We start from the raw sequence: 144179 nt of genomic DNA on the forward strand, positions 1-144179 counted from the left end.
CGGCAACAAGCGCGTTGCCGTGAAGTATGTTCCGCTCATGCTCCAAGGCACGGCCCAGACATGGCTGAACAGCCTGAAACCCCGCAGCATCAACAGCTGGGTTGACTTCACCGAAGCCTTCATCCGCAACTTCACCATCACATACAAGCGGCCGCCCAAGCCCCGCCAACTCTCCTTGTGTGTCCAAGGCCCCAACGAGTCGACTCGTGACTACCTCACGCGCTGGGCCGAGCTCCGCAACTCTTGCGAAGGCGTGCACGAGGTGCAGGCCATCGATTACTTCACCGCCGAGTGCCGAGAGGGCACCCTTCTCAAGCACAGGCTTCTCTGCGACGAGCCGGCGACCCTCGACGAGCTGCTGATCATAGCAGATAAATACGCCACGGCCGACTCCTCCATGAAGGCAGAGATCCAAGTTGATGCGTGTGGCAAAGTGGCTCCTCCAGCTCCCCAGGCCCCGGCTGGTGACACCAGTCGGCGTCAGCAACCCAACGACAACAAACGCAAGGCCGCACAGCCGGCTTCTACAAGCCAGCAGGTGGCGACAGTCGAAGACCAGCAGCCGAAAGGGCAGCCTCCATCCAAGCGCCAGAAGGGCGGCAAGCCCAATTGGCTGCCCGCTTTCTCGTATGAGCAGACCCTTTATGCGCCCTGCAAGTTCCACAATGGTGCGAAGCCGTCCAACCACACCACTCGAAAGTGCCATTGGCTCACCAGGATCGCCAGGTGACGGCCTTCTGCCTCCTCTGCCTGCTGGGCAGCCGCCTCCTCCTCCCCCCAGTAGCCAGCGGTTCGACCAGTCGGAGCCGTACAAGACCAGTATCCTGAAGAGCACGGAGCTTATGTCGTGTTCACCAGCGTGGCCGACGATAAGCACAGCAGACGGCAACGACAGCAAGAAGTGAATGCGTTGGCATCAGAGACCCCCCGAGTTCATGCATTGGTTCGAGAAGCCCATCAGCTGGAGCAGAGCCGACCACCCGGAAGTAATGCCCAATCCCGGCTCCTACGCCCTGGTTCTGGATGCCACTTTTGCCACAGAGAGGCGAGCTGCTCGTTTTTCCCGAGTTCTGATAGATGGCGGCAGCAGCATCAGCATCCTGTACAAGGATACCATGGAGAAGTTAGGAATCAAACAAAGGCAGCTTCAGCCCAGTCGGACCGTATTCCACGGCATAGTCCCTGGCCTTTCCTGCTCACCAATCGGCAAGATCCAGATAGACGTCCTCTTTGAAGACAAAGATCACTTCCGCCGAGAGCCAGTCTGGTTTGAAGTGGTGGACCTTGAGAGCCCATACCATGCACTACTTGGCCGGCCTGCTCTGGCCAAGTTCATGACGGTCCCCCACTATGCTTACCTCAAGATGAAGATGCCAAGTTCCAAGGGAATTCTGACCGCAGCAGGGGATTACAAGAAGTTGTCCGCTTGTGCAGCAGATAGCAGCCGGCTGGCCGAGTCCCATGTGATCGCGGCTGAGAAGCGGCTCCTTGACTGAGTTGTGGCGATGGCAGGCAAGCAGCCGGAAATGTCACCCAACCCCAAGGAGTCGGAAGCCGAGGGCTCGTTCAAGCTGGCCAAAGAGACAAAGAAGATACCCTTGGACCCGGAGCACCCGGAGAGGTACGCTGTCATAGGTGCAAACCTTGACAGCAAATAGGAAGGCGAGCTCGTCGATTTCCTCCGTGAGAATCGGGACATCTTTGCATGGTCACCTAAAGACATGCCGGGTGTTCCAACGGATTTCGCTGAGCACAAGTTACATGTCCGATCCGATGCCAAGCCAGTCAGGCAGCCCTTGCGTCGCCTGTCAGAAGAGAACAGAAGAGTCGTTGGAGAAGAGATAGCCCGGCTACTGGCAGCCGGCTTCATCATGGAAGTATTCTTTCCAGAGTGGCTGGCCAACCTAGTCCTTGTGCTGAAGAAAAACAAGCAGTGGCGCATGTGTATTGATTAGACGAGCCTCAACAAAGCCTGCCCCAAAGACCCATTTGCTTTACCGAGAATTGACCAAGTGATAGACTCCACAGCCGGATGCAAGCTGTTGAGTTTTTTGGACGCATACTCAGGGTATCACCAGATCAAGCTGAACCCGGCCGACAGGCTGAAGACCGCCTTCATCACACCATTTGGAGCCTTTTGCTACTTGACCATGACGTTCGGCTTGAGGAATGCCGGCGCCACATTTCAACGTTGCATGCAGAAATGCCTCCTCAAGCAACTCGGCAGGAACGCCCACGTTTATGTGGACGATGTTGTGGTGAAGACAGAGAAGCGTGGAACGCTACTAGAAGACCTCAAGGAGACCTTTGAGAACTTGCGCCGATTTCAAATCAAGCTCAACCCGGAGAAATGCGTCTTCGGAGTACCAGCCGGCCAGCTTCTTGGCTTCCTGGTCTCAGAGCGCAGCATAGAGTGCAACCCTGTGAAGATCAAGGCCATCGAGAGGATGGAAGTGCCCACCCGACTGCTCAACATACAAAAGTTCACCGGCTGCTTGGCATCCATCAGCCGTTTCATCAGTCGGCTGGGAGAGAAGGCTCTTCCCCTATACCAGCTCATGAAGAAGACCACTTTTTCGAGTGGAATGACAAGGCAGATGAAGCATTTCTCCAGCTCAAGAAGATGTTGACTACTCCACCTGTCCTGGCGGCTCCGACTCCTAAGGAGCCCATGCTCCTCTACATCGCCGCCACCAGCCGGGTGGTCAGCACAGTCATAGTGGTAGAGCGCAAGGAGGAAGGCAAGGCACTACCAGTCCAGAGACCGGTGTATTACCTGAGTGAAGCGCTGTTAGCCTCCAAGCAAAACTACCCCGACTATCAGAAGATGTGCTACGGCGTGCACTTTGCCGCCAAGAAATTGAAGTCGTATTTTCAAGAGCACCCAATCACTGTTGTCTGCACTGCTCCGCTTGCTGAGATCATTGGAAGCCGGGATGCCTCAGGTCGAGTGTCTAAATGGGCCATAGAGTTGGCACCCTACACCATCTACTACCAGCCCCGCACCACCATCAAGTCACAAGCACTGGCCGACTTCCTCGTCGACTGGGCCGAGACCCAGTAACTGTCGCTAGCGCCGGACTCCACCCATTGGCGGATGCATTTTGATGTTTCCAAGATGCGCACCGGTTTGGAGCCGGCATCGTCCTCACCTCTCCCAAAGGCGACAAGCTCAGATATGTGCTGCAAATCCATTTTGCCGCCTCCAACAACGTAGCTGAATACGAAGCACTTATTCACGGACTCCGGCTTGCCAAAGAACTCGGCATTCGCCGGATCCTGTGCTATGGTGACTCTGACTTGGTGGTCTAGCAGTCGTCGGGTGACTGGGACGCCAAAGATGCAAACATGGCGAGCTACCGCTTCCTCGTACAGCTACTCAGTGGATACTTTGAAGGGTGCGAGTTTCTCCATGTGCCAAGGAATGACAATGAGCAAGCAGATGCCTTGGCACGAATCGGCTCCACCCGTCAAGCAATACCAACCGGCGTCGCCCTACAACGCCTCCTCAAGCCGTCTGTCAAGCCATCACCAGAGTCGGATTCCATCTTTGTGCCGGCTCCTCCTGAAGCAGCCGGATCCGACTTGAGGACCCCAGCAGCTGGCACGAGGAATCCGGCACGCGACCCAAGGACTGCAACAGCCGCACCCGGCCCGGGGACTTCAGAACCCGGCACGGGAACTGCAGCAGTCGGCCCAGGGAGTTCATCGACTCAGCGAGCGGCAGCTGACTCCAACCCGCCGCCTCCCGGCCCAACCGCCCTCGTGCAAGTAGTGGTCTTAGCAATCGAAGAAATCGAAGCACCCTCATGGGCCAAACCCATCCTCAACTTCCTAGTAAACAAAGAGCTTCCGACTGATGAGATCTCGGCCCGGCAAGTGCAACGCCGGGCTGCAGCATACACCATAGTCAACAGAGAGCTTGTGAGTGCGGTGTCACTGGTGTCTACCAACGCTGCGTAGAGCCGGAGCAAGGCGAAGCAATCCTCAAAGATATTCATCAAGGCGAGTGTGGTCATCACGCGGCTTCAAGAGCACTCGTGGCCAAAGCTTTTCGCCACGGTTTTTTCTGGCCGACTGCTTTAGAAGACGCCAAAGACTTGGTCCAGAAATGCAAAGGGTGCCAGAAGTTCCGCTCCAAGCCACATCAGCCGGCTTCTGCACTCAAGACTATCCCCATTGCCTGGCCCTTTGCTGTCTGGGGCCTGGACATGGTGGGACCATTCAAAATAGCACGAGGTGGCATGACTCATCTGCTTGTCGCAGTTGACAAGTTCACCAAGTGTATAGAAGCAAAACCAATCAAGAAATTGAATGGTCCGACTGCTGTGACTTTCATCTCCGACATCACCATCCGGTATGGCATACCACACAGCATCATCACCAAAAATGGCAAAAACTTTGCCAAAGGCGCCTTGGCCCGTTTCTGCGCGACGCAAGGCATCCGACTGGACTTAGCGTCCGTTGCCCATCCACAGTCAAACGGCCAGGTGGAGCGAGCAAACGGCCTCATTTTGTCCGGCATCAAGCCCCGACTAGTCGAGCCTCTGGAGCGTTCGGCCGGCTGCTGGCTCGACGAGCTGCCAGCCATCCTCTGGAGCCTGCGCACAATTCCGAACAAGTCAACCGGCTTCACTCCTTTCTTCCTCGTATACGGTGTCGAAGCCGTCATCCCGACAGACATAGAATTCGACTCTCCTCGAGTCACCATGTACACCGAAGAGGAGGCAGAAGAAGCGCGACAAGACGGTGTCGATCTGCTGGAAGAGGGCCGGCTGTTGGAACTCAGCCGGTCTAGCATCTACCAGCAGAGCGTACGCTGATACTACAACCGGAAGGTCAAGCCGAGATATTTCCAAGAGGGAGACCTTGTGCTCCGGCTGATCCAGCGAACAGCCGGCCAGCACAAGCTCTCAGCGCCTTGGGAAGGCCCCTTCATCATCAGCAAAGTGTTGGGCAATGACTCCTACTACCTGATCGACGCCCAGAAGCCTCGAGCGCGCAAGAGGGATGACTCCGGCAAGGAGACGGAGCGGCCATGGAATGCAAATCTCCTCCGAAGATTTTACAGTTAATGCAGTATGTGCCATGCTACCTTTTGTATTAAAGTACGAAGACTCTGGGTCCCCCAAGAAGAGCTCGGAGACTGCCCTCTTTTATCTATATGATAAGAATTATGCCTACGAATGTGGTATTTCCTTTGTGCCGCTTGGCACCGGGTCCGACTAGTCGGCCCGGGGACTCGCCGCCTTGTACTATGAAATGCTCCCTGCAGCCGGACAAGTAATGTGTTGGCACTTAAGCCGTCTCCTGCCAGAAGCCGCAGCTCGCAGAGCGACTGTCTGGTGGGTAGGAGAAAGGCCGAAAGAGTGCCCACGTGAAAATGGCTAAGGACCCAAAGCATGTGCATAGTTCAAGCCGGTTTCCCGCCTCTACGACCGGCTGTTGAGAAGCCGGTCGGTCGGCTTCTACTTCACTTGCTAAAAAGTTCTAAAACGGCTAAGTACTTGCCTCCCCGGAAGTAGCTAAGTACTTGACCCAGCCACAGTCCGTAGAGCGGCTGTTCGGCTGGCGAGACGGCAACCAAGGGAAGGCGGCAAAGGAAAAAGCCAAAGATCAGCAAGCAAGAAAAGATAGAACTCGGGAAAATATTTACATAGCAAAAGGCCCTTGGCAGATATTCAACGGAAGTTTGAGATACAGCCCGCGGGTGGAATTGTGCAAAATTAACAAGTTTGTCGAGACTGATAAGCAGGTAAAGCAAAAGATAAACTGGCGGCCTAGGGAGCGGCGGACGGGTTCAGTGGATCGGAGGAGTCGGTGGCGCCGGTTGGTGGAGCGGTCGGCTGGTTAGTCTTCGCTTGGTCGCCTCCAGTGGTAGCCGGCTCACTTGGGCGTGGCTCATTGCTGGAGGCGCGGTCAAGCTGAGGCTGGCCGTCCGCTCCGACCTCTGGCACCTCCTCTTCGCCTTCCTCTTCCTCCTCGCCTTCTTCCTCGCCGCTGGAGCCGATCACCTCGGCCGAGTCCTCGCTGTCCTCCTCGGTTCAGCCCGAACCATTCTGGTGGCGCCTCGGCGCCGTTCTCAACCCGCTCCGGGACGAAGACGCTAGTGTCGGTGTACTCGGCGATTGCCGCCGCGCGCTTGACAAGGTCATCTTCCACGACCGCCAACTCCTCCTGAGCCTCCAGCCGAAACGTGGCCAGCTGGGCTAGACTTAGCCCAGGGTACCACGCCTTGACGATTTCCAAGGCCCGGCGCGCTCCAGCCCGGGCCGAGGAGCCCTTCCAGGCCTCAAGACGGCCGACCGCCACCTCCAGCCAGTCGGCAGTCCGACTGGGAGTGCGTGGTGCCGGCATGTCCGGCCACAGGGCGGCGATCGCCTGGGCACCGACACGCTGAAGACGGGCAGCATTGGTGAGCCGGCCGAAGACGGGCCTCGATGCTCAGGAGCTGCTCGCTAAGGGTTCAGGGGGGCGTCTGCAGCGATCTGCGCCTTCCGCCCTTCGTCCTTCGCGATCAGCTTCAATGGCCTGATTGGCGGCGTCAGAGTGACCAGGGAAGAAGTCTGCCAAGACAGAAAACAAAGAGCCAAAGTCAGAGACAAGAGGCCGGCTCGACCTGCAGTCGGCAGCTCAAAGAAGGAAAAAGAGGGAAGCTCACCATCAACTATGTCTTCAATCTCGTGAAAGCCAGAAGTCAACATCGCCTCCTTGTCAGTCCAGGTGGAGCGTTCGGTCGCGAACTCAGCAAGGAGGCCGATCTCCTTTTCCTCCGCCTCCTTCTGGGCCTTCTTGAGAACCTCCGCCTGCTCCGCCAGTTGCGCGACCAGCCGGTCATGCTCTTCAGCCAGCTTGCCGCACTCCTCCTCCTTAGCGCGCAGCGTGGTGTTGGCTTCGCCCAACTGTGGCTGCAAGACGGCGTTGGCCTATGCAGAAGAAAAGAAGAAGGGAAAGGCGTTAGTAACCAGCAGAAAGAAGAATAGTTGCCGGGGAGATCCAGCCCGACTGATCAGCAGTCGGCCCGAATCTCGGGGACTACAGCCCGCGGGTGTGCCAGCGCGCCCCCACAGAGAAAGAAGAGGACTTACTTCGTCTCTCCGAGAAGTCGGCAGCACGTTGATCCAACTCCTGGACTTTGGAGTTGAAGGCGGCCGCACGGAGGTTATGATAATCCTGCAGCAAGGATATCAGCGCTCAGAGCCTGCTAATTAAAGTTCCGAGCCGCCTGCTCAGCAGCCGGCCCAGAACTCAGGGACTACACCCAGTGGGTGCACTGAGGCGCCCCCACGAAGCAATACAAGAGTTAAAAACGAAGAAGCAAGAAGCGTACCCAGATGGCCCCTCGCGATTCCAGGAACGTCTTGTTGCAATGCTTGATAGCGTCGGCCTCGGCGCGGAGTTTGGCTTGAACATCCAGGATCGCCTTGTTCAGAGGGCCCGTCCCGCCTCCTTGCACCCATCCAGTGGGCGCTGCGCTGGTCGCCTCGGTGTCCGGGATCGAGGAGCTTGCGGCACCGGTCTCCAGCGGACGTGGCGCCGAAGCCGCCTTTGCGAGTCGGCGGCGCGTCGGTGTGCAGACCTCAGGAATCGGGCCCGTCACCACCTCGTGTCCGGTTGGCGGCACCGGTGGGTCCGCCGGCTGCTCGCCTTGCGCGCTCCCGGACGGCGGCGATGGAGGCACAATCACGTCCGGCATGGCGACGTCGCTGCCGTCCCTCTCCATGATCGGGTGCTCATCGCTGACTTCCCCAGTCTGCGCCACGAACTCCGGTGGTGGCGGCGCGGAGTTCAGGGGGGTGATGAACACCACCGACTGGCGGCGGGCGGCCTCCTCGGCCTACTTCTTCGCCGCATTGGCTGCCTCGACCTCCGCCAGTTTCTTCAGGGTGGCGGCCTCCGCCTTCTCCGCTTCCGCCTTCTCCAGGCGGGCGGCTTCCTGCTCCTCGCGCGCTTCCCGCGCGTTCCGCTCCGTCGCCTCCCGGAGGTCGGCGGCCAGATCGATCCGCCGAGTGGTGGTGGAAGTCTCCGCCGACCCCACGATGGAGGCGGCGGCCGAGTTCTCAAGAGAAAGCGGAGCCCTAGATCAAGGGAAACAAAGCAAAGAAACTCAGACAAGATCAGCAAGGAAGGAGAAAGTACGAGGTGAAGGCAGCACTTACGCGGAAACCAGCTACGGCTCCTTCACCGCCTTGCGGAAGCGGATGGCCTTCGCGGCCGCTTCATCCCGCTTGGTCGCCGCGGCCGAGCCCTTGGGCTTCTTCGGCCGGCTGCCGAACAAGCTCGGCGCGGCCCTGCATTTTTTCGCGCCACCTTGGGCATCCGGCGCGGCAGACGAGCTCGCGCCTGGCTGGCCGGACCCTGGCTGATGGCGCGGGGAGACTTCCCCCGCATCATCGTTGGGCCAGTCCTCAAGGCTGGCTCCGAGCCTCGAGCCGCCTGCTTCGCCGCCTCCTCCCTCGGCGTCGTCCTCCAAGGCCGCCGCCCCCAAGTCGGGGTCGTCGACGTTGCTCTCCGCTCGGTCGGGGAGGAATTGGCGCTCCGGCCAGGTGGCGCCAGCTGCCGACTAGAGGAGGGGGCTCTGTTCAAAGGCCGATTGGTCAGGTTGGACAGGACGAACTCGGCAACAAAGAGGATAGAGAAAAAGAAAGATAACTTACCATAGGCGGGGGGTCGGCGCGTGAATACGGCTCCTTGCCAAACCGCCACTCCTCCGTGAGCTCGCAGTTCGTAAGATAGTTCACCATGTGAGCTACCTCTGCGTGAGGCATCTCCTTGGTGCATAGCCGGCTTGGGTCCCGATGCCCGCTCATCTGACAGATCATATGAGGGCGGCCCTGGAGCGGGAGCACTCAGCGCGCCACGAAGGCGGACAGCAAGTCAGGCCCGGTTAGGCCCTCCATTGTGTCAACACTCGGAGCCGCGCGATGGCGGCGGCTCCAGAAGGCGATAGTGTCTTGGCCCGGTACGACCAGTTGGGCCGCCTCCCAGCCGGCGCGCCGGCTGCGTAAGCCAGCAAGTTGACCCAGTCGCCCTCCGGGAAGACGCTCTTCACGTAGAAGTACGACCGCTGCCACATCTTCACCGCCTTGATCAGCGCGATGGGAGGAAACAGATTTTCGGCCGCCGGCCTCCGCACTGCAATAAAAGTGCCGCATTGAGCCGGCACGCCCGCGACGAGGGTTCCGAGCTTGGTGTAGAAGAACTCCCCCAAAGCTCGATGGTGGGGAGGACGCCGAGGAAGCCTTCGCACAAAGTGACGAAGGCGGACAGCAGCACCACCGTGTTCGGGGTAAGGTGGTGCGGCTGAAGACCGTAGAACTCGAGGAAGGACCGGAAGAAGCTGCTCGCCATTAGGCCGAGGCCGCGCAAGCAGTGCGAGCGGAAGACGACCCGCTCGCCCTACTCCGGCGCTGGCGAGATCTCCCTCTCCGGCGCGAGGCGGACCTTCACGTAGTCCTTGCCGGGCAGCCGCCGTGTCTGGCGGAGAAAGTCGATGTGGTCGTCATGAACCTCGGAGCCGTCCCATGCTCCGGAGCGCGCCATGGGGGGCGTGGGGTTGGAAGATGAGCTCATCGGAGAAGAACCACTGCAGCTCTCAGCGTGGCTTGGAGGCGCTACGGCGAGAGGAAGAAGAAGGAGGAAAGAATGGGGCGGAGGGGCGCGCGTGCTCCGCCGCTCCCCCTCCTCCTCCTACTTATAGGCCTACGGGTTGCGAAGCCGAGTGGGCAATCATGGGATTTACTGCGCCCACGACCCCACGCCTCCACGTTTATCGCGCGAGTTACTGCGCGTAGTAACTCCGTAGAAAAACTCAACCGCCCACCTCGGCCGCAGCGGATCCGCTCGCGTGCCGAGGCCTGGTAGTGGCCGGCCCCGCCAGCAGGCATGTCCCATCGCGAGCGTGGGCTGGCAGACTGGCCCGGCCACTCGACGCCACGTGACATGCCCACAGCGAGCGGCAGCCTGGAGGCTTAGCAAGCACGCCACTTGGTTCCAGCCGCCGCATTTGAAGTTTGGATAAGTCAGATTGGACGAGGCCGACTCCCGCCAGTCGGCTCGGCAGAAGTCGGATGAAGCTCCACCTCAAGCCCTCGGAGAAAGAAACTGCTGAGGCTCCTCGGCTGCTCAGCCGTGGCACCTCACCAGCTTCGGGCACTACTGTCGGAGTAATGGGCCACGGGTAGGCTAACTCGAGTCCCTGAGCCTTTCAAGACAACGGTTCTGGCAGCGCCCCTCGAGGCGTCAAGACGAGGTGCCGCCATCTGGTGGCCAGCTGGAGGAATAGCCGGCTGCCCGTAGATGGCCAAGTTCCAGAAGCCGGCATCAAGACAAGCCGACTCCTAGTGGGTGGCTTCCAGAGAAGCCGGCCCCTAGCAGTCGGCCCGTGGCGCCTACGAAGCCTGCGCCCTCACCAAGAAAGACAAGACACGGAGTGGCTACAGTATAGCCCATCCCCCCCAAATCCAGGGATGGGCGTGGCCACAGTGCACCGTACCAGCGGAGATCTCCGCCCGGCGCGGCACTATTGCCACTCCACCCCTGACGTCACCACAAGCAGGCGGAGCCCTGCTCCCAAGACGGCCTATCGGTACGGCCCGAGAACGCCGGGCCCCACCGATCAGCGAGAGCCCGAAAGACGGCTAGAGCCCCACCAATCGGTTCCGAGGGAGGTCGGTCCCCAGCAGTCGGCCCGCCCCTTCCTTGGGGCCCACTCGCCATTAACCAGACAAGACACAGAGTGGCTACAGTAATCTCCCGTCAGGCGGCGGGGATGTAGGCACGCTCCCCTGACCGAGCCGGCGTCATTAGCATCACGGCTACAGTGGTCAGCAGCCGACAAGACCCGCGAGCGGCGGAGGTGGCCTGTCGGCTCCGTACCAGACCAGGCGGCGGGCCCCAGCAGCCGGCAGAGAAGCCGGCAACCAGAGAGACTGACAGCCGGGTCCTACACCCGACCGGATTACTATTGTACCCCTGGGAGTAGGCCTATATAAATCCCCCAGGGCACCCATGCAAAGGGTGCCCAACCTGTTAGAACTAGAACAACCCATAGAGAAAGGAGAGAGCTAGCCTTGCTTTCTTCCGCCTCTAGAAAACAGCTCGAGGAGCACCATTGTACTCACTAGTGCCTTAGTGATCATGCGGAGACCCCGCAGAGCAGGACTAGGGGTGTTATCTCCTAGGAGAGCCCCGAACCTGGGTAAAGTGCGCCGGCGTTCGTGTCTACGCCTTATCCCGCTTCCAGGCACCGGCGACGTTCTACTCGCTCCCACCATGATAAGCCATCCATTGGCATATGTCGCACCCAACCCCCGACAATAAGTATTACGGTGGGTAAACTAATTACTGTCGAGCAATTGATAGAATTGAGCATAGTTATGAGAATATCTAGGTATGATCATGTATATAGGCATCACGTCTGTGACAAGTAGACCGAAACGATTCTGCATCTACTACTATTACTCCACACATTGACCGCTATCCAGCATGCATCTAGAGTATTAAGTTCATAAAAACAGAGTAATGCTTTAAGCAAGATGACATGATGTAGAGGGATAAACTCATGCAATATGATATAAACCCCATCTTTTTATCCTCGATGGCAACAATACAATACGTGCCTTGCTGCCCCTGCTGTCACTAGGAAAGGACACCGCAAGATTGAACCCAAAGCTAAGCACTTCTCCCATTGCAAGAAAGATCAATCTAGTAGGCCAAACAAAACTGATAATTCAAAGAGACTTGCAAAGATAACCAATCATACATAAAAGAATTCAGAGAAGATTCAAATATTGTTCATAGATAATCTTGATCATAAACCCACAATTCATCGGATCTCGACAAACACACCGCAAAAGAAGATTACATTGAATAGATCTCCAAGAAGATCGAGGAGAACTTTGTATTGAGATCCAAAGAGAGATAAGAAGCCATCTAGCTAATAACTATGGACCCGAAGGTCTGAGGTAAACTACTCACACATCATCGGAGAGGCTATGGTGTTATGTAGAAGCCCTTCGTGATCAATGCCCCCTCCGGCAGGACGCCGTAAAAGGCCCCAAGATGGGATCTCACGGATACAGAAGGTTGCGGCGGTGGAATTAGGTTTTCATGGATGCCTCTGATGGTTTGGGGGTACGTAGGTATATATAGGAGGAAGAAGTAGGTCGGTGGAGCCACGAGGGGCCCACGAGGGTGGAGGGCGCGCCTGGTGGGGGTGGGCGCGCCCCCGAACCTCGTGGCTTCCTCGTCTGTTGCTTGACGTCCACTCCAAGTCCTCTGGATCACGTTTGTTCCAAAATCATGTTCACGAAGGTTTCATTCCGTTTGGACTCCGTTTGATATTCTTTTTCTGCGAAACACTGAAATAGGCAAAAAAACAGCAATTTGGGCTGGGCCTCCGGTTAATAGGTTAGTCCCAAAAATAATATAAAAGTGTATAATAAAGCCCATTAAACATCCAAAACAGAACATAATATAGCATGGAACAATAAAAAGTAATAGATACGTTGGAGACGTATCAAGCAGTAGTCTCGCGCCAGAGGCACTACCGCCCTCGGCTCCTATGCTACAGGCCTGGGCTAGCTCCTGCCGCGGCCGCGGTAGTACCCTGGGCTCGTGCGGTAGTACTGCTTGTCAGGTGCGGTAGTACCGCTCGTCGCGGGCTGAGTAAGTGGATAACGGTTGGATTTGTTCTTTCACTATATAAGGGGAGTCTTCTTCTCCGAGTTGACTATATCTTCCACCCCCAAGCTCCATTGTTGCTCTAAGCTCCATTTTCGCCCGATCTCTCTCCCTAGCCAATCAGACTTGTTGATTTTCTAGGGATTGGTTGAGAAGGCCACGATCTACACTTCCACCAAGAGAAATTTGATTCCCCCCACTAATCCCTTGCGGATCTTGTTACTCTTGGGTGTTTGAGCACCCTAGACGGTTGAGGTCACCTCGGAGCCATATTCCATTGTGGGAAGCTCCGTGGTTTCGTTGGGATCCTCCAATTCAGTTGTGGAGAGAGCCTCAACATTGTTTGTAAAGGTCCGGTCGCCGCCTCCAAGGGCACCAATAGTGGAATCACAGCATCTCGCATCGTGTGAGGGCGTGAGGAGAATACGGTGGCCCTAGCGGCTTCTTGGGGACCATTGTGCCTCCACACCGCTCCAACGCAGACGTACTTCCCCTCAAAAGGAAGGAACTTCGGTAACACATCCTCGTCTTCACCGGCTCCACTCTTGGTTATCTCGTACCTTTCCTTGTGCAAGTTTATTTTGTGTTGCATCTCTTGCTTACTTGTGTACTTGTTGTTGTCGCCATCATATAGGTTGCTCACCTAGTCGCATATCTAGACATATCTACACAACCTACTTTGATGCAAAGTTTAAATTGGTAAGGAAAAGCTACAAATTGTTAGTTGCTTGTTCACCCTCCCCCCTCTAGTCAACTATATCGATCCTTTCAGTTGGTATCAGAGCCTCGTCTCTTTATTAAGGACTTTGTCGTCCGAAGAGTATGGTTGACTCCGTTGACGGTGAGGAGGAGCACCCCGGTGTGATTCCATCCTCGTCTACGGGCAATGGGGAAACCTCAATCTCACGCTAAGAGTTCAATGTGGCTTTGGACACATTGAAAACTTCCATGACGGCCGAGGTCAAAGGCATGCTCAAGAACTTTCTTGATGGTCTCAAATTATCCACCGCACCGTTGGAAGTGGTCGATCCCACTAACAAGGTGACGGATGCTAACTCCAACAAGGGGGAAGCTACTAGTGAGAAAGTTCCTTTGTCTAGTGGTAGAAATGGTAGTGGCATCTTTCCCCATGTGGAACCTCCTCTTACTTATGGAGGACCCATTCCCTCCACTCATCTAAATCATGCCGGCCCTCCTCCTAAGATGTGAAAAATGAGGATTTTGACGCTTGGGTTTATCGCTTTAAACATCAATTAAATCATGTTAATACTAATCTTGGGAGAATCATTGAGCAAGGTTTCTATCCACATGACCCAAGCAACTTCACCCCTAGAGAAGCCGCGGATAATCAATTCAACGAGAATGCTCTCTTCATCATCCAAGATGCAATTCCTTCCGATGATCTTGCACATCTCCGACCTTTCACCATGGCCAAGGAAGCATGGCACCATGTTGTCTCCCTTTACAAGGGAAGCGCATACATTCAACGCTCCAACTATGAAGTGGTGCAAGATGAAGCCAATGAGTTCGCAATGAATGAAGATGAAGAACCTCGTGAGCTTTACCGGAGGCTAACCACTCTCGCGGTCTCACTATGAGATCATGGGAGCAAGGATACGGATGAAAATTGGATCAAGCGCAAGTTCCTCAAGGCCATGATGCCTTACCACAAGGCCATGTCCTCCGTCATCTGTCAAAGGCCGGACTTCCACACCTTGTCCTCAAGTGAAGTGTTGGATGAGTTTGTGGCAATGAGGATCTTGGACAAGACCGCCGACAATGCGGTGTTGCATTCTCAAAGAGCTAAGAAGCCCAACCTTGCTTTGAAGGCCAAAGTTAGTGTGGAAGAATAGGATGAAGAGGAAGAAGAGGAGAGCAACCCCAAAGATACAAACTATGCTTATCATGAGCACATGGCTCTCGCATCAAGGCAATTTTGGAGCAACAAGAACACAAGGCCCAACTTCAACAAGAGCAACTCAAGTGGCACGAAGGGCAAGCAACGTGTGAGGACTTGCTATAATTGTGGCAATGTGAGCCACTTTGTTGCGGAATGCCCATATGAGAAGAGGGAAGACAATGGTGGCAAGCTCATCCGAAAAGACAAGGCCCAGTCTTTCCCCAACAAGAGCAACTTCACCAAGAAGACTCCTCCCAAGGGGTTGGTGGCACAAGAAAAGTACATGAGGATTATGATGATGATGAAGACAGTGAGTCGGTTGCCATGGCCTCCGTTGCCATTGAGAAAACTCCTAGGGTGTCTCTCTTCGACTCACCCAATGAGAACATCACCGCCAAGTGCCTCATGGCCAAAGCCACAAACAAGGTAACCCCCAACATCAAAACTACCATCATTACTACTCCTTCTTTGACGGATTGCATTGATGAAAATGAGGGGTCTAATGGGGAGGACAATGAATTTGAATCTTTTATGAGTAAGCTCAAGGGTAAATCCAAGAAGCACTTTGTTGCTCTCTTGGAACAACTTGGTGAAGCCAATGACATGATTGAGGCTCACGAAGAAACCATCTCTAAGATGGAGGGGCATAGTCGTGACTATGCCGATGAGATATCGGATCTCTCTAACGCTCTTGAGTAATAGCGTGGTCATCGTTTGGCTCTTGAGGAGTCATACAATGATGATCATGCTAAATTAAAGAAAGATCTTGATCATGCTCTTGTTGTATCTCGTGTGCTAAATTCCGAGAAGGCCAAACTTGGGATTGATCTTGCTAGACTCAAGCAGGAGTTTGATATACTTGACAAGGCTCACAAGGCCTTGAAGGGTACTCATGCTAGTCTTAAAGAGTCTCATGATCAACTCCAAGTGAAGCTAACCAAGGAGAAAGCCACTTTTTCTCATATGGTTTTAATTGATAATGCAAATGCTACTAACCCTTGTTGTGAGCATGTGCATCTTGTTGAGGAGAATGCAAAGTTGAAGGAGCAACTTGAGAAAGGCCTTGTGTCATGCATACAAGGTGAGAAGAACCTCAACGACCTTTTGAGCAATCAAAAGGAAGTTGTGGCCAAGGAAGGGATTGGGTTCGCACCCAAGTCCAAGAACAAGAAGAAGAATGACAAGACCAAACGACCTCCTGCTCTCAAGCAAACTTTTGTGAAAGAGGGAGAGGGTGCTTCTAAGGATAAGAAGAACAACGTGAAGGGTTGTGGTGTCAAGAAAGGCAATGCCACCCCTTCCAACAAAGCCGGCAACTTTAACCCTTCCTATGTGTTATGCCGTGCTAGTGATGGACATGTTTATGCTAAATTTGTTGGTTCTCCGTATGAGTACATTGAATGGTCTATTTGGGTTCCTAAGACCCTTGTCACTAACATCAAAGGACCCATTACAAAATGGGTACCTAAAACCAAGCATTGATCTCTTGTAGGTGTTTGCTTCCGGTGGGGGATCATGGTTGCTTGATAGTGGAGCTACTAATCATATGACCGGAAGCAAGGACTTGGTGGTGGATGTGCACAAGATTCCATCTATGCCCACCAATGTCGAGTGGGGTGATGCCTCGTCCTCTAAGGTATTGGGACTTGGCAAGTTTGTCATTTCTCATGATCTCACGATCGAGAAGGTCATGCTTGTTGAGTCCCTTGCATACAATTTGCTTTCCGTTCGTCAACTTGCAATCATGGGCTTTGCCATTTTCTTTGATATTGATACCTGGCCCTCTTGTGGAGCAAGACTCTTAAAGTAGCCTTTGTTGGGCATGTCAAGAATGGTCTCTATGTGATTAACTTTTCGGAGCGACCCACTAAGACCGCGACATGCCTAATGTCTAAACTTGATGTGGGATGGCTTTGGCATCGCCGTTTAGCCCATGTCAATATGAGATCTTTGCAAAGTCTCCTCAAGGGGGACCATGTTCGTGGACTAACAAATGTTAGTTTTGCCAAAGATCGTGCTTGCAGTGCTTGCATCGAAGGAAAGCTACATGAGAAGGCTCACCCTCCCACGACCATCATCTACTCAAACAAGCCTTTGGAGCTCCTTCACTTGGATCTCTTTGGGCCTCCATCCTTTGATAGTCTTGGGGGTAGGAAGTATTGCTTGGTGATTGTGGATGATTACTCAAGATACACTTGGGTGTACTTCTTCAAGAGGAAGAGTGAGACCCAACAAACCGTCATCGACTTTGCAAATGAAGCTCAATGTCAACACAATGCAAAGATCTTGATGATAAGAAGTGACAACGGCACCGAGTTCAGGAACTACACCTTGGATGAGTTTCTTAGTGATGAGGGGATCAAGCATCAATAGTTCGCACCTTACACCCCTCAACAAAATGGTGTAGCGAAGAGGAAGAACCGGACATTGATGGATGCGGCAAGAACCATGATGGCGGAGTTCAAGTCTCCATACAACTTTTGGGCCGAAGCCATCAACACCGCGTGTCATGCATCCAATCGGCTCTATCGCCGCAAAGGCTTGAACAAAACTCCATATGAGATACTCACCGGTAACAAGCCCAACCTCAAGTACTTTCGGGTGTTCGGGTGTAAGTGTTTCATTCTCAAGAAACGTGTTCGTTTGTGTAAATTTGAGGCTAGAGCTCAAGAGGACATATTTGTTGGTTATGCTACAAACTCTCATGATTACCGTGTCCTCAATAAGTCCACGGGACTTATTGAGGATATGTGTAACTTAGAGTTTGATGGGAATAACGGCTCCCAAGTGGAGCAAAGTGGCACTTGTGATGTAGGTGATGAAATTCCTCCCCAAGCCATAAGAAGAATGGGTGTTGATTTTATCCTACCCATTGAGGAACCCCTTGTGGCCGAAGGAGAAGGACAATGTTCCACTCAAGTGGCCATCACCAACCCAAGACCCACACGCTTCCGAAGAACAAAGTGAAGGCCCTCAACATCATGAACAAGACCAAGGGCAAGATCAACCTCAAGATGGTGTTGAACCACTAAGTGATGCCCAAGGTCAAGTTCGCTCCTCCGAGCAAGTTCAAGATCAAGAGCAAGCTCAAGATCAAGAACAAGCTCAAGACGACGCTCAAGATGATCAAGTAACCGCTCCTCAACTCACTTCTGAGGAGGAATTGGAGCGTCGTGCCGCCAAGATTGCATCCAAGCTCTCTACCAAAGGTCATCTCATGACAAACATGCTTGGAAGCATACGAAAAGGGGTAAGCACTTGTAGACAATTGGCAACCTATTGTGAACATCACGCGTTTGTCTCTTGTGTTGAACCCCCAAAAGGTCTATGAGGTGCTCGAAGATCCGGATTGGCTTAATGCCATGCATGAATAACTCAACAACTTCCAGCACAACAAGGTGTGGAGATTGGTGCCAAGGCCAACGGGGAACCATAATGTCATTGGAACCAAGTGTATATTCAAGAACAAGCAAGATGCTCATGGAATTATAGTCCGCAACAAGGCTCATTTGGTAGCACAAGGCTACTCCCAAGTCGAGGGTATCGACTACGGTGAAACCTTTGCTCCCGTTGCTCACCTTGAATCTATTCGTTTGTTGATTGCTTATGCTTCTCATCATAATTTCAAGTTGCAACAAATGGATGTGAAAAGTGCTTTTCTTAATGGTCCTATTAATGAGTTGGTGTATGTCAAACAACCCCCCGGGTTCGAGGATCCCTATTTCCCCGATAATGTGTACCAACTCGATAAGGCACTCTATGGCCTTAAACAAGCCCCACGTGCGTGGTATGACCACCTTACCGAGTTGTTGCAAGATCGTGGGTTTGAAATTGGGAAAATCGACCCCACTCTTTTTACTAAGAAGGTCAAAGGGGAGTTGTTTGTGTGCCAACTATATGTTGATGATATTATCTTTGTTTCCCCTAACAAAGCTTTCAATGAGGAATTTGCCGCTCTCGTGACCTCAAAGTCCAAGATGTCCATGATGGGAGAGTTGAAGTTCTTTCTCGGGTTCGAAGTCAAGCAAAGAAGAGAAGGGACCTTCATCAACCAAGCCAAATACACTCAAGACATGCTCAAGAGATTCAAGCTAAGTGATGTCAAGGCGGCTTCCACTCCAATGCCCGTCAAATGCCAACTTGACATAGATCCCAATGGTAAAGCAGTGGATCAAAAGGTATATCGCTCCATGATTGGCTCCTTGCTTTACCTTTGCTCATCTAGACCGGATATCATGTTGAGTGTGGGAATTTGTGCACGGTTTCAAGCCACACCTAAGGAAAGCCACTTTGTGGCGGTCAAGCAGATCTTTTGGTATTTGGCTCATACCCCAAACTTTGGCTTATCGTACCCAAGAGGAGCAAGCTTCAACCTTGCAGGATATTCGGACTCCGATTGGGCGGAAGACAAAGTGGATAGGAAGTCAACTTCCGGAGGGTGCCAATTCCTTGGTTGCTCTTTGGTGAGTTGGTCTTCTAAGAAGCAAAGTTGTGTGTCTCTCTCATCCACCGAAGTGGAGTATGTGGCCGCCGGTAGTTGCTGTGCACAACTTCTATGGATGAGGCAAACTTTAAAGGATTACGGTAACATTTGTGACAAAGTGCCTCTTTGGTGTGACAATGAAAGTGCCATCAAGATTTCTCTCAACCCGGTGCAACACTTCAAGACGAAGCACATTGAGATTCGGTATCACTTCATCCAGGATCACATTAGGCGAGGGGAGATCGAGCTCAACTATGTCAACACTCATGACAACCTTGCAGATATCTTCACGAAGCCCTTGGATGAAGCAAGATTTCGCGAGTTAAGGCATGAGCTAAATATCATTGATTTGAGCAATGTGGCTTGAACCCTTGCACACCCCACCATACTCAACTTGTTATCTTGTTTAGGTGTAGGCATGGACATAGGGGGAGTGTTGGTCTCTCAATGAACTCTCCCTCCCCCCATTATGCGCAAATTGGTCAACTCTTTCACATTAGCCATTGTTGATGGTACTTGTGCTTCAAAGACGAGTTTCGGTCATGGGCCCAAGGATAATTCTTCGCGGTGCCATACCAATTGACTCAAACATAGGTGGCTCCGGCCACCGCCCTCTTTTTGGAGAAGTTATGTTGTGTGTTTAGTCATGTTGTCTTTTGCCTTTCTTCTTCGTGCCGAGCTTGCGTGTGTCGTCTCGTGGTTTAGCGGTTTGGTGTGTCCGTTCGCTTGAAGGTTGCATTGCAAAGGCTGCCTTTTCTTCCTTTTGCGAAACATGCATTTTCTTGGGTCTATGGTACTACCGTGGCTGGCCACGGTACTACCGCAGGAGCTGCGCATGGTACTACCGCAACCAGCACGGCAGTAATTTTTTACTGCCGCTGGGGGAGCGGTACTTCCACCCGGGCGGTACTACCGTGATGACGCGCGGTACTACCGCGTAGTCGCGAGCGCGTGGGGGTTAAGAGCGGGCAGGTGGAGTTCCAACTCCCCCATACCCATTCAACTCTTTTCCCCACGTCGCCTCTCTCTCTCCTGCCCAAGAACGGCGCCGGAGAACCTCGCCAGATCTCCGTCTCCGGCCGCTCTCCTCGCATTCCGTCCGGTGGGATCGTTCTCCACCACACCCTCTTGCCATGGAACAAGGTTTCTCCCCAAATCCCTCTCTCTTTGGTTCATTCTTTAGTCTCTAGGTTTTTGGGGAGATGCATGTTGTTCTTGAGATTTTAGGCCAAATCTTTGCAAGAGTAGGATGTAGGAGAGTAGTAATGCGTAGAGATGGTATTTGGTATGTTGCCCCGTGGTAGACTTGATCAACCGTAGTACCGCTCCATTATCGCGGTTGTGCTCAGATCCATTTGTGCTTCGGATCCGACCTCATGCGGTACTACCGCACCTCCCGTGTGGTACTACCGCTCGTACGGTACTACTGCTCCTCAGGAACGATACTACCGCGCGAGGCACGGAAGTAAAATTTTACTTCTGCTCCCACCGCGGTACTACCGTGCCCTCCTGGCGTGGTACTACCATGGCTAGAGCAGCACTAAAATTTTAGTTCCGTACATCCGTGCGGTACTACCGTTAATGTCAAATCACCCATGTGGCAATTACCCAATGCTCTTTCTACTTGTTTCACTCGTTTTGCTGTGGTCTTTGCATTGATCCTTCTCGCTTCTTTTGCGTGTTCTTGTGTTGTGTGTCATAGGTGGTGGCTCCAGTTCCAATGTCCGTCGGTCGAACCATGTTCGCCACACGGGCTCGAAGTGCATGCGCAACCAAGATGAAGCTCCAGAGGGCTCCAATGCCCCCCAATGCAGAACCAATACCACCGCCAACAAGTACAAGGAGCCCTCAATGGGCATGGATGAGATACCACTGGCTGAGTTTGTCACTCAATGGAAGATCAACCCCTATGTGAATCCCCATGCAAACTTCAGAGGAATGATTTGTTTTGGACCAAGCAGCAGAATCTTATCTATCTGGATGTGATCAAGGCCAAGCAGAACATCTATGTGGACGTACACTGGATTGACATGAATCATTTGAGGCAGGATAAGCACTGTGCCTATTTTGGTGAGGCTTTGGACCTGGTGGAGTAGTTTGACATTGAGGATGTGATCTCTTTCCACCTGGACTTTGACCCTGAGATTGTAGCACAGTTATTTGCTTCGGTCCACTTCCATCCTGACGAGGAACGGAACATGACCTGGATGACCAATGGACAACGGATGACTGCTAAGTGGAAGGACTTCATGGATTTGCTTCAGGTTCCTGATGAGGGGCTCAACACACCCGTTGGTGTCCGCCCTCATGCCAATCCCGAGTCAGCTAGCAAGAACAAGCTTCAGCTTACTATGTTGAGAAGACGCTTCCCAGTGGCAACAAGGCGTGGGTTCTGAACTCATTCCTTGACATCATGCATCGCATCTTCTGCAACTCCCTCTTTCCGCGCATTGGAGACAAGGACAAGGTGCATGCATATCTCGTGGATACGATGCTCATTTGTGAGGAGGCGCGTCATGCTCAGACGCAACCACTTGATGTCTCACATATCATGTGGTGCGAGCTTCGGTTTGCGGTGTTAAACCATAAGGTACCCATCTATGGACCTTACCTATTTCTTTTGATCACGAAGACTTGGGAGAAGCTCTATCCTGATGATGAGTTTCTTGCCCCTGACTAGACTCATCGTGAGCCCATCAAGCTCCCATCAAGACCCAGTGGGCCAACACCACTACCCGTGCTGAGGCAGCAGCTACTCAGATGGATGTGGATGAGGATGAGATCGAGGAGGAGGAGGCTGATGAGGACAGCTCTGCTGGCTACTCGCCTTCATCTTCTGAGCCTTCTTGGGCTAAGAAGCTGAAGAACAAGATGCAGGCTCTGTTCTGCATGTAGGCCAAGGGGCAGTACAGGTCTCATGTTGCTCAGAAGGAGAGTCGCCGGCGCGACAAGAGGATCTTGAGGACGTTTGGCGAGGAGGTATCCAGTGGGTCCGAGAAGCACATTACCCCAGAGGCAGCTTGGATGGCAAAGCAGGGCTACAAGTGGACTGATTCTGAGGAGGAGAAGGAGGAGACCATTCCCACTGCCGAGACCGACGAGGAGCGCGACGAGTGATCGTCTCAGCCTGAGCTACCACCTGTGTCATAGGTGTCCTCTCTGCCTTTTTGGTGTCTCGATGCCAAAGGGGGAGAGAGTGTAGGATTTGCGATTTGTGTCTTGTGTCGTGTTGTTTCGCTTTGTCTCTTTGCTTTCGTTCTATTGGACTTTAGTTTGGTTTGTGCTCGTAAGACCAAGTTCACTATCATATGGTGTAAGACATATGCACTCTAGCGTACCTTATTGTCTTTCATGCCTAGTTTCCCGTAAGCCTATGCTATCTTGTGCCCTTTACTTCATGCTCATAGTTATTATCTTGCCTCTTTGCTTAGTGTTAACTATATTGTTGCAAGATATGCCTTGTCTATAAAATATAGGGGGAGTGTTGATCCTAGTATGTGTGCCGTGCAGTCCAAAGCATTTCTCTAAAAAGCACACCTCTAGTGGGAGCCCGTCTATATTTTATAGATGTGGGGTTTGCCTATGTTTTATGTTATATCCCTTTGTGCAAATCATGTATTGTCATCAATCCACCAAAAAGGGGGAGATTATAAGGGCATATTTATCCCTTAGTTGTTTTGGTGAGTGTGACAATGCGTTTTCGGACTAATCATGTGCTTTGCCCATTTCAGACATATCGTGTCTAGGCACAAGATGATTAGGTGCCCCTCGAAGACTAGTGAAGACGGCGTTTCTCTACATTTCTTTTCAGTGGATTTGAGTCGTAGGAAAGCCGTACTATTAAGAGGGGGTCCGCGTTGGAAAGGATTGGGTGGAATCTTCACGTACATGTCTGTTCCTTTTTGCACCACCTTTCCTTTGGCACTTTGGGGCATCCTCCGTTTCTCTGTGTCTCTGCAAAATGGAGGACTCCTAGTGTTGCTGATATGGGGCATGCGGTAGTACTGCTCTTCAGAGTGGTAGTACCGCAGGCTCTTGCGGTAGTACCGCAGGCTCTCACGGTAGTACCGCTCCCTGGGAGCGGTAGTACCGTGGCCTCAGGCCAGGCGCACTGCTCGAGCGGTAGTAGGGGCGGATGTAATTTTTTACATCCGCGCCCTACGCGGTAGTACCGCTCCGTTGGCGCGGTAGTACCGTGTGCTCTGGCCAAGCGCAGCAACAAGAGCGGAAGTAGGGGCGGATGTAATTTTTTACATCCGCGCCCTGTGCAGTAGTACTGCTCCAAGCTTGTGGTAGTACCGTGTCAGATTTTTGCATAGATCAAAACTCAGCGGAAGTAGCCACGGATGTATTTTTATATGTCCGTGCCTTCCCAATCTAGACCAACCCTGCCTTGCGGTAGTACCGCAAGGGGGAGCGGTACTACCGCACCAGCGGCACTACCGCCCTCGGCTCCTATGCTACAGGCCTGGGCTAGCTCCTGCCGCGGTCGCGGTAGTACCGCAGGGCCTTGCGGTAGTACGGTGGGCTCGTGCGGTAGTACCGCTCGTCAGGAGCGGTAGTACCGCTTGTCGCGGGCTGAGTAAGTGGATAACGGTTGGATTTGTTCTTTCACTATATAAGGGGAGTCTTCTTCTCCGAGTTGACTATCTCTTCCATCCCCAAGCTCCATTGTTGCTCTAAGCTCCATTTTCGCCCGATCTCTCTCCCTAGCCAATCAAACTTGTTGATTTCCTAGGGATTGGTTGAGAAGGCCACGATCTACACTTCCACCAAGAGAAATTTGATTCCCCCCACTAATCCCTTGCGGATCTTGTTACTCTTGGGTGTTTGAGCACCCTAGATGGTTGAGGTCACCTCGGAGCCATATTCCATTGTGGTGAAGCTCCGTGGTTTTGTTGGGAGCCTCCAATTCGGTTGTGGAGAGAGCCCCAACATTGTTTGTAAAGGTCCGGTCGCCGCCTCCAAGGGCACCAATAGTGGAATCATGGCATCTCGCATCGTGTGAGGGCGTGAGGAGAATACGGTGGCCCTAGTGGCTTCTTAGGGAGCATTGTGCCTCCACACCGCTCCAACGGAGACATACTTCCCCTCAAAAGGAAGGAACTTTGGTAACACATCCTCGTCTTCACAGGCTCCACTCTTGGTTATCTCCTACCTTTCCTTGTGCAAGTTTATTGTGTTGCATATCTTGCTTACTTGTGTACTTGTTGTTGTTGCATCATATAGGTTGCTCACCTAGTCGCATATCTAGACAACCTACTTTGATGCAAAGTTTAAATTGGTAAAGAAAAGCTAAAAATTGTTAGTTGCCTATTCACCCCCCCCCCCCTCTAGTCAACTATATCGATCCTTTCACGCGACCACCATGACACGACTGTGGTCTGGTGGGCTACATTTTAGAATGCAAGCAAATCTTCTTTCATTGGCAAACGAATCTTGTATGTATTACCAGGCCCGTGTTTTCCTTCCAAACAATTAGTCCTTCGAAACGAGATACTATAAATTAATTAATGAGGAGTTCTTTGAATTAGAGTGTGTTTGTCACATAGCGATCTCCAATTCTAACTTGGATTTCAAATTTCACGGTATCCGCGCTACTTTTTTAATACAAATTCATATGTATAAGATGAACACCATGGTAGTGAGAAAACTTTGGATGGATTCAAGCATATGACCACAAACATGCAAAATACCACAACAATCGAGTCAATATCAACCTTTCCAAACCTAGTATGGCATGAATTCGAAATAATTACGGAAACCATATGCATGGTCCTCAATTCAAATTTACAATGTACACTAAATTGAAACGTCAATATTAAGTCTAGTACTATCTACATTCAAATCTTGTTTTTAGGTCCCCCTGCCTCGGCACACATGCTACATACTTCGTTTATCAATCAATCTTACTCTCCTAACCACCTTACAAAGCTATTGGTTTCTGACACAAGTTTATTCTTTCTCTCCATGTTTCGATCTCTAACTCTCTCAACTACACAACCCCCTTTTCCACTATGTTAACAAATGTATCTCTCTCACACACCCGTCATTGCACTCCATGCCGAGATCTCTCTCTCTCCCTCCCACCCTATCTCGCTAGATACATGCATTGCCTATCTAGACCCCCCCCCCTCTCGTGCGCACGCACATTGTCTATCTAGGCCACTCTCTCAAGATCGTCTCACTCTTTATTCCGCATGGCGGCCCACACTCGCTCAATTTCTCTCTCTCTTTATCTAAGTCTCGATTAACCTCGCTTTCTCTCACACACAAGCGATATATCTCCCTGTTCAGGCCTCGATCGACACACTCTATACTCTCTCACGCAGGTTGTCTATCTAGGTCAGTCTCTCCAAGCCGTCCCACTCTTTCGACCTCATGGCGGCCCACGCTCTCTCAATCTCTCTCTCTCTCTATGTATGTATGTCTCGATTGACCTCGCTCTTTCTCACACAAAAATGATATATCTCCATGTTTGGGCCCAATTCGACATATTTATATTGTATACTCTCTCACGCACATTGTCTATCTAGGTCACTCTCTCCAACCCATCTCACTCTTTTGATCGCATGACGACCCACACTCGCTAAATCCCTCTCTCTTTATCTATGTATAGATTGACCTTACTTCCTCCCACGCACAAATGATATATCTACCTGTCTGTGACTCGATCATCTCTCAAGCTCTCTCTTACAGCCCTCACCCTTCTCAAAAGCTCAATCGGACAATATCTCTCCATAGCATATATATATATATATATATATATATATATATATATATATATATATATCTTCTCAGCGAATGCCGGGCCACACTCACTTTGTCTCTCTATCTATCTATGGCTCGATTGACCTCGCTTTATCACGCCATCTCTTCCACACATTGAAGCTACCTCTCCATCCCTCACAAAGCCAGAGCTATTTACATTGCAAGGGGAACTCCAACCATGGATTAATTCGTGAGGCATTTATTCCGCTGGGTTTAGATTATATTTTTGTAGCATCCGGCCCACAACTACTCCAAACACCATTGTAACCCCCGCCCCTCCCCCAATTGATTTCCCTCTGGCTCGGTCACCGCTCTCTCGCACGCCCTTTCTCACCTTCCTTGTCGCACCATGGTATTTTTGCAAAAATTAACTCTGGTGTTCTCTTTAATTATTACAAATAAGCTACAAACTACACACCGGGAGTCCACCTGTAATGAAACAAATTTCGACCCAGAAATTAAAGTGCTACAGACTACACACTAGGGGGCCCACCTGTCATGGAACAAATTTGGACCCATATATAAATTAAAAATGAAAAAGGATGAGGATCGAACATGCGACCAGGGCCTTCAAGCCGCACGTCAATAGGTAGCATAGTAGCAACCTTTGTTGTACTCCCCTTTGTTGATATAATGTTTTTATATTATCACAATCTATTTAATGGATAACATGTTTTATACTAATTTTAGTACATTAGTGGGACCGGCTCATGAGCACGTACTATTCCCCTTCACTTACTAGTGGGTTCCATGTCTGCTCTCTCTCTCCTCCCTTTCTACGTTTAGATGCATGGGCAAACACGAAGAACGCGTGGGCGGTGTTGCCGCTGACCGTATCTGGACGCGTTCACAAGTTACGGCACCAGTTTCATGTACTAGTAGATATGTAACAAGTTTAGGAACAAAAGTGACCATGACGGATAAGTTAGGCTAGTAATAGTATACTATTTATCTACTAACAATTAAATGCGTGGATAAATAGATCTATCGCCTAGTGCTCAAACAAGGGGACTGGTCGCGCCCTACAAGTATTTGGAATTAATTTCCCTAAAAACTATTTGGAAATGACGTGGTATTCAATATGAAATGTTTGCGATGAGAAGGAATACATGCCGCTTGATGACGTTATATATTTAATTTTATACGGCTCTAGCAGAACATTCAATTGATCAAACCATAGATTTTATTCAGTCTGACTGCGACTTTACATTCATACCACGATCAAACTAAAATAAGCGGAAATGATAAATCCCAAACGTTCGGATTTTAAGCATGGCAATCCGAATGTTTTTCATGGCAAATTTAGATCACGCGGCAGCGACGGAGGCATCTTGCTGCGGGAAGCAGCTCCTCTGTCGTGCTCTGTGTGTCGTCGGGCCACTGACTGGTGGCGACGGCGGCATCTTGCGCCCCTGTCGATGTACTCCTGGACATTGGCCCTAGCTTCAAGGAAGGCCAGAATGTTCTGGACTTCGGTCTCCAGGAGCCAGTCAACTGACGGGAGGAGGCGACTGGCGTTGGTGCAAGGAAGCGGTCGACGGCGGTGATCCATGTCACTGAGGGGGCACTAACATCGGCGTGGGGACATGCGCTTGCAACGGCGTGGCGAAGACATTCATGTGCACGGGCACCAGCACAAGTGCGCATGTTAGTGCACACGCAGGCGCATGCACTGGCAGGGGCAGGGGCGCGTGAAAGTCAGCGGGGACCTCGTGGAACCCCGTGGCTTCAAGCTCGGCGACAATGTGCGGCTCTCCCAGCCCATCAAAGCCATGGGGATCTGGCGCAGTCGGGGCGACGGGAGCTGGAACGGGAGTGGGGACAGGCGCGGCGCCCTTCCGCAAGGCCATTTCAAGCTCGTCCCAAAGCGCCTTATGTTCTAGAGACTCCGGTTGGGTGTCTTCCTTAGGAAACTGGAAGACTAAGGGCAACCCATCATGATGCGGCATGGCGTATGGTGAGGTCAGACTGATTGGAGGTAGACGACAGGAGAATCTGAGAGGAAGAGAGAATATTGTAGCGAGACCCGGGAGTGCGGGGGTGATTTAAACTGTGGCGCCGGCGCCATTAAAAGTGGGAGCAGTTGGGAGGAAGGTGGCCGGCGGAGCCTGGTCAAAGGGCTCGCCTCCCGGTGAGCCTGCACAGCGGCCTACTCGCACACCTCCTGGTCAGCCTGCTTGTGCTCATAGGGATCGGTATGGACGTCCACGGTCCCGCTATCGGTCATTGAATAAAGAGGTTTCGCTCATGTCTATGTGATACCGAACCTATGGGGTGACAAGCTTAAGGCAATCACGATTTGGTGAGTGTTACTAGGACAAGAGTGATGAGAATATATATGTAGAATTGTTCCATTAATATTCGGAATAGTCCCAAGAGGATTCGGAAGCGTTTCGGGGTCACCAGAAGGGTTTCGGTGAATATCGGGTAATACCGGGTATTACCGATAATTATATATAGGTGGAAAATGTCTCGAGGGATGCTAAATTATATATATAATGGTCTGAAAGTATTTATAACTATTTTACATTTATAACTATTTTATATTTAGTTAAATATCAACGGGCCTTAAAACGCCAAGAGGTGGAAGGCAACTTGGGCCACAAAGGCCCAAGTGGGGAGGCGCCTCCCTTCCCCAAGGAAGGAAGCCGAATTTGAGTGGGGAAGGAGTCCAAATCATCCTCCCTTGGCCGGCCAAAGGAGAGGGACTTTCCCTCCCCTTGTGGCGCACCTCCTCTCCCCTCCAACCTATATATACTAGAGGATTTCCACCCTTTGAACATACAAGTTTTGGAGCCTCCTCTAGTTCTTTTAGTTCTAGTTCTAGTTGGTCCTAGTTGACTAACTAGAGCTAGGACAATCTTCTTGTCCTCATAATTACAAGCTCTGTGTGGTTCTAATCTCCTCCCTCTAATTATCCGGCGACGATTAGCTCTAGACGGCGAAGCGCTGCTGGATCGTGAATGCTGCATACTTGCAACCAAGTAGGTCGTGCTTTCGGTCTTTGGTTCGAGGAACTATTCATGGGCAGTTCATGGGACCGTTCATCGACGGTCCTAGGGACTCCAAGTACGATCTACACCGACATGTTCTTCTTCTGCTGCAACTCAGTGATGGTAACGATCGTGATCACAGCCCGTTATGCATCTTCATATTGATCTTGGGTGGTGTAGGAGCGTTTTTTTTTGTTTTCTATTATATTTCCTAACATAGGGGTCTCGGTGATACATCTCTGTCGTATCTATAATTTTTTATTGTTCCGTGCCAATATTCTACAACTTTTACATACTTTTGGCAACTTTTTATACTATTTTTGGGACTAACATATTGATCCAGTGCCCAGTCCAGTTCCTGTTTGTTGCATGTTTTTTGTTTTGCAGAAAATCCATATCAAACAGAGTCCAAACGGCATAAAAACTGACGGATATTTTTTTGGAATATATGTGATTTTGGGAAGAAGAATCAACGCGAGACGATGCCCGAGGGGGCCACGAGGCAGGGGGCGCGCCCCAGGGGGTGGGCGCGCCCCTGACCCTCGTGGCCACCCCGTAAGGCGGTTGGTGCCCTTCTTTCGCCGCAAGAAAGCCAATATCCGGATAGAAATCGTGTTCAAATTTCAGCCCAATCGGAGTTACGGATCTCCGGGAATATAAGAAACGGTGGAAGGCCAGAATCAAGAGCGCAGAAACAGAGAGAGACAGAGAGACAAATCCAATCTCGGAGGGGCTCTCGCCCCTCCGCCGCCATGGAGGCCATCGACCAGAGGGGAAACCCTTCTCCCATCTATGGAGAAGGTCAAGGAAGAAGAACAAGAAGGGGGGCCCTCTCCCCCCTCTCCCGGTGGCGCCGGAACGCCGCCGGGGCCATCATCGTGTGACGGCGATCTACACCAACACCTCCGTCATCTTCACCAACATATTCATCACCTTCCCCCATCTATCTACAGCGGCCCACTCTCCCGCAACTCGTTGTACCCTCTACTTGAAGATGGTGCTTTATGCTTCATATTATTATCCAATGATGTGTTGCCATCCTATGATGTCTGAGTAGATTTTCGTTGTCCTATCGGTAATTGGTGAATTGCTATGACTAGTTTAATTTGCTTGTGGTTATGTTGCTGTACTTTGGTGCCCATCATTTGAGCGCGCACGTGGATCACACCATAGGGTTACTTGTATGTTGATAGGACTATGTATTGGAGGGCGAGAGTGACAGAAGCTTCAACCTAGCATCGAAATTGATGCATACGGGATTGAAGGGGGACCAATATATCTTAATGCTATGGTTGGGTTTTACCTTAATGAACGTTAGTAGTTGCGGATGCTTGCTAATAGTTTCAATCATAAGTGCATAGAATTCCATGTCAGGGATGACATGCTAGCAGTGGCCTCTCCCACATAAAACTTGCTATCGGTCTAGTAGAGTAGTCAATTGCTTAGGGACAATTTCGCAACTCCTACCACCACTTTTCCACACTCGCTATACTAACTTTATTGTGTCTTTATCTAAACAGCCCCTAGTTTTTATTTATGCGCTCTTTATTATCTTGTAAACCTATCCAACAACACCTACAAAGTACTTCTATTTTCATACTTGTTTTATGTAAAGCAAACATTAAGCGTGCATAGAGTTGTATCGGTGGTCGATAGAACTTGAGGGAATATTTGTTCTACCTTTAGCTCTTCGTCGGGTTCGACACTCTTACTTATCGAAAGAGGCTACAATTGATCCCCTATACTTGTGGGTTTCAAGACCTTTTTCTGGCGCCGTTGCCGGGGAGTTATAGCGTGGGGTGAATATTCTCGTGTGTGCTTGTTTGCTTTATCACTAAGTAGTTTTTATTTTGTGCTCTTGTTTTCTATCTTTAGTTATGGGTAGGAAACGCAAAATACCAAAAAAATTAGTTGTACCTACTACACCAATGGTTGAAGAACCACCCAAAATCTATCACACTCCTGAAGCTTTTTACTTGGATCATCTTCGATCCCTTTGTGCTCGTGCTGAAACCCCAACTAGCTTAGTTGAGGGCAAATCTTTAGATGAGCATGCTTGTTATGTGCGACTCCACATATCTGAAAAAGGAAAACTTTTACTGGATCAAATTCATCATTTGCAATGCTATGCTTGGAATTTATGTGAAATATATGATGTTACTTGTTGTTCTCAAGACCCTAAGAAACACCTTCCCTACCAATGTGAGTTTAGTGATCATGGAATCGCATCTTCGTATGCTAAGGGTGTTTATAATTACTATGATGTTCAACAAATTGAAGAATTTGTTGCTTTCAAGGGTGCTTATGAAATTGCTTCTTTGCTTGAAAAGTATGATGCTACTCTTTACAAATCTGAAAATTTTGCCATACTTAAATATTGTTATGATAATTATGCTTCTAATGCCTATGTTAAACCATATATTGAGGACTCCTCCGCTGTCCAAGAAGAGACTAATATTTTGCAGGAGTCTATGGAAGAAGGAATTGATGAAACTGTGGGCTCATTGGATGAAAAAGATGATGAGGAGAGAGAAGAACAAAAGGAGGAAGAGCGGATTAGCTACCCGTGCCCACCTTCTAATGAGAGTAACTCTTCAACTCATACATTATTTAATTTCCCTTCGTGCTTACCAAAAGATGATTGCTATGATGATTGTTATGATCCCGTTGATTCTTTTGAAATATCCCTTTTTGATGATGCTTACTATGCTTGTGGCCAAGATGCAAATATGAATTATGCTTATGGAGATGAACTTGCTATAGTTCCTTATGTTAAAAATGAAATTGTTGCTATTGCACCCACGCATGATAGTCCTATTATCTTTTTGAATTCTCCCGACTACACTATATCGGAGAAGCTTGCCCTTATTAAGGATTATATAGATGCATTGCGTTTTACTACTACGCATGATGATTTGGATGAATATAATATGCATGTGCTTGCTGCTCCTACTTGCAATTATTATGAGAGAGGAACTACATCTCCGCCTCTTTATGTTTCGAACACGATAGAATTGCAAGAAACTCCTTATGCTATGCATTGGCCTTTACTTTGTGTGCATGAATTGTTCTTTTATGACATGCCGATGCATAGGAAGAGAGTTAGACTTCGTCATTACATGATATATGTTACTTTGTGCTCACTACTAAATTACAAATCATTGTTAATTAAAATTGGCTTTGATATACCTTGGGATCCGGGTGGATCCATTACTTCAGCTCTATATGCCTAGCTTAATGGCTTTAAAGAAAGCGCTGCCAGGAAGACAACCCGGAATTTTTAGAGAGTCATTTATTTCTGTTGTGTGCTTTTATAAAGTTTCAAAATAAAAATAATGTGCCAAGATTTGCCTTTAGGATGTTTACATTGCGTGTTTGTTTGTGCGGTACAAAACAGAAACTTTGGCTGTAGTGCGCGATTTTACATTTTTTACTGGAATGTCAAACGGTTCTGAAACGTCTTGCACTGTATTGCTATACAAATTTTTTATTTTTACAAATTTTAGCAGAATTTTTGGAGTACCAGAAGTATGGTGAATTTTCAGATTACTACAGACTGTCCTGTTTAAGACAGATTCTGTTTTTGATGCATAGTTTGCTTGTTTTGATGGAACTGTCGATTCCTATCAGTGGATTAAGCCATGGAAAAGTTATATTACAGTAGCTACAGTGCAAAAACAAAATATTAATTGGTTTGCAACAGTACTTAGAGTAGTGATTTGCTTTATTATACTAACGGATCTTACCGAGCTTTCTGTTGAAGTTTTGTGTGGATGCAGTGTTCGAAGATCGAGGAGGTCTCGATGTGAGGAGAAGGAGGAGAGGCAAGAGCTCAAGCTTGGGGATTCCCAAGGCACCCCAAGTAAATATTCAAGGAGACTCAAGCGTCTAAGCTTGGGGATGCCCCGGAAGGCATCCCATCTTTCTTCAACAAGTATCGGTATGTTTTCGGATTCGTTTCGTTCATGCGATATGTGCAAATCTTGGAGCGTCTTTTGCATTTAGTTTTCACTTTTATTTTATGCACCATGCTGGTATGAGATAGTCCTTGGTTGATTTATAGAATGCTCTTTGCACTTCACTTATATCTTTTGAGTATGGCTTTATAGAATGCTTCATGTGCTTCACTTATATCATTTGAAGTTTGGATTGCCTATTTCTCTTCACATAGAAAACCGCCATTTGTAGAATGCTCTTTTGCTTCACTTATATTTGTTAGAGCGTGGGCATATCTTTTGTAGAAAGAATTAAACTCTCTTGCTTCACTTATATCTATTTAGAGAGTTGACAGGAATTGGTCATTCACATGGTTAGTCATAAAATCCTACATAAAACTTGTAGATCACTGAATATGATATGTTTGATTCCTTGCAATAGTTTTGCGATATAAAGATGGTGATATTAGAGTCATTCTAGTGGGTAGTTGTGGATTGTAGAAATACTTGTGTTGAAGTTTGTGATTCCCGTAGCATGCACGTATGGTGAACCGTTATGTAACGAAGTTGGAGCATGAGGTATTTATTGATTGTCTTCCTTATGAGTGGCGGTCGGGGATGAGCGATGGTCTTTTCCTACCAATCTATCCCCCTAGAAGCATGCGCGTAGTACTTTGTTTCAATGACTAATAGATTTTTGCAATAAGTATGTGAGTTCTTTATGACTAATGTTGAGTCCATGGATTATACGCACTCTCACCCTTACATCACTCCTAGCCTCTTCGGTACCGTGCATTGCCCTTTCTCATCTCGAGAGTTGGTGCAAACTTCGTCGGTGCATCCAAACCCCGTGATACGATACGCTCTATCACACATAAGCCTCCTTATATCTTCCTCAAAACAGCCACCATACCTACCTATCATGGCATTTCCATAGCCATTCCGAGATATATTGCCATGCAACTTCCATCATCATCATATACATGACTTGAGCATTTATTGTCATATTGCTTTGCATGACCGTAAGATAGCTAGCATGGTGTTTTCATGGCTTGTCCATTTTTTGATGTCATTGCTACGCTAGATCATTGCACATCCCGGTACACCACCGGAGGCAGTCATATAGAGTCATATTTTGTTCTAGTATCGAGTTGTAATCATTTGAGTTGTAAATAAATAAAAGTGTGATGATCATCATTATTAGAGCATTGTCCCCAAAAAAAATAGAAAGGCCAAATAAAAAAAGGAAAGGCCAAATAAAAAAAGAAAAAAAATAGAAGGGACAATGCTACTATCCTTTTTCCACACTTGTGCTTCAAAGTAGCACCATGATCTTCATGATAGAGAGTCTCTTATTTTGTCACTTTCATATACTAGTGGGAATTTTTCATTATAGAACTTGGCTTGTATATTCCAACAATGGGCTTCCTCAAATGCCCTAGGTCTTCGTGAGCAAGCAAGTTGGATGCACACCCACTTAGTTTGTTTTGTTGAGCTTTCATATTTATAGCTCTAGTGCATCTATTGCATGGCAATCCCTACTCCTCACATTGACATCAATTGATGGGCATATCCATATCCCGTTGATTAGCCGCGTCGATGTTAGACTTTCTCATTTTTTGTCTTCTCCACACACCCTCCATCATCATATTCTATTCCACCTATAGTGCTATGTCCATGACTCACTCTCATGTATTGCGTGAAAGTTAAAAAGGTTTGAGAACATCAAAAGTATGAAACAATTGCTTGGCTTGTCATCGGGGTTGTGCATGATTTGAATATTTTGTGTGGTGAAGATGGAGCATAGCCAGCCTATATGATTTTGTAGGGATAACTTTCTTTGGTCATATTATTTTGAAAAGACATGATTGCTTTATTAGTATGCTTGAAGGATCATTGTCTTAATGTCAAATGATAGACTATTGCTTTGAATCACTCGTGTCTTAATATTCATGCCATGATTAGATTATGTGATCAAGATTATGCTAGGTAGCATTGCACACCAAAAATTATCTTTTTTATCATTTACCTACTCGAGGACGAACAGGAATTAAGCTTGGGGATGCTGATACATCTCTATCGTATCTATAATTTTTGATTGTTCCATGCCAATATTCTACAACTTTTACATACTTTTGGCAACTTTTTATACTATTTTTGGGACTAACATATTGATCCAATGCCCAGTGCCAGTTCCTGTTTGTTGCATTTTTTGTTTCGCAAAAAATCCATATCAAACGGAGTCCAAACGGGATAAAAACTGACGGAGATTTTTTTTGGAATATATGTGATTTTTTGGAGGAAGAATCAACGCGAGACGATGCCCGAGGGGGCCACGAGGCAGGGGGAGCGCCCCAGGGGGGTGGGCGCGCCCCTGACCCTCGTGGCCACCCCGTATGGTGGTTGGTGCCCTTCTTTCGCCGCAAGAAAGCCAATATCCGGATGGAAATCGTGTTCAAATTTCAGCCCAATAGGAGTTACGGATCTCCGGGAATATAAGAAACGGTGAAAGGCCAGAATCAGGAGCGCAGAAACAGAGAGAGACAGATCCAATCTCGGAGGGGGTCTCGCCCCCCCCCCCCCCTCCGCCATGGAGGCCATGGACCAGAGGGGAAACCCTTCTCCCATCTAGGGAGAAGGTCAAGGAAGAAGAAGAAGAAGGGGGGCCCTCTCCCCCTCTCTCCCGGTGGCGTCGGAACGCCGCCGGGGCCATCATCGTGTGACGGCGATCTACACCAACACCTCCATCATCTTCACCAACATCTTCATCACCTTCCCCCATCTATCTACAGCGGTCCACTCTCCCGCAACCCGCTGCACCCTCTACTTGAAGATGGTGCTTTATGCTTCATATTATTTTCCAATCATGTGTTGCCATCCTATGATGTCTGAGTAGATTTTCGTTGTCCTATCGGTAATTGGTGAATTGCTATGACTGGTTTAATTTGCTTATGGTTATGTTGCTGTCCTTTGGTGCCCATCATATGAGCGCGCGCGTGGATCACACCGTAGGGTTAGTTGTATGTCGATAGGACTATGTATTGGAGGGCGAGAGTGACAGAAGCTTCAACCTAGCATAGAAATTGATGCATACGGGATTGAAGGGGGACCAATATATCTTAATGCTATGGTTGGGTTTTACCTTTGAACGTTAGTAGTTGCGGATGCTTGCTAATAGTTCCAATCATAAGTGCATAGAATTCCAAGTCAGGGATGACATGCTAGCAGTGGCCTCTCCCACATAAAACTTGCTATCGGTCTAGTAGAGTAGTCAATTGCTTAGGGACAATTTCGCAACTCCTACCACCACTTTTCCACACTCGCTATACTAACTTTATCGTGTCTTTATCTAAACAGCCCCTAGTTTTTATTTACGCGCTCTTTATTATCTTGCAAACCTATCCAACAACACCTACAAAGTACTTCTAGTTTCATACTTGTTTTAGGTAAAACGAACGTTAAGCGTGCGTAGAGTTGTATCGGTGGTCGATAGAACTTGAGGGAATATTTGTTCTACCTTTAGCTCCTCATTGGGTTCGACACTCTTACTTATCGAAAGAGGCTACAATTGATCCCCTATACTTGTGGGTTATCACTCGGCTCGGCCCATATGCCCAGGAGCTAACATGGCTAGCACCCCCTAGTCCAGGACAACATCACTCGTAAGTCTGACGTGGCGGACGTGTCCGGGCATCGTCATGTCCGCCCCACATATGGATTGAGTTTAGAGGGTGTCGGGCAGCCCAAACTTTAGGGCTAGATGTGGGGAGTCAGATTGTAGATGCTATAACCGTCTTATGGGGAAATCAATTATGATGGAAAAACCGGATGGTTGTGAGTAAAACCCAAGGAGAAAATCCTTCAACGTGGCACACACCAGGACTTAAGGGTGTGTTTGGTAGCATGTATGTACCTAGCCTGGTTGTTCTCCCCTGATACATGCTGAGTGTAGACATGCTGAGTCCATGCATTTGCTGTTGTTTGGCAGTGGTGTATGCGCTGAGACATGCTGAGCTGAGACTTTGTTTGGCAACCTACATGTGTTTAGACATGTTGAACAATTTCGAATTCCGGGCAAATTTTTTTTTGAATGGTGAACAAAATTGAAAAAACATGAACAAAAATTAAAACATATTTGGAAATTCTGAACATTTATTGAAAGTTCAAACAAAATTTGAAATTCTAAACACTTTTTTGAAAATTTGAATAAACTTTGAAATTCTAAACTTTTTTGTAAATTAAAAAAAATGAAATTTTGAACATTTTTTGAAAATTTAAACAAAATTTGAATTTTTGATTTTTTTTGAAAATTTTCAAAAATTTAAAAGAATTTTAAAATTCTGAACTTTTTGGAAAATTTAAATAAATTTTGAAATTCCGAACTTTTTGTAAATTTAAACATATCCGAACGTGGTCTGGTGGGTGGGGACGAGGGTCGGGGCGAGCATGGCTGCCTCCATGTACCCTCTCTGGGGTGCATGAGAGGGGCATGGCCGAGGGCCCTTTTTTGCATCAGATGTGCATAGCCCAGGTGAGCCCATGCACCCTACCAAACAAGCAAAAGTGGGTCGGATTGGGAACTTTTGCCCCCATGCACCCTACCGAACACACCCTAAAGGTCAGGACCCGCCTGTCAGGCCGCTCACAAAACTTTAAAACTGAAAAAAAATCTAATAAAACGTATGTTAAATGTGATAAGTGAGGTAAAGAGCTGCTAAATAACGTAATTTATGCGAAAACTTCCGATCTAGTATTAATCAAACATCATGGTAGTACTAGTACTGAGCGAGTCCAAGGCGCAGCGCGTCATCGCCCCTCCCGCACCGGAGACAAGTGTTGTAGTAGACAGTCAGGAAGTCGTCGTGTTAAGACCCCAAAGAACCAGCGAGGCTGATCAACAACCGTTGTCAATGAGGAGAAGTGTCAATCGAAAGGATCCAACCTATAGATGGACAAAAGCAGACGAAGACCGGATCTAAGCAGATCCACCAAGGACAAACACCAAAAGAATCCCGCAAAATCCATCGAAGACACACCTCCACACGCCCTTCAACGAGGCTAGAAGAACCGCCAAGATGAGGGTTAGGCGGAAAGAACTTTATTTCATTTTCAGAGAGCCATCGTCGCCTTTCCTTCGTGAGCTTGACAGCAACCCTAAAAACAAAAAACAAAAAAAACACCTAAAAAGGAGCAGGAGCCCTCCCGCCGGCAAGGGCGGGGATCCTCCGCGCCTCTATAGCCCTAGAAGCGTTTGGGGCGTCGCTCGTGGATGAGGAGGAAAGTGTTTCGGCATAGTTGCTAAATAATGTGTTATACTAAATCAGCGAGAATTTATATGGATCGGAGTGAGTATATAAGTATTGTAAAAGAAATTATGATTTCTTAGTAAGGACGGTCATTTGCACATTTTTGTTTGAGCGCTCACAATCTTTGGCTAATTTTGGATGTGCCACCGTGGCTCGACATGCAGAAGCCAGTGCAACCGCGCAGAAACCCACACGGAAGCTTTAAGCAGGGCGGCGCATGTCACGCACCACATCGTTTAGCGCTGTAGGGTAAATCATGCCACGCCACACGTACTGCCGCGCGGGGTCCGCAGCTCACGACCGCTCTTTTGGTTCTTCCAAAAGAGCCCCTGGATGACTGAGCTATTCGCCTAAGCAAACCCGCGGTTAAATATCTGGAGCTTCTGTTCTTTTTGTCCCTGCGACCGCGAGGACTCAAAAGTTAAAAAGGATAGAGAGAGAGAGGAGCGGCCCCTTTCTCACTCTAGGAAGGACGACTCGAGTTGCTCGGGTTTTCTCTCTCTACCCCCTTCTGAAACTATTTGATCTCCGATCGACCGAGGTCTCTCTCTCCGCCCCTCTTCCTTTCCGCTGCCTCGTGCCATGCTGCTACGGCTCCTCCTCCTCTAGCTACTTCTCCTTGCGCGCCTACCTAATACTCTCTCTCTCTCTCTCTTCGTCATCTTCTTCCTCCGATCTCCTGTGGCCAAAGGTACGTGCCTCGCGCGTGCCGACGTCGTGTGTGCCGCGCGCGCATCTCGGTCTCTCCGACGTTCTAGCGAGCGGAGAGAGAGGGGGGGTGGCGCTGGGCCGGGCCGGGCCGGCCGGGTGGATGGAATGAACCGGCGGCAGCCCGGATGGTCCCGGCTCGGAACCTGCAGCTCCTCCGCGACGCGCATGGCACGCCTTTCATCCGCGACGTTGCCGCCGGCGTCAACGCTCTGACGGCACAGCCGACGCCGAGGCCGAGCCACCACATGGCCCAGGAGCCCATTAACCAGGACCCGTCAAAGCCGCCGCCGCCGCAGGAGAGGCAGGAAGTACACCAGGAGGAGCGCCGCGGGGAGGAGCTAGTAGTGTTGCCGCCGCAGCAGCCCCATCCCGCCGGCACAAGCGGCAGTAGCAGTGGCGGCAGCAGCAGCAACGGAGGCGGCGGCGCCGGGGGAGGGGACTGGTTGCGCCTCGGCCTCGGCCCGGCGTCCCCGGGCCCCAGTGGCGCAGCGCCCGACATCGATCTCTTTGCGGCGGACCGCGCGGGGACGGCGGGGCCGCGGCAGGAGACGCTCCCGGGCATGGACATGCCGCCCGGAGCCTTCCTGCGCCCCGCCATGCCCGGCATTCCGCAGGCGTCGTTACAAATGTCCGTGCCGCGCGCTGGGCCACCTTGGCTGCCGCCTTGGAGCCACGCGGCGCAACAACCGCAGCTGCTTCTCCCGTTCGGACACCGCGGGCTCTACGGGCCTGGCTCGCCGGCCGCGGGCCCCTCCGGCTTCGACACGACCAGGGTTGTGCTGCCTCCACCGGCGGCCACTGCCGCCGCCGCCGCCGGAGTCTGGTTCGTCTTCCAGGCCGCGCCCCACCAGTGAGTGCATACACGTCCTACCACTCGCCGCGACTGCACTAGCTACATGGGTACACGCGAGCATTTCATGTGTTCATCGCTACTTACTCCTCCTCATCCTACATATTTCACTCGCTGCATGCCAGTTGATTAATTCGTCCTTGAATGATCAATTCCTGCAAATGCAGCGCCTTCATCTGCACGTTCTTAATCATTCTTGCTTCGATTCGTGTTGTTTTGCTAGGAGGACTAGCTGTCGGTGTTTTATTGACTTTGTTTTTTGGCCTCTTGATTTGTGCAGAGGGAGGGAACCGTTCTTGCCTCAGATTCCAAGAAGCTACTTAAGAATCAAGTAATACTCTACAACCCTCTTTCTTTTTTCTTTCATCGTAATCTTATTATGTTGCTTCGATTAGTTGCCTCTCATCCTGCATTTGCATATTCTTTATGCGCCTCCAAATCTGCGAGGCTATGAGATGTATTAATTCATCTAAAAAACATGCTTCAAATATAATGTGGTTTATGCTTACTGCTGCGGCGTGGAAAATATGCGAATTTAACATGCGATTTCCTTGTGTTTCGATAATTTTCAGAGATGGGAGGGTGACAGTTAGATTGTTGATCAAGTACCTGGCTAACAAGCTCGGATTGGAAGACGAATCAGAGGTATTTAAATATCAGCACAAGTCTGATTAATATCCGTTTATGTACTACTAGCATTTTGCATTTTATTCTTCTTCCCCCCTTCTCCGGTCTTTTGTGTTATGGTGAACTTCTTTATTTATTTTTATTACTGCCAAGATGCATTGTTTTCCCCTTTGCTTTTTCCAACATCGGTGATGAAAGGAACATCAGAGCTAGAAAAGAGACTAGTACGTGTACGGTACAGATGTAGGTATAAAGAAAATAACATTAGACATATGCTTGCACTCCTGAATGAAATATATAAAATATTAATCAAGCATGACATTAAGGGTCCTGTGTGTGCTTGTTCCTATTGTAGGTGAGGGGTGTGTGTCTTGGGTGGCACATCATCCCCTCACCACTTGACAAGAACTCCTCCATCGGAGAGAGAGACGCAAAGAGGGACTAGTGTGAGGTTGTTAGATACTAGTCTAGATGGTTAGTTATATGGCTTGTGATGGAGCTTTACTTGTTTCTTCTTCTTGCTCTCTGTCGGTTCATGCAAACAATGAAGCTGTATATATATATACTCATTTTATATTGTACTTATTAATTATTAATTATATATTAGGGAGGGAGCCTTGGCTAGCTAAGCTAACTATAGGTAGAGGCGTAGAGCCCTCACAAGCCTTTCTGTTCTTTCTTTTCCTATGCATCCTAGGGGTCAGGATATGGCCAAGGAGCTCATCATTGCCTAAAGCCCTTTCTCCCCAGTGCAATGCCTCAAATGGAGGCATAGGAAGGGCTAGCATGCAATGCATGCAACAGAGGCTTTCAGAGCTATGCTCATATATAGGACACATGAGTAGGCATATATGTGTGTGTGCTCCTACATGCATGTAGAGAGAACCTCTTGCTACAGCGTGGCTAGCCAGTGTGCGCGTCTGTGTGTGGGGCCGTGCTTGTGTAAAGCTATAGCATTGTGAGGGAGGGAGGGAGGGAGGGAGATAGATGGTGCATGCCCAGCCCTAGAGAAAGAAAAGCGCTCCTTCACCTACCATGCATCACTGAAAGCTATGCACCATCCTCACCTCACCATATGGAAGCATCAAGTAGGGCTTTCGAGTGTTTGTATGTGTGTGTGCATGAGAGAGAGAGGGGGGGGGGGGGGGGGGGGGAGAGTGTGTGCGTGAGAGAGACAGAGAGAGAGTGTGTGTGTGTGTGTGCACCACAACATAACGCGCGCGCACACACACAAACACACACCATTTCCTGCTCCATCACGTACAGTGATGGATCCTTTTCATTATGACTCGAGATCTTGCTTCCTTTTGCACTCGATAGGCCTACCTAGCAAGCCTGCATATGTTCTCAGTAACTGCAATGATATATCGGCTCCTTTTTGTTCAGGAGTACACGCATATACAAAAAAAACACAATATAATCACCATGCAGACGGCCGGCCCTACAATAAACCTTTGGTTTTCTTATCTACATTTCTCCATATGTTAATCTACTCATTTACTTTCCTACCTAGCTACATTGCCTGGCTGTTTCATTGACCGATATCATGCATGCATGCACGGTCACGCAGGAATCTTCTTGCGTATATATACAGAAAGAAATATTACATTAATGATTACAATATGTATCTAGGTAACAATATGTAAGCCGTACTCAATGATGAAAGGATAGCTAACTTTTAAGGTGCCTAATATATAATGTATGATATATTTGTTGCAACAACCTTAGGTGATGTGCCTTTCTGTTTGAAGAGTATACTTCGTTCCTTTTCTAATTCTTTGATCTTGGTACGCAGAAGTGTTACCGTGCATGTACATACGAGCCTTAATTACATCAGATCCCGCTTTTGCTTTGAACTCCAATAAATCGAGGCTTTTATCATGTACCGTTTTATATATTTCTGGGAATTGACCTGCTAACCACAGCATGGCCTCACGCTATAGTGTCTCTCGCCCACACCGAGTGCCGAATATGTTTGCTTCAATGGCGTTGCATATACATACAAGTATAACTATATGTATGATGGGTTTCATATGCGCTCACCAATCACCACTCGGCCAGAAATACTCACTAATAAGTTTAGTTGGAAACAAAGTGCAATATAGTTTATTACTTCCAAAATTCACCATAACTTCTTGGGTCTCATAACTAAATGGGGGTCTACTCCATAGAAGCATATAATTAGGTACGACCAGTAAGTTACTATCTACACGCCAGTACTATAGAGGAGAATATATTCCTGAAATAACTAGCATTGACCGGGGCAATGACGAAAAATAAAATTCAGCTTTATCTGTCGTATGCACAACTTAATTATGATATATTTTTTTGCAGTTAAGGTCATCGGATCAACCATGTAGTTGATCCCAATATCCTACATCTTTTCTTGAATTTTTTTCCTATATCCTATATATCTAAGTGTACCATTTAAATGTGCATGCAAGCCATCCACATCATCAAGTGCATGCAGCATTTCCACTTTCCACACATGCAAGCCTCCACATCATAAAAAAAAATCGGCAACATATAATTAACCTTCAATGCCCATTTTCCACCACATGCAAACCCTCTGTATATTTTTATTTTTATTTTTGATACTTGCATTGCTATGAATTTCTACAGCAGTGTGCAGGATGTTATCTAGTTTATTTAGATTGCAAGCTTCACATTCCAGTTTATCTCATTTATAAAAAGTTATAGTATGTAATGCAATAAAATGTTGCTTACCTTATTGGTGGAACAAAGGGAAGACAATTTTTTTTGTCTTCTCTTTTGGTAAGCAGTTTTAATGTATTGATGTTTTTGTGCTCTTTGAACATTATGTCTGGTCAATTTCTGAGTTCAAGCCGGGCACTTGAACCCAGCTAGTGAAAATGTACATCCACTCTCCTAACCAAGTGAGCTATCTTTTGCACACTCACTTATTCACGGAATACACATGTTATAAGGTTTCTAATTGCTCAAACTTGATTTAAAAGTAAGTTCCCTTCTCATTGCATATACCTTAAATTAGTTACATAGGACTTTGAAAGGATTGCACACCACATGTAAGAACTATGTAAAACGTAGGAAAATCTTAATTACTTAACACTTCTAATGTAAATTCCTGAAATTAGGTCCAGAAATTTAACTAATTGTTTTTAAGCATCAGAACATTTAAAGTGAGATATTAGAAGGATTGCTAATATTGAATCACCATGACCTGTATAATCACAAAATCAATAACCTAGTATATCACCATGGCTCCCGTCAATCAGCATGCATGCACGCACGATGTATAGTATAGTAGAATGATTGATCAACTGAACATGCAAGTTGGTGTAGGATTTCTTTTTTCACTTTAATTGTCTCCTACACCCTAAAATGGGCCTAGTTTAACCGGCGCCATGGATGTATAACAATTCGTTTTTCTTTTGTGCAAAGATGCCATTCAAATAAATATTTCCAGGGTCAACTTTGTCTCTACCAGCCAATTCTTTATAATCCAAAACTTTAATGTCAATCAAGGAGGTTCTTTGCTAAAAAGAGGGTGATGGTTTTACCAGGTTAAAATGTGTGTCAGTCTTGAGCAGTGAAAGTTCCCCATGACTAGGGATGCGTGTTTGATTTAACAATCTACACAGAATATGGAATGTGGCCATGCTGCGACTAGGATAATATGTAGTATTAATCAGAGTTTAGTGGCAGCTCTTAGCTAATCAAAAGATTCCATCTGTTGATAGATGCCTTTATATACTAGTACTACACATCATGCATGCACCAAATGGCTCCACCACTTTGTATATGCATACGACTCGTACTTTCTTCTTTGTCTTTAGCAGTCTGATGCTCTTTTCCTCAATTGCTATCTTAGTCGTTCACTTAATGTGGCAGGCATCTATAGCCTTCGCTTAAAAATTACTAAAGATATATAAAACACATATATATGGGGATTGATTGGGAACAAATCCAATGCATCGTGTCTCTCGTGTAGACTATGATGGTAAGTGGTTCAGAGCAATATTGCATTTAATTCACTTGGTCGGAATTTTGATCTGATCATGTCACCAGTCCATAAGTACTTGGTATCCATTTCATACGCTAGAAATATGAATGCTATATATAGAGTATCCTTCATTTTTTTTAGAAAAGGAGGATGACGGCCTCTGCATCTGGGCAATGCATACAACCATTTTATTAATTATTCTCACAAGACCTTACAAAGTAATACAACAGTAAGACTAAAGCCGCCGTCTAAGCAACTCTATCCAGTTGATGAAGGGGTGCAGATAGCCTGGGCCTAATATCAAACAGACATCGGAGCCAAACCTAACATCTAAGACCCGAGGTCCTATCCAGGACGCCTGCCGGGCATGGGTCTCACCGGTCCGGCGTGCACACAGAGGCCGCCGCCGCCAACTGCCACTGCTCCATCTTCAGAACTGTACTGATGCATCAACCTTGCTCGGTCCAGCTATCGTCGACGCCACCACGGCGCCCAACGGCACCTCCTCCCTGCGCGCAGACAGCTGAGCACAGAGCAGGCTTGTGCAAAGTTGTTAGATCATCAACCGACCTTGTGCATGTGCACGGATGCAGCAAACTAGGCTTGGATTTCTTCAGAGTATTTATTGGCGTCATGCCATCGTCGACCTTACCTCACGTATTAACGGACCGTGCACCTAGCTAGCTCATGAAAGCCAAACTAGAAATTCTCATGGGAGACAAAGCCTAAGGGGAAGGTAAGATAGCTTAGATATATAGCTTTGGTTGTGTGGTTAGATGACAAATCGAAGAACCTTATTAAGTGGGTGCACTTGCACTTTGTGGTGGAATATTTTTACACATACGTGCATGCATGTGGCCCCACCTTGGTAGCCAATGCAACAGACCCACCAAATCACCTGTTTTATGCTCGTATGATTGGTTTCGAGAAGAAAAAGGAAAATAATTAATGTGCATGGGAGTGGGGCCATGCGAGAAATGCGTGCACAGTAGAGACTAGAGAGAGACGGCCGGAGAAGTAGAGAAAGAGTGAGGGGGGTAGAGAGAGAATAATGCCAAGTTGGTGAAGGGTGAGGCATCTCAATGAAAGTGAAGCAGGAGGAAGGAATAGACGGATGGACAAAAGCCAAAAGGACCACTAACTACTGGTACTGCTACAACGTCGCAAACACTAGCTCTGCAACTCCGTCTCATGCATGCATTCCTTGGATCGGACGTGTCGTCCGTAGTAGTAGTAGCAGTAGCTAGGGGGTTAAAAGCAGCGGAAGCAACGCACTTTGGACAAGACCCTCGAAACAAGGAGCGGTGGAGAATTGCACCTTCATACTATTACTAGGGCATCCAAGTAGTACGTAGTATTGATTTCCCACTATTTTATGTCCATATATATATATACTGTACTTAACAAAACTGGTAGTAAATAAATTAGCTGCTTTTAGTTACGCTATGTGTAAATTGACAATCATCGGAGGGCTGGAGGGAGTATATTGCCACCACTCCTCCCTTTTTTTTTGTCATGCTTATGGATCGGGGGACCATGTGCATATATGCTAACCCCCTTTTCTTCTGGAGAGACTGATTAATTAGCCAGCTAGACTAGAGGGGGTGCAAGTTGAGTTGAATTGATTTTTTGGTGATTTGCACGGGAAGAAATTGTACGTACCAATTGCCATTGGAAATTTAATTAAGAGGGTTTTTTGGCAGAGAAACCTACGTACCAACAAGAGCAGAATCTAATAGTTTAAGCACACCTGAATCACTATGCAGTGCAGCATTAATTGCATGCAGGCACGCACGCCTCGTCCCTCCAACTATTAGCAGCTAAACCAGAGGCGTACTTAACCACTAATCAAGTACGTACGAACCCCACGATGATTATATTAGATGCCGATGGCTCGAGCGTTAGTTGGAGGGTACTTGTTTGTGGCCATGCTAGAATTATATTCCCTCCCTAGCTAGCCAGCGAGCGGGGGCAAAGGGTTTATGCATGCCGCCAAGCCTAACAAAAACGTGTGAGCTCTCATATACAAGGGCCACTGGTTGGTTGGGACCTGGCACATCAATCAAAGCCAGCAATTCCCTTGCAATATATGATAAAAAGAAGAGTATAGTAAGTATAAGATATATAGTAAGTAATATATGGACGTTCCTAAGTGCTCGACGAGTAGTGCTACTACTAGACTGGTAGAGGTAGTCGCTCGTGGGTCACATTGATGTAGCTAGGTGTGCTTCTTTGGGGGCAAAGCTAGGGACGTTGGACGTTTGGCCGGCCGCACAAACATACGTACATCATGGGTCACATGATGGAAAGCCAAATAAGTGCCGAGATTTTTATTTACATATATTGTAGTATATTAGTAGAGGAAACTTATCATACTCCTGTAGAAAACTACACCAATCCAAAGGAAGACAAATAATTAGAGATCTACATACACTATGACTACGTTGGTTTCTTGCACGACTGCTAATAAGCTTATGTGCCGATGTAGTGCATGCATGATCATGCATATAATTGGCACGACATGGACAGCTATTATGAACTGGGTATAATGCTGATCATGGCCTCGGGGATTGCAATAATTAGTACTACTGATCTTTGGTCTTTATATAATTCTGCTTGCTGCCAAAGTGTTGGGCACGTCAAATGGCGTCATATATGCACGATCGATTCGATTAAAGATTCGCAGATTGGCAATAGGTGTTCTTTCCTTTTTGTTCTCTTCTTAGTGTGTGGTGCTTGGTTAGGTTTCTATATATATTAACCCTTTGTCTAGCTTGGCTGTCTTTGATTGGTAGATGGTTGCATTCTATGTAGAAAAATGCACGCCTGCATGATCATGTGAGACCTAGCACACTACTACTTGTCCTATTGCTAGTTTGGACTCGCTGGCAGTTTTTGATGGTTAGGAATATCAAATGGACTTGATCGGAAAAAAATCATATATCCTTGTACATTTTGGTTGTTAAAAAAATAAGAGTAGAGCTTTGGAAATGTTTAAATAAGAGGATCAATCTCAAAGCACACAAAATGACTACAGCAGCTCCATAAAGAATTTACGCCTTTTACACACTTCTTCCACCATCTAAATATTCATCCTACAATCCTCGTAAGATTGCTAAGATAAGCTTCTATCAAGAATTAGTTAACTACTCTCTCCATTCCTAAATATATGTCTTTTAAGAGATTTCAATATGAACTACATTCGGATGTATAGACGTATTTTAGAATGTAGATTCACTCATTTTGCTCTGTATGTAGTCCAATTGAAATCTCTAAAAAGACTTATATTTAGGAACAGAGGGAGTATATCCCACACTGAAGTGCTGAACTAGTACTGATTTGTAGCTAGGACTTAGGAATGATTTCTACTTGTTGTCTACGAAATTCCATTTGAGACTGACCGCTGCCATTTGAACACCCCCTTAGATAGGGATCAAGATTCTAGCCAGTACCATTTTTTGTGCACTTAAATTTTACAAGATCTAGCTTGAGTTAGATTTACAACCGTATTCGGCTTTTTCCCCCCATGAGCAAGAGAACAGCTAGTATTGAATTTTAATTCACTATAAGGCCAAATAACTAGATGCTCCGTGTCACTCCTATATCTAGATGTTACTACATACTATCGCTTATAGTATCTTAACCAATGAAATTAACCCTCTCAGCGAGGTCACAGATGCGCATAGGATTGTCTAGAGGTAGATATGACGTATTTCTTGTATAATTTTTAGTATTAGGTCATGCACTGGACAACTGATGTATTACTTATGTATTAGGTAATATGTGTATACAACACAAATAACTTGATTTTTTTTTATTTGCATGTTGTGTACTTCTAGACTCCAAGGAGACCTACATTTAAACACTTACAGTGTACTAGAGATAGTCAATACATCACGCGTAGGAATTTTTCATTTGCTTCAAATTAATTTGAAGAAAAAATATATATAATTTGCGTGGAACTATATTATACTACAGTGTTATGGTGGATGTTTTTCATGAACTGAACATAGAAATCTTACTCTCAAGGCTAGATATGAGCGAGGTCAAACATCACTAGAAAGTCCTATATATTGAAACTGACACCTAACTAAAAAACATAGTGTGCCATGCAAGATTATTATTTTCACTTGAGCTGGGGCGTTGGTTGCTACATGGATTGTCATGGGGAGAGAGGTTGAAGGGTGAGGATTCTTCAACCTGTAAACATGTGCCCACAAATGAGCCCCATTCATGCATCTAGGCACTGTGCCGCATACTGCCATAAACAAGCCATATCCTTGGGACCAATTTTGTTTTCACCAAACCTTGTGTATCTTTTCACTGATAGAAGGAGAGTGACATCATAAGGGTTACATCAGCTCACTAAGCCATGTACACAGGATGGCATGAAAATGAGCAGTGGAGCATACAGAGAAGGGGTTGCTTAGCCCCTCCTTGGGACAAATTATCAGCTTGGTTCGTGATTATTAATTAATTTGAATCACGAGGTCCATTTTGCGCTCTGTACCATGATCTGCTGTCATTGTCAACAATGTCGGTGGCGCTCTCGCTCTGGGTATCATCTAGAAATCATAATCAAGGGTAGGGCCAGACGTCCTTGTCATGCCATGGAAATGGCATGTTTGGTGGAGAAGCACGGTCAGAGAAGCTGGAATACTTGCACGCTCTTGTTGTCATGCCATGGAAGATGAACCATTCAATCAATCAGCATCCTGTGTAGATTAGGCTCAGTAAGTGTTAAGTTTTGTCTTACTTAGATGAGCACTTGTTTCTAGGACTCCACCCATTGACTTGATGAGCCTGAGGTGGTGATTAGTTAAATAAAGTATACGCTCATGGGCACGACAGGTGATAATCAAGGGTTGCAGTAGCTTGACATCTCAGATCTGTGCAATTGCAATTGCAAGCACGTTTAGTATAGTTTAGCTTCGGTTGGTTGGGCTGGGCATCTCATCTCACATGTGGCCGGGTAATGGAATGCCATCATCACAAACTAACAGGGGAATCCGACATCAGTATCAGGCATGCATCACTTGGACCTGCCTGCTCTTTTCTGCATTGTACTTTTAAGGGCATCAGCCATGGAATTGCAATGCATGTTTGTGGTTGCACAAAGGAGAAAGTCCCAATAACATCACTATGTTCCTCTCGCCAGAAGCAATCCCATGCTTCTCATCCATCTTCTCACCTCACTGTAATTGACGCCTTACCTTAAAAACAGTAACAGTAATTGATGCCCTGCTAAACTACTTGCTTCACTTGTAATCCATTTTGTGTCCTGTTTGTTAATTTGGTCACAGTTCACTAGCATCCAATCCGTGCATCAGTGTGGAGTCATGTGCGCATCATCATTTCGCTTGCCCTATGAACAAGTTTAGGTTTTTTTGCTGACAAAGTGAAGAAAATGTGTGTGTTTGCAGGTGGAGATTACATGCCGAGGGCGACCGCTCCTCCCGTTCATGACCCTTCAGCATGTCCGCGACAGCATCTGGTGCCAGAGAGGCGCCGTGTCCACATCGGTTGCACCGGACACGTCAACCGCTAACCACATTATGGTTTTGCAGTATGGCAGAAGGCCGTAGTAGACAGTCCCCCCCTCCCTTCTGATGTCACTCAGAAAAATGTAGATTCTACCCCCTTTTTTAACCATTTTCCGGCACGGCACAACGGGCGGCATGACGGACGACAACTCCTGACCGCCTGGGCTCGGAGGCTGCTGATGATCTATCTATTGATGAACCACAGAAGAGAAGGTGCGGAATGGAGCATTTTTTCCCGTAACAAACGGCGCGGTTATTCATCGGCACACCAGACCAGAGGCTTTTTTTCTTGGCCACCCCTTTTGTATACAGGCTATGTTTTCTCCAGCGAATCACTAGAGAAAACAGCTTGGAAGCTGCCTGACATGATTAGATCAAATCAAACTGTGAGAGGAAGGGATTTCACCCAAGAGTGCGCTTCCAAGCCATTGTGGCCTTCGCTTCACCTGATTTACTAATTTGAGGTTCCAGCTGTCACATTTTGTTCTCCGCGGCCTGCTTCCTTTCTTCGTGTTGGAAGCAGCCAATGTTGCCCTTACTACACCGGGCATTTTTTTTGTTTGTCCGCGACTTGTCCATTGAAGATCTTACTTTTCTTTTGTTCAGTGGTTTGTGCCACACAACTAATTTAGTTTCTAACATCTTTCACTTGAGAGATTTCCCCTCCTATTGTATCAAGCCCATAAAACTGTACTACCGAGCATTATTTATCTCTGATGACAGTCAAATGTGCACGAAGTTCATCCTGCAGAGAATAAGAGACATTTCATCTCACATGATGCCAAGAATAATGCAGTCTTCCACTTTCTAAAAAATATACTTACGATACAACTATGCAACACAAAATCTGACAGTAACGCCCAAATCACGCCATGTATAATTTCTGAAGCCTGAAGTGAGACAAGTTCACAAAGCCTTGAGCTACCCTAACGAAACAAATTGCTAGCTTTTGGCTCCGGCCGGGGCCGGTCAAGGAGCAGGCCAACAAGTAATAGAACAAATTACAGCAGGCGCTGATTAATACAACAACAAGGGAGGATTAAGGCAATATAATCAGACGGAAAGCTACACCACATCAGACGTCAATGTGTCACCGAATACCCTCCCCAGTCAGGCGCCACCACGCCAGTATAGGGTCGCCATCACCAGCATGATGCTGCTGCGACGACGAGGTGAGGTCAAGAAGCTCCAAACAACCGACAGAGATCACACGTAGCAGGCATTACAACGCACACTGCTACTGAGAAAGACAAGGGAGGGGGTCATCAGTGCAGCTGCAGGGTAAACGCTATCAAGGCGGCGTAAACATGATTAAGACAAGCTGAGTGAGGTTCACAGCAGGTCGACGGAGCTGATGCCGGCTCGGCTCTAGTTAAAACCCGGCATCCGATAATAATAGAACCGAGCAGGCATAGTTAAGAGAAGATGATGCCCTAAACTAAAAGGTCGGCGCGATAACTTAAAACCAGCCCGCGCGTGCAGGCGCTTGACAGCTGACAAAGCCACCTGAACAACCACATTTCTGAACCCTGAACCTGCGCCTCAACTTTCAACCGGGATAATGATAACAAGGTCATTGCAGTTGTTGCTCCTCACTTATATGATCTCTGCACTATTCCCTAGTGGCTAGTGCTCCCTCGCTACAGCACCTACTGCGCAAAATAGACGGGGAAAGAAACGTGGCGTAAGGTAGCAAACCAGGCGGCGCTTAGAAGAATGTTAATGATGGGAAAACCAAGTGTAGCCGTAAATTCATGCATGCTCCACTTGGCCTTCTTGTCCTGGCGGTGTGTTTCGGTGAAGCTTCTGAAAATGAAGCACGCGGGCGTTGCCAAGGTTGCATCATCCCAGTTAAGATTGACGTCATCGCCTATTCACAACGTATATAATACGTACTGTTTTGGTTCTTCGGTTCGGGAAATGGTTATTAAGCTGCGTCAGAGAATCATCAGGTAGGGCATTGTCTGATGGAAGGTTCCTTGCACACACGCACACACCGGAAAAACGCACATGACAAATGTGAATTCTGCAGCGAGCTGTAGTAATTCAGATAGATTTCTTGACATAATAAGGACCATCAGCTCCCATGCTGCATGCAACTAACAGTATTTGCATTGATGTTAACTACAGTAAGACGGAATCAGAAAAAACACTGAGAAGAAACAAAAAGAAAAAGGAAAGGGAAACCAAGATACGAACTGTTCCACCCACCTCATCTTCTGTATTAGTTGCAAGTGGAAACTAAGACTTAATTGTTGCATATTCAGCAAAGCTCAACAAATCATGAGGGCCATTAAAGACTTGGGGCTGTCTAGAAGCTTCTGCTTTCAGGTGACACAGAAAGAGGAACAGAAACCAAATGCTATATATTATCCACGGCTTGTCAAAATCATCTAGTACTTGAAGAAGGCGATGATTCAGCTGTGCACTGCAGCTTGCTTGGAATCCATGCAATGGTCAAGACCCAAGAGCAGCTCTATTGTGGAAGCACCATGCGTGCATTTCATCATCGCTTACTTGCTTTAAAGGCTGGAAAACCAAAAGCACTTGATGTAAAAGCAATTGCCATTTACAGTCTAGCACGCACTAGTGAACTTCACACTGATTAAATAACAAGAACTGAATTGCAAGCTGCTGCGTATGGGATAAAACACTTGAACATAATCATCTATATATCCAAAGGAAGATTGTGTTGTACTAGTTTTGGCAGTTCAAACTTTGATCTGCCAAAACATGTTATGCCTCGGATGGTTCAGGCTGGCGTAAGCCCGCCGTAGACGCGTAAAAAAAAGATCTGCCATAACATCTTACGTGTAGAAACAGAGGGTATAACTTTTAGCATGGTCTTGATTTGACAGGGAGTTGACTCCAGTTTTGCAGCACAAAGTTTCTGCTTATTTGTAAAACTAAAGACCACGGCCAGAGATAAACCAAGCTGGAATTCACCTGAACTTTGAACAGGTGCGAGGAAACAGGAGATGTCAAAGCCATTAACCATGATAGCATATATCAAGACACTGACAGATTAACACCCATACTGTTGCAGAGACGCTGTACGCAATAATCCACACATGTCACTAGAGAGCTAAAACGACAGCTCGTCATGCATGTTTTTTGCATACTAAAAGTCTCTAAATGATCGAGTGATAGAGGAAAAGTCTTACAATACTCTAAACCGAAAAAACATGACAAAAAAGAAAGGAAAAGAAAGGAGAAGGAATCAGGAAGAACTCCTTTCGTTGGAAAGAAAAGGAATATCTCACTACCTTTCATCATTCAATTCTACGTCTGTATTCGGTGCTTTGCTTTAGGACGCCGCTCTTTTCTCGAACACGACCCAAAGCGTGTGTCATATTGTATTAGTAGAAGAGGAACGCCAACGAAGGCGTCAAGTTATGCTAAACTGGCAAGAAGGAATGCCATAAACACAATCACAATATGTGGTTCGAAGCAATTCATATTCACGATGGGAATGGGCCAACCTTACCCGTTGTCCAGCCCATAATTTCATGGTCGATAGGTCCTCTAGGTCGGCTTCATAAGAAAATTGGGTTTGGGGAGCCGGTCACCGTCAGCCCACCGGGACAAGCGAGTCGACCCAAATTTAGTTGCCCAATGTTGTAGTCTACATTTATAATGCACAGGTCTTTGCAAGGTTGTTATTTCGTATTTGTGTACCCGCCGTCCGTCGTAGGGCCGGCCGCCCGTGTACGTCCCGCCCCATACACCCGCGTCGTACGCATATCGTGGCGTTCGGTAGTTCGATCGGGAAAGGAAAAAAAAAGACACCCCACCCCCGACACCCCATCCCCGCCTACGAAACCCTAGCGGCATCAACGCCGCCGTGGTCCACCGCCGTCACGACGTCGGGCAGCGGCCGTAGTCACCCACGCGCCATGTCGCCGGTGTCGCGTGAAACCGACACCCCATCCCCGCCTAGGAAACCCTAGCAGCATCAACGCCGCCGTGGTCCACCGCCGTCACGACGTCGACCCCGACGTGCCCGTCTAGTCGCGAGCACGGGCGGCGTCCGTAGTCACCCACGCGCCGTGTCGCCGGTGAAACGCCCAGCGCTCCCACGTCAACGTTCTGTCCTAGTACGCGCCCTCCAAGACGTGGGTGGCAGCAGCGCATCGGCGTTGAGGACCCCTCGACGGCGGAGAGTAGGTTCTCTGGCTCTCTTTTTGTTCTTTTTGATTTTTCCATTGCATTTTTTATGCAGAATGATTCCCTACTTGGCTAAATAAGAGAGGAGAGTAGTGACCTCTTAATGATTTTTGTACATTCAAATTTGTATGCATGACACATAGTCATGTCACTGTTGATGAATTTACTGTATCCGCGATGATGTTGTGGAATGTTGGCATTGATCTCACACCTTATTTGTATGTGTATAGATGGAGCAAGAAACCGGATACGCCAGTGATGATTCCGGTAGCGATAATGGATCCTCGTCATTGAATGCGAACCAACCTCCCAGAGACAACTATATGAGTCAGGATGAATCGTACAATGGTAATGTAAGTGCCTTGAATGTTGACCAAAACATATTGAATACAAACTAGTTCTTTGACACTTACATGTCTTTTTAAATTTGTACAGCTACATGGCAATGATGATGATGAGGAATATGATATAGATGAACAATTTTATGCAGATAGTGCGAGCCAGGTACATTGAAAAAATTGTAGGACAATGATTGACATTAAAAATGTATTACCACTTATTTTACTTTAAATGTGCATAGATAAATGCTAATGGTGACAATAAGCGTAAGAGTATAGATGATGACAATGCCGAGAGCGAGGTCGATGCATCTCGTAGTGGGAGCGCTAGCCAAGTAAGTTTTTTACATTATTTATGGTAAGTAACAATACAAGAACAGATTGACATGCAAGGTTATATGTCATATTTTGCAGGGAGGTGTTGATGGTCCTAGCGGGAACGATGAGCACAGCGATGATGATCAGTTTGACCTTGACATGGGCTATGATGAATATCAGCAAGAGTCACTTGATAGGCATTGGGAAGTGATGGCAAAGGCATTCAGGTCATTAGATGAGGTGTACACGTTCTACAACAAGCACGCGAGAGAACGTGGGTTCAGCATCAGGAAGGACTTGCTGAAACGTTCAAAGGATCGCGCAAGGACTGTGCGCTTGAGGAGGTATCTCTGTTCCACCGCAGGAAAACGACAGGCCAAGTTCTGTACCATGGAAGGCCGGACCCGCAGGCTTAGACCGGAGAGTCGATTCTTCTGCGAAGCCCATTTGACAGTTAAGGTTGATAAAAAGCGTAATCTATGGTATGTCAGCAGTTTCTCCGATGATCACAGCCACATTCTTGCACGACCGGACGAAGTCCCTTTCCTCCGATCTCATAATCAGATCAAAGCATTTGAGAGAGCAGAGATCTTAGCTATGGCAGGAGCTGGGATAAGAAAACATCTTATTTTTTACAACTTCGTTAGTAGGTATGGGTCGTATGCAAAGTCACCGTTTCAGAGGACAAAGCTGTATAACATATGCTATAGGGAGAAGATGAAATTGCTTGCACAGGGTGATGCTGATACTGCCATAGGAATCATGTTGACCAGAAAGGACAGAGATCCAGATTTCTTCTTTGAGCACACAGTTGACGCTGAAGGTAGGCTCCAAAACCTGTTCTGGTGTGATTCGCAGTCACGCCGGGATTATCTTGACTACGGTGATGTTGTCGTCTTCGACATCACATACAAGATGAACAGGTATGGAATGTCGTTCATCCCTTTTGTGGGTCTGAACAACCACCGTTGCACTACGGTATTCGTCTGCGCCATTGTTTCCAACGAGACCGAGGCTACGTATGTTTGGTTGCTTAACACGTTCTTGAAAGCTCACTGTCAAAAGAGGCCCAAATCGGTAATTACCGATGGAGATGCAGTGATGATAAGGGCTATCAGGAAGGTGCTTTCTGACGTGTGGCATCGTCTATGTTCATGGCATATTGAAAAGAATATGCAGAAACACCTCAAACATAAGTCATTGAAGGAGTTCAGGGCATTATTGTACTATGCCACTACACATAAATTTTTTGAGGAGAGATGGGCCGCGTTTGTGCGCAAATGGCAGACGGAGAGAACGAAAACATGGCTCCATAGGATGTACAAGAAGAGGATGCTTTGGGCTGCATCATATTTGTCTGGTGGGTTTTTTCTTGGTATGCGCAGTAATCAGAGGAGTGAGAGTCTGAACTCTAGCCTGCACCTCCATCTTGACTATGGTATGATGATCATTGACATGATTGTACACTACGAGAATTGTATCGTTCGCCTCCGTGAGAATGAAGCTTATGATGACTACACGGCCTCATAGACTGTCCCAGTAACAGTGACTGAGTGTGAGACCATTGAGTCGTATGCTGCCAAAGCATTCATGCAGGCAAACTTTTATATGTTGCAACAAGATATGAAGAAGGTACAGGAGCTTGAGGTAATTGATAGACTGACAGGGACCGATAGTCAGAGATTCGTGGTTGCGTGGAAGAATAACAGGGATCACAGATTTAATGTGGACTATACGCGAGGTAACTCGGCAGAAACTATAAAGTGCAGTTGCCGAAATATGACTCGCAAAGGGCTTCCTTGCAAGCATATTCTTCATGTTTTGAATGCACTGAACTTACCTGTGATACCCAAGTGTTGTGTCCTGCGAAGGTTCACAAAAAAGCACGAGTTGGACTGCCCGTGAAGCGCACCAGCGATCTGTTTGTCTGGGGTTGGTCGAGTGCTGAGGACAGAGCTAGATATAGTGAGTTAACCATCAAATCTGCAGAAGCATCTCATCTCGCATGCAGTAATCCATTCTTATTCGACAAGTTGATGGTGCTCTGGATGATATTATAGCGAATAAGGACGTTCAGGGGAATGAAGATGATAGTTAGCGAAGCTTCGTGAATGATAATCCATTTAAGCCTAACCGAGATCAGATTCTAGTTCGTGATCCAGTAAAGGTTTCCACCAAGGGCGCACCTAAGCAGAACAGTAGAGGTCGCGGTAAGGGTGGCCCAGATGTGACAAAAATGAGAGACCTAAAGCATTTGACGAGAAATCTGGATGAAAATGTAGCTTATGCAGCCTCCCAGGTCATAACAGGAGCACATGCAGCAAAAATGAAGAGTATGTCTATTGTTTGTTTATGTTAGTTTTGTTGTTTCATTTACTGTACATTGATTCACATAGTTTATAATTTATTCTATGCAACAATTGGGCTTGAAGACACAAGTGAGCACGGTGCATCTGTTTTACTTCATCCATTTATATGTAACTCTATGTCTTTTTGCTTTGTTTATGTTAGTTTCGCGGAAATTGGCAATGGTTCCTAGGTGCATATGCACCCATTATCTAAATACACATTTTGAAAAGTTGAAAAATTCCGAACAAAAATCTTGCGTGTATATCTGGACATTCTATGTGCGTGCACAAAGTTTTCAATGAAAAACGAGGTTTTTTGTGGCTTGTGTAAAAAAACAATTTCTGATGCTTCATTACAACTATTCATTTTGCATTTCTTAATCTTTTTTTACACAAGCCACAAAAAAAGTTGTTTTTCACCGAAACTTTGTGCATGCACATAGAATGTCCGGATATACCCACGGGATTTTTGTTCCGAATTTTTCAATTTTTCAAAATGCGTATTTAGACAATGGGTGCATATGCACCTGGGAGCCAAATTCATTTACCGTACATTGATTCTCACAATTTTTAATTTATTCTATGCAGCAACTGGGCTTCAAGACTCAAGTGAAGACGATGCAAGTGTTTTACCTCTTCCATCTATATGAAAGACATTTGTTAAATTTATGTTTGTGTTGAGTATTTTATATGTGTGAAATCAAGATTATTGGCTATGAGACTTGATATTTTCTGTCGACTATAATAAAATTACTGTGGTGACAATTGTTATGTTGAGACATCATTATTGTTGATATAAATGTACACTATTCACTGTTTATACTATGAATTATGTACTGGTATTTACTACAGTCCCGTCGGCTGACAAATATATTAAAAAAACTCAATTATGGCTGCGAGTTGTTATATAAAAACGGAAAAAATAGCCCACCCCTCCACGAGCGTGTCTTAATAAGACTGATGTTATCAAGCCCACCGGGCGACTACGAGGGCGTTTCAGATCACGACGTGGTAACAGGCCACAACAGGGCAGCCGAGTCGACGGGGCAGAAGATCAGAGGAGTTCAAAGTGACAACGGGGGCTGGGTATTGCTACCTCTTGAGCATGCATTAGTTTTCCCTTGAAGAGGAAAGGGTGATGCAACAAAGTAGCGTAAGTATTTCCCTCAGTTTTTGAGAACCAAGGTATCAATCAGTAGGAGGTTACACGCAAGTCGCCTTGTACCTGCGCAAACAAATAAGAACCTTGCAACCAACGCGATAAAGAGGTTGTCAATCCCTTCACGGCCACTTGCAAAAGTGAGATCTAATAGAGATAATAAGATAAATATTTTTGGTATTTTTATGATATAGATTGGAAAGTAAAGATTGCAAAATAAACGGCGGTAGAAATAGCAAATTGATAGGAAAATAATATGATGGAAGATAGACCCGGGGGCCATAGGTTTCACTAGTGGCTTCTCTCAAGATTGCAAATTCTACGGTGGGTGAACAAATTACTGTCGAGCAATTGATAGAAAAGCGCATAGTTATGAGAATATCTAGGCATGATCATGTATATAGGCATCACGTCCGCGACAAGTAGACCGAAACGATTCTGCATCTACTACTATTACTCCACACATCGACCGCTATCCAGCATGCACCTAGAGTATTACGTTCATAAGAACATAGTAACGCATTAGGCAAGATGACATGATGTAGAGGGATAAACTCAAGCAATATGATATAAACCCCATCTTTTTATCCTCGATGGCAACAATACAATACGTGCCTTGCTTCCCCTGCTGTCACTGGGAAAGGACACCGCAAGATTGAACCCAAAGCTAAGCACTTCTCCTATTGCAAGAAATATAATTCTAGTAGGCCATACGAAACTGATAATTCGAAGAGACTTGCAAAGATATCAAACCATACATATAAGAATTCAGAGAAGAACCAAATATTGTCCATAGATAATCTTGATCATAAACCCCAAATTCATCGGATCTCGACAAACACACCGCAAAAAGAATTACATCGAATAGATCTCCAAGAGAATCGAGGAGAACTTTGTATTGAGATCCAAAGAGAGAGAAGAAGCCATCTAGCTAATAAATATGGACCCGAAGGTCTGTGGTAAACTACTCACACATCATCGGAGAGGCTATGGTGTTGATGTAGAAGCCCTCCGTGATCGATTCCCCCTCCGGCGGAGCGCCGGAAAAGGCCCCAAGATGGGATCTCACGGGTACAGAAGTTTGCGACGGTGGAAATAGGGTTTCGTGGTGCTCTCGGATTTTTTCGGGGTATATGAGTATATATAGGCGAAGGAAGGAGGTCGGTGGAGCCACGAGGGGCCCACGAGGGTGGGGGCGCACCTACCCCCCTGGGCGCGCCTCCCTGCCTCGTGGTCGCCTCGTTGCTTCCTTGACATCCACTCCAAGTCTCCTGGATTGCGTTTGTTCCAAAAATAACTCTCCCGAATGTTTCATTCCGTTTGGATTCCGTTTGATATTCCTTTTCTGCGAAACACTGAAATAGGCAAAAAAAACATCAATTTACACTGGGCCTCCGGTTAGTAGGTTAGTCCCAAAATTAATATAAAAGTGCATAATAAAGCCCATAAAACATCCAAAACAGATAATATAATAGCATGGAACAATCAAAAATTATAGATACGTTGGAGACGAATCAAGCATCCCCAAGCTTAATTCCTGCTCATCCAAAACAGATTTCTCAATGTAATTTTCTTTATTGTGGCATGAATGTTCAGATCCGAAAGATTCAAGATAAAAGTTTAATATTGACATAAAAATAATAATACTTCAAGCATACTAACAAAGCAATCATGTCTTCTCAAAATAACATGGCCAAAGAAAGTTATCCCTACAAAATCATATAGTCTGGCTATGCTCTATCTTCATCACACAAAATATTTAAATCATGCACAACCCCGATGACAAGCCAAGCAATTGTTTCATACTTTTGATGTTCTCAAACTTTTTCAATCTTCACGCAATACATGAGCGTGAGCCATGGACATAGCACTATATGTGGAATAGAAGGGTGGTTGTGGAGAAGACGAAAAGGAGAAGATAGTATCACATCAACTAGGCGTATCAGCGGGCTATGGAGATTCCCATCAATAGATATCAATGTAAGTGAGTAGGGATTGCCATGCAACGAATGCACTGGAGCTATAAGTGTATGAAAGCTCAACAAAAGAAACTAAGTGGGTGTGCATCCAACTCACTTGCTCACGAAGACCGAGGGCATTTTGAGGAAGCCCATCATTGGAATATACAAGCCAAGTTCTATAATGTAAAATTCCCACTAGTATATGAAAGTGACAACATAGGAGACTCTCTATCATGAAGATCATGGTGCTATTTGATGCACAAGTGTGGTAAAAGGATAGTAACATTGTCCCTTCTCTCTTTTTCTCTCATTTTTTTTATTTGGGCCTTTTTTTCTTTTTTATGGCCTCTTTTTTTCCCTTTTTTTCTTTTCGTCCGGAGTCTCATCCTGACTTGTGGGGGAATCACAGTCTCCATCATCCTTTTCTCACTTGGGAAAATGCTCTAATAATATTGATCATCACACTTTTATTTACTGACAACTCAAAAATTACAACTCAATACTTAGAACAAAATATGACTCTATGTGAATGCCTTCGACGATGTACCGGGATATGTAATGAATCAAGAGTGACATGTATGAAAGAATTATAAAGGTGGCTTTGCCACAAATACGATGTCAACTACATGATCATGCAAAGCAATATGACAATGATGAAACGTGTCATAACAACGGAACGGTGGTAAGTTGCATGGCAATATATCTCGGAATGGCTATGGAAATGCCATAATAGGTAGGTATGGTGGCTGTTTTCAGGAAGGTATATGGTGGTTGTATGATACCGGCGAAAGGTGCGCGGTATTAGAGAGGCTAGCAATGGTGGAAGGGTGAGAGTGCGTATAATCCATGGACTCAACATTAGTCATAAAAAACTCACATACTTATTGCAAAAATCTACAAGGCATCAAAAATCAAGCATTACGCGCATGCTCCTAGGGGGATAGATTGGTAGGAAAAGACCATCACTCGTCCTCGACCGCCACTCATAAGGAAGACAATCAATAAATAAATCATGCTCCGACTTCATCACATAACGGTTCACCATACGTGCATGCTATGGGAATCACAAACTTTAGAACAAGTATTTCTCAAATTCACAACTACTCAACTAGCATGACTCTAATATCACCATCTTCATATCTCAAAACAATCAAGTATCAAACTTCTCATAGTATTCGATGCACTTTATATGATAGTTTTTATTATGCCTATCTTGGATGTTCATCATATTAGGACTAATTTTATAGCCAAAGAAAATTACCATGCTGTTATAGAGGACTCTCAAATTAATATAAGTGAATCATGAGAGATCAATAATTTCTGTAAAATAAAACCACCACCGTGCTCTAAAAAGATATAAGCGAAGCACTAGAGCAAAATTATCTAGCTCAAAAGATATAAGTGAAGCACAAAGAGTATTCTAATAAATTCCGATTCATGTGTGTCTCTCCAAAATGTGTGTACAGAAAGGATGATTGTGGTAAACTAAAAATCAAAGACTCAAATCATACAAGACGCTCCAAGCAAAACACATATCATGTGGTGAATAAAAATATAGCCTCAAGTAAAGTTACCGATGGACGAAGACTAAAGAGGGGATGCCTTCCGGGGCATCCCCAAGCTTAGGCTTTTGGTTGTCCTTGAATTTTACCTTGGGGTGCCTTGGAAATCCCAAGCTTAGGCTCTTGCCACTCCTTATTCCATAATCCATCAAATCTTTACCCAAAAACTTGAAAACTTCACAACACAAAACTCAACAGAAAATCTCATGAGCTCCGTTAGTATAAGAAAACAAATCACCACTTTAAGGTACTGTAATGAACTCGTTCTTTATTTATATTGGTGTTAAACCTACTGTATTCCAACTTCTCTATGGTTCGTACCCCCCGATACTAGCCATAGATTCATCAAAATAAGCAAACAACACACGAAAAACAGAATCTGTCAAAAAACAGAACAGTCTGTAGTAATCTGTATCAAACGTATACTTCTGTAACTCCAAAAATTCTGAAATAAATTGGTGGACGTGAGGAATTTGTCTATTAATCATCTGCAAAAATAATCAACCTAAAATCACTCTCCAGTAAAAAATGGCAGCTAATCTCGTGAGCGCTAAAGTTTCTGTTTTTTACAGCAAGATCATAAAGACTTCACCCAAGTCTTCCCAAAGGTTCTACTTGGCACAAACAATAATTAAAACACAAAACCACATCTAAAAATAATCTAGACGAATTATTTATTACTAAACAGAGACAAAAAGCAAGAAACAAAAATAAAATTGGGTTGCCTCCCAACAAGCGCTATCGTTTAACGCCCCTAGCTAGGCATAAAAGCAAGAATAGATCTAGGTATTATCATCTTTGATGTTGGGAAAGAAAAGAGAAAAATTCTTATATATAGCATTTATCTTTCTATTTTGAGAAAGTACATGGCCATTAATGGTGGAAGAAAGATTAAGCACGCTACGGAAATTTGCATCTAAGCTAGCCTTCATTTCTTTGATAATTTTATTTTGATAAAAGCACAAAAGAGAGGTGGATTCAACCTTCTCACTCATAGGGTGCCCAAATATAGTTTTCATCTTTTCATAGGTATCTATGGGATCCCCCTCAAGAAAACCTTCTTCAAAAATAGAATCTAAAACTTGCTTGAACGAAGAGGGTAAGCCAACATAAAAGGTTTCTAGATATATCTCAATTTGATATTGAGGCACATAACTAGCTCGGATCCTTAATAACCTATCCCAAACATCTTTTAAAGACTCATCAAGTAAATAACGAAAAATCCTGGGATCATCTTCATCGAAATTATTCAAACCCTCATTGATAACCCCGGTAGGTCTTTCCATAGCATCATTATTTATGAGCTTAGAGAAGACAGAAGGACTATCCAAAGTATTAAAACCCGGGATAGAACCCTTAACCGTTTTTGATTCGGCCATGGCGAGAAAAAAACAAACGGGAGAGAGGCGAATAAAACGGCAAAGGTGAAGTGGGGGAGAGGAAAACGAGAGGCAAATGGCAAATAATGTAATGTGAGGGATACGAGTTTGTGATGGGTACTTGGTATGTCTTGACTTGTGCATAGATCTCCCCGGCAACGGCGCCAGAAATGGCTAGTTGCTGGGAGATCAAATCTTGACTTGACTTGGCGTAAGCCTCCCCGGCAACGACGCGAGAAATCCTTCTTGCTACCTCTTGAGCATGCGTTGGTTTCCCTTGAAGAGGAAAGGGTGATGCAGCAAAGTAGTGTAAGTATTTCCCTCAGTTTTTGAGAACCAAGGTATCAATCCAGTAGGAGGTTACACGCAAGTCGGCTTGTACCTGCGCAAACAAATAAGAACTTGCAACCAACGCGATAAAGGGGTTGTCAATCCCTTCACGGCCACCTGCAAAAGTGAGATCTGATAGAGATAATAAGATAAACATTTTTGGTATTTTTATGATATAGATTGGAAAGTAAAGATTGCAAAATAAACGGCGGTAGAAATAGCAAATTGATAGGAAGATAATATGATGGAAGATAGACCCGGGGGCCATAGGTTTCACTAGTGGCTTCTCTCAAGATTGCAAATTCTACGGTGGGTGAACAAATTACTGTCGAGCAATTGATAGAAAAGCACATAGTTATGAGAATATCTAGGCATGATCATGTATATAGGCATCACGTCCGCGACAAGTAGACCGAAACGATTCTGCATCTACTCTATTAGTCCACACATCGACCGCTATCCATCATGCATCTAGAGTATTAACTTCATAAGAACATAGTAACGCATTAGGCAAGATGACATGATGTAGAGGGATAAACTCAAGCAATATGATATAAACCCCATCTTTTTATCCTCGATGGCAACAATACAATACGTGCCTTGCTACCCCTGCTGTCACTGGGAAAGGACACCGCAAGACTGAACCCAAAGCTAAGAACTTCTCCTATTGCAAGAAAGATCAATCTAGTAGGCCATACCAAACTGATAATTCGAAGAGACTTGCAAAGATATCAAATCATACATATAAGAATTCAGAGAAGAACCAAATATTGTTCATAGATAATCTTGATCATAAACCCACAATTCATCAGATCTCGACAAACACACCGCAAAAATAATTACATCGAATAGATCTCCAAGAGAATCGAGGAGAACTTTGTGTTGAGATCCAAAGAGAGAGAAGAAGCCATCTAGCTAATAACTATGGACCCGAAGGTCTGTGGTAAACTACTCACACATCATCGGAGAGGCTATGGTGTTGATGTAGAAGCCCTCCATGATCGATTCCCCCTCCGGCGGAGCGCCGAAAAAGGCCCCAAGATGGGATCTCATGGGTACAGAAGGTTGCGGCGGTGGAAATAGGGTTTCATGGTACTCTCGGATGTTTTCGGGGTATATGAGTATATATAGGCGAAGGAAGGAGGTCGGTGGAGCCACGAGGGGCCCACGAGGGTGGGGGCGCGCCTACCCCCCCTGGGCGCGCCTCCCTGCCTTGTGGCCGCTTTGTTGCTTCCTTGACGTCCACTCCAAGTCTCCTAGATTACGTTTGTTCCAAAAATAACTCTCCCGAAGGTTTCATTCCTTTTGGATTCCGTTTGATATTCCTTTTCCGTGAAACACTGAAATAGGCAAAAAAAATCAGCAATTTGCACTGGGCCTCCGGTTAGTAGGTTAGTCCCAAAAATAATATAAAAGTGCATAATAAAGCCTATTAAACATCCAAAACAGATAATATAATAGCATGAAACAATCAAAAATTATAGATACGTTGGAGACGTATCAGGTATAAGCCGGTCGACGTCTCCTTCGGCCGGCGAGGTGAGACTAAATTTGCTTTAGTTTCCCCTGGCGTGTCATCCCGGCGGGGTTAAATGGGCCGGCCCATGGCGCGTCGAGCCGTCGAGAAGTCGGTGCCATCCATGGCCTTATTGGGCCGGCCCACGTCGCGGCTGCCTGTCTCCGCGTTGCCCCGCGGCCGACGCAAGTTTAGTCCCACCTCGCCGGCCGAAGGGGACGACGGCCGGCTTATATACCTGGCACCCCGTCTCACTTCGAACACGTTTGAATTGCTACGTCGAGGCTGCCCTGTTGGGCCCGGTTTCCACGGCGTGTTCTGAAACGCCGTCGTAGTTTCCTGGTTGGCTTGATAATGATGGGCTTATTAAGACACGCTGTGGACGGGCGGGCTATTTTTTTGTTTTTCTAAACTATTCTTTTTGTTTTTCTAAACTAACTCGCAGCATTTATTTTTAATAATGCGCTGCCATAGTATAGTATACAGAAAATAAACGACGACACGATTACATATATGTAAATGTAAACATTATTGTTGTTTTTCTAAACTATTTTTTTCTAAACTATTTTTTTGTCTTTCTAAACAAACTCGCAGCGTTTTTTTTAATAATGCGCTGCCATAGTTTAGTGTACAGAAAATAAACGACGACACGATTACATATATGTAAATCTAAACATTATTGTCAACAAAAAGAGTAAGTATAAAATCTTTCAGCAACAAATTATCGTGTACACATACAAACGGTAAGTAAGCATATAACTTTTCCGAAACAAGAAATCATGTACACATAAAAAAAGACTGATTATATAGAACAAGAAAGCATATAATTTTTCTGAAACAAAATATCATGTGTACATAAAAAGAGTAATTAAGTATATAATCTTTTTGAAACAAAATAGTGGCCAAACCTAATAAATATGTCTATTACATAAAATTTATAACCAAGTGTGCAAAGCGTTTGGAAAATCTAGTCCTCCAGTAACACCCAATCACATGCAAAACTCCTCCGTGTCGCATCTATTTCTTCTTCTTTGATATCCGAATAACTTTGTTTTTCACTTTATCAAGCTTGTTTCTTTCCGAAAAGATAAGTTGCGCTATCATTACCTCCCTCCAATCATCAGTGACCTCTAAAAAAAGTGGTGTTAGCATAGCGTACATTGTACGTCGTAGTAAAAACATTACTTGTGTACCTGTGAAAATAAGCCTGTCCATTTGTCACCCTCCCAATATTAAAAGCATCGAAGGAGAAATATTCCACATGAATTCCTAGTGCATACAATTTACAAAGATTAAATATCTATTGTACATATAGGACCGACATTCTGTCAAAGTAGGTACTCACCCATCATGTTGTTTTGGCATGTCATACGTTTGAATAGGCCATGTGGACACATCCGGATAATTCACAACTCCGGTTGCATTTGCTTCTTGGATATCTTCTCCTAGTTGTTTTCTCTAAAGATATAATTAACATGGTGGAAAGAATGTCATTCGGTATACTAAACAAAACGAATGTTACCAAATACACATTTGAAAGTAAAACTTACCAGGTCCTCAACGAGTTGTCTAGTAACACTGTCAAGTTTTCCGGTCATCAACGAGTCAAGAACCTGAAACTCTCTCTTCCCGCTATGCATGACGATAGTAACCTAGTGAGTGTTTCCCTTGTTTAGAGGAATATAAGTCTGCATGACAACGAGTGTCGGTGTTCTGGGAATGGGGGTCCCCAGACTTGCCTGCCTGCGGCCCATGGCGTGGCTCTGCGGGCGGGCCCGTACTGCCCATCTTCACCAACAAGCATTCAAGACCCTCGCGAGGGGCCAAGCCTCGCGAGGCGGACGACGCAAGACCTCCTCGGGAGCGGCCTCACCAGGTTGGCTCACGAGGGGCGGAGAGTTCAAGGCAAGGCAAACCTCGCGAGGTTCCCGTGACGTGAGCCATGACGACCGAGACCAGGCGGGCGCCGGCGCGCAGTGTCCTTGTTTCCTCTTTGGTGCTAAGGAAGCAAGCGCAGGCGCGGAGTACCGAGGCGTCAAGCCAAGGTTTCCATATCGGTGCAACGAGACCAAGACCAGCGGGACGGCAGGACGGAGGTCACCATGGAGCCCAAGGCGGCGTCACCACCAGAGCCTTTGGCAGGCGAAGACTGCTTTTGTCAGGATAAGCTGTACTAGATGTCCCCTTTCAAATTGGCCGTTGTTGGCTCCCTTCCCGCTCAATATTTGGGGAGAGGACCAGGGCCTCTATAAATAGGACTAGCCACCACCGTAGGAGGCAACTGATCAAGAGACAACTGATCAAGAGACAACTGAGCCTCACATCTGATCTTGAGCCAATCCTTAGCCACACACCGAACACAAGAACACCTCAACCTCAGGAGGCTGTTCTTCCCCTTCTAACTGTTCATCCTCAGCCCAAGAAGCAATCCACCACCACCACACTGGAGTAGGGTATTACACCACAATGGTGGCCCGAACCAGTATAAATCTTGTGTCCCTTGTGTTGCGAGTTCGTAGAGTTAGCCCTTGAGATCTTACCGAAGCTAGGACGTGGATCGTTAGGGGGAGATCTTCGTGCGCACCCCAGTGTTCAAACCTTGAGGGTTTTGCCGAAACCCGTGATCCGACATTTGGCGCGCCAGGTAGGGGTGCGCCGAAGCTTCCCTTCCGTCGCTCCGCGTCCCGTCGCTTCATCGTCTCCATGGCAGACGCACGCCGTGCCCGCGCTGAGCGCCGGGCTGCCCTCGCCACCTGCATTGCTCAGACGGCCCCTGTCGGCGGGCCGCCCCGTCGTTCTCCGTCGCCTGCCGCCAACGCCGCCACCGGCACGGTGGGGAATGAGCATCAAGCATCCTCGTTGCACCCCTCGGTGCGGCAGGACGGCCGCATCGCCACTCCATCGCTGACTCCCGCTGGTTCGTTGTCTCATGCTCGTCAAGCTCCCACGGACGCGCGGGCCACGCTCCTCATGACGCACGAGCTCCTGCGCTACCGCCCAGTCGACGACCTCTACGGGGACTGGCTCGACCACATCGCCGAGCTTGTCAGCGCCGCTGGGTGCTCCCCTGCGCCGTCCCTCTCGCTGCCTCGCCCTCCGCCAGCTACAGGCGACGTAGCTCACGGAGCACCTCCACCATCTCTGCACCAAGACGGCACCCTGGCGCCAAGGCGCGCGGCTCCACGGCGCGACCCACCGCGTCCGGCGCCCGCGCGTGAAGAAAGAAGCTGTCGAGGAGTCCCTCGACCGCAAGAGAACGCTCCACCACTCCCCGCACCTCCACGTCCGGATCGCTTGCCGCGGCAAGGCCTCGCGCCGCTTGCCGTGGCGGCGCGCGGGCGCCAAGACCAAGCTCCACCTCCAAGATAGGCCCCGGTGACCACGGCCGGCTGCCGCGCCTTCACCCCCGAGCTGCGTAGCGCCGCCTGGCCGGGCAAGTTCAAGCCGGATCTGCCTCCTCGCTACGACGGCACCCTCGACCCTGCGGACTTCCTGCAGCTCTACGAGCTGAGCATCGAGGCGGCCAACGGCGATGAGAAAGTCATGGCAAACTGGTTCCCCATGTCTCTCAAGGATGGTGCCCGCTCCTGGCTCCTGAACCTGCCTCCAGGCTCGATCTCCTCCTGGAACGAGATGCGCGACCGTTTCGTTGCCAACTTCCAGGGCACTCGCGACCGCCCACCGGCCGCGGGTGACCTGCGCCGCATCAAGCAACAACCAGGAGAGACCCTCCAGAAGTACATCCAGCGCTTCAACAACGTTCGCCTCAAGATCCCCAAGGTGACGGACGAGGCCATCATCTCCGCGTTCTCTGATGGCGTCCGTGACGTCAAGATGAAGGAGGAGCTCGCCATCCACGAGGAGCTGAGCACGTCTCTGGAGCTGTTTAACCTGGCGACCAAGTGCGCAAGAGCTGAGGAGGGGCGTCTCTCCCTCCTCGAGCTCCCGGCTGCAAACCCGGAGGAGAAGAAAGCCAAGGCCAAGGACGTGAAGCGCAAGGGAGCAGCCGTGCTCGCGGCGGAACCGAACACCAAGCGCGGCAGAGACCAGCCCGAGTCATCCAAGAGAAGCCGACCGTTCTGTGCCTTCCACAACCTGCATAGCTGTTGGAAATATGCCTTAGAGGCAATAATAAAGAGGTTATTATTATATTTCCTTGTTCATGATAATCGTTTATTATCCATGCTAGAATTGTATTGATAGGAAACTCAGATACATGTGTGGATACATAGACAACACCATGTCCCTAGTAAGCCTCTAGTTGACTAGCTCGTTGATCAATAGATGGTTACGGTTTCCTGACCATGGACATTGGATGTCGTTGATAACGGGATCACATCATTAGGAGAATGATGTGATGGACAAGACCCAATCCTAAGCCTAGCACAAGATCGTGTAGTTCGTTTGCTTAGAGCTTTTCTAATGTCAAGTATCATTTCCTTAGACCATGAGATTGTGCAACTCCCGGATACCGTAGGAATGCTTTGGGTGTACCAAACGTCACAACGTAACTGGGTGGCTATAAAGGTGCACTACAGGTATCTCCGAAAGTGTCTGTTGGGTTGGCACGAATCGAGACTGGGATTTGTCACTCCGTGTAAACGGAGATGTATCTCTGGGCCCACTCGGTAGGACATCATCATAATGTGCACAATGTGACCAAGGAGTTGATCACGGGATGATGTGAGTTACGGAACGAGTAAAGAGACTTGCCGGTAACGAGATTGAACAAGGTATCGAGATACCGACGATCGAATCTCGGGCAAGTAACATACCGATAGACAAAGGGAATTGTATACGGGATTGATTGAATCCTCGACATCGTGGTTCATCCGATGAGATCATCAAGGAGCATGTGGGAGCCAACATGGGTATCCAGATCCCGCTGTTGGTTATTGACCGGAGAGTCGTCTCGGTCATGTCTGCGTGTCTCCCGAACCCGTAGGGTCTACACACTTAAGGTTCGGTGACGCTAGGGTTATAGAGATATTAGTATGCGGTAACCCGAAAGTTGTTCGGAGTCCCGGATGAGATCCCGGACGTCACGAGGAGTTCCGGAATGGTCCGGAGGTAAAGATTTATATATGGGAAGTCTTATTTTGGTCGCCGGAAAAGTTTCGCACTTTATCGGTATTGTACCGGGAGTGCCGAAAGGGGTCCGGGGGTCCACCAAGGGGGTCCACCAGCCCCGGGGGGGCCACATGGGCTGTAGGGGGTGCGCCTTGGCCTATATGGGCCAAGGGCACCAGCCCCAAGAGGCCCATGCGCCAACAGATAAGAAAAAAGGGAGAGTCCTAAAGGGGGAAGGCACCTCCGAGGTGCCTTGGGGAGGAAGGACTCCTCCCTGGCCGCACCCTTCCTTGGAGGAAGGGCCAAGGCTGCGCCCCCCTCTCCCTTGGCCCTATATATAGTGGGGGGAAGGGAGGGCAGCAAAATCTAAGCCCTGGCGCCTCCCTCTCCCTCCCGTGACACACCTCCCTCCTCCCGCAGCGCTTGGCGAAGCCCTGTTGGAATCCCGCTACTTCCACCACCACGCCGTCGTGCTGCTGGATCTCCATCAACCTCTCCTCCCCCCTTGCTGGATCAAGAAGGAGGAGACGTCGCTGCTCCGTACGTGTGTTGAACGCGGAGGTGCCGTCCGTTCGGCGCTAGGATCATCGGTGATTTGGATCACGACGAGTACGACTCCATCAACCCCGTTCTCTTGAACGCTTCCGCTCGCGATCTACAAGGGTATGTAGATGCACTCCTTCCCTCTCGTTGCTAGTAAACTCCATAGATTGATCTTGGTGATGCGTAGAAAATTTTGAATTTCTGCTACGTTCCCCTACAGTGGCATCATGAGCTAGGTCTATGCGTAGTTTCTATGCACGAGTAGAACACAAAGCAGTTGTGGGCGTCGATCTTGTCAATTTACTTGCCGTTACTAGTCTTATCTTGATTTGGCAGCATCGTGGGATGAAGCGGCCCGGACCGACCTTACACGTACACTTACGTGAGACAGGTTCCACCGACTGACATGCACTAGTTGCATAAGGTGGCTAGCGGGTGTCTGTCTCTCCCACTTTAGTCGGATCGGATTCGATGAAAAGGGTCCTTATGAAGGGTAAATAGAAATTGGCATATCACGTTGTGGCTTTTGCGTAGGTAAGAAACGTTCTTGCTAGAAACCCATAGCAGCCACGTAAAACATGCAACAACAATTAGAGGACGTCTAACTTGTTTTTGCAGGGTATGCTATGTGATGTGATATGGCCAAAAGGATGTGATGAATGATATATGTGATGTATGAGATTGATCATGTTCTTGTAATAGGAATCACGACTTGCATGTCGATGAGTATGGCAACCGGCCGGAGCCATAGGAGTTGTCTTAATTTATTTTTTGTATGACCTGCGTGTCATTGAATAACGCCATGTGAATTACTTTACTTTATTGCTAAGCGCGTTAGCCATAGAAGTAGAAGTAATCGTTGGCGTGACAACTTCATGAAGGTACAATGATGGAGATCATGATGATGGAGATCATGGTGTCATGCCGGTGACAAAGATGATCATGGTGCCCCGAAGATGGAGATCAAAGGAGCAAAATGATATTGGCCATATCATGTCACTATTTGATTGCATGTGATGTTTATCATGTTATGCATCTTATTTGCTTAGAACGACGGTAGCATAAATAAGATGATCCCTCACTAAAATTTCAAGAGACGTGTTCCCCCTAACTGTGCACCGCTGCGAAGGTTCGTTGTTTCGAAGCACCACGTGATGATCGGGTGTGATAGATTCTAACGTTCGAATACAACGGGTGTTGACGAGCCTAGCATGTACAGACATGGCCTCGGAACACATGCAAAACACTTAGGTTGACTTGACGAGCCTAGCATGTACAGACATGGCCTCGGAACACAAGAGACCGAAAGGTCGAACATGAGTCGTATAGCAGATACGATCAACATGGAGATGTTCACCGATGATGACTAGTCCGTCTCACGTGATGATCGGACACGGCCTAGTTTGACTCGGATCATGTGTCACTTAGATGACTAGAGGGATGTCTATCTGAGTGGGAGTTCATTCAATAATCAGATGAACTTCATTATCATGAACATAGTCAAAAGGTCTTTGCAAATTATGTCATACGCTTTAGTTCTACTGTTTAAGATATGTTCCTAGAGAAAATTTAGTTGAAAGTTGGTAGTAGCAATTATGCGGACTAGGTCCGTAAACTGAGGATTGTCCTCATTGCTGCACAGAAGGCTTATGTCCTTAATGCACCGGTCGGTGTGCTGAACCTCAGCATCGTCTGTAGATGTAGTGAAACATCTGACATACACGTTTTGATGACTACGTGATAGTTCAGTGAGTAATGCTAACGGTTTAGAATTGTGGCACGAGAGACGTTTTTGAAACGTCGCAGAACATATGAGATGTCCCGAAGACTGAAATTGGGATTTCAGACTAGTGCCCACGTCAAGAGGTATGAGACCTCTGACAAGTTTCTTAAGCCTGCAAACTAAGGGAGAAAAGCTCAATCGTTGAGCATGTGCTCAGATTGTCTGAGTACTACAATCACTTGAATCGAGTGGGAGTTGATCTTCCAGATGAGATAGTGATGGTTCTCCATAGTCACTGCCACCAAGCTATTAGAGCTTCGTGATTAACTATAACATATCAGGGATAGACATGATGATCCTTGAGCAACTCGCGATGTTTGACCCCGCGAAAGTAGAAATCAAGAAGGAGCATCAATTGTTGAGGGTTAGTAAAACCACTAGTTTCTAGAAGGGCAAGGGCAAGAAGGGATACTTCATGAAACGGCAAATCAGTTGCTGCTCTAGTAAAGAATCCCAAGGTTGAACCCAAACCCGAGACTAAGTGCTTCTGTAATGAGAGGAATGGTCACTGAAGCAGTACTACCCTAGATATTTGGTAGATGAGAAGGCAGGCAAGGTCGACAGAAGTATATTGGATATACGTTATATGAATGTGTACTTTACTAGTACTCCTAGCAGCACCAGGGTATTAGATACCGGTTCGGTTGCTAAGTGTTAGTAACTCGAAATAAAAACTGCGGAATAAACGGAGACTGGCTAAAGGTGAGATGACGATATGTGTTGGAAGTGTTTCCAAGGTTGATGTGATCAAGCATCGCATGCTCCCTCTACCATCGAGATTTGGTGTTTGCGTTAAGCATGATTGGATTATGTTTATCGCAATACGGTTATTCATTTAAGGAGAATAATGGTTACTCTGTTTATTTGAATAATACCTTCAATGGTCTTGCACCTAAAATGAATCTCGATCGTAGTGATACACATGTTCGTGCCAAAAGATATAAAATAGTAATGATAGTTCCACATACTTGTGGCACTGCCATTTGAGTCATATTGGTATAGAACGCATGAAGAAGCTCCATGTAGATGGATCTTTGGACTCACTCGTTTTTTGAAAAGATTGAGACATGCGAACCATGTCTATTGGTATATATGCATGAAGAAACTCCATGCAGATGGATCGTTTGGACTCACTTGATTTTGAATCACTTGAGACATGCAAATCATACCACATGGGCAAGATGACTGAAAGGCCTCGTTTTCAGTAAGATGGAACAAGAGAGCAACTTATTGGAAGTAATACATTTTGATGTATGCAGTCCAATGAGTGCTGAGGCATGCAGTGGATATCGTTATGTTCTTACTTCACAGATGATTTGAGTAGATGCTGAGTGTATTTACTTGATGAAACACACAAGTCTGAATTATTGAAAGGTTCAAGTAATTTCAGAGTAAAGTTGAAGATCGTCGTGACAAGAGGATAAAATGTCTGTGATATGATCATAGAGATGAGTATCTGAGTTACGAGTTTGGCACACAATTAAGACATTATGGAAATTGTTTCACGACTAATACCGCCTGGAACACCATAGTGTGATGGTGTGTCCGAACATCATAACTGCACCCTATTGGATATGGTGCATACCATGATGTCTCTTATCAAATTACCACTATCGTTTATGGGTTAGGCATTAGAGATAACCACATTCACTTTAAAAGGGGCACCACGCAATTCCGTTGAGACGACACCGTTTAGAGAAACCTAAGGTGTCGTTTCTTAAAAGTTTGGGGCTGCGACGCTTATGTGAAAAAGTTTCAGGCTGATAAGCTCGAACCCAAAGCGGATAAATGCATCTTCATAGAAAACCCAAAACAGTTGGGTATAGCTCCTATTTCATATCTGGAAGCAAAAGTAATTGCTTCTAGAAACGAGTCCTTTCTCGAGGAAAAGTTTCTCTCGAAAGAATTGAGTGGGAGGATGGTAGAGACTTGATAAGGTTATTGAACCGTCACTTCAACTAGTGTGTAGCAGGGCACAGGAAGTTGTTCCTATGGCACCTACACCAATTGAACTGGAAGCTTATGATAGTGATCATGAAACTTCGGATCAAGTCACTACCAAACCTCGTAGGTCGACAAGGATATGTACTACTCCTGAGTGGTACGGTAATCCTGTCTTAGATATCATGTTGTTAGACAATACTGAACCTACGAGCTATGGAGAAGCGATGGTGGGCCCATATTCCGACAAATGGTTAGAAGCCATGAAATCCGAGATAAATGGATCTTTAAGAAGAAGACGGACATGGACGGTAATGTTACCGTCTATGAAGCTCGACTTGTGGCAAAGAGTATTTCCACAAGTTCAAGGAGTTGACTACGATGAGATTTTCTCATCCGTAGCGATGCTTAAGTCCGTCAGAATCATGTTAGCATTAGCTGCATTTATGAAATCTGGCAGATGGATGTCAAAACAAGTTTCCTTACCTGTTTTCGTAAGGAAAGGTTGTATGTGATACAATAAGAAAGGTTTTGTCGATCCTAAGGATGCTAAAAGGTATGCTAGCTCCAGCGATCCTTCCATGGACTAGAGCAAGCATCTCGGAGTCAGAATATATGCTTTGATGGAGTGATCAAAGATTTTGGGTTTATACAAATTTTATGAGAAACTTGTATTTACAATAAAGTGAGTGGGAGCGCTGCAACATTTCTGATAAGTATATGTGAATGACATATTGTTGATCCGAAATGATGTAAAATTTCTGGAAAGCATAAAGGGTTGTTTGAAAGGAGTTTTTCAAAGGAAGACCTGGATAAAGCTGCTTATTGGGCATCAAGATCTATAGAGATAGATCAAGACGCCCGATGATACTTTCAAAGAACGCACACCTTGACATGATTTTGAAAGAGTTCAAAATAGATCAGCAAAGAAGGAGTTCTTGGCTGTGTTACAAGGTGTGAGTATTGGGTAAGACTCAAGACCTGACCACAGCAGAAGAGAGAGAAAGGACGAAGGTCGTCCCCTATGCTTTAGACGTAGGCTCTACAGTATGCTATGCTGTGTACCGCACATGAAGTCTGCCTTGCCATGAGTTGGTCAAGGGGTACAATAGTGATCCGGGAAAGGATCACATGACAGCGGTCGAACTTATCCTTAGTACCTAGTGGACTAAGGAATTTTCTCGATTATGGAGGTGAAAGGGAGTTCGTCGTAAAGGGTTACGTCGATGCGAACTTTGACAATAATCCGAATGACTCTGAGTAGTAGACCGGATTCGTATAGTAGAGCAATTATTTGAAATGGCTCCAAATAGCGCGTGGTAGCATCCACAAGATGACATAGATATTCGTAAAGCACACACGGATCTGAAAGGTTCAGACCCGTTGACTAATAACCTCTCTCACTAGCATAACATGATCAAACCAGAACTCATTGAGTGTTAATCAGATAGAGATGTGAACTAGATTGTTGACTCTAGTAAACTCTTGGGTGTTGGTCGCATGGTGACGTGACCTGTGAGTGTTAATCACATGGTGATGTGAACTAGATTATTGACTCTAGTGCAAGTGGGAGACTGTTGGAAATATGCCCTAGAGGCAATAATAAATAGGTTATTATTATATTTCCTTGTTCATGATAATCGTTTATTATCCATGCTAGAATTGTATTGATAGGAAACTCAGATACATGTGTGGATACATAGACAACACCATGTCCCTAGTAAGCCTCTAGTGGACTAGCTCGTTGATCAATAGATGGTTACGGTTTCCTGACCATGGACATTGGATGTCGTTGATAACGGGATCACATCATTAGGAGAATGATGTGATGGACAAGACCCAATCCTAAGCCTAGCACAAGATCGTGTAGTTCGTTTGCTCAGAGCTTTTCTAATGTCAAGTATCATTTCCTTAGACCATGAGATTGTGCAACTCCCGGATACCGTAGGAATGCTTTGGGTGTACCAAACGTCACAACGTAACTGGGTGGCTATAAAGGTGCACTACAGGTATCTCCGAAAGTGTCTGTTGGGTTGGCACGAATCGAGACTGGGATTTGTCACTCCGTGTAAACGGAGATGTATCTCTGGGCCCACTCGGTAGGACATCATCATAATGTGCACAATGTGACCAAGGAGTTGATCACGGGATGATGTGAGTTACGGAACGAGTAAAGAGACTTGCCGGTAACGAGATTGAACAAGGTATCGAGATACCGACGATCGAATCTCGGGCAAGTAACATACCGATAGACAAAGGGAATTGTATACGGGATTGATTGAATCCTCGACATCGTGGTTCATCCGATGAGATCATCGAGGAGCATGTGGGAGCCAACATGGGTATCCAGATCCCGCTGTTGGTTATTGACCGGAGAGTCGTCTCGGTCATGTCTGCGTGTCTCCCGAACCCGTAGGGTCTACACACTTAAGGTTCGGTGACGCTAGGGTTATAGAGATATTAGTATGCGGTAACCCAAAAGTTGTTCGGAGTCCCGGATGAGATCCCGGACGTCACGAGGAGTTCCGGAATGGTCCGGAGGTAAAGATTTATATATGGGAAGTCTTATTTTGGTCGCCGGAAAAGTTTCGCACTTTATCGGTATTGTACCGGGAGTGCCGAAAGGGGTCCGGGGGTCCACCAAGGGGGTCCACCAGACCCGGGGGGCCACATGGGCTGTAGGGGGTGCGCCTTGGCCTATATGGGCCAAGGGCACCAGCCCCAAGAGGCCCATGCGCCAACAGATAAGAAAAAAGGGAGAGTCCTAAAGGGGGAAGGCACCTCCGAGGTGCCTTGGGGAGGAAGGACTCCTCCCTGGCCGCACCCTTCCTTGGAGGAAGGGCCAAGGCTGCGCCCCCCCCTCTCCCTTGGCCCTATATATAGTGGGGGGAAGGGAGGGCAGCAAAATCTAAGCCCTGGCGCCTCCCTCTCCCTCCCGTGACACACCTCCCTCCTCCTGCAGCGCTTGGCGAAGCCCTGTTGGAATCCCGCTACTTCCACCACCACGCCGTTGTGCTGCTGGATCTCCATCAACCTCTCCTCCCCCCTTGCTGGATCAAGAAGGAGGAGACGTCGCTGCTCCGTACGTGTGTTGAACGCGGAGGTGCCGTCCGTTCGGCGCTAGGATCATCGGTGATTTGGATCACGACGAGTACGACTCCATCAACCCCGTTCTCTTGAACGCTTCCGCTCGCGATCTACAAGGGTATGTAGATGCACTCCTTCCCTCTCGTTGCTAGTAAACTCCATAGATTGATCTTGGTGATGCGTAGAAAATTTTGAATTTCTGCTACGTTCCCCTACAATAGCCACAACACCAGCGACTGTCAAGAGCTCAGAGCCATTCGAGAAGGACGCTTGGGTCGACGCCCCGAGCGCAACGACCGGGGCTACGGCCGAGGAGGAGGAGGTGGTGGCGGACGCTGCGATGATCGTGGCCCGTGCCAGGAGTGGCACGACCGGCCTCGTGAGGACCACTGGCAGGATCAGCCTCGCGAGGGCGCCTGGAGGGACCAGCCTTGTGAGGATCGTCCTCAAGGCAACGCCAGTCTTCCTTCACTACCTCCACCACCAAGAAGGAACGACGACCACCATCAAGACGAGGGGGTTGGGGGCTTCCAGGAGCCGCGTGCTATCGCCTGCATCTTGGGCGGTGCTCAGGCCCCAGCCTCGCAGCGCATCTTCAAACAATTTGCTCGTGAAGTGACCGCAGTCCTCCCCAAGGTTGAAGCCACACGCCCGCTCAGGTGGTCCAAGTGCGCCATCACCTTCAGTTCGGCAGATCAGCTCAAGTGTGCGGCCACTACTGGCGTTCTCCCCATGCTCTATTCACCAGTCATCAGCAATGTGCAAGTCACCAAGACTCTCATCAACGGCGGCACAGGGCTTAACGTCTTGTCCGTCGACACGTTCGACAACCTCCAAGTGCCATATGACCAGCTTCAGCCTACCAAACCTTTCTCAGGAGTGACCGACGGTTCCACCACACCGATAGGGCAGGTCCGCCTCCCTGTCACCTTCGGAGAACGCAACAACTACCGCACCGAGCTCATCGACTTTGACGTCGCACACATCCGTCTGCCGTACAATGCCATCCTCGGGTATCCAGCCCTGGCCAAGTTCATGGCGGTGACCCACCACGGCTACAATGTCCTCAAGATACCAGGAAGCGGCGGAATCATCACATTCCCGTGCGAAGAAAGAGACGCAGTGTGCTCCCTCAAGCGTGCCTTCCAAGCTGCAGCAATCGACGACCCCGACAGCAAGGGCGAGCGTCCTCCTGAGGTCACCCCCAAGAAGAAGAAGAAGAAGCTGCTCCGCGCAGGACCTCAGGAGGGTGGAGTCGAGAGTGGTACCTCGTCAGGATCAGCGCCCGCGCCAGGGGCGCCTCCCTCCATCGCATAGGAAAGCGCGCCCAGTGCCCTTCTCGGGCAGGGCTCGGGGGTTCTCTTCTGGAGGGCCTTAGACCTTGCCAACATCACGAGGGAGGCGCTCGGGCACCACTTGGAGGCGTGCTTCATGGCACGTTTCCCTCAGGAGAACACAGGGCGAGGAGCGCCCACCGCTCAGGAGTTCATCACCAGGACCACTCAGGAACTACAAGACGCAAGGGCCATGCACGGCGACCGCCGCTCACCAGGCGCAGCTCCCCATCCAGGCGAGGATGCCGGGCTGCGCATCTGCATCGATGTCCCAGGGCTCAACAGGGCCGCATCTCAGGAGCCCTTCTGGCCTTCGCGCGTGGGCCCCTGCGAGGGTCCACCGCACAGCTACGTTCGCATGCCTTTTGGCCTGCCGAGCATGGCGTCCGCCTATCAGCGCAACTTGCGGTGCGCCCGGACGACTCAGGAGGCCAGACACCACGCCGTCCTGACGGAGATGGAGACGGTCCTCAAGGAACTGCCTGGACCCCCAGAGCCTCCTGACGTACCTTCAGCTGCTCCAACATCCCTTCATCAACAAAACCAGGTGACATTTTCCAAGTTTATTTAGCCGGGAGCGCCCCTCGGGCTGCATCATTCCCAGGCCACGTGGGTCCGTCCCTGTGGCATGTATCCCTTTTTCATGTCTTTAGCTTACCTTGTTGGGGGCGCCCCTCGGTCTGCATCATCCCCAAGCCGCTCAGGCAGGACCCGGTGGCATGTATCTTCCCTGCATTTACTTAAGCTAGTTTGCTTTCCATGCTTAACCTACCTATGACTATCGCCTGCTTGATTGGCACTTACCCCAGGGGTTGCTCACTCTGTCACGGCGCTTGTGCTTGGGTCCGTCCCTGCAACGTCGACAAATCTGAGCGGCCGAGCTCTCGCCACGTGTGCCACCTCACCAGGCCCTCAGTGCCCCCATTCTCTGGCGAAGCGATCAGCGGCCGCCCGGCAACCATAATGGCAAACCGTGTCTCTCCTTGTGCTGGCTTGCAGGAATCTCCGGAGGATGACAGCAGGCGGCACCGCGAGCTCCCTCTTCTCCCGTGTAATCCGCTTGCACGTTAAAAGGGTGGCTCCTGAGCATCGCGACTCAGGAGCTCTTATTGGCTCTCCAGCCCTCGCCCCCTGGCCTTGACCACGGCACGCGACCTGGCATACCAGCGGAGGCTGAGCTTGCTCGAGGGCCGGGACCTGAGGACGTAGAGCACAAAGGAGAGCGCGGAGAAGGGGGAAAGGCTCATATGGGCCTGGCCTAGTTATGCAACGGACACCTATGCCCGAATCTTCTGCATCATGAGGAACCGACTACGGACCGTCAAGATAAGTCTCGATCTCGGATTGGCTAAAACCGCTAAGGACTAGGAACCACACTAGCCGCAGCCCTGCTGCAGCAACGTCACCGCCCTTTCCTACCACTCGACGGCTGCTTGGGCGCTAAAGGGGACCTCCTGAGCATCGCGCCTCAGGGGCTCTTACTAGACCTCGGGCCGCTCACCTCCTGGCCTTGACCACGGCACACGACTTGGCATACCAGCGACGGCTGTAGCCTGCCTGGGGACCAGGACCTGTCGGCGTAGAGCACCAAGTCGTCGTGAGGTCGGAAAGGGGAGACCGAGCTGAAGCAGGACTCACGCTCGCGCAAGTTCATAATAAGGACAATATAGACAAAAGACACTACAGACCCTTTACATGCCCCCACGGGGTACTCCTTGATTCCTCGCACGGACTTGTCAAGTCGGGCAGTTGCCAAGGCAGCGTGGGGAAGCAGAGACGCCCACGTCCAATCAACCGCCGCGCGTCGACCAAGGCCGCATGCTATTGGGGCCCGCGGTGCTCCGCACTTGACCTTTGGCTTCGCCTCGAAGCCAAGCCCGAGCGCGCCTTGGGCCCGGGGGCTACTGTCGGCGTTCTAGGAACGGGGGTCCCCAGACTTGCCTGCCGGCGGCCCATGGCGTGGCTCTACGGGCGGGCCCGTACTGCCCATCTTCACCAACAAGCATTCAAGACCCTCGCGAGGGGCCAAGCCTCGTGAGGCGGACGACGCAAGACCTCCTCGGGAGCGGCCTCACCATGTTGGCTCGCGAGGGGCGGAGAGTTCAAGGCAAGGCAAACCTCGCGAGATTCTCGTGACGCGAGCCATGACGACCGAGACCAGGCGGGCACCGGCGCGCGCAGTGTCCTTGTTTCCTCTTTGGTGCTAAGGAAGCAAGCGCAGGCGCGGAGTACCGAGGCGTCAAGCAAAGGTTTCCATATCGGTGCGATGAGACCAAGACCAGCGGGATACTTCTTTTGTCAGGATAAGTTGTACTAGCTGTCCCCTTTCAAATTGGCCGTTGTTGGCTCCCTTCCTGCTCAATATTTGGGGAGACGACCAGGGCCTCTATAAATAGGACTAGCCACCACCGTAGGAGGCAACTGATCAAGAGACAACTGATCAAGAGACAACTGAGCCTCACATCTGATCTTGAGCCAATCCTTTGCCACACACCGAACACAAGAACACCTCAACCTTAGGAGGCTGTTCTTCCCCTTGTAACTGTTCATCCTCAGCCCGAGAGGCAATCCACCACCACCACACTGGAGTAGGTTATTACACCACAACGGTGGCCCGAACTAGTATAAATCTTGTGTCCCTTGTGTTGCGAGTTCGTAGAGTTAGCCCTTGAGATCTTACCGAAGCTAGGACGTGGATCGGTAGGGGGAGATCTTCGTTCGCACCCCAGTGTTTGGACCTTGAGGGTTTTGCCGGAACCCGTGATCCAACAACGAGCATAAAACACAATCAGCACATACTATCGTATGTATATACCGTGTAACCAATCAAACTTACCTTTGGTTTTTTGAAATACTCGTCCTCACATCTATTCACGGGTCCATTACTATGCGACTCTGCTTCATAGTCGTTACCGGCGGTCTTCTTTCCGGGTCTAATGTGAAGCAGCCAATGTACCCTCCAAGTTGTCAACATGAAATGATCGTCATTAACTTTGTCGACCAAATATGATGAGTATGCATTAATTACCTATAAATAATGTGTCAGATTTGACAATGGTATTTTGGAATCAATTGTAATACAATAGATAAAATTAACTTATGTCGCCACTTAGCCACTCATGGTTAATAATCTGACAAGCTCTCTGCACACTGAGACCATCTTCCGTGCCATCATTGAAAATTTCTGTTTTGGCATGTTTTTGTGAATACTCATGCGCGCGCACGTACTTGATGGACGCTTTCACCACATCATACTCATCACTAGATTTGTTAACACCACCATTTTGGAACAATTCTGTAACACACAACTCAAATACTTATAAATGCAAATATATAAATAATTATTACGCAAGAACAATTAGAAACACAAAAAACTTACTTCCTTTGGCAGAACGTTTTGCACGCTTGTTCGGTTTAGGGACCACATAAGGAGACTTGACATGTTGTGATCCTTTGCGCTTGCGCCTGCCAGTAACCTCCTCCACTTCCTCTTCTACTCCTTGAGAACCAAGCGATGCATGCGATGCGATCTCGTCCGTCCCTAAAGATGTGGTCGCTTTTTCATCTGATACTTCAGGTATTTCGATAGGATCATCCATATCACCCTTGAAACTACCCAAGTACTCAGGTGTGCAGTAAAAAGGTGTGCGGAACTGATCTGAATCATCTTTGTGATATACAAACTCTTTTTTCGGAAGTCCACCATCGTTTGCAGACTCATTAATGCCTCTATATAGATTCTATTCTTCTTCCAGGTTACCGGGTTTGTAGAAGACGCCTGTTTTGTTCAGTTTCTCAATCATCCTCTGCAAGAAAACATTTCATCTTAGTTCTTCAATACAATACAGTGATGGACATTAAAGTGACATGCTCAAGTGTTACCTGTGCGCATAACTCTGGCAAATGAAGCATTTCCTTCCGAAGCTCATTCATCTCACTCAAAATCCGGTCCATAGTAGGCTTCTGGCTCGAAGCCTCCGAGGTACTGCCCTCTTTCCTCCTTCCAGTAACGTTAGATTTTTTGCTACTAGCTTTCTTGGTTTTCTCCAAAATAATTCAGCCTGAACTCCTCTGTAATGTTGTCACCGATCTACAAATGAAACAAGAGAATTATAAATACAAATTATATGAACACTTAATTTTATTTCATAAATGTAAAAAACAAGATTACTCGGATTACCATCCCAACACCACGACCATATTCGTAGTCGTATTTGTCTCTTCTCACAGCCATATCTTCCGTCTAGTTCCTCATCAGCGGGCTCAACAATGCCAACGGATCATATTTTGGACCGGTGATTGGTTGCACCTTCTCCCAGTATAGGTACTGCAAATCACATAAACAAATTAAATAACATGTTCTTCGATAACATTATATAAAAAAAATGTTAAAATTAATAAATAGAACGTACTTGCAAAAGGGTCAGGTTCCCCTGTGGCCACTCCCTAACATGGCCATCCTGCAGAAGCTTGCCAATCTCCGACAAACAAAATCGCGAAGTGAATGCATTCCAGTTGAACTTCCTTATCAACTTAATATTTTGCACTAAGGCATAGTACTTCTTCGGAACTTATTCATGAGAAACTAGTGCAATTATAGTTCCTAAGAGAACTAGAAACGTCATCCGAATAAAGTCATCATCCGTGCTCTTATTCCTCACAATCTTTTCGATCAGATCCTCAATCATGATCTTACCTTTTTTTTGTTAACAAAACTAACTGGTATTTTTTTGGTTGCTTTTTCTCCTTCTGTACTAAGAAAACCAAAAACATCCACTCCATTGTTTTTCCAACCAAATATGGAGTACACATCATCAGGCCTTAGTGAAATAAGGCCTTTACTTCCAGAACCATCTTGGACCATGAATTTTTTGCTACTTGGATTGTAACCTTGGAGTAAAAAGTGAAGCAAAAAATCACGCAACTTTATCGATGGTATTCTAAACATCCCTGCATATCCGTTTCATAAAACCTGAATTTCTGCCTTGGTGACAGTCTATCAACTAGGCTAACCCACTTTTGAACAGAACATGCAATCACACCGTCGATATTCATACTGCATGAAATAGTTTTCTGTCACATACCATGCAACTGCTATGTCCTTCTTCGTATGAAAAACACACACACACACACACAAAAACTTACACGACGGCTGACAGTCCTGGCTGGCGACGGTGGGAGGGGCACCGATGGCGTATAGACGGCTATGGGTCGGGGCAGGTAGGCCGGTGCGGGTGCACCAGCACCGTTTGGACGGTGGGGCGACGGGCGGCGTATGTCAGCAGTACGTGTAGATCGCGGTGGCGGCGAGACGGGGTGAAGGAAAGTCTCAAAATAGGATAGAACGTATATTTGCATGCACGTCGGCTAAGGACGTCGCCCGAGCGCTGTTCGCGGCGGTGTTGTTAGTGGGACGGGCCCATGCACGCATGCGCGTCAGTTAGCGAGATGGCCGACGATATGTTTTTTAGATAGATGGCCTCATTTTTTTAACTTAATCGAACGGGCTAATTTTTTAAACTTAATCGAACTGGCTCATTCTTTTAACTTAATCGAACGGGCTCATTTTTTCCACGGGCTACAATGACCATGGCAAGCACGCACGCCAAATTTTTTCGCGTTTCGACACTGTTTGGAATTTCTACGATTTTCCGGGCCGAAAACCCCTAAAATAGTGCCCGGACGTGATGCAACGTGCGTTTGTTGTCGGATTTCATTCATTTTTGGCGTGGGGTACCCGGGTGGGCCCCCACACGCCCTGCGAAAAGTTGGGTAGATTCCGTGAAAGCGCTCAGGTACTTCATGTGGAAGCCGGTGGTTTCGGTAAGGGGGGATGGCCCCTCGGTTGTATGTCTCTCCTTCGCATCCGCCAAACGGGCTCATTTTTTTCCACAGGCCACAATGACCGTGGCAAGCACGCACGCCAAAAAATTTCACGTTTCGACACTGTATGGATTTTCTATGATTTTCTAAGCCGAAAACCCCTAAAACAGTGCCCGGACGTGCCGCAGCGTGCGTTCGTTGTCGGATTTCGTTCATTTTTGGCGTGGGGGTACCCGGGTGGGGCCCCACACGCCCTGCCAAAAGTTGGGTAGATTCCTTGAAAGCGCTCAGGTAATTCATGTGGAAGCCGGTGGTTTCGGTAAGGGGGGGTGGACCATCGGTTGTATGTCTCTCCTTCGCATCCGCCAAACAGGCTCATTTTTTTCCACAGGCCACAATGACAGTGGCAAGCACGCACGCCAAAAAATTTCACGTTTCGACACTGTATGGATTTTCTATGATTTTCTAAGCCGAAAACCCCTAAAACAGTGCCCGGACGTGCCGCAGCGTGCGTTCGTTGTCGGATTTCGTTCATTTTCGGCATGGGGTACCCGGGTGGGCCCCCACACGTCACTACTAGGAAAAGGCCTACTAGTGGCGCACCAGTTTTGCCTACTAATGGCGCACTACTGGTGCGCCACTAGTATTAAATACTAATGGTGCACCACTGGTGCGCCATTAGTATCTGGTATACTAATGGCGCACCACTGGTGCGCCATTAGTATAGGCCACGGTGCGCCATTAGTATAGGCCACTGGTGCGCCATTAGTATAGGCCACGATGCGCCATTAGTATTTTTGATTTTTGAAGGCGGGAAAATAGTAGTGGCGCACCGTCTAACCCCCACCGTGCGCCATTGCTATTTTTGAATTTTGAATTTGGATCTGGATCGCGATTTTTTTGCCCATTTTTTGCTCGTTTTTTTTGCTTGTTTTTTTGCACGATTTTTTTTTCAAATTTTGTTCTCGTTTTTGGATCTTGTACGTTCTTTTGCCGTGTTCTTTTGCCGGAGAGGAGTTCGCCGGAGAGGAGGGCCGAGGTCACCGGAGAGGAGGAGGAGGAGGTCACCGGAGAGGCGCTCGCCTACATCGCCGGAGAGGAGTTCACCGGAGCACCGGAGAGGAGGAAGGAGAAACCGTGAGGGGAGGGGAGGAGAGGAGGGAGGAGGAGCTCACCGGAGAGGAGGGAGGAGGAGATCACCGGAGAGGAGGGAGGAGAAACCGTGAGGGGAGGGGAGGAGAGGAGGGAGGAGGAGGTCACCGGAGAGAAGGAGGAGGAGGTCGCCGGAGTGGAGGAGGAGGAGGTCGCCGGAGAGGAGGAGCGGAGTATGGTGGAGGAGAGAAGGGGAGATGGAGTGGAGGAGAGGAGGAGATGGAGTGGAGGAGAGGTGGAGTGGAGGAGAAGAATGAAGATGTAAGGAGGAGAGGACCACGCCCAGCCATATATACGGCATAGTAATGGCGCACCGTGGGCAGGTGCGCCATTAGTAAGTTTGAATTTTTTCCTCTCCAGATCTTAAAAGCCCCCTGTTAAATTCGGATGTAACTTTTCGAGTAGATGATTTTTCATATAAAAAACTTTTTCATCCGAGTTCGTATGCAAAAGTTATGCCCATTTTACAAATTCTCGAGAGATTTTGCAAAAAAGTCGAAAATTCATGTTTGTAAATTTTGCTAACAACTAGACCACATATCACATGGGAATCTTATTTTCTTTTATTTTTTGACATTTCTATCATTTTCTTTTTTTTTTTTTAAACTGAAAAGGCGGTCCACCCGGGGGGGTGCATTCGGGGGAATGTTTGGGCCAAACTACTAATGGCGAACCGTGTCAACTAGTAATGGCGCACCACACCCACGGTGCACCATTAGTAGTTTAAAAAATAAAATAAAATAAATATTTGAAAAAAAATTGAAACATATTTACTAATGGCGCACCGTGGGAGTGGTGCGCCATTACTAGTTTAACTAGTAATGGCGCACTATCCCCTGGTGCGCCATTAGTAGTTTTGAAAAAAAATTACTAATGGCGCACCGTGGATGTGGTGCGCTATTAGTATTTGCACACTAATGGCGCACCAACACATGGTGCGCCATTACTATTTAGTAATGGCGCACCACATGCATAGTGCGCCATTAGTGTCCATATTGGCTATAGCTGTTTTTGTAGTAGTGCGTCCTGCCAAAAGTTGGGTAGATTCCGTGAAAGCGCTCAGGTACTTCATGTGGAAGCCGGTGGTTTCGGTAAGGAGGGGATGGACCCTCGGTTGTATGTCTCTCCTTCGCATCCGCCAAACGAGCTGAAATTTTTTCCATGGGTTACAATGACCATGGCAAGCACGCACGCCAAATGTTTTCGCGTTTCGACACTGTATGGATTTTCTACGATTTTCCGGGCCGAAAACCCCTAAAATAGTGCCCGGACATGCCGCAACGTGTGTTCGTTGTCGGATTTCATTCATTTTTGGTGTGGGGTTCATGGGTGGGTCCCCACACGCCCTGCCAAAAGTTGGGTAGATTCCATGAAAGTGCTCAGGTACTTCATGTGGAAGCCGGTGGTTTCAGTAAGGGGGGGATGGACCCTCGGTTGTATGTCTTTCCTTCGCATCCGCCAAACGGGCTCTTTTTTTTCCACGGGCTACAATGACCGTGGCAAGCACACACGCCAAATTTTTTCGCGTTTCGACACTATATGGATTTTCTACGATTTTCCGGGCCGAAAACCCCTAAAACAGTGCCCGGACGTGACGCAACGTGCGTTCGTTGTCGGATTTCGTTCATTTTGGGCGTGGGTTACACGGGTGGGCCCCCACACGCCCTGCCAAAAGTTGAGTAGATTCCGTGAAAGCGCTCAGGTACTTCATGTGGAAGCCAGTAGTTTCGGTAAGGGGGGGATGGACCCTCGGTTGTATGTCTCTCCTTCGCATCCGCCAAACGGGCTCATTTTTTTTCCACGGGCTACAATGACCGTGGCAAGCACACACGCCAAATGCTTTTTGCGTTTCAACACCGTATGGATTTTCAACGATTTTCCGGGCCGAAAACCCCTAAAACACTGCCCGGACGTGACGCAACGTGCGTTCGTTGTCGGATTTTGTTCATTTTTAGCGTGGGGTACCCGGGTGGTCCCCTGTGACGCCCGGATAATTAAGCTACAGTAAACATACAGTAATCATGCCACGTCACCTCCATTACTGTTACTAACATTGCATTAGATCAAAACGTTTTGAAATCTAATTTGAATTTTTGACAAACAATAAAAGTTTTCAATTATCAAAACAAAAATGTTCAGAATATGACATAATTAAGTTTACTAAATTAGGTGCAACGTATGTATTTTCCCAAAACTAAAATGTTTAGGAAATGTGAGAAAACAGTAAAGAAAATAAAGAAAAAGGAGAAGAATACAAAACAGAAAACAAGAAAATAAAAAGAGAAAAGGCCCCGTGGCCAGCTGGGCCAGATGACCCACCTGGCCCAACCGGCCGGTCCACACCCCACTCCCCATATTCCCCCATCACCGAAACCCTAGCCACTACCGCTCTCCCACTCCCCCCCACGACGCCACTCCCTCTCCCCCTCCCGATCCAATTTGGATCGGGGCGAAATCCCCACTCTCCACTCTCCTTGCTCCTCGCACCCCCCTCTGCCCGAACTGGTTCGGGCACGGCGCCCCAACCCCGTCGCCGGTGCTCACCGTCACCGCCTCCCTTGCCGCGCCGGAGCCCCACCTCGCCGGCATGCCCGCGCCTGAGGATCTGCCGTCTACCACCATCGCCCACCACCTCGCCGCTGGATGGATGCCCCGCCACCTCACCGCTGGATCGACACCCCGCCGCCTGCCGTCGACGCTCGCCTCCCCGACCTCCTCCCCGGCGGACTCCGTCGAGCCTCGCTGGCGAACCCCTGCATCGGGGGTGAGCGAAACTCCCCTATCCTCTCTGTCTCCCTTGCACACACGTCCCTAGTCCGTCGCCGCGGTCGCCGCACACGGTACACGCCCCTGACCATCACCCTGTACGCGTTCACCGCGGCCTCGCCTAGCCCAGCGTGCCGGCGCGCGCGCCCGCAGCCGCGCCGAGCCGCATCTGCCGTGCTGCTCCTTCCCGGACCGCTCGCACCTGCCGTGGCCCGCACCGCCGCAGCCTCCCCTGCCGCGTCCATCGCCGCACGCTGCCGTCTTCCCCTGCCGCTCCCGCTGCGTGCTTGCTACTGCCCAGCTCGCTGCTCGCCAATCGCCATCGCCGCCACACCCCTGCTGCTCCCCCCGCGGCGGCCAAGTCCCGCGTCACGCCCGATGGCTCGCCCCCGCAGCTGCTGCCGCTGCTTCTTTGTCGTGCTGCACACCACCGACAGCCGCTCCCGCCTTCGCGGCGCCCTAGTCGTCGGTTGTGCCCGATGGTCGCGTCCGACGCCCGCGCCCATTAGCCCGTTAGCATGCGCCCGTGTGTGGTGACCACCTTAGACTATGACATGGGGGCCCCACGCCCCCTGAACGTTTAGAAAAAAAGGAGAAGGATAAAAAAAGAATTAAAAATAAATAGATAAATAAATAAATACAGATATTAATTAATTAATTAACTTAATTAAATCCTAATTAGTTAACTAGTTAAATTTACTTAACCTGCTAATTAAACTAAGTAAATGTTAATTAGTTATCGGTCTATGACAGAACGGACCCACACGTTAGTTTGACCAAGTCAGCTGACTGTTGACTGCTGACATCACCCTGATGTCATGCCGATGTCATAATGACATTTCCTAGTTAAACTAATTTTGTTAATTCTAAAAATGAATTAAAACTTTGAAAAATAATATAAAATAAACCATACCTCGGATGAAAATACTTTGTACATGAAATTTGCTCAGAACGACGAGACGAATCCGGATATGCAGCCCGTTCGTCCGCCACACCTCCCTAGCATAGCAAACACGCAACTTTTTCCCTCGAGTTCATCTGTCCGGAAATGAGAAACACCGGGAATACTTTCCCGGATGCTTTCCCCTTTCGCCGGTAGCACCTAGTACTGCCTTAGGTCACCCCTAGCACCGCATATTGCCATGTTATGCTTTGTGATGCTTTGTTTGCTCTGTTATTTATTGTGTTCCCCCCGTTACTTCTTTCCGGTAGACCCCGAGACCGCTGCCGATACCCCTGATCGACTACATCGACGACGAACCCTCCTTCTTGCCAGAGCAACCAGGCAAGCCCCCCCACCTTGATCACCAGATATCGCCTATTCCTTCTTTCTACTGCTTGCATTAGAGTAGTGTAGCATGTCACTACTTTCGGTTAATCCTATTCTGATCCATAGCCTGTCATTGTTGCTACAGTTGTTACCCTTACCTCCAATCCTAAATGCTTAGTATAGGATGCTAGTATTCCATCAGTGGCCCTACACTCTTGTCCGTCTGCCATGCTATACTACTGGGCCGTGATCACTTCTGGAGGTGATCACGGGCATATGCTATATACTTTATACTATTACATTACTTATGATACTGGTCGGAGATGGGGGCTGAAGGGGCAGGTGGCTCCATCCCGGTAGAGGTGGGCCTGGGTTCCCGACGGCCCCCGACTGTTACTTTGTGGCGGAGCGACAGGGCAGGTTGAGACCACCTAGGAGAGAGGTGGGCCTGGCCCTGTTCGGCATTCACGGATACTTAACACGCTTAACGAGATCTTGGTATTTGATCTGAGTCTGGCCACTGGCCTATACGCACTAACCAACTACGCGGGAACAGTTATGGGCACTCGGCGTCATGGTATCAGCCGAAGCCTTCGTGACGTCAGCGACTGAGCGGCGCGCGCCGGATTGGACTGAAACACCTGCTAGGCTATGTCTGCTTTCAGCCGCCCACGCAACGTGCAGGTGTGCAATGGGCGATGGGCCCAGACCCCTGCGCCATAGGATTTAGACCGGTGTGCTGACCTCTCTGTTGTGCCTAGGTGGGGCTGCGACGTGTTGATCTTCCGAGGCCGGGCATGACCCAGGAAAGTGTGTCCGCCCAAATGGGATCGAGCGTGTTGGGTTATGTGGTGCACCCCTGCAGGGAAGATTATCTATTCGAATAGCCATGATCTTCGGTAACAAGACGACTTGGAGTTGTACCTTGACCTTATGACAACTAGAACCGGATACTTAATAAAACACACCCTTCCAAGTGCCAGATACAACCCGGTGGTAGCTCTCTAACAGGGCGACGAGGAGAGGATCGCCGGGTAGGATTATGCTATGCGTTGATACTTGGTGAACTTACCATCTACTCTCTTCTACATGCTGCAAGATGGAGGCTGCCAGAAGCGTAGTCTTCGATAGGATTAGCTATCCCCCTCTTATTCTGGCATTCTGCAGTTCAGTCCACTGATATTGCCCCTTTACACAGATACCCATGCATAAGTAGTGTAGATCCTTGCTTGCGAGTACTTTGGATGAGTACTGACGGTTGCTTTTCTCCCCCTTTCCCCCCTTTCCTTTCTTCCTGGTTGTCGCAACCAGATGCTGGAGCCCAGGAGCCAGACGCCACCGTCGACGACGACTCCTACTACACCGGAGGTGCCTATTACTACGTCCAGGCCGCTGACGATGACCAGGAGTAGTTTAGGAGGATCCCAGGCAGGAGGCCTGCGCCTCTTTCGATCTGTACCCCAGCTTGTGCTAGCCTTCTTAAGGCAAGCTTGTTTAATTTATGTTTGTACTCAGATATTGTTGCTTTCGCTGACTCGTCTATGATCGAGCACTTGTATTCGAGCCCTCGAGGCCCCTGGCTTGTATTATGATGCTTGTATGACTTATTTATGTTTTTAGAGTTGTGTTGTGATATCTTCCCGTGAGTCCCTGATCTTGATCATACACGTTTGCGTGCATGATTAGTGTACGATTGAATCGGGGGCGTCACAAGTTGGTATCAGAGCCGACTGCCTGTAGGACTCCCCCTTCCACACTCCTTGGGCGAAGTCGAGTCTAGACATTGCAAAAACTTTACTAACATGGCTGTGTGGCTTACAGGCCCACGTCACCATTGGGTGGTAGTAGGATCTTTTATTCCTCGTCTATACTCTGGGACTCTGATCTCTCTTCTATTCGGGTTAAATGATTTTACTAACTCTGACTCTAGGTTCTCGTAATTACTTCCTCCCAGAGAGCCCTTCACTCCAGATGATCGGTTGGTGCACTAGAAGATTCTGAAGATACTCTCCGATGTTCTCTCGAGACTTTGTGCCCACCGCTTTTGCTATTCCCGACCACCGTTAAATCCTTATGGATAACTTCTTACCCTTGCCATTCTTACATTCATCCCTAGCTGCTCTTGTTAATACAAGATGCATGGAATTGTTCTTCGACTTTTAAGAATCTCTTGAGCCATTGCATTACAGATCTTTGCCGCCTGAATACCCCTATGGATAATTCTCGCATTTATCGAGTATCCGCTCATCCCCAGATGATTCATGTATTTCACAAAATTCTTCGAAATACCATTCGGTCTTCCGAAAATCCTGAGCAACCTATTGCTCCTGAAATTCTTGCTTGCTTGCATTATGGTTAATCCCATAAGTATAATAAACTTATTGGCAACCTTTGTCAATACCATTTTGAGTCCATTGATGTCAGGACCGGATTTTCGGGATATTAATTTCCCAGAAAATGGCCCTCGTGCTCACCAGCCCCAGGATTACTGTTAGCTGATGAGGCACCAACTTGATACAGAAATTCCAAGCAAAGTACATAATATGTAGTACAAGACCATTCTGGCCTATGAGTACAACAACTGGTTTCTAGTGGTTGATGGCGGAATCGGTTTGTGGTTCATCAGTGGCCATGGGACTCCATTTCCCACAGGAACAGCTGACCATGTTAACTCCTATCTTTGCGAGGCTGCTACCATCATTGCGTAGGTTCCGGGGCTGTCATCGCAACGCTCCTCTCCATGCAAGAAATCTGGCCAAGACAATAGCCAGGGACAAGCCAGTGAGTACTTTTGAATGTACTCGCAAACATTATGAACACGGGTATAATATAACAATGGATAATCATGCTCCGAAATATTTTATGATCATAACGTCAGTCACGAAATAAACAAAATCCATGATGCACACATGCAGGTTGTTTATATGAAATATGGATATGCAATACGGGAGTAGAAATAGAATGCACCGATCGAGTGTCTGAAGCGACGCCTCGAAAGGATAATAAGATAAATCATGCCTCAGTCGGGCGTCTGAGCGACACCACATAAAGGGCTTATAAATAAAAGAAATAACAAGCATGCCACAGTCGGGCGTCTGAGCGACACCACATAAAGGGCTTATAAAGGATATAAATAACAAGCATGCCACAGTCAGGCGTCTGAGCGACACCACATAAAGGGCTTATAAATAAGAACAATCACAGTGAATATCCAGGAGGTAGAACCGTCCCTGGGATACTCAATAATTCAAGTAATAAAAAGGGTTAGTCCAATATAATGATAATCACAATCATCATAAGTCACAAGTCATGATCCATGTTCCGGTTTAGTAGTTCCTCCTCCGAAGACCGACACTAAGATCGACACTAGACCCATCTCAGACTGTAGTCCTTACCCATGGACACGGCTATTCGAATGGATTTAACCTCTGCAGAGGGTGTACTCTTTACCCACGAGTAGCGGATTCCTTTAGTCCATCGGGACTAATTCCTTCTACGGTCTTTTAATTGAAAACACACCTGTCCGCACACACCAGCCTAACTTACCGGTGTCTGGAATCACCCACGACACCTGTCAAGCAAAACTCTAAGTGGGGAGGCTACAACCTCGATTAGCATAGGATCACAAAATTTATAACGCGCGCAAACTAGGGAAGCCACTCCCCTCGGCTACAACCGAAAACACCCATGCCCCCGGACCAGGTGGCATGCCTACCGGATGCCTCCGGTATCTTCCACCATGGCCTCTCTGTACGGTGTGTGCTTGGAGGGGTTGACAACTTACTGAACCGTACCCTACCTGCGGCAGGGACAAGTGGTAGTACGAAACAAGTATGGGGGTTACTGGAACAAGACTCGATCTACGGCCGACTCATGAGGTCCAAGTATTCCCTGTATGATTAGCATAACAAATATATTTCAACTAACAGACAGAATCACCACTCATCATACCTCATCATGCCATACCGGACACACTCATCTCGACGAGGAACTAGGGACAAGCTCGTGTCTACCCAAGACAGAGACTTTTCCGGCTTCCTTCCGGTATGCATGAAAAGCTTACGAGGATGATTACTATCACCAGCATATCCATTTCTAACAGCAAAGAATCTTCATTATGCACTCATGCGTATGATTGTATCGCCACATAAAATAACGAATGCTCCATGTCAAGGTGGTGTTGTAACCGTATCAAACAACACACAAAAATATTATGCCAGGGTTCAGAATGCTTGCCTTCAAGTGTATGCAAGTGGGGGTGCACTTTTTGAAGGTTGCCTTCTTCTTCAAAATCCTATTTTTGAAAATATTCAAATTAACGCATAGTTTAAAAACAGTACAAAAAAGTTCTTTGGAAAATTTTCAAATAAATATGAAAATAAACTAGAAAGAATTTGAGAAACAATAGAAAAAGAATCAAATTAATTGGACTTATATTTTAAAAGTTATAGCCAGTCAAAGTTCTGTTTTTAAATAAAACAGAAAAGAAAACGGTTCGAATAGAAATACGTTTTCGAGATGGAGGAGACGTACTTCTGGGTTTACGCTTTCACTTAAAACAGCGCGGGCCGGCTCGGGGTCACTGACAGTGGGTCCACGGTCCCACTGGTCAGGTTTGACCAGTCGCCTTTCCCTCCTCTTCCTCTGCCCGAGCGGAGGCGGGACTCCGGCGATCGCCGTCGACGAACGGCGCCTCCCCGTGGGGTCCTGAGGGCGGGGATGGATCCGCCAGTCCAGGGCGATCCTCCCGGTGGTCGCTAGGCAGGTGGGGACGGAGGGAGCCGCTGGCGGTGAGCTTCGCGGCGGAGATGGCTTCGGGTGGATTTGGGGGCCGGGGCTATGGTGGTTCCCGATCAAGTCTGAGAGGTGGGGTGGCTCCGCAAGATCGAGGGGGGGTCGGACGGTGGTGCTGGCTCGGCTAGGTGGGCTCTGCTCGCGGCGCACGGCACTGGAGCGTGGCGGTGGCCGAGCTGACCGGAGGTGGGGAAGACGGCCTCTCCCCATCGATTGCCGGCTATGGGGGCATCAAAGGGATGGCCTGTGGTTGCCTGGGGGTTTGGAGGAGCTCGGGGGTTCCTTTTATAGGCGGTCGAGGTCGGTTCCCGCGGCGGCCGTGGATAAGAACGCCGGCGACCACCGTTCTGTAGCTGCAGGGCGACGTGGCGGCGACGAGCGCTTGCCGACTAGTTGCGGATGAGCTCGAGCTGTTCCAGGGGGCAGCTGGCGCGCGCGGGTGGCTTGGGCGGTGCCGTCCATGGCAGGAGCTGTCGGAGCGGCGGTGGCGGCTTGCGTCGGTGGCGCTGTAGGGCGCCAGGAGGGGGCCAGGGCGGCTCTGCGGCAAGGGAGGAGTCGGGGTGCGTTGGCTGCGAGTGGGAAGGGCCAGAACGAGTGCGGGGCGACGGCAGTGGAACGTGGCGACTCGGTGCGCGCGCGTGCAAAACGTGCGCTCTGGGCGCGCCCAGCGCACGCACGCGAGGCGTTCGGCAAAATGCCAAGGCATGCCAGGAGGCTTGGGTGGGGCTGGGGATTACCAGGTCTAGGCTAGGGTTTGCAAGGAGATCAGTGGACAAGCTTGTTAGGTCAGGGGATCAAGTTCACAATGCAAACTAATAATCATGCCAAATCTGTCAATGCGCTCAAGGTGTTCGACAGAATGCTAAGTGCATCTAGGCAACTCTTGGAGTGGCCAAAAACTCCAGACCAGTGTCTCTTTAGATGTAGGTGGTGGTGGCAAGGTTAGTTGGTCAAGACCAGAAACTTGTTAGTGCAAATATTTGAGAAAACCAATTTTGGGCAGAAACTAAAGGCTATTATCTCAAGAACCAAAAATACTCCAATGGGTCCATTCTCCTGGACTTAAGGGTTTGGTAGGAAGAACTAGAAGCAAGAAGAAGAATCATGGGCAACAGAGCAAAATAAATTAGGGTTGCAGTAGAAAAAGCCAAACTGGACCAGAGAGCAAAAGAGGATGATTTGCTCAAATTTTTCAAAGAACACTCATGGGTTTTTGCATGAAGTTGAATTATATGCATCTACTGACATCTCCAAACACTTGGAAGAATTTTTAAAGAAATATTTAAATAGGTTGTAGTGCAAAACTACCTACTGGACCAGATTTGAAAATTAAGGGTAGAGCTCAAAATCTCCAATGAATAAAAGATATTTTTGCATCAGGGTGATTTAAAAACACGACATGACATCCCCAAATTTTGGTGAAAATTTTTAAATGCATTTATCAAATGGTTGCAGTGCAAAAGAGGCTCCAAAGTTATGAAAATCATTTTAAAAGAATAAAGCTCAGGAAAAACAACTATGCAAATAAATCCACTGATAAAGAATTGTTTTATTGAGAGAGTATACAGTCCAATAATATTTTTGGAAAGTTTCCACTTGAGGTAAAAACCCACAATATTCAAGAGAAGAGGGGTTCTGAAATCAAAAGATAAATCCAGAAAATAAAAATTTAATTTCCTGGCAAAATTTTAATTAATAAAACAAGGTCAAAATTTTGAGGTGTTACAACACTACCCCCTTAAGAATAATCTCGTCCTCGAGATTTGCTAAAAGCTGTTTTGAACAAACATTGCTCTTACCAAAAAAATCATTCTACTTATGCAATAAAATGTATCTACAGTGAGAGGACAATAAGTGGTGTAAAACTACAGTGTGGAACACTGGCGCTGCGTGAAAAATCCATCGTTGAGATATTTCTACGTTGGATACAGTAATTTTAGAATAAATTCTAAATTACTAAAATACGCTGGTCGTACCCGAGAGCACAGTGCTTTCTCTGGCTGACAGGTGGGCCCAGGGCCCACTGTCAGTCTCTTCTTCTACCTCTGGCCCTCTCTTCTCTCTCTCGCGTGCTTTCCCGCGCTTTCTCCACCGACGACGTCTAGCGCATAGGGCATCTAGGCCGTACTGCGGTAGTGCGCGGCGTGCTAGCTGCCGGTGCAGCGTGCACTCACCTCGCGGGCCAGTGCACTGTCGGCACTGCTCGCGGATTCGCCGCCGAACACCGGCGATCGAGCGACGAGCGGTGCTGGTGGACCTTGCCCACCGTACACCGATCTCGAGCTATAAAATGATCGCGGTGCTCCTTCTTCTTCCTCACACCTGGCCTCGCTTCTCCTTCTCCTTCATTCTCCTCCATTCCTGTTTGCAGGAGCTCGAGACGAGGCTCTAATGGCGGAGGTGATGCCGGACTGGTACGTGGTCCTGATGTGCGGAGGTTTGGTGACGTTGCTGGGGTTCTCCGTGCTCCTGTGCGCGATGATCCTTGATGATCGTCGTGATGCTGCCGCTCGAGTGTTAGCTCTTCGCGGTGGCGGCGATCATGAGGAGTAGGTGCGGCATCGAGTGCTAACTGCTGTTGGTGTGCTGGAGGCCACTTGCACCCGAATAATTACTCACAAATCTCTCCTACTGAGACTGTGGTGTGCTCGGGTGTGAACAGTTAGGTGCAAAATGTGCACGAGGATTTGTAATTAGCGCGCGTGGTCGAGTGGTTGTGGTTGTGAGTCTGCTGTTATGGTGCTGCGTGAATAAAAATCTATGTCGTGTAGAGGTATACGCTGCAGCAACTCAGGGAAAGCCTCACTTCAGAATTTATCGCGAGTGAAAAAAATAGTTAAATCAAAATTAACAGCAGTAAAACTGCTCACATAATTGAAACCAAAAATTTGATTCATCGCACAAGTTTAGGATACCACACACAAGTTGCAACACATAAATAAATGCTGGGATAATAACATAGCGGTGACGCCTACAATAAAAATGGCAAATGGACAGGGTCCTGAGAAAACGTCTCTGGTACTGGGGCGCACTCCTCTTCTATCGGGGGAAGTGGATTGACTAGCGGATTGAAAATTTTAAATGCATTTATCAAATGGTTGTAGTGCAAAAGAGGCTCCAAAGTTATGAAAAATCATTTTTAAAGAATAAAGCTCAGGAAAAACAACTATGCAAATAAATCCACTGATAAAGAATTGTTTTATTGAGAGAGTATACAAGTCCAATAATATTTTTGGAAAGTTTCCACTTGAGGTAAAAACCCACAATATTCAAGAGAAGAGGGGTTCTGAAATCAAAAGATAAATCCAGAAAATAAAAATTTAATTTCCTGGCAAAATTTTAATTAATAAAACAAGGTCAAAATTTTGGGGTGTTACAATTGATTCAATATGTTGCGAATGCTCGCAATCCTCACTCAGATCCTAGAATTCATCCTTTCGGCTCAGAAGTCATTTTAAACATGAGCAGAATCTCGACCAATCAAATTGTTGTCGAATTTAACCCTAAGCTTACTCAACTTATCCATCCTTAATCAGAGCGTTTGCTTCTGATCCTTTGATTTGGAAATAATAATTCCTTTACATGTGAGCTTTGAATTAGCCAGTTGCTTCTATAATCCAATGCCTTCGCATTGTTTCTTCCTCTGGTTGTGTGCCGATGCTCACATCAGCTTCGCTATGGACCGTCGGATCCTTTGTTGAAATATCATCCGACAGTGTCCTTTGTATACAAAAACCTCAAGAAGTTCTTTCACTGATACATAATGCCTTCGGTAAATTGTATCCTCTCGTTTTGTCACCCATGCTCTACTATCGAGCTTGTGTTATTTACTATTGAAGCTTGTGGTACAAGTTCCCAAGATGCCCCGATGGGTTGAACCAACGCCTTCCCTAATCTGTGTGAACCCGAAAGATTTCGCAGGTCATACTTATCTGGTACTGCACCAGGTAAAACTTTCAATAACTAATGTCATTTTCGGAATACGAGAGGTGAATGGAAGGTTATGCATTGAAGAAGTGGGAGTCGACCTTGAACCTTTGTGTTCATGCCCATGGACACGATGTAGATCCTATCATGGAAGCTTCTTGAAATATTAACTATTTCCTTGATATATTATCATCTGGTATCTGTGAATTGATCCTTTGCAACCGTGGCTCGACCATGATTGTTCTCCTTTGCTTCCATTTCTCAGACAAGATGAAGTACTTGTCTTCTGCAGATCATTTCACGTGTCCACCCTCTGCTCTGCTCTACCGTCGAGTATTGCACTATGATATCTCGAGAATATCATGGAACTGCATAACTTCTTATGGGTTCTTCATCAACTGTTCCGATTCCAATTTTCCTGGGTTCTGGGTTGTCGTCAACTAAGAACACCAAATAGTGAACCGAGTCCGCACTACGGTTCAACAACTTTTAGTAATCTTCTTTACTTATGGGTTTGTACCCGATCACTTCATTCCTAGCCTGTTTGGCTATATCATTATCGTGATGATTTTTAACAGTGCTACATGGTCCTTATTCCCGGAGCACCACTTTCGATGATGAGCTAAGCTTACGTCGATTTTCCTCGTCATATCATTTGTCCTTGAACAACAAACTTGATTTCGAGTTTATGTCGTACCCATGGTTCCAATAGCCATTCGCTTCATCATTTCTTTGACTTGATGCCATCGCCGATCGATTACATCTTCATGAAATCTCTCGACAAGTGTGTCGTGATCATCATCAGCATTCTAAGCTCTCCCAAGATATCATTTGAATTCATGATGAGAAATACCATCCTTGCCCTCGATGATTTGTGCTATCATCGACCACTTTATTGCCTTGCGTTCAACACAAACTTGTTTGTGTTTTGTGTATACCTTGAGATCCTTGCTATCCAACATTTGTTCTCCTTTACCTTGGAGTATTACCATCTTTTATGTCAAGAATGTCATGAGAATTTCACCACCCCTTAAGAAATTCTTGTTGCAGTGATGCTTCTCGCCATCACCATTCTTTTCTTGGCCCCGTGTTGAATGAACTCTGTTGTGAGAATTTAATATCTCTAGCAACCCTATTGTTTCGAATGTGAATGGCCGATAGTTTTGCTATCGAATCACCATTCTAACTTTGATCGTCCTACTTGGTCCATATTTCCAGGTGCTTTTTCGTTCAATATTTAATTGTGGATGTTCTCATCGAACATACCTCATTATATACTTCGGTGTGTCCGATGCTATCTCCTTGTTCACATAATTGTGGAAATCCATCTTTTGGAAGTCTCAATGAATTGTCGCTGAGCTCATCAGCCACCTCCTCGTCCTCTCCTTGGTTAAAATGATGAACTCATGATTCAGAACTTGCTTCCATAGTTCATTTCCCGAGAATCTTACAATGTCATCTCATCAATTTGTGTGCACCTTTTTCTTCTCAGGCATCACGAGTCTGACATATCCTGACACCAATCATATCTGAATCTCGAGCAGATATGATGGTTGGAACTCTGTCCAAGAGTCATAACTTTGGTCTTTAAATGACCCGATAAGGTGATGTTATGCCTAGCACACTTGACCGGAGGACCTAGTGTTATAGCTTCCTTTTTAACAAGGTTAACCATTTTTCCATGAGGAATTGAATGCATTGTTTAATAAGTTATCCTGATGGATCCTTCGTGTATCTAAAGTCCGACCTTTGCTTGAAGACCATGTCAATGCTATCTTGAAGCATGTCACTGGTACTCCGATTTTCAATAAGAACATTTGAAGCACAATGCTAAATTTTCTTTATCAATTATCCAAACACCGTTGTATGGGTAATGTCATGAAGTTTCTCTCCCCTTACCTAAAGGGTTTTCTACTTTATATCCTGTCATGGATATCATGCCCTACTTGTCCGTGGGAAGGATATACCCCGGGAATATGTGTTTTAACACATTTTCCTTTCCATTGTTCTGTTTAATCTGATAATCATATTTTCCTTTCCATTGTTTGGTTTAACCTTTCTTATGATCTATATGATCTAAGCAGTAATATTCTCCTGCTTATGTAAACACCTCGGTGTACAATTCTGTCAGCAAGACCCTGTTACTATTGTTGATGACATTCCGGTAACCACCGATGGACGAGAACTTTGCCTACTGGTCCGCCTCGTTTCAACGAGCAGGAAAATGGTTCTCTTCGTCCCTCGCCCTTGGTACCAACGATGCTGCCAACATAACTGACCAGTTATTCTCTGACATGCCTTGCTTACATGATCGTGCAAGACGTCACCCCTCTTCCTACTTTTACCCACATGGTGGGCCAATAACCCACAGTTCCACAGGATCGAAACCTGACTCTCCTGTACACCCCCGGTTTCCAAAGTTACTCCTCGCACGTGGCCTCGTATATAATTCACGAGCCACCTCCCAAAAGATCATCAAGTCTGGTATCAGACACAATGCTTATTCCCGATTGCTCTGAATCCCATTCACACTCTCAGTTGGGCGTTAAATGATTACCCATCCGCTTAAAACTTCTCACGCCTTCTTTTATCTCTCTCGGTGATTTTCCCGAGTTTCAATTCGAGAGATACTTTCTACCACATTCCTTGAGTTATAAACCGGATAGCGACCTTGTAGAGTTCCGTTCTTCCGAAGTTACCCCTTATCCTTTTCGTAAGTACGATGGAGTTCCCGAAGAAAGAATGCTGACTTCATCATGATGACCTCAAGCTGAAGTATGAAGACATCAGCGTTATGGATCGACCTCTTCGAGGAGAGCAACCAAGACTGAGAAGACTCTTTAGAATTTCGTAACCAAATCCCTCCCCCCTTACTCTACCTCTTAAATCTCGGGACGATATTTCTTGTAGTGGAGGAGATTTGTGACGCCCGGATAATTAAGCTACAGTAAACCTACAGTAATGATGCCATATCACCTCCATTACTGTTACTAACATCGCGTTAGATCAAAAGGTTTTGAAATCTAAATTGAATTTTTGACAAACAATAAAAGTTTTCAATTATCAAAACAAAAATGTTCAGAATATGACATAATTAAGTTTACTAAATTAGGTGCAACCTATGTATTTTCCCAAAACTAAAATGTTTAGGAAATGTGAGAAAACAATAAAGAAAATAAAGAAAAAGGAAAAGAATACAAAACAGAAAACAAGAAAATAAAAAGAGAAAAGGCCCTGTGGTCAACTGGGCCAGACGACCCACCTGGCCCAACCGGCCGGTCCACACCCCACTCCCCATATTCCCCCATCCCCGAAACCCTAGCCACTACCGCTCTCCCACTCCCCCCCCCCACGACGCCACTCCCTCTCCCCCTCCCGATCCAATCTAGATTGGGGCGAAACCCCCACTCTCCACTCTCCTCGCTCCTCGCACCCCCCTCTGCCCGAACTGGTTCGGGCACGGCGCCCCAACCCCGTCGCCGGCGCTCACCGTCACCGCCTCCCTTGCCGCGCCGGAGCCCCGCCTCGCCGGCGTGCCCGCGCCTGAGGAACTGTTGTCTACCACCATCGCCCCGCCACCTCGCCGCTGGATGGATGCCCCGCCACCTCACCGCTGGATCGACGCCCCGCCGCCTGCCGTCGACGCTCGCCTCCCCGACCTCCTCCCCGGCGGACTCCGTCGAGCCTCGCCGGCGAACCCCTGCCTCGGGGGTGAGCGAAACTCCCCTATCCTCTCTGTCTCCCTTGCACACACGTCCCTAGTCCGTCGCCGCGGTCGCCTCACTCGGTGCACGCCCCTGACCATCGCCCTGTAAGCGCTCACCGCGGCCTCGCCTCGCCCGGCGTGCCGTCGCGCGCGCCCGCAGCCGTGCCGAGCCGCATCCGCCGTGATGCTCCTTCCCGGACCGCTCGCACCTGCCGTGGCCCGCACCGCCGCAGCCTCCCCCGCTGCCTCCATCGCCGCCCACTGCCGTCTTCCCCTGCCGCTCCCGCTGCATGCTTGCTACTGCCCCGCTCGCTGCTCGCCAATCACCATCGCCACCGCACCCCTGCTGCTCCCCCCGCGGCAGCCAAGTCCCGTGTCATGCCCGATGGCTCACCCCCGCAGCTGCTGCCGCTGCTTCTTTGTCGTGCTGCTCACCACCGACAGCCGCTCCCGCCTCCGCGGCGCCCTAGTCGTCGGCTGTGCCCGATGGTCGCGTCCGACGCCTGCGCCCATTAGCCCGTTAGCATGCGCCCATGTGTGGTGGCCACCTTAGACTATGACATGGGGGCCCCACGCCCCTGGACGTTTAGAAAAAAAGAAGAAGGATAAAAAAGAATTAAAAATAAATAGATAAATAAATAAATACAAATATTAATTAATTAATTGATTATTTAAATCCTGATTAGTTAACTAGTTAAATTTACTTAACCTGCTAATTAAACTAAGTAACTTTTAATTAGTTATCGGTCTATGACAGAACGAACCCACGCGTTAGTTTGACCAAGTCAACTGACTGTTGACTGCTGACATCACCCTGATGTCATGCTCATGTCATAATGGCATTTCCTAGTTAAACTAATTTTGTTAATTCTAAAAATGAATTAAAACTTTGAAAAATAATATAAAATAAACCGTACCTCGGATGAAAATACTTTGTACATGAAAGTTGCTCAAAATGACGAGACGAATCCGGATACGCAGCCCGTTCGTCCGCCACACCTCCCTAGCATAGCAAACACGCAACTTTTCCCCTTCGGTTCATCTGTCCGGAAATGCGAAACACCGGGAATACTTTCCCGGATGCTTTCCCCTTTCGCCGGTAGCACCTACTACTGCGTTAGGTCACCCCTAGCACCGCATATTGCCATGTTATTCTTTGTGACGCTTTGTTTGCTCTGTTATTTATTGTGTTCCCCCCGTTACTTCTTTCCGGTAGACCCCGAGACCGCTGCCGGTACCCCTGTGATCGACTACATGGACGACGAGCCCTCCTTGCCAGAGCAACCAGGCAAGCCCGCTCCCTTGATCACCAAATATCGCCTATTCCTTCTCTCTACTGCTTGCATTAGAGTAGTGTAGCATGTTACTGCTTTCGGTTAATCCTATTCTGATGCATAGCCTGTCATTGTTGCTACAGTTGTTACCCTTACCTGCAATCCTAAATGCTTAGTATAGGATGCTAGTATTCCATCAGTGGCCCTACACTCTTGTCCGTCTGCCATGCTATACTACTGGGCCGATCACTTCGGGAGGTGATCACGGGCATATGCTATATACTTTATACTGTTACATTACTTATGATACTGGTCGGAGATGGGGGTTGAAGGGGCAGGTGGCTCCATCCCGGTAGAGGTGGGCCTGGGTTCCCGACGGCCCCCGACTGTTACTTTGTGGCAGAGCGACAGGGTAGGTTGAGACAACCTAGGAGAGAGGTGGGCCTGGCCCTGTTCGGCATTCGCGGATACTTAACATGCTTAACGAGATCTTGGTATTTGATCTGAGTCTGGCCACTGGCCTATACGCACTAACCAACTACGCGGGAACAGTTATGGGCACTCGGCGTCGTGGTATCAGCCGAAGCCTTCATGACGTCAGCGATTGAGCGGCGCACGCCGGATTGGACTTGAACGCCTGCTAGGCTAGGTCTGCTTCCGGCCGCCCACGCAACGTGCAGGTGTGCATTGGGTGATGGGCCCAGACCCCTGCGCCATAGGATTTAGACCGGCGTGCTGACCTCTCTGTTGTGCCTAGGTGGGGCTGCGACGTGTTGATCTTCCGAGGCCGGGCATGACCCTGGAAAGTGTGTCCGGCCGATTGGGATCGAGCGTGTTGAGTTATGTGGTGCACCCCTGCAGGGAAGTTTATCTATTCGAATAGCCGTGATCTTCGATAACAGGACGACTTGTAGCTGTACCTTGACCTTATGACAACTAGAACCGGATACTTAATAAAACACACCCTTCCAAGTGCCAGATACAACCCGGTGGTAGCTCTCTAACAGGGCGACGAGGAGAGGATCGCCGGGTAGGATTATGCTATGCGCTGATACTTGGTGAACTTACCATCTACTCTCTTCTACATGCTGCAAGATGGAGGCTGCCAGAAGCGTAGTCTTCGATAGGATTAGCTATCCCCCTCTTATTCTGGCATTCTGCAATTCAGTCCACTGATATTGCCCCTTTACACAGATACCCATGCATAATTAGTGTAGATCCTTGCTTGTGAGTACTTTGGATGAGTACTCACGGTTGCTTTTCTCCCCCTTCCCCCCCCTTTCCTTTATTCCTGGTTGTCGCAACCAGATGCTGGAGCCCAGGAGCCAGACGCCACCGTCGACGATGACTCCTACTACACCGGAGGTGCCTATTACTACGTGCAGGCCGCTGACGACGACCAGGAGTAGTTTAGGAGGATCCCAGGCAGGAGGCCTGCGCCTCTTTCGATCTGTACCCCAGTTTGTGCTAGCCTTCTTAAGGCAAGCTTGTTTAATTTATGTCTGTACTCAGATATTGTTGCTTTCGCTGACTCGTCTATGATCGAGCACTTGTATTCGAGCCCTCGAGGCCCCTGGCTTGTGATGCTTGTATGACTTATTTATATTTTTAGAGTTGTGTTGTGATATCTTCCCGCGAGTCCCTGATCTTGATCGTACACGTTTGCGTGCATGATTAGTGTACGATTGAATCGGGGGCGTCACAGCCCCAAACGATCTGCCAAAAGTTCGGTAGATTCCGAGAAAGCACTCAGGTACTTCATGTGGAAGCCGGTGGTTTGAGTAAGGGGGGATGGACCCCGGTTGTATGTCTCTCCTTCGCATCCGCCAAACGGGCTTATTTTTTTCCATGGGCTACAATGACCATGGCATGCATGCACGCCAAAAAAATTCGTGTTTCGACACTGTATGGATTTTCTATGATTTTCCAGGCCGAAAATCCCTAAAACAGTGCCCGGACGTGACGCAACGTGCGTTCGTTGTCGGATTTCGTTCATTTTCGGTGTGGGGTACCCGGGTGGGCCCCCACACGCCTTGCCAAAAGTTGGGTGGATTTCGTGAAAGCGCTCAGTGTTGGGATCGTTGCAGAAATTTAAAAATTTCTACGCATCACCAAGATCAATATATGGAGTTTACTAGCAACGAGAGGGGAGTGCATCTTCATACCTTTGAAGATCGCGATGCGGAAGCGTTGCAAGAACACGGTTGGAGGAGTCATACACGTAGCGATTCAGATCGCGGCAGAATCCGATCCAAGCACCAAACAATGGTGCCTCCGCGTTCAACACACGTGCAGCCCGGTGACGTCTCCCGCGCCATGATCCAGCAAGGAGGAGGGAGAGGTTGAGGAAGAAGGCTCCAACAGCAGCACGACGGCGTGGTGGTGGTGGAGTGGCAGTTCTCCGGCAGGGCTTCGCCAAGCTCACGCGGAGGAGGAGAGGTGTTGGGGAGGGGAGGGGTTGCGCCTTGGATGTGGTGCTGCAGCCCTCCCTCCACCCCTCTATTTATAGGGAGAAGGGGGAAGGGGGCCGGCCCCTCTAGATGAGATCTAGAGGGGGGGCGGCGGCCAAGGGGGAGGGGGCTTGCCCCCCAAGCAAGGGGGGCGCCCCCCTTTAGGGTTCCCCCAACCCTAGGCGCATGGGCCCTAGGGGGATGGCGCCCAGCCCACTTAGGGGCTGGTTCCCTTCCACATACAGCCCATAAGGCCCTCCGGGGCAAGTGGACCCTCCCGGTGGACCCCCGGAACCCCTCCGGTGGTCCCGGTACAATACCGGTATACCCCCAAATATTTCCGGTGACCGTATGATGACTTCCCATATGTAAATCTTCACCTCCGGACCAATCCGGAACTCCTCGTGACGTCCGGGATCTCATCCGGGACTCCGAACAACATTCGGTAATCACATACAAACCTTCCTTATAACCCTAGCGTCATCGAACCTTAAGTGTGTAGACCCTACGGGTTCGGGAATCATGCAGACATGACCGAGAGACCTCTCTAGCCAATAACCAACAGCGGGATCTGGATACCCATGTTGGCTCGCACACGTTCCATGATGGTCTCATCGGATGAACCACGATGTCGAGGATTCAAGCAATCCCGTATACAATTCCCTTTGTCAATCGGTACGTTACTTGCCCGAGATTCGATCGTCGGTATCCCAATACCTCGTTCAATCTCGTTACCGGCAAGTCACTTTACTCGTTCCGTAATGCATGATCCCGTGACCAACTACTTGGTCACATCGAGCTCATTATGATGATGCCTTACCGAGTGGGCCCAGAGATACCTCTCCGTCATACGGAGTGACAAATCCCAGTCTCAATCCGTGCCAACCCAACAGACACTTTCGGAGATACCTGTAGTGCACCTTTATAGTCACCCAGTTACGTTGTGATGTTTGGTACACCCAAAGCATTCCTACGGCATCCAGGAGTTGCACGATCTCATGGTCTAAGGAAATGATACTTGACATTAGAAAAGCTTTAGCAAACGAACTACACGATCTAGTGCTATGCTTAGGATTGGGTCTTGTCCATCACATCATTCTCCTAATGATGTGATCCCGTTATCAATGACATCCAATGTCCATGGTCAGGAAACCGTAACCATCTATTGATCAACGAGCTAGTCAACTAGAGGCTCACTAGGGACATGTTGTGGTCTATGTATTCACACATGTATTACGATTTCCAGATAACACAATTATAGCATGAACAATAGACAATTATCATGAACAAGGAGATATAATAATAACCATTTTATTATTGCCTCTAGGGCATATTTCCAACAGTCTCCCACTTGCACCAAAGTCAATAATCTAGTTACATTGTGATGAATCGAACACCCATAGAGTTCTGGTGTTGATCATGTTTTGCTCGTGGAAGAGGTTTAGTCAACAGATCTGCGACATTCAGGTCTGTATGCACTTTACAAATATCTATGTCTCCATCTTGAACATTTTCACGAATGGAGTTGAAGCGACGCTTAATATGCCTGGTCTTCTTGTGAAACCTGGGCTCCTTGGCCAGGGCAATATCTCCAGTGTTGTCACAGAAGAGAGTCATCAGGCCCGACGCATTGGGAATAACTCCTAGGTCGGTAATGAACTCCTTCATCCAGATTGCTTCATGTGCTGCCTCCCAGGCTGCCATGTACTCCGCTTCACATGTAGATCCCGCCACGACGCTTTGCTTGCAACTGCACCAGCTGACTGCCCCACCATTCAAAATATAAACGTATCCGGTTTGTGACTTAGAGTCATCTAGATCTATGTCGAAGCTAGCGTCGACGTAACCCTTTACGACGAGCTCTTCGTCACCTCCATAAACGAGAAACATATCCTTAGTCCTTTTCAGGTACTTCAGGATATTCTTGACCGCTGTCCAGTGTTCCATGCCGGGATTACTTTGGTACCTTCCTACCAAACTTACGGCGAGGTTTATATCAGGTCTGGTACATAGCATTGCATACATAATAGACCCTATGGCTGAGGCATAGGGGATGACACTCATCTTTTCTCTATCTTCTGTCGTGGTCGGGCATTAAGCCGTGCTCAATCTCACACCTTGCAATACAGGCAAGAACCCCTTCTTGGACTGATCCATATTGAACTTCTTCAATATCTTGTCAAGGTACGTGCTTTGTGAAAGACCAATGAGGTGTCTCGATCTATCTCTATAGATCTTGATGCCTAATATATAAGCAGCTTCTCCAAGGTCCTTCATTGAAAAACACTTATTCAAGTAGGCCTTTATGCTTTCCAAGAATTCTATATCATTTCCCATCAAATAGTATGTCATCCACATATAATATGAGAAAAGCTACAGAGCTCCCACTCACTTTCTTGTAAACACAGGCTTCTCCATAAGTCTGTGTAAACCCAAATGCTTTGATCATCTCATCAAAGTGAATGTTCCAACTCCGAGATGCTTGCACCAGCCCATAGATTGAGCGTTGGAGCTTGCACACCTTGTCAGCATTCTTAGGATCGACAAAACCTTCTGGATGCATCATATACAATTCTTCCTTAAGGAAACCATTAAGGAATGCCGTTTTGACGTCCATTTTCCATATCTCATAATCATAGAACGCGGCAATTGCTAACATGATTCGGACGGACTTCAGCTTCGCTATGGGTGAGAAAGTCTCATCGTAGTCAACCCCTTGAACTTGTCGATAACCCTTAGCGACAAGCCGAGCCTTATAGATGGTCACATTACCATCCGCGTTTGTCTTCTTCTTAAAGATCCATTTATTTTCTATGGCTCGCCAATCATTGGGCAAGTCAGTCAAAGTCCATACTTCGTTTTCATACATGGATCCTATCTCGGATTTCATGGCTTCAAGCCATTTGTCGGAATCCGGGCCCGCCATCGCTTCTTCATAGTTCGAAGGTTCATCGTTGTCTAACAACATGATTTCTAGGACAGGGTTGTCGTACCACTCTGGTGCGGAACGTGTCCTTGTGGACCTACGAAGTTCAGTGGTAACTTGATCATGATCGTCATCATTAACCTCCTCTCTAGTCGGTGCAGGCACCACAGAAACATTTTCTTGTGCTGCGCTACTCTCTGGTTCGAGAAGAGTCATCTCATCAAGTTCCACTTTCCTCCCACTTACTTCTTTCGAGAGAAACTCTTTCTCCAGAAAGGACCCGTTCTTGGCAACGAAGATCTTGCCTTCGGATCTGAGGTAGAAGGTATACCCAATGGTTTCCTTCGGGTATCCTATGAAGACGCATTTTTCCGACTTGGGTTCGAGCTTTTCAGGTTGAAGTTTCTTGACATAAGCATTGCATCCCCAAACTTTTAGAAACGACAGCTTAGGTTTCTTCCCAAACCATAATTCATATGGTGTCGTCTCAACGGATTTTGATGGAGCCCTATTTAAAGTGAATGCGGCAGTCTCTAAAGCATATCCCCAAAATGATAGCGGTAGGTCGGTAAGAGACATCATAGATCGCACCATGTCCAACAAAGTGCAATTACGACGTTCGGACACACCATTACGCTGAGGTGTTCCAGGCGGCGTGAGTTGTGAAACAATTTCACATTTCCTTAAGTGCGTGCCAAATTCATGACTCAAATATTCTCCCCCATGATCTGATCGTAAGAACTTTATTTTCCTGTCACGTTGATTCTCAACCTCACTCTGAAATTCCTTGAACTTTTCAAAGGTCTCAGACTTGTGTTTCATTAAGTAGACATACCCATATCTACTTAATCATCAGTGAGGGTGAGAACATAATGATAATCACCGCGAGCCTCAACGCTCATTGGACCGCACACATCAGTATGTATGACTTCCAATAAGTTGGGTGCTCGCTCCATTGTTCCGGAGAACGGAGTCTTGGTCATTTTGCCCATGAGGCATGGTTTGCACGTGTCAAATGATTCATAATCAAGAGACTCCAAAAGTCCATCTGCATGGAGTTTCTTCATGCGTTTGACACCAATGTGGCCAAGGCGGCAGTGCCACAAGTATGTGGGACTATCATTATCAACCTTACATCTTTTGGCATTCACACTATGAATATGTGTAACATCACGTTCGAGATTCAATAAGAATAAACCATTGACCAGCGGGGCATGACCATAAAACATATCTCTCATATAAATAGAACAAACATTATTCTCAGATTTAAATGAGTAGCCATCTCGCATTAAACGAGATCCAGATACAATGTTCATGCTCAAAGCTGGCACTAAATAACAATTATTGAGGTTTAAAACTAATCCCGTAGGTAAATGTAGAGGTAGCGTGCCGACGGCGATCACATCGACCTTGGAACCATTTCCGACGCGCATCGTCACCTCGTCCTTCGCCAGTCTCCGCTTATTCCGCAGCTCCTGTTTTGAGTTACAAATGTGAGCAACCGCACCGGTATCAAATACCCAGGAGCTACTACGAGCGCTGGTAAGGTACACATCAATAACATGTATATCACATATACCTTTGGTATTGCCGGCCTTCTTATCCGCTAAGTACTTGGGGCAGTTCTGCTTCTAGTGACCGTTTCCCTTGCAATAAAAGCACTCAGTCTCAGGCTTGGGTCCATGCTTTGGCTTCTTCCCGGCAACTGGCTTACCGGGCGCGGCAACCCCCTTGCCGTCCTTCTTGAAGTTCTTCTTACCCTTGCCTTTCTTGAAACTAGTGGTTTTATTGACCATCAACACTTGATGTTCCTTTTTGATCTCCACCTCCGCTGATTTCAGCATTGAATATACCTCAGGAATGGTCTTTTCCATCCCTTGCATATTGAAGTTCATCACAAAGCTCTTGTAGCTAGGTGGGAGCGACTGAAGGATTCTGTCAACGACCGCGTCATCCAGGAGATTAACTCCCAGCTGAGATAAGCGATTGTGTAACCCAGACATTTTGAGTATGTGCTCGCTGACAGAACTATTCTCCTCCATCTTACAACTGTAGAACTTGTCGGAGACTTCATATCTCTCGACCCGGGCATGAGCTTGGAAAACCATTTTCAGCTCTTGGAACATCTCATATGCTCCATGCTGCTCGAAACGCTTTTGGAGCCTCGGTTCTAAGCTGTAAAGCATGCCGCACTGAACTAGGGAGTAATCATCAACACGTGTTTGCCAGGCGTTCATAACGTCTTGGTTTGCTGGGACGGGTGCTTCACCTAGCGGTGCTTCCAGGACATATGCTTTCTTGGCAGCTATGAGGATGATCCTCAAGTTTTGGACCCAGTCCGTATAGTTGCTACCATCGTCTTTCAGCTTGGTTTTCTCTAGGAACGCGTTGAAGTTGAGGTTGACATTAGCGTGGGCCATTTGATCTACAAGACATATTGTAAAGGTTTTAGACTAAGTTCATCTAATCAAATTATTAATGAACTCCCACTCAGACAGACATCCTTCTAGTCATCTAAGTGATACATGATCCAAGTCAACTAGGCCATGTCAGATCATCACGTGAGACGGACTAGTCATCATCGGTGAACATCTTCATGTTGATCATATCTGCTATACGACTCATGCTCGACCTTTCGGTCTCTTGTGTTCTGAGGCCATGTCTGTACATGCTAGGCTCGTCAAGTCAACCTAAGTGTATTGCGTGTGTAAATCTGGCTTACACACGTTGTATACGAACGTTAGAACCTATCACACCCGATCATCACGTGGTGCTTCGGAACAACGAACCTTCGCAACGGTGCACAGTTAGGGGGAACACTTTCTTGAAATTTTAGCGAGGGATCATCTTATTTATGCTACCGTCGTTCTAAGCAAATAAGATGTAAAACATGATAAACATCACATGCAATCAAATAGTGACATGATATGGCCAATATCATTTTGCTCCTTTTGATCTCCATCTTTAGGGCGCCATGATCAACATCGTCACCGGCATGACACCATGATCTCCATCATCATGATCTCCATCATCGTGTCTTCATGAAGTTGTCTCACCAACTATTAATTCTACTACTATGGCTAACAGTTAGCAATAAAGTAAAGTAATTACATGACGTTCCAGTTGACACGCAGGTCATAAATAAATTTAGACAACTCCTATGGCTCCTGCCGGTTGTCATACTCATCGACATGCAAGTCGTGATTCCTATTACAAGAACATGATCAATCTCATACATCACATATATCATTCATCACATCCTTCTGGCCATGTCACATCACATGACACTTGCTGCAAAAACAAGTTAGACGTCCTCTAATTGTTGTTGCAAATTTTTACGTGGCTGCTATAGGTTTCTAGCAAGAACGTTTCTTACCTACGCCAAAACCACAACGTGATATGCCAATTTCTATTTACCCTTCATAAGGACCCTTTTCATCGAATCCGATCCGACTAAAGTGGGAGAGACAGACACCCGCTAGCCACCTTATGCAACTAGTGCATGTCAGTCGGTGGAACCTGTCTCACGTAAGCGTACGTGTAAGGTCGGTCCGGGCCGCTTCATCCCACGATGCCGCCGAATCAAGACAAGACTAGTAACGGCAAGTAAATTGACAAAATCGATGCCCACAATAACTTGTGTTCTACTCGTGCATAGAAACTACGCATAGACCTAGCCCTGATACCACTGTTGGGGATCGTTGTAGAAATTAAAAAAATTCTATGCATCACCAAGATCAATCTATGGAGTTTACTAGCAACAAGAGGGGAGTGCATCTTCATACCTTTGAAGATCGCGATGCGGAAGCGTTGCAAGAACGCGGTTGGAGGAGTCGTACACGTAGCGATTCAGATCGTGGCAGAATCCGATCCAAGCACCGAACAACGGTGCCTCCGCGTTCAACACACGTGCAGCCCGGTGACATCTCCCGCGCCTTGATCCAGCAAGGAGGAGGGAGAGTTTGAGGAAGAAGGCTCCAACAGCAGCACGACGGCGTGGTGGTGGTGGAGTGGCAGTTCTCCGGCACGGCTTCGCCAAGCTCACGCGCAGGAGGAGTGGTGTTGGGGAGGGGAGGGGTTGCGCCTTGGATGTGGTGTTGCAGCCCTCCCTCCACCCCTCTATTTATAGGGAGAAGGGGGAAGGGGGCCGGCCCCTCTAGATGAGATCTAGAGGGGGGCGGCGGCCAAGGGGGAGGGGGCTTGCCCCCCAAGCAAGGGGGGCGCCCCCCTTTAGAGTTCCCCCCAACCCTAGGCGCATGGGCCCTAGGGGGATGGCGCCCAGCCCACTTAGGGGCTGGTTCCCTTCCACATACAGCCCATAAGGCCCTCCGGGGCAGGTGGACCCTCCCGGTGGACCCCCGGAACCCCTCCGGTGGTCCCGGTACAATACCGGTATACCCCCGAATATTTCCGGTGACCGTATGATGACTTCCCATATATAAATCTTCACCTCCGAACCAATCCGGAACTCCTCGTGACGTCCGGGATCTCATCCGGGACTCCGAACAACATTCGGTAATCACATACAAACCTTCCTTATAACCCTAGCGTCATCGAACCTTAAGTGTGTAGACCCTACGGGTTCGGGAATCATGCAGACATGACCGAGACACCTCTCTAGCCAATAACCAACAGCGGGATCTGGATACCCATGTTGGCTCCCACACGTTCCATGATGATCTCATCGGATGAACCACGATGTCGAGGATTCAAGCAATCCCGTATACAATTCCCTTTGTCAATCAGTACGTTACTTGCCCGAGATTCGATCATCGGTATCCCAATACCTTGTTCAATCTCGTTACCGGCAAGTCACTTTACTCGTTCCGTAATGCATGTCCCGTGACCAACTACTTGGTCACATCGAGCTCATTATGATGATGCATTACCGAGTGGGCCCAGAGATACCTCTCCGTCATACGGAGTGACAAATCCCAGTCTCGATCCGTGCCAACCAAACAGACACTTTCGGAGATACCTATAGTGTACCTTTATAGTCACCCAGTTACATTGTGACGTTTGGTACACCCAAAGCATTCCTACGGCATCCGGGAGTTGCACGATCTCATGGTCTAAGGAAATGATACTTGACATTAGAAAAGCTTTAGCAAACGAACTACACGATCTAGTGCTATGCTTAGGATTGGGTCTTGTCCATCACATCATTCTCCTAATGATGTGATCCCGTTATCAATGACATCCAATGTCCATGGTCAGGAAACTGTAACCATCTATTGATCAACGAGCTAGTCAACTAGAGGCTCATTAGGGACATGTTGTGGTCTATGTATTCACACATGTATTACGATTTCCGGATAACACAATTATAGCATGGACAATAGACAATTATCATGAACAAGGAAATATAATAATAACAATTTTATTATTGCCTCTAGGGCATATTTCCAACACTCAGGTACTTCATGTGGAAGCCGGTGGTTTCGGTAAGGGGGGATGGACCCTCGGTTGTATGTCTCTCCTTCGCATCCGCCAACTGGGCTTATTTTTTTCCACGGGCTACAATGACCATGGCAAGCACACATGCCAAATTTTTTCGTGTTTCGACACTGTATGGATTTTCTACGATTTTCCGGGCCGAAAACCCCTAAAACAGTGTCCGGACGTGACGCAACGTGCGTTCGTTGTCGGATTTCGTTCATTTTCGGCGTGGGTTACCCGGGTGGGCCCCCACACGCCCTGCCAAAAGTTGGGTAGATTCCGTGAAAATGCTCAGGTACTTCATGTGGAAGCCGGTGGTTTCGGTAAGGGGGAATTGGACCACCTCGTGGCAAAATTTGGTGTTGATCTAAATATGTCCAAAATTTGACCTGCAATCCTAAAACATTGCCGTTGCTTAAAATTATTTCCAACATAATTTTGCTTGAATAGTGGGTACAAAAGAAGGATCAACAAATGATAATTGGGTGAACTTTTTGATTTTTTAAAGTAATACTACTTATGCCTTTTTTCTCTATTTTTACATTTTTTTCCTCTCTTCTAATTTTGTTTTATTTTCTTTCGTTTCGTTATCTCATCTTTTATTTTATTTTTTATCGTTTTTATTTTTCCTTTCTATTTTCGGTTAACTTTTCAGTTTTTATTTCTTTTGGCTAACTTCTCTTTAAAAATAGTTTTGAAATTCAAAAATCTAATCAAAATATTTCATAACAAGTTTGATCTAAATTGCATTCAAGCATACCGATATTTCAGACACTATTTCATAAAAGCTTACAACGAACGACAAACGATTCATCTTACATTAGTACATAACGAAATTTAATTAAACATAAACCTAATCTACTCATCGTCGGAGTCGGCGAGGTCCACGACCTCACCCACGCCGCCGTCACCGCCATCGTCATCGCTGCTCTTGCCGGCGGCGTCCCAGTCGATGCCATCATCCTCCACCGCAGGCGCAGGTGAAGGAAATATGCCCTAGAGGCAATAATAAAGTTGTTATTTATATTTCCTTATATCATGATAAATGTTTATTATTAATGCTAGAATTGTATTAACCAGGAAACATAATACATGTGTGAATACATAGACAAACAAAGTGTCACTAGTATGCCTCTACTTGACTAGCTCGTTGAATCAAAGATGGTTATGTTTTCTAACCATAGACATGAGTTGTCATTTGATTAACGGGATCACATCATTAGTGAATGATGTGATTGACTTGACCCATTCCGTTAGCTTAGCATTTGATCATTTAGTATATTGCTATTGCTTTCTTCATGACTTATACATGTTCCTATGACTATGATATTATGCAACTACCGAATACCGGAGGAACACTTTGTGTGCTACCAAACGTCACAACATAACTGGGTGATTATAAAGGTGCTCTACAGGTGTCTCCGATGGTACTTGTTGAGTTGGCATAGATCAAGATTAGGATTTGTCACTCCGATTGTCGGAGAGGTATCTCTGGGCCCTCTCGGTAATGCACATCACTATAAGCCTTGGAAGCAATGTGACTAATGAGTTAGTTGCGGGATTATGCATTATGGAACGCTTAAAGAGACTTGCCGGTAACAAGATTGAACTAGGTATTGAGATACCGACGATCGAATCTCGGGCAAGTAACATACCGATGACAAAGGGAACAACGTATGTTGTTATGCGGTTTGACCGATAAAGATCTTTGTAGAATATGTAGAAACCAATATGAACATCCAGGTTCCGCAATTGGTTATTGACCGGAGATGAGTCTTGGTCATGTCTACATAGTTCTCGAACCCGTAGGGTCCGCACGCTTAACATTCGGTGACGATCGGTATTATGAGTTATGAGTTTTGATGTACCGAAGGTAGTTCGGAGTCCCGGATATGATCACGGACATGACGAGGAGTCTCGAAATGGTCGCGACATAAAGATCCATATATTGGAAGCCTATATTTGGACATCGGAATAGTTTCGGGTGAAATCGGGATTTTACCGGAGTACCGGGAGGTTACCGGAACCCCCCCCCCCCCGGTAAGTGTATGGGCCTTATTGGGCCATAGTGGAGAGAGAGAGAGGAGACCAGGGCAGGCCACGCGACCCCTCTCCCTCTGGTCCGAATTGGACTAGGAGGGGGCGCCCCCTTTCCTTCCTCCCTCTCTCCCCCTTCCTTCTCTCCTAGTCCAACTAGGGAAGGGGGGAATCCTACTCCGGGTGGGAGTAGGACTCCTCCAGGGCGCGCCATAGAGGGCCGGCCCTCCCCCCTCCTCCACTCCTTTATATACGGGGGAGGGGGCACCCCATAGACACACAAACTGATCATTGATCTCTTAGCCGTGTGCGGTGCCCCCCTCCACCATAATCCACGTCGGTCATATCGTAGCGGTGCTTAGGCGAAGCCCTGCATCGGTAGCTTCATCATCACCGTCATCACGCCGTCGTACTGACAGAACTCTCCCTCGAAGCTCTACTGGATCATGAGTTCGCGGTACGTCACCGAGCTGAACGTGTGCAGATCGCGGAGGTGTCGTACGTTCGGTACTAGGATCGGTCGATCGTGAAGACGTACGACTACATCAACCGCGTTGTCATAACGCTTCCTGATACGTCTCCAACGTATCTATAATTTTTGATTGTTCCATGCTATTATATATTCTGTTTTGGATGTTTAATGGTCTTTATTATACACTTTTATATTATTTTTGGGACTAACCTACTAACCCAAGGCCTAGTGCAAATTGCTGTTTTTTGCCTATTTCAGTGTTTCGTAGAAAAGGAATATCAAACGAAGTCCAAACGGAATGAAACCTTCGGGAGAGTTGATACGTCTCCAACGTATCTATAATTTTTTATTGTTCCATGCTATATTATATTCTGTTTTGGACATTAATGGGCTTTATTATACACTTTTATATTATTTTTGGGACTAACCTATTAATCGGAGGCCCAGCCCAGATTTGCTGTTTTTTGCCTATTTCAGAGTTTCGCAGAAAAAGAATATCAAACGGAGTCCAAACGGAATGAAACCTTTGGGAACATGATTTTCGGAACGAACGTGATCCAGAGGACTTGGACCCTACGTCAAGACATCAACCAAGAAGGCACGAGGTAGGGGGGCGCGCCTACCCCCCCCCCCCCCAGGCGCACCCTCCACCCTCGTGGGCCCCACGTTGCTCCACCGACGTACTTCTTCCTCCTATATATACCTACGTACCCCCAAACTACCAGATACGGAGCCAAAAACCTAATTCCACTGCCGCAACCTTCTGCACCCGTGAGATCCCATCTTGGGGCCTTTTTCGGAGCTCCGCCGGAGGGGGCATCGATCACGGAGGGCTTCTACATCAACACCATAGCCTCTCCGATGATGTGTGAGTAGTTTACCTCAGACCTTCGGGTCCATAGTTATTAGCTAGATGGCTTCTTATCTCTCTTTGGATCTCAATACAAAGTTCTCCACGATTCTCGTGGAGACCTATTCGATGTAATCTTCTTTTGCGGTGTGTTTATTGAGACCGATGAATTGTGGGTTTATGATCAAGTTTATCTATGAACAATATTTGAATCTTCTCTGAATTCTTTTATGTATGATGGGTTATCTTTGCAAGTCTCTTCGAATTATCAGTTTGGTTTGGCCTACTAGATTGATCTTTCTTGCAATGGGAGAAGTGCTTAGCTTTGGGTTCAATCTTGCGGTGTCCTTTCCCAGTGATAGTAGGGGCAGCAAGGCACGTATTGTATTGTTGCCATCGAGGATAACAAGATGGAGTTTATCCCTCTACATCATGTCATCTTACTTAAAGCGTTACTCTGTTCTTATGAACTTAATACTCTAGATGCATGCTGGATAGTGGTCGATGTGTGGAGTAATAGTAGTAGATGCAGGCAGGAGTCGGTCTACTTGTCTCGGACATGATGCCTATATACATGATCATACCTAGATATTCGCATAACTATGCTCAATTCTGTCAATTGCTCAACAGTAATTTGTTCACCCACCGTAATACTTATGCTCCCGAGAGAAGCCACTAGTGAAACCTATGGCCCCCGGGTCTATCTTCCATCATATTAATCTTCCAATACTTAGCTATTTTTATTGCCTTTTATTTTACTTTGCATCTTTATCATAAAAATACCAAAAATATTATCTTATCATATCTATCATATCTCACTCTCGTAAGTGACCGTGAAGGGATTGACAACCCCTTTATTGCATTGGTTGCGAGGATTTATTTGTTTGTGTAGGTGCGAGGGACTCGTGCGTGGCCTCCTACTGGATTGATACCTTGGTTCTCAAAAACTGGGGGAAATACTTACGCTACTTTACTGCATCAGCCTTTCCTCTTCAAGGGAAAACCAACGCAGTGCTCAAGAGGTAGCAAGAAGGATTTCTGGCGCCGTTGCCGGGGAGTCTACGCAAAAGTCAACATACCAAGTACCCATCACAAACCCTTATCTCCCGCATTACATTATTTGCCATTTGCCTCTTGTTTTCCTCGCCCCCACTTCACCCTTGCCGTTTTATTCGCCCTCTCTTTTTCGTTCGCCTCTTTTTCGCTTGCTTCTTGTTTGCTCGTGTGTTGAATTGCTTGCTTGTCACGATGGCTCAAGATAATACTAAATTGTGTGACTTTACCAATACCAACAATAATGATTTTCTTAGCACTCCGATTGTCCTCTTACCGATACCAAATCTTGTGAAATCAATACTGCTTTACTGAATCTTGTCATGAAAGATCAATTCGCCGGCCTTCCTAGTGAAGATGCCGCTACCCATCTAAATAGCTTCATTGATTTGTGTGATATGCAAAAGAAGAAAGATGTGGATAATGATATTTTTCAATTGAAGCTATTTCCTTTTTCGCTCAGAGATCGTGCTATAGCTTGGTTTTCGTCTTTGCCTAAAAATAGTATTGATTCTTGGAATAAGTGCAAAGATGCTTTTATCTCTAAGTATTTCCTCCCGCTAAGATCATCTCTCTTAGAAACGATATTATGAATTTTAAGCAACTTGATCATGAACATGTTGCACAAGCTTGGGAGAGGATGAAATTAATGATACGTAATTGCCCTACACATGGTTTGAATTTGTGGATGATTATACAAAAAATTATGCCGGATTGAATTTTGCTTCTAGAAATCTTTTAGATTCGGCCGCGGGGGGCACTTTTATGGAAATCACTTTAGGAGAAGCTACTAAAATCCTAGATAATATTATGGTTAATTATTCTCAATGGCACACTGAAAGATCTACTAATAAAAAGGTGCATGCGATAGAAGAAATTAATGTTTTGAATGGAAAGATGGATGAACTTATGAAATTATTTGCTACTAAAAGTGTTTCTTATGATCTTTATGATATGCCTTTGTCTACTTTGATTGAGAATAATAATGAATCTATGGATGTGAATTTTGTTGGTAGGAATAATTTTGGTAACAACGCGTATAGAGGAAACTTTAATCCTAGGCCGTACCCTAGTAATTCCTCTAATAATTATGGTAATTCCTACAAAAATTCTTATGGAAATTTTAATAATATGCCTTCTGAATTTGAGACTAGTGTTAAAGAATTTATGAATTCGCAAAAGAATTTCAATGCTTTGCTTGAAGAAAAATTGCTTAAAGTTGATGAATTGGCTAGGAACGTTGATAGAATTTCTCTTGATGTTGATTCCTTGAAACTCAGATCTATTACACCTAAGCATGATATCAATGAGTCTCTCAAATCCATGAGAATTTCCATTGATGAGTGCAAAGAAAGAACCGCTAGGATGCGTGCTAAGAAAGATTGCTTTGTGAAAGCGTGTTCTTCTAATTTCTATGAAAATAAAGATGAAGATCTAAAAGTTATTGATGTGTCCCCTATTAAATCTTTGTTTTGCAATATGAATCTTGATAATGATGGGACTGAATACGATCCACCTTTACCTAGAAGGCGTTCCAAAAATTCGGAGTTTTTAGATCTTGATGCAAAAATTGGTAAAAGTGGGATTGAAGAGATCAAAACTCTAGATATTAATGAACCCACTATTTTGGATTTCAAGGAATTTAATTATGATAATTGCTCTTTGATAGATTGTATTTCCTTGTTGCAATCCGTGCTAAATTCTCCACATGCTTATAGTCAGCATAAAGCTTTTACTAAACATATCGTTGATGCTTTGATGCAATCTTATGAAGAAAAACTTGAGTTGGAAGTTTCTATCCCTAGGAAACTTTATGATGAGTGGGAACCTACTATTAAAATTAAAATTAAAGATCATGAATGCTATGCTTTGTGTGATTTTGGTGCTAGTGTCTCCATGATTCCAAAAACTTTGTGTGATTTGCTAGGTTTCCGTGATTTTGATGATTGCTCTCTAAACTTGCACCTTGCGGATTCCACCATTAAGAAACCTATGGGAAGAATTAATGATGTTCTTATTATTGCAAATAGGAATTGTGTGCCCATAGATTTTATTGTTCTTGATATAGATTGCAATCCTTCATGTCCTATTATTCTTGGTAGACCTTTCCTTAGAACGATTGGAGCAATTATTGATATGAAGGAAGGGAATATTAGATTCCAATTTCCGTTAAGGAAAGGCATGGAACACTTCCCTAGAAAGAAAATAAAATTACCTTATGAATCTATTATGAGAGCCACTTATGGATTGCCTACCAAAGATGGCAATACCTAGATCTATCCTTGCTTTTATGCCTAGCTAGGAGCGTTAAACGATAGCGCTTGTTGGGAGGCAACCCAATTTTATTTTTAGTTTTTTGCTTTTTGCTTCTGTTGAGGAATAAATATTTGATATAGCCTCTGGTTAGATGTGTTTTTATGTTTTAGTTAGTGTTTGTGCCAAGTTTAACCTATAGGATCTTCTTGGATGATAGTTATTTGATCTTGCTGAAAATTCAGAAACTTTCTGTCCACGAAAATAATTGTTAAAAATCACCAGAACGCGATAAAATATTGATTCCAATTGCTGCTGATCAATAAACAAATTATCTAGGTCTTCCTCTTTTGTCTGAATTTTTGGAGTTCCATAAGTTTGCGTTAGTTACAGATTACTACAGACTGTTCTGTTTTTGACAAATTCTGTTTTTCATGTGTTGTTTGCTTATTTTGATGAATCTATGGCTCGTAAAATAGTTTATAAACCATAGAGAAGTTGGAATATAGTAGGTTTAATACCAATATAAATAAAGAATGAGTTCATTACAGTACCTTGAAGTGGTGTTTTGTTTTCTTTCGCTAACGGAGCTCACGAGATTTTCTGTTAAGTTTTGTGTTGTGAAGTTTTCAAGTTTTGGGTAAAAGATTTGATGGATTATGGAATAAGGAGTGGAAAGAGCCCAAGATTGGGGATGCCCATGGCACCCAAGATAATCTAAGGACACCAAAAAGCCAAAGCTTGGGGATGCCCCGGAAGGCATCCCCACTTTCGTCTACTTCCATCGGTAACTTTACTTGGAGCTATATTTTTATTCACCACATGATATGTGTTTTGCTTGGAGCGTCTTGTATTATTTGAGTCTTTATTTTTTAGTTTACCACAATCATCTTTGCTGTACACACCTTTTGAGAGAGACACACATGATTCGGAATTTATTAGAATACTCTATGTGCTTCACTTATATCTTTTGAGTTATATATTTTTGCTCTAATACTTCACTTGTATCTTTTAGAGCACGGCGGTGGTTTTGTTTTATAGAAACTATTATTCTCTCATGCTTCACTTATATTATTTTGAGATTCTTAAACATCATGGTAATTTCCTTAAATTGGGAAATTGATCCTAATATGTTAGGTATTCAAGACTAGTAAAAAACTTTCTTATGAGTGTGCTGAATGCTAAGAGAAGTTTGATACTTGATGATTGTTTTGAGATATGGAGGTAGTGATATTAAAGTTGTGCTAGTTGAGTAGTTGTGAATTTGAGAAATACTTGTGTTGAAGTTTGCAAGTCCCGTAGCATGCACGTATGGTAAACGTTATGTAACAAATTTGAAACATGAGGTGTTCTTTGATTGTCCTCCTTATGAGTGGCGGTCGGGGACGAGCGATGGTCTTTTCCTACCAATCTATCCCCCTAGGAGCATGCGCGTAGTGCTTGGTTTTTGATGACTTGTAGATTTTTGCAATAAGTATGTGAGTTCTTTATGACTAATGTTGAGTCCATGGATTATACGCACTCTTACCCTTCCATCATTGCTAGCCTCTTCGGTACCGTGCATTGCCCTTTCTCACATTCAGAGTTGGTGCAAACTTTGCCGGTGCATCCAAACCCCGTGATATGATACGCTCTTTCACACATAAACCTCCTTATATCTTCCTCAAAACAGCCACCATACCTACCTATTATGGCATTTCCATAGCCATTCCGAGATATATTGCCATGCAACTTTCCACCGTTCCATTTATCATGACACGTTCATCATTGTCATATTGCTTTGCATGATCATGTAGTTGACATCGTATTTGTGGCAAAGCCACCGTTCATAATTTTTCGCACATGTCGCTCTTGATTCATTGCTATCCCGGTATACCGCCGGAGGCATTCATATAGAGTCATACTTTGTTCTAGTATTGAGTTGTAATCATTGAGTTGTAAATAAATAGAAGTGTGATGATCATCATTCATAGAGCATTGTCCCAATAAAAAAAGAGAGAGAAAGGCCAAATAAAAATAGAGGCCCAAAAAAGGGGGGACAATGCTACTATCCTTTTTCCACACTTGTGCTTCAAAGTAGCACATGATCTTCATGATAGAGAGTCTCTTGTTTTGTCACTTTCATATACTAGTGGGAATTTTTCATTATAGAACTTGGCTTTTATATTCCAACAATGGGCTTCCTCAAATGCCCTAGGTCTTCGTGAGCAAGCAAGTTGGATGCACACCCACTTAGTTTCTTTTGTTGAGATTTCATTCATTTATAGCTCTAGTGCATCCGTTGCATGGCAATCCCTACTCCTTGCATTAACATCAATCGATGGGCATCTCCATAGCTCATTGATTAGCCACGTTGATGTGAGACTTTCTCCTTTTTTGTCTTCTCCACATAACCCCCATCATTATATTCTATTCCACCCATAGTGCTATATCCATGGCTCACGCTCATGTATTGCGTGAAGGTTGAAAAAGTTTGAGATTACTAAAGTATGAAACAATTGCTTGGCTTGTCATCGGGGTTGTGCATGATAAGAGCATTCTTGTGTGACAAAAATGGAGCATGACTAAACTATATGATTTTGTAGGGATGAACTTTCTTTGGCCATGTTATTTTGAGAGGACATAATTACTTAGTTATGCTTGAAGTATTATTACTTTTATGTCAATATTAAACCTTTATCTTGAATCTTTCGGATCTGAATATTCAAACCACAATTAATAGAATTACATTGAAATTATGCCAAGTAGCATTCCACATCAAAAATTCTATTTTTTCATTTACCTACTCGAGGACGAGCAGGAATTAAGCTTGGGGATGCTTGATACGTCTCCAACGTATCTATAATTTTTTATTGTTCCATGCTATATTATATTCTGTTTTGGACATTAATGGGCTTTATTATACACTTTTATATTATTTTTGGGACTAACCTATTAACCGGAGGCCCAGCCCAGATTTGCTGTTTTTTGCCTATTTCAGAATTTCGCAGAAAAAGAATATCAAATGGAGTCCAAACAGAATGAAACCTTCGGGAACATGATTTTCGGAACGAACGTGATCCAGAGGACTTGGACCCTACGTCAAGACATCAACCAGGAACGCACGAGGTACGGCGGCGCGCCTACCCCCCACCCCCCCCCCCAGGCGCGCCCTCCACCCTCGTGGGCCCCATGTTGCTCCACCGACATACTTCTTCCTCCTATATATACCTACGTACCCCCAAACTACCAGATACGGAGCCAAAAACCTAATTCCACCGCCGCAACCTTCTGTACCCGTGAGATCCCATCTTGGGGCCTTTTCCGGAGCTCCGCCTGAGGGGGCATCGATCACGGAGGGCTTCTACATCAACACCATAGCCTCTCCGATGATGTGTGAGTAGTTTACCTCAGACCTTCGGGTCCATAGTTATTAGCTAGATGGCTTCTTCTCTCTCTTTGGATCTCAATACAAAGTTCTCCACGATTCTCGTGGAGATCTATTCGATGTAATCTTGTTTTGCGGTGTGTTTGTTGAGACCGATGAGTTGTGGGTTTATGATCAAGTTTATCTATGAACAATAATTGAATCTTCTCTGAATTCTTTTATGTATGATTGGTTATCTTTGCAAGTCCCTTCGAATTATCAGTTTGGTTTGGCCTACTAGATTGATCTTTCTTGCAATGGGAGAAGTGCTTAGCTTTGGGTTCAATCTTGCGGTGTCCTTTCCCGGTGACAGTAGGGGCAGCAAGGCACGTATTGTGTTGTTGCCATCGAGAATAACGAGATGGGGTTTATATCATATTGCATGAGTTTATCCCTCTACATCATGTCATCTTACTTAAAGCGTTACTCTATTCTTATGAACTTAATACTCTAGATGCATGCTAGATAGCGGTCGATGTGTGGAGTAATAGTAGTAGATGCAGGCAGGAGTCGGTCTACTTGTCTCAGACGTGATGCCTATATACATGATCATACCTAGATATTCTCATAACTCTGCTCAATTATGTCAATTGCTCAACAGTAATTTGTTCACCCACCGTAATACTTATGCTCTCGAGAGAAGCCACTAGTGAAACGTATGGCCCCGGGTCTATCTTCCATCATATTAATCTTCCAATACTCAGCTATTTTTATTGCCTTTTATTTTACTTTGCATCTTTATCATAAAAATACCAAAAATATGATCTTATCATATCTATCAGATCTCACTCTCGTAAGTGACCGCGAAGGGATTGACAACCCCTTTATTGCGTTGGTTGCGAGGATTTATTTGTTTGTGTAGGTGCGAGGGACTCGTGCGTGGCCTCCTACTGGATTGATACCTTGGTTCTCAAAAACTAAGGGAAATACTTACGCTACTTTACTGCATCAGCCTTTCCTCTTCAAGGGGAAAACCAACGCAGTGCTCAAGAGGTAGCAAGAGTTATTTTTGGAACAAACATGATCCAAGGGACTTGGAGTGGACGTCAAGAAACGAACGAGGAGGCCACGAGGCAGGGAGGCGTGCCTGCCCCCCCCCCTAGGCGCGCCCCCCACCCTCGTGGGCCCTCGTAGCTCCACCGACCTACTTCTTCCTCCTATATATACCTACGTGCCCAGAAACCAATGAAGAGCACCATGAAACCCTATTTCCACTGCCGCAACCTTCTGTACCCGTGAGATCCCATCTTGGGGCCTTTTCCGGAGCTCCGCCGGAGGGGGCATCGATCACACAGGGCATCTACATCAACACCATAGCCTCTCCGACGATGTGTGAGTAGTTTACCTCAGACCTTCGGGTCCATAGTTATTAGCTAGATGGCTTCTTCTCTCTCTTTGGATCTCAATACAAAGTTCTCCACGATTCTCGTGGAGATCTATTCGATGTAATCTTCTTTTGCGGTGTGTTTGTTGAGACCGATGAATTGTGGGTTTATCATCAAGTTTATCTATGAACAATATTTGAATCTTGTCTGAATTCTTTTATGTATGATTGGTTATCTTTGCAAGTCTCTTCGAATTATCAGTTTGGTTTGGCCTACTAGATTGATCTTTCTTGCAATGGGAGAAGTGCTTAGCTTTGTGTTCAATCTTGCGGTGTCCTTTCCCAGTGACAGTAGGGGCAGCAAGGCACGTATTGTGTTGTTGCCATCGAGGATAACAAGATGGGGTTTATATCATATTGCATGAGTTTATCCCTCTACATCATGTCATCTTACTTAAAGCGTTACTCTGTTCTTATGAACTTAATACTCTAGATGCATGTTGGATAGCGGTCGATGTGTGGAGTAATAGTAGTAGATGCAGGCAGGAGTCGGTCTACTTGTCTCGGATGTGATGCCTATATACATGATCATACCTAGATATTCTCATAACTATGCTCAATTATGTCAATTGCTCAACAGTAATTTGTTCACCCACCGTAATACTTATGCTCTCGAGAGAAGCCACTAGTGAAACCTATGGCCCCGGGGTCTATCTTCCATCATATTAATCTTCCAATACTTAGCTATTTTTATTGCCTTTTATTTTACTTTGCATCTTTATCATAAAAATACCAAAAATATGATCTTATCATATCTATCAGATCTCACTCTCGTAAGTGACCGCGAAGGGATTGACAACCCCTTTATTGCGTTGGTTGCGAGGATTTATTTGTTTGTGTAGGTGCGAGGGACTCGTGCGTGGCCTCCTACTGGATTGATACCTTGGTTCTCAAAAACTAAGGGAAATACTTACGCTACTTTACTGCATCACCCTTTCCTCTTCAAGGGGAAAACCAACGCAGTGCTCAAGAGGTAGCAAGAGTTATTTTTGGAACAAACATGATCCAAGGGACTTGGAGTGGATGTCAAGAAACGAACAAGGAGGCCACGAGGCAGGGAGGCGTGCCTGCCCCCCCTAGGCGCGCCCCCCACCCTCGTGGGCCCTCGTAGCTCCACCGACCTACTTCTTCCTCCTATATATACCTACGTGCCCAGAAACCAATGAAGAGCACCATGAAACCCTATTTCCACTGCCGCAACCTTCTGTACCCGTGAGATCCCATCTTGGGGCCTTTTCCGGAGCTCCGCCGGAGGGGGCATCGATCACACAGGGCATCTACATCAACACCATAGCCTCTCCGACGATGTGTGAGTAGTTTACCTCAGACCTTCGGGTCCATAGTTATTAGCTAGATGGCTTCTTATCTCTCTTTGGATCTCAATACAAAGTTCTCCTCGATCTTCTTGGAGATCTATTCGATGTAACTCTTTTTGCGGTGTGTTTGTCGAGATCCCATGAATTGTGGGTTTATGATCAAGATTATCTATGAACAATATTTGAATCTCCTCTGAATTCTTATATGTATGATTTGTTGAAAGTGCGTTATATCGACTAGAGGGGGTGAATAGGCGATTTTTATGAATTCTTCACTGAGGAATTTGCCAGTGAGGAAATTCCTTAGTGAAGAACTACTTGCAGCGGAATAAGTACTGAAAAGTATGCATAGCAGAACACAAGCATGGTCATCATGATGAAATGAAGACAAGCACAGAGTACAGAAAGCGTAAACACAGGATAACACAGGATGAAGACAAACAGACTGAAGAAATTGAACTGAGGAAATTGAGAAAGTCTTCAGTCAAAGTCTTCAAACACAGATATGAACAAGTGCACAACACAGGTATGAGGAAATGAAAGAGTTGAGGAAATAGAACCAGTAAGCTCGGTGAAGACAATGATTTGGTAGACCAGTTCCAACTGCTGTCTCAGTTGTACATCTGGTTGGAGCGGCTAGGTATTTAAACCTGAGGACACACAGTCCCAGGCACCCAGTCCTGAACACACAGTCCAGGACACCTAGTCCTCACCATGTTCTCCTTGAGCTAAGGTCACACAGACCTCGCCCAATCACTCGTGGTAAGTCTTCAGGTGACTTCCGAACCTTCACAAACTCGGTCACTCGGTGATCCACAATTCCTCTTGGATGCCCTAGACCATGACACCTAACCGTCTGGAAGAAGCACAGTCTTCAAAGGTAACAAGCGTCGGATCCACGCAGGATCAATCTCTTCAGTGATGCTCAATCACTTTGGGTTTGGGTTTTCTGAAGGAAATATGCCCTAGAGGCAATAATAAAGTTATTATTTATTTCCTTATATCATGATAAATGTATATTATTCATGCTAGAATTGTATTAACCGGAAACATGATACATGTGTGAATACATAGACAAACAGAGTGTCACTAGTATGCCTCTACTTGACTAGCTCGTTGATCAAAGATGGTTATGTTTCCTAGCCATAGACATGAGTTGTCATTTGATTAACGGGATCACTTCAATAGGAGAATGACGTGATTGACTTGACCCATTCTGTTAGCTTAGCACTCGATCGTTTAGTATGTTGCTATTGCTTTCTTCATGACTTATACATGTTCCTATGACTATGAGATTATGCAACTCCCGTTTACCGGAGGAACACTTTGTGTGCTACCAAACGTCACAACATAACTGGGTGATTATAAAGGTGCTCTACAGGTGTCTCCAAAGGTACTTGTTGGGTTGGCGTATTTCGAGATTAGGATTTGTCACTCCGATTGTCGGAGAGGTATCTCTGGGCCCACTCAGTAATACACATCACTATAAGCCTTGCAAGCATTGTGACTAATGAGTTAGTTGCGGGATGATGTATTACGGAACGAGTAAAGAGACTTGCCGGTAACGAGATTGAACTAGGTATCGAGATACCGACGATCGAATCTCGGGCAAGTAACATACCGATGACAAAGGGAACAACGTATGTTGTTATGCGGTCTCACCGATAAAGATCTTCGTAGAATATGTGGGAACCAATATGAGCATCCAGGTTCCGCTATTGGTTATTGACCGGAGAGGTGTCTCGGTCATGTCTACATAGTTCTCGAACCCGTAGGGTCCGCACGCTTAAAGTTACGATGACAGTTATATTATGAGTTTATATGTTTTGATGTACCGAAGGTTGTTCGGAGTCCCGGATGTGATCACGGACATGACAAGGAGTCTCGAAATGGTCGAGACATAAAGATTGATATATTGGAAGCCTATGTTTGGACATCGGAAGTGTTCCGGGTGAAATCGGGATTTTTCCGGAGTACCGGGAGGTTACCGAAACCCCCCGGTAACTTAATGGGCCTTAGTGGGCCTAGGTGGAAGAGAGGAGAGGAGGCTAGGACAGGAGCGCCCCCCTTCCCCCCCCCCAGTCCGAATAGGACAAGGAGAGGGGGGGCGGCGCCCCCCTTCCTTCCTCCCCTCCACCTCTTCCCCTCTTCCACTCCTAGTCCAACAAGGAAAGGGGGGAGCCCTACTCCCGGTAGGAGTAGGACTCCTCCTGGCGCGCCACACCTCCTAGGCCGGCGGCCTCCCCCTTGCTCCTTTATATACGGGGGCAGGGGGCACCTCTAGACACACAATTGATATACGATATTTTAGCCATGTGCGGTGCCCCCCTCCACCATATTACACCTCGATAATATCGTAGCGGAGCTTAGGCGAAGCCCTGCGTCGGTAGAACATCATCATCGTCACCACGCCGTCGTGCTGATGAAACTCTCCCTCAACACTCGGCTGGATCGGAGTTCGAGGGACGTCATCGAGTTGAACATGTGCTGAACTCGGAGGTGCCGTGCGTTCGGTACTTGATCGGTCGGATCGTGAAGACGTACGACTACATCAACAGCATTGTGTTAATGCTTCCGCTTTCGGTCTACGAGGGTACGTGGACAACACTCTCCCCTCTCGTTGCTATGCATCACCATGATCTTGCGTGTGCGTAGGAAATTTTTTGAAATTACTACGTTCCCCAACAGTGGTATCAGAGCCTGGTTTTATGCGCTGATGCTATGCACGAGTAGAACACAAGTGAGTTGTGGGCGATATAAGTCATACTGCTTACCAGCATGTCATACTTTGGTTCGGCGGTATTGTGAGATGAAGCGGCCCGGACCGACATTACGTGTACGCTTACGCGAGACGGGTTTCACCGTTGCGAGCACTCGTTGCTTAAAGGTGACTGGCGGGTGTCTGTCTCTCTCACTTTAGTTGAACCGAGTGTGGCTACGCCCGGTCCTTGCGAAGGTTAAAATAGCACCAACTTGACAAACTATCGTTGAGGTTTTGATGCGTAGGTAAGAACGGTTCTTGCTAAGCCCGTAGCAGCCACGTAAAACTTGCAACAACAAAGTAGAGGACGTCTAACTTGTTTTTGCAGGGCATGTTGTGATGTGATATGGTCAAGACATGATGCTATATTTTATTGTATGAGATGATCATGTTTTGTAACCGAGTTATCGGCAACTGGCAGGAGCCATATGGTTGTCGCTTTATTGTATGCAATGCAATCGCCATGTAATTGTTTTACTTTATCACTAAGCGGTAGCGATAGTCGTAAAAGCAATAAGTTGGCGAGACGACAACGATACTACGATGGAGATCAAGGTGTCGCGCCGGTGACGATGGTGATCATGACGGTGCTTCGGAGATGGAGATCACAAGCACAAGATGATGATGGCCATATCATATCACTTATATTGATTGCATGTGATGTTAATCTTTTATGCATCTTATCTTGCTTTGATTGACGGTAGCATTATAAGATGATCTCTCACTAAAATTTCAAGATAAAAATGTTCTCCCTGAGTATGCACCGTTGCGAAAGTTCTTCGTGCTGAGACACCACGTGATGATCGGGTGTGATAGGCTCTACGTTCAAATACAACGGGTGCAAAACAGTTGCACACGCGGAATACTCAGGTTAAACTTGACGAGCCTAGCATATGCAGATATGGCCTTGGAACACGGAGACCGAAAGGTCGAGCGTGAATCATATAGTAGATATGATCAACATAGTGATGTTCACCATTGAAACTACTCCATCTCACGTGATGATCGGACATGGTTTAGTTGATATGGATCACATGATCACTTAGAGGATTAGAGGGATGTCTATCTAAGTGGGAGTTCTTAAGTAATATGATTAATTGAACTTAAATTTATCATGAACTTAGTCCTGATAGTATTTTGCAAATTATGTTGTAGATCAATAGCTCGCGTTGTTGCTTCCCTGTGTTTATTTTTTGATATGTTCCTAGAGAAAATTATGTTGAAAGATGTTAGTAGCAAAGATGCGGATTGGATCCGTGATCTGAGGATTATCCTCATTGCTGCACATAAGAATTATGTCCTTGATGCACCGCTAGGTGACAGACCTATTGCAGGAGCAGATGCAGACGTTATGAACGTTTGGCTAGCTCAATATGATGACTACTTGATAGTTTAGTGCACCATGCTTAACGGCTTAGAATCGGGACTTCAAAGGCGTTTTGAACGTCATGGACCATATGAGATGTTCCAGGAGTTGAAGTTAATATTTCAAGCAAATACCCGAGTTGAGAGATATGAAGTCTCTAACAAGTTCTATAGCTAAAAGATGGAGGAGAATAGCTCAAGCAGTGAGCATGTGCTCAGATTGTCTGGGTACTACAATCACTTGAATCAAGTGGGAGTTAGACTTCCAGATAAAATAGTGATTGACAGAATTCTCTAGTCACCATCACCAAGTTAGTAGAACTTCGTGATGAACTATAGTATGTAAGGGATGACGAAAGTAATTCCCGAGCTCTTCGCGCTGCTGAAATCGACGAAGGTAGAAATCAAGAAAGAGCATCAAGTGTTGATGGTTAACAAGACCACTAGTTTCAAGAAAAGGGCAAAGGGATAGAAGGGGAACTTCAAAAAGAACGGCAATCAAGTTGCTACTCAAGTGAAGAAGCCCAAGTCTGTACCTAAGCCTGAGACTAAGTGCTTCTACTGCAAAGGGACTGGTCACTGGAAGCGGAACTGCCCCAAGTATTTGGTGGATAAGAAGGATGGCAAAGTGAACAAAGGTATAGTGGATATACATGTTATTGATGTGTACTTACTAGTGTTTATAGCAACCCCTCAGTATTTGATACTGGTTCAGTTGCTAAAGAGTAGTAACTCGAAACGGGAGTTACATGAACATAAACTAGTTAAGGATGAAGTGACGATGTGTATTGGAAGTGGTTCCAAGATTGATATGATCATCATCGCACACTCCCTATACTTTCGGGATTAGTGTTGAACCTAAATAAGTGTTATTTGGTGTTTGCGTTGAGCATGAATATGATTTGATCATGTTTGTTGCAATACGGTTATTCATTTAAATTAGAGAATAATTGTTGTTCTGTTTACATGAATAAAACCTTCTATGGTCATACACCCAATAAAATGGTTTGTTGGATCTCGATCGTAGTGATACACATATTCATAATAATGAAGCCAAAAGATGCAAAGTTAATAATGATAGTGCAACTTACTTGTGGCACTGCCGTTTAGGTCATATTGGTGTAAAGCGCATGAAGAAACTCCATACTGGTGGGATTTTGGAATCACTTGATTATGAATCACTTGATGCTTGCGAACTGTGCCTCATGGGCAAGATGACTAAAACACCGTTCTCCGGAACTATGGAGAGAGCAACAGATTTGTTGGAAATCATACATACAGATGTATGTGGTCCGATGAATATTGAGGCTCGTAGCAGGTATCATTATTTTCTGACCTTCACAGATGATTTGAGCAGATATGGGTATATCTACTTAATGAAACAGAAGTCTGAAACATTTGAAAAGTTCATATAATTTCAGAGTGAAGTGGAAAATCATCGTAACAAGAAAATAAAGTTTCTACGATCTGATCATGGAGAAGAGTATTTGAGTTACGAGTTTGGCCTTCAGTAAAAACAATGTGAAATAGTTTCACTACTCACGCCACCTGGAACACCACGGTGTAATCGTGTGTCCGAACATCGTAACCGTACTTTATTAGATATAGTGTGATATATGATGTCTCTTACCGATCTACCACTATCGTTTTGGGGTTATGCATTAGAGACAGCTGCATTCGCGTTAAATAGGGTACCATCTAAATCCGTTGAGACGACATCTTATGAACTGTGGTTTGGCAAGAAACCAAAGTTGTCGTTTCTTAAAGTTTGGGGTTGCGATGCTTATGTGAAGAAGTTTCATCCTGATAAGCTCAAACCCAAATCGGAGAAATGTGTCTTCATAGGATACCCAAAGGAGACAGTTGGGTACACCTTCTATCACAGATCCGAAGGCAAGACATTCGTTGCTAAGAATGGATCCTTTCTAGAGAAGGAGTTTCTCTCGAAAGAAGTGAGTGGGAGGAAAGTAGAACTTGATGAGGTAATTGTACCTGCTCCCTTATTGGAAAGTAGTTCATCGCAGAAACCAGTTTCTGTGACGCCTATACCAATTAGTGAGGAAGTTAATGATGATGATCATGGAACTTAAGATCAAGTTATTACTGAACCTCATAGGTCAACCAGAGTAAGATCCGCACCAGAGTGGTACGGTAATCCTGTTCTGGAGGTTATGTTACTAGACCATGACAAACCTACGAACTATGAAGAAGCGATGGTGAGCCCAGATTCCGCAAAATGGCTTGAGGCCATGAAATCTGAGATGAGATCCATGTATGAGAACAAAGTATGGACTTTGATTGACTTGCCCAATGATCGGCGAGCCATTGAGATTAAATGGATCTTCAAGAGGAAGACAGACAGTGATAGTAGTGTTACTGTCTACAAAGCTAGAATTGTCGCAAAAAGGTTTTCGACAAGTTCAAGGTGTTGACTACGATGAGAGTTTCTCACTCGTATCTATGCTTAAGTCTGTCTGAATCATGTTAGCAATTGCCGCATTTTATGAAATATGGCAAATGGATAAATAAAACTGCATTCCTTAATGGATTTATTAAAGAAGAGTTGTATATGATGCAACCAGGAGGTTTTGTCAATCCTAAAAGTGCTAACAAAATATGCAAGCTCCAGCGATCCATCTATGGACTGGTGGAAGCATCTCGGAGTTGGAATATACGCTTTGATAAGTTGATCAAAGGATATAGTTTTATACAGACTTGCGGTGAAGCCTGTATTTACAAGAAAGTGAGTGGGAGCACTACAGCATTTCTGATAAGTATATGTGAATGACATATTGTTGATCGGAAATAATGTAGAATTATTCTACAAAGCATAAAGGAGTGTTTGAAAGGATTTTTTCAAAGAAAGACCTCGGTGAAGCTGCTTACATATTGAGCATCAAGATCTATAGAGATAGATCAAGACGCTTGATAAGTTTTTTCAATGAGTACATACCTTAACAAGATTTTGAAGTAGTTCAAAATAGAACAGTCAAAGAAAGAGTTCTTGCCTGTGTTACAAGGTGTGAAATTGAGTAAGACTCAAAGCCCGACCACGGCAGAAGATAGAAAGAGAATGAAAGTCATTCCCTATGCCTTGGCCATAGGTTCTATAAAGTATGCCATACTGTGTACCAGATCTATTGTATACCCTACACTGATTTTGGCAAGGGAGTACAATAGTGATCTAGGAGTAGATCACTGGACAGCGGTCAAAATTATCCTTAGTGGAATAAGGATATGTTTCTCGATTATGGAAGTGACAAAAGGTTCGTCGTAAAGGGTTACGTCGATGCATGTTTTGACACTAATCTAGATGACTCTAAGTCTCGGTCTAGATACATATTGAAAGTGGGAGCAATTAGCTAGAGTAGCTCCGTGCAGAGCATTGTAGACATAGAAATTTGCAAAATACTTACGGATCTGAATGTGACAGACCCGTTGACTAAAATTATCTCACAATCAAAACATGATCACACCTTAGTACTCTTTGGGTGTTAATCACATAGCGATGTGAACTAGATTATTGACTCTAGTAAACCCTTTGGGTGTTGGTCACATGACAATGTGAACTATGGGTGTTAATCACATGGTGATGTGAATTATTGATGTTAAATCACATGGCGATGTGAACTAGATTATTGACTCTAGTGCAAGTGGGAGACTGAAGGAAATATGCCCTAGAGGCAATAATAAAGTTATTATTTATTTCCTTATATCATGATAAATGTTTATTATTCATGCTAGAATTGTATTAACCGGAAACATGATACATGTGTGAATACATAGACAAACAGAGTGTCACTAGTATGCCTCTACTTGACTAGCTCGTTGATCAAAGATGGTTATGTTTCCTAGCCATAGACATGAGTTGTCATTTGATTAACGGGGTCACTTCATTAGGAGAATGACGTGATTGACTTGACCCATTCCGTTAGCTTAGCACTCGATCGTTTAGTATGTTGCTATTGCTTTCTTCATGACTTATACATGTTCCTATGACTATGAGATTATGCAACTCCCGTTTACCGGAGGAACACTTTGTGTGCTACCAAACGTCACAACATAACTGGGTGATTATAAAGGTGCTCTACAGGTGTCTCCAAAGGTACTTGTTGGGTTGGCGTATTTCGAGATTAGGATTTGTCACTCCGATTGTCGGAGAGGTATCTCTGGGCCCACTCAGTAATACACATCACTATAAGCCTTGCAAGCATTGTGACTAATGAGTTAGTTGCGGGATGATGTATTACGGAACGAGTAAAGAGACTTGCCGGTAACGAGATTGAACTAGGTATCGAGATACTGACGATCGAATCTCGGGCAAGTAACATACCGATGACAAAGGGAACAACGTATGTTGTTATGCGGTCTGACCGATAAAGATCTTCGTAGAATATGTGGGAACCAATATGAGCATCCAGGTTCCGCTATTGGTTATTGACCGGAGAGGTGTCTCGGTCATGTCTACATAGTTCTCGAACCCGTAGGGTCCGCACGCTTAAAGTTACGATGACAGTTATATTATGAGTTTATATGTTTTGATGTACCGAAGGTTGTTCGGAGTCCCGGATGTGATCACGGACATGACGAGGAGTCTCGAAATGGTCGAGACATAAAGATTGATATATTGGAAGCCTATGTTTGGACATCGGAAGTGTTCCGGGTGAAATCGGGATTTTTCCGGAGTACCGGGAGGTTACGGGAACCCCCCGGTAACTTAATGGGCCTTAGTGGGCCTAGGTGGAAGAGAGGAGAGGAGGCTAGGGCAGGGCCGCGCCCCCCTTCCCCCCCCCCCCAGTCCGAATAGGACAAGGAGAGGGGGGCGCGCCCCTTCCTTCCTCCCCTCCACCTCTTCCCCTCTTCCACTCCTAGTCCAACAAGGAAAGGGGGGAGCCCTACTCCCGGTAGGAGTAGGACTCCTCCTGGCGCGCCACACCTCCTAGGCCGGCGGCCTCCCCCTTGCTCCTTTATATACGGGGGCAGGGGGCACCTCTAGACACACAATTGATATACGATATTTTAGCCGTGTGCGGTGCCCCCCTCCAGCATATTACACCTCGATAATATTGTAGCGGAGCTTAGGCGAAGCCCTGCGTCGGTAGAACATCATCATCGTCACCACGCCGTCGTGCTGACGAAACTCTCCCTCAACACTCGGCTGGATCGGAGTTCGAGGGACGTCATCGAGCTGAACGTGTGCTGAACTCGGAGGTGCCGTGCGTTCGGTACTTGATCGGTCGGATCATGAAGACGTACGACTACATCAACCGCGTTGTGTTAGCGCTTTCGCTTTCGGTCTACGAGGGTACGTGGACAACACTCTCCCCTCTCATTGCTATGCATCACCATGATCTTGCGTGTGTGTAGGAAATTTTTTGAAATTACTACGTTCCCCAACATTTTCCTCACTTGATGATTTTCGCTCACAGTCCTCGGAGGATGGGATGCTCTCAAATGACAACTGTTAGTTTCTCTCGGAGCAGCCAACCAGCTAGTGGTTGTAGGGGGCGGCTATTTATAGCCTAGGGAGCAGCCCGACATGATAAGACATAAATGCCCTTCAATGATATGACCGTTAGGTGGGTAGATATTTTGGGACAGCTGGCGCATAGCACAGCAACGGTCGGAAATTTGAGTATCAAATTCCTCAGGGCTATCATGTTCCTCACTGTGTAGGCAATCTGCACTGGCGAATTCATAACTCCTCAATTCCTCAGAGACCAGAAGAACTTCGTCTCTGTCACTGAAGAATATGACTGAACTGTATGAGATTTCCAATGGCTTCACTCGAAGGGATTTGTAGGTGTAGGATTTTGAGTTGAGCATCACATGGAAATTTTTCCTTAGTATTTCCTCGACCCCCTTTAACAGTACGGTGTTTCCTATGACTCAAGAAAGGGAAAATGAAACTACGAAAACAAAAGTCTTCACGCTTCATGTTCCTCAAATGAATACCAAGTCTTCAAGGTCACACCAATTTCTTCACTTTCTAAGTCTTCAGAAATCCAAAGTCTTCAGTCGAAGAACTTCATTTTTAGGGGTCGACTTTCTCTGTAAATATCAAACTCCTCATAGACTTATAGACCTGTGTTCACTCATAAACACATTAGTCCCTTAACCTATAAGTCTTCAATACACCAAAATCTCTAAGGGGCACTAGATGCACTTACAATCTCCCCCTTTTTGGTGATTGATGACAATATAGGTTAAGTTTTCAACGGGGATAAACATATGAAGTGTAAATACTGATATTGAGGCATTTGATTGCAAGATATAGAAGAACTCCCCCTGAAGATGTGCATAGTGAGGAATTTGCTTTTGAAGCAATGCACACTTGAAGAGTTGAATCATGGAGATCTCCCCCTATATCTTGTAATTCATACACGCATTTGACATAATATATGAAGAATTTGAAATGCATGATGAAATATGGTGACTAATGTAATTCAGCATGTGTGCAATAACATTAACGAGGAATAAGCATGCAGAAGAAACAACAAAAGTATCAGGCCACCATAGAGTTTTAAGTTTACAACTCGATCCAACAAAGTCATCAGAAGAACGAGAGTTGTAACTTAGAAAAAAACGCCCATATAAGATAGACCTGCCCCGCTTGAAGACTAACTCAAATTTCTCCCCCTTTGTCATCGAATGACCAAAAGGGTTCGAAAATGAGGACTAACGCCCCTGAAGAATATCAAGTTGATGAAGGAGCGCCAGCATTGTTGGGGTCGTTTGTTGATGTAGGGCCTGCCGCAGTGTCGTCCAAGTCTTCATGCTCGTCGGTGTCACGCGATGAAGAATAGGAGCTGGCCACCAAGGACGGAACCTTGACCTTCTTGTATTTCTTCGGTGGAGGTGCAGACCAGTCAAAGTCCTCCTTGATACCCATTTTCTTCAGATCTTCTGCGCTATAAATGTGCGACAGAACAGCCCAGGTGCGGTTGAGGGTTTCATGAAGGTAGTAATGGTTTTTCTTCACTGCATTGTGGGTAGCAGTCATGTTGTGAAGAATTGAACCAAACTGACGCTTGACCCATTTGTGATTGCGATCAACCTTCTGGTGAAGACTGAGGAGAAGCTCACGGTCAGTCATCACCCTGTGAGCTGTGCCTTGAGGATTTGGCTTGGTTGCGTTGGCGGCAAAGTCATGAGTGGCAGAGTCATCATTGGTGGAGTAGGATGTAGCCTTGCGAAATTGACCATCCAATGGACGAATGCCTTCATCAATAACAGCAGTAGCCTTGCCCTTTTCATCAGCTGAGGAAAATGTCCGTTTGAGGACTTCAATCGGGGGCAAGTAGCTGCAATGGTTCAGTGTATCAGCTTTGTAGTTGGGTGAAGACCTTGTTCTGATGAATCTCATAATCCACGGAGCATAAGGCTTCAACTCAAACGGTGACATTGCGACATTGGCCAGAGTCCTCATGAAGAAATCATGGAAGTTGACGGGAACGCCATGAATGATATTGAAAAGCAGATTCTTCATGATGCCAACGACTTCTTCTTCATTCGAGTCGTGGCCCTTGATAGGACTCAATGTCTTCGTCAGAATGCGATAGACAGTCCGAGGCACATATAACAATTCCTTCACAAGGAATTTAGTTCTTGGGGCCTGACCTGGATTCAAAGGCTTCATCAGCACTTGCATATAGTGATCTGTAAGCTCAAGTTCACTGTAGACGCAACGAGCAGCTTCAAGGGGAGGACTGAGAGGCAAAGCACGAAGCAATTCAGTAGCTGGTGCCTTGTAGTGAGTATTTTCAGACATCCAGTCCAGCACCCATGAATTCACATCTTCAGAGTCTCCAGTGATGTGCAGAGTTGCATAAAATTGAAGAATGAGCTCTTCATTCCAATCACATATATTAGTGTAGAAATTTAACAGTCCAGCGTCGTAAAGAACACTGAGGACTTGCGCGAAGCACGGCAGAGATTCCATATCCACGCGAGGAATGTGCTCATGATCGAAGACTTTGTCTTTGTTGAACAGCACTGAGGAATAAAAATTTGCATGGCTGGCAGTCCAGAAACGCCTCTTCCTAATGCGAGCAGAGTCATAGGGGTTGTAATCAGTGAAGAATACGTGCTCGCCGAAGAAAACATTAGCCTTGAATTTTTGCTTCCTTGAGAAAGGATCCTTTGGCTTGGGCAGAGGAGTGTCAGTCTGTTGCATTACAACCTCAGGAATCGCAATCTCAAGTTCTTCAGGCTGAGGAATTTCTGGTTCCTCTTTAGTGGCAGCCTGGGTCTTCAATTCTTCATTTTCATTTTCTTCAGCACTAGTGGCTAGAATTTCTTCATGAGCTTCATCAGATCCCATTTGAACTATAGTTGCTAGGGACTGAGGAATTTGTTGCAATGGTGTGAAGAGTGGAGAGTTGGGGTGCTGACTTTCCCAAAAGTCATCATTCATCACTGGTGTGGTACAGCCAATGTCCATGTCTTCATCTTCTATTTCTTCAACGCCGGCCTCTTCAGCAGTAAACTGAGGCATAGGCGAGGAAACTGTGGGGGTTGAATGAATTTTATCCACTTCAATTTCTTCATCCATCTGCTCTGACGAAGCAGCAGAAGGATTTTCTTCATCAGATCCGCTAGGGATCACATATTCTTCATCAAAAGGGACGATTTCCTTTGATGGCATGGAGGAAACAGTAACAGCATCAATTGGATTAGCAAGTGAGCTTGTCAATTTCTTCATATTCTTCGGTGCTGAAGAATTTGAAGGAGCTGATGCTTTCCTTTTCTTCACTGCTGCACGCTCTGCAGCCTTGGTCTTCTTCACATCTGATGCAGATGGAAGAATTGGAGTTGGGGTAGGCGCAGGAGGAGCAGAGGAATGTGGTTGATTTTCTTCAGGCACAACTGATACAGTTGCCCTGACCTCTTCATTTTCTTCAGGCGCACCACTAGTGGATGCCCTGGCAATTTCATCAGCGGCTGGAAAGCAGTCATCAGCCCTGGAATTCACATTTTCTTCAGCGGCCTGATTTTCATCAGCGGTGCTGGCATGTTCTTCAGTTGGCTGAGCAGATGCTTCAGCCTGAGGAATTTCTTGTTGCGATGGGGCTGCAACATTTGAGGTGAACTTCTCAGTCAGTTTAACAAACCTGACCTTGGCTCCTTTCCAAACAGCATAGTAAGCATTGAAATCATCGCTGAGGACTTTGATTCAGACTGGATCTTCACAAGTTCATCAGTTGTCATAGAGACAACGTTGTTCTTCAGTAATTTCTCCTTCCTGTACTGCGCTTTCTTGAGCTGCCTGGCCTTCTCAAATTTCCATTTCTCTTCTTGGATGAAGGCAGTCAGCATATGACTTTGGCCAGGAGTCAGCTTGAAGTCAGGCATAGGAGTGTTTGGGTCCTTGTGCCAGAGATCAATGTAATCGAGGATCAACTTTGGATCCAAAAGCAGAGGCACATTTGTGCCCTTAGCTCTAGCGGCCCTGACTTGCCTATCTCTGATGATTTCAGCAAGTTCTTCATCATCAGCTTCGTCTTCTTCAGACGGCACTTGGAAGGCGACCTGCTTCTTGTGAGGACTTGGGCGAGAGCCTCGTCCAGCAGTGGTCTTTGTCTTCAGCAGAGAGGGTCCTGTTGAAGAATTTGGTGCAGCTAAGGAACTAGCTGAAGCTCCTGAGGCAATAGAGATCCCTGTAGTCCTTTGGCACGTGGCAAGATGCACAGGTGCTGAGGACTTGGTCGGAGCAGCTGAGGACTTTGGAGGAGCAGGAGCAGCGTGAGGAATTGGCCGTGAGGACATTGACGGTGAAGCACTTGGCTTACGCGCAGGCTTCTTTGCCATGGATTTCTTCGGCTTGACAGAGACCTCAGTGGCAGCAGCAGCAGCAGAGTCTTCATTGAATTTCCTCACTGCTTCTCTAGCTTGTTTAGCCAGCTTGGCCTGGCGCTTGGCCCATTCATCAGGATAATCCTCACCACGCTTGAGGCTGGTGAGATCAGCTTCTTGGCCAGGTGCCAACAGAGGTCTTGAGCATGGAGGATTGAGTGCGAATTTCTTCATGTACTTGGGAGTCACATACCTGTACTCCCTCCACTCTCTTGCCCATCTCCTCTCTATCTTCTGAATGCGCACCTTGCGCTGATTTTTATCTTCCTCAGGGGGTGTGCAGTACCCACCATAGATGTCCTCAGGGATTTCAAATGAAGTGTTGATCTCAGTCCTCTTTCCTCCTTTCTGTGGCTCCTTTCCATCAGCCATTTTCTTCAGATGAGGAATTTGAACAATTGAATTCTCTGAAGAAGTATGCAACCTTTCTTCGAGGAACGCTGCAAATGAGTTAAGTTGATGAGAACCTAGTGATTCAGCAGCGGACATGAGTACCTGTGAACAGAGTATAGTTGCGAGGAATTTGAAGAGGTCATATGCATTCTCAGAAGATTTTTCAAAAAGAACAAGTTTGAGGAATTTGACCAGATGAGTCTTGAAGAATTTCACTAAGCATTCTTTGTCTTAGGTTCCAGAGTTGTATAGATCGAAGATCCACACAATTGAGGAATTTTGAAGAAAAATTATTGCTTAGAGAAACGAATCAAGAACAGATGACATGTGAGGTGTTTAGTGTGTGAAGAATTTGAAGAATAAACACCTTTGAAGATTTTGTAGAAATCATTTGAATCAAGGAGGGCAGTAAAAGTAACTTTTAATTACCCTGAACGAAGAACACGACGGACTGTGAGGTAGATATGAGAAGTTCGTCTGTGCAGATCTTCCACGCCCTAACTCGGCGGAGGAAGACGGCTACGGCGGCGGCGGAGTGAAGATTTCCGCGGCCGGCACGAGTACGGCGGTGACGAGGTCGAGGCAGTGAAGCTCTTCCTCACCGGTGACGATGAAGTAGCGGCGGCGCTAGGGTTTGAGAAGCTCGAGCTGGAGAGAGGTCGAGCGGAGTAAAGGAAGTGAGGAAGGGGAGAGGGGGTATTTATAGCCAAGGTGAAAAACTGTTCGCCCGAAGAAATTGGACGAACGTGCCCCTGACCCTTCTCATTCGCTTGACATGTGTCACCCACATACTAAGAACTGGAGATCGTGTTAGATCGTGGGTGAATAGATAAGTATTTCGTGGGATGCGGAACGGTTTGAGCGGCAAAGCCGAAAATTTGGATAAGATAAGTTAAAATTCCGTTCGCAAATTCTTCAGCTGACAAGGACACAGTGAAGATTTTGAATGAGTTTCAAATAGAACGCACATGAAGAATTTGTGAATAGATTGGGTTGAGTATAGCATAGAGGGGAAGGGTCCGATCACATTCACTTAGCAGAAAAACCAACTTGAAGAATTAGCCATAAGTGAATGTTGTAGAGGACATAAACTCATATATATATATATATATATATATATATATATATATATATATATATATATATATATATATATATATATATATATATATAGCCAATGAAGAAAAACGACGGAGAAGGTGAAGACAATGCAAAGTTGAAGAACATGAACAACTGAGGAATTTCATCTGAGGAAAAATTCAAATTGAAGATTTTCAACTTTTGTGGTGGCGTGACCCACCGTATAAGAATGATGATTTCAGACACCGCATACAATTGTCGTAGGGCTCTGAGAATCAAATTCTTCATTACTTTCTTCACACTTAGAGTGTTATTCTTCATTGATTGAAGAAAAAAGTTTCTTCATGTGTTGCACATCTAAGTCATCAATTTTGCATAAGTGTTAGGATGAGTGTCCTTTTCAAAGAACATTCGAAGTTTCCAGGATATTTAGCTCACACCGCAACTTGCTAAATCTCTTCTCATCCAAGGGCTTTGTGAAGATATCGGCTAGCTGTTCTTCAGACTTCACATGCTCAATAGAAATGTCGCCCTTCAACACATGATCGTGAAGAAAATGATGACGAATCTGAATGTGCTTTGTCTTCGAGTGCTGAACTGGGTTGTGAGCAATCTTGATGGCACTCTCATTGTCACAGAAGAGAGGCACATTCTTCACGTTGACAATGTAGTCCTTGAGAGTTTTCTTCATCCACAGCAATTGAGCACAGCAAGAACCAGCAGCAATGTACTCAGCTTCAGCAGTAGACAGTGATACGCAGTTCTGTTTCTTCGAGGACCAACAAACCAAAGATCGTCTGAGGAAATGACATGTACCAGATGTTGACTTGCGATCCACACGATCACCAGCATAGTCAGAGTTAGAATATCCAATGAGATCGAAAGCCGAGCCCTTGGGGTACCATAATCCAAGTGTTGGTGTGTGAGCTAGATATCGAAGAATATGTTTCACAGCCTTATGGTGTGATTCCTTCGGTGTAGCTTGAAATTGGGCACACATGCAAACACTAAGCATAATATCTGGCCTAGATGCACATAAATACAATAAAGAACCAATCATGGAGCGGTATACCTTTTGATCGAAGTCAATACCATTTTCATCAGTGCACAGATGGCCATTTGTGGGCATCGGAATTTTGACGCCTTTGCAATCTTGCATGCCGAATTTCCTCAGTACATCCTTGAGGTATTTCTCCTGAGATATGAATATGCCATTGCGCTGTTGACGAATTTGAAGACTTAAGAAGAATTTCAATTCTCCCATCATAGACATTTGATATTCTTCACTCATCATATAGGCAAATTCATCACTATAACATTGGTCAGTACAGCCAAAGATAATATCATCAACATATATTTGGCACACAAACAATTCACCATCATAAGATTTAGTGAAAAGAGTAGGGTCGAGTGAACCGGGTTTGAAGCCTTTCTTCATGAGGAATTCCTTCAAAGTATCATACCATGCCCGAGGGGCCTGCTTGAGGCCATAGAGGGCCTTATTGAGTCTGAAGACTTTGTCAGGATGCTTTGGATCTTCAAAACCTGGGGGTTGAGCAACATATACTTCTTCCTCAAGCTTACCATTGAGGAATGCACTTTTCACATCCATTTGATATAAAGTGATATCATGATGGTTAGCATAAGCAAGTAATATGCGAATAGCTTCATGTCTAGCAACAGGTGCAAAAGTTTCATCAAAATCAATTCCTTCAACCTGTGTGTAGCCTTGAGCTACAAGTCGTGCCTTATTCCTCACCACAAGGCCATTTTCATCTTGCTTGTTGCGGTAGATCCACTTTG

The 144179-nt window shown here is 46.6% G+C and overlaps 1 protein-coding gene and 1 pseudogene across 1 annotated transcript; one reads left to right on the plus strand and one right to left on the minus strand.

Annotated features, from left to right (window-relative positions):
* Positions 1–38602: 38602 nt before the first annotated feature.
* LOC109742374 (protein LAX PANICLE 2) lies at positions 38603–50184 on the plus strand. The gene is made up of 4 exons (XM_020301465.4): positions 38603–39633; positions 39914–39964; positions 40206–40278; positions 49669–50184. The coding sequence occupies exons 1-4, from the start codon at positions 38909–38911 to the stop codon at positions 49828–49830; spliced, it is 1011 nt and encodes a 336-aa protein (XP_020157054.1). The 5' UTR covers positions 38603–38908; the 3' UTR covers positions 49831–50184.
* A 15631-nt stretch (positions 50185–65815) lies between these two features.
* On the minus strand, positions 65816–83406 carry LOC123497201 (uncharacterized; annotated as a pseudogene).
* Positions 83407–144179: the final 60773 nt, after the last annotated feature.

Source organism: Aegilops tauschii, chromosome 2 (assembly GCF_002575655.3).
Source record: "Aegilops tauschii subsp. strangulata cultivar AL8/78 chromosome 2, Aet v6.0, whole genome shotgun sequence".
Taxonomy (NCBI): domain Eukaryota; kingdom Viridiplantae; phylum Streptophyta; class Magnoliopsida; order Poales; family Poaceae; genus Aegilops; species Aegilops tauschii.

Coding starts and splice junctions, on each gene's coding strand:
- LOC109742374 (XM_020301465.4), top strand. CDS start 38,909: ATGGTCCCGGCTCGGAACCTGCAGCTCCTCCGCGACGCGCATGGCACG. Junction 39,634..39,913: donor TTCCAGGCCGCGCCCCACCA/GTGAGTGCATAC, acceptor TGATTTGTGCAG/AGGGAGGGAACCGTTCTTGC. Junction 40,279..49,668: donor GATTGGAAGACGAATCAGAG/GTATTTAAATAT, acceptor GTGTGTTTGCAG/GTGGAGATTACATGCCGAGG.